Here is a 144,179-nt window from a genome sequence, read left to right on the forward strand (position 1 = left end):
TAATTAAACAGATGGATTAATGACCTGTCAACCCCCTGGTCAATTATTAGATTGGAGTTCAGGTCATTTGATAATAAAAGTCGACTTCCCCTTCTTGACGTAAATACATAGAGGGCTCAGTCTTCAGAAATGGAATTGTCTAAGATTCACTTCTTGTTGGACACTTCATTCAAGATAGGCCAAAGGACTCCTTCAAATGCAGGAAAAAAAGACAAAATGGTTTGTAAATAAAAAAGAAGTTGAATGCTTATAATCTGCTATACGTCTTTTCCAAAATTAGCTTTAACCCCTGCTTGCGTCTGGTGGTCCCTGCAGCCTTCTCTGTGTCTGAATCCTCTTCCAATCTTCTCACACCTGGCGATGATGACCAGAGTTTCAAGTGGCTGATAACTTTGGGCCTGAAATATACATGGTTAGGAGCAAACAACTTAGTTTTTTGCACTAAAGAGTCAATTCCAGAAAGTAAAATTGAAAAGCTGCTTTCCCCCACTTTTTACCTTAGTGTGGCATGAAAGGTCTTTCTTGATCAGGTCCTTGCCTCTGTCCAAGTCTCATCAGCTGTCATTCTCTCCTACCCTCCAGCCCCTCTAGCCCCTCTGGGCCGTGCTGCTGCTCACTCCTTGACTTTGTACATCCTCTTCCCTCAAAACAAGTTACCCTTTTGACTGCATGGTGAATTCCTCACCATCTTCAAGCCATAGTTCATACTTGTATGTCTGTTTATTGCTTGTTTTCCCTCAAGGGCCTTTTAAACTTCATGAAGGTAGAAGCTTGGTCTGTCTTACTCACTGTTGTCTCTCCAGTGTCTGAAAGCAGATGGGACTGGATCCGAAAGGGTGTTAAATAAAAGTTTTGATTATTACTAGAAGGCAACGAGGACCCACTAAAAGATACTAAGCATTAAACTGTTATGGACAGGTTTTTGTTTTAGAAAATCAGTATCATTGCTGTGTGGGGGAATGGATTGGAGAAGGCAAGACTGGACCTAAGAAATCAGACAATTAGAGTAAGCAAAAATGATGAGGGCCTGATTTGAGGCAGCATCAGTTGGGTTGGGAGAAGATGAGGGATTTGAGAGAGACATGAGAGAGAACAGCAGGAATCAATGAACTACTGGATGTTGTAACTTCAGTGAGAGGGAGTAAAGGATAAGTCCAGGTTTCTGGCTTCAAGATTCCGTGGCTGCTGGTGATGCCTGGAACTATCACACAGTATTACCGTTGTATGTTTACCTGTGGATCACTCCCAACGAGTCGTAAAGGGACCTTGCTAAAAGTCTTTGCATTAGCAGTGTTAGAAGAGCACCTATTATGTAGGAGGCATATAGTAATTAAATGAATGAATGAATACACTGAAAATACTAAACAGTTTGTATGATCAAGACAGCGAGGAAAGCAAGAGGTAACTGGCTTCTCACTTGCTTTCTGCCTATTGTACAACTAGGAGGCTGACAATAAAGTTTATTTGAGCGTCGGCGTGCCCCGACGTGGCCCCGCCTTCCCAGCCGGAGCCGCGATTGGTGGGCATTGGCCAGCGGCGGCCGTTCCTAAGCCACGATTGGCTAAGGCCGCCGTCATTTCGGAGCGCCCGGCGCCCGCCCGCCCTCTCGCCGCGTCGCCGGTGTCTGTGCAGCCCGCTCCTCCTCGCCTCTCCTCTCCCGGCCGCAGCCCGGGGGACCGGAGCGAGCAGCGGGCACCATGTTCCGACGCAAGCTGACGGCTCTCGACTACCACAACCCTGCCGGCTTCAACTGCAAAGGTGAGGAGGCGGTCCCGGGCCCGCCGCGCGTCCGTGACCCCCCCACCCCCCACTCCCCGCCGCCCGGCCGCCGCTCTCAGCGCCGGCGCCTGGGCTCCCCACCCGGACCGTCCGCGGCCTTGTCTCCCCCGGACTCCTCCCGGCCGCCAAGCACCTCTGCTTTCCGCCTTCCTTCCCCGGCTTCGGAGCCCCGTCACCAGCTCTTGCCTTGGCATCGCCACTTTCTGCACTTGCTGAACTCCAGACCCCACGCCCACCCCCCTCGCCCGCACCCTCAGCGCTCTAGAGGGCAAGTCTTCGCTTTTTAACGTAGCCCTTCAGTCCCGTGGTTCCCGGGTGATTGGGCGATACCTTGAGCACCTGCTGGGGGCCCAGCACAGTGCTGGAATCTGAGGAAGATGCTGAGTAACTTGAAGACTCGTTCACTGCTCCTCGGGAACTAAGGGGTGGGGTGGGGGCAGTGGGAGCCCATCCGGCAGTTTGAGCTCGAGATAGAACGAAGTCCAGGACTGACGGTGTCGGGGCAAGTGCGTATAGGAACGAGCTAGTGACAGTGTGCGAGTCGTGCAAAAAAAGTTAATAGCACACGAGCGGGGCGGTTGAATAGTAAATACAAAGGTATTTGGGATTTCACAGCATTAAAATTGTAAAAAGTATTAACATTGCTACCCACTGCTACTCACCTACTACCCACTATTCATTTTCTTCCAGAGTTTTTAGCCTGTGGTAGACTAATAAGTTTGAAAGTGATCAAGCACAGCCTGGGATGTTCAGACCATTGTATAAGTCTCAAGACTTCATAAGGGAGGCCTGAATTTGAATTCAAGCTTGAATTTTGTAATTGAAAATAATTTCCAAGCAGGATAGCGGTGTTTTGTTGATCTCCTGTAGAAGCATGTCAATTTATAGAATCTTGTTTTTCTGCTTTGCCTTTTATGTAACAAAAAAGGTTCAGTGGTAGTAGAGCTTAGATCTGAATTTGAATCTTTGAGCCTCAGGTTTTTTCACTGGTGAAATCGGGATATTACCTACCTCGAAATGAGGATTAAATGAAACAACATCTGTACTTTTTCATGAATGCGTTTAATGTGCCATAACAGTAAATGGCAATGGTAGTCAGTATCTTCTTTCTGTTTGCCATTTAATTTCTTGTACATTATGATTGCTGAAAATTTAACCTGGCCCAGTCCTTCCTCCTCCTCTTTCCCATAGGAACTGGAATAATAACTGACACTTAAATAGCAAAACTGTGTGCCAGACACTGTTTTTATCCTTAAATATTTTATTTAATCTTCATAACAATCCTATGACGTAAGTCTTACTATTACTCCCCATTTTGTAACTCAAGAATCTGAGGCCCGGAAAATTTAGGTAATTAGCCCAAGTTCACACAACCACTAAGTGTCTGGAGTCAATTTGAATTCAGGCCAGGATATGAACATAAGTTAATCCAGAGTCTGCACTTTTTTTTTTTTTTAATCACTCATCAATTTTATACACATCAGTGTGTACATGTCAATCCCAATCGCCCAATTCAGCACACCACCATCCCCACCCCACCACGGTTTTCCCCCCTTGGTGTCCATATGTTTGTTCTCTACATCTGTGTCTCAACTTCTGCCCTACAAACTGGTTCATCTGTACCATTTTTCTAGGTTCCACATACATGCGTTAATATACGATATTTGTTTTTCTTTTTCTGACTGACTTCACTCTGTATGACAGTCTCTAGATCCATCCACATCTCAACGAATGACTCAATTTCGTTCCTTTTTATGGCTGAGTAATATTCCATTGTATATATGTACCACATCTTCTTTATCCATTCGTCTGTCGATGGGCATTTAGGTTGCTTCCATGACCTGGCTATTGTAAATAGTGCTGCAATGAACATTGGGGTGCATGTGTCTTTTTGAATTACGGTTTTCTCTGGGTATATGCCCAGTAGTGGGATTGCTGGATCATATGGTAATTCTATTTTTAGTTTTTTAAGGAACCTCCATATTGTTCTCCATAGTGGCTGTATCAATTTACATTCCCACCAACAGTGCAAGAGGGTTCCCTTTTCTCCACACCCTCTCCAGCATTTGTTGTTTGTAGATTTTCTGATGATGCCCATTCTAACTGGTGTGAGGTGATACCTCATTGTAGTTTTGATATGCATTTCTCTAATAATTAGTGATGTTGAGCAGCTTTTCATGTGCTTCTTGGCCATCTGTATGTCTTCTTTGGAGAAATGTCTAGGTCTTCTGCCCATTTTTGGATTGGGTTGTTTGTTTCTTTAATATTGAGCTGAATGAGCTGTTTATATATTTTGGAGATTAATCCTTTGTCCGTTGATTCGTTTGCAAATATTTTCTCCCATTCTGAGGGTTGTCTTTTCATCTTGTTTATGGTTTCCTTTGCTGTGCAAAAGCTTTGAAGTTTCATTAGGTCCCATTTGTTTATTTTTGTTTTTATTTCCATTACTCTAGGAGGTGTATCAAAAAAGATCTTGCTGTGATTTATGTCAAAGAGTGTTCTTCCTATGTTTTCCTCTAAGAGTTTTATAGTGTCCGGTCTTACATTTAGGTCTCGAATCCATTTTAAGTTTATTTTTGTGTATGGTGTTAGGGAGTGTTCTAATTTCATTCTTTTACATGTAGCTGTCCAGTTTTCCCAGCACCACTTATTGAAGAGACTGTCTTTTCTCCATTGTATATCTTTGCCTCCTTTGTCATAGATTAGTTGACCATAGGTGCGTGGGTTTATCTCTGGGCTTTCTATCTTGTTCCATTGATCTATGTTTCTGTTTTTGTGCCAGTACCATATTGTCTTGATTACTGTAGCTTTGTAGTATAGTCTGAAGTCAGGGAGTCTGATTCCTCCAGCTCCGTTTTCTTCCCTCAAGACTGCTTTGGCTATTCAGGGTCTTTTGTGTCTCCATACAAATTTTAAGATGATTTGTTCTAATTCCGTAAAAAATGCCATTGGTAATTTGCCATTGGTTGATAGGGATTGCATTGAATCTGTAGATTGCTTTGGGTAGTATAGTCATTTTCACAATATTGATTCTTCCAATCCAAGAACATGGTATACCTCTCCATCTGTTGGTATCATCTTTAATTTCTGTCATCAGTGTCTTATAGTTTTCTGCATACAGGTCTTTTGTCTCCCTAGGTAGGTTTATTCCTAGGTATTTTATTCTTTTTGTTGCAATGGTAAATGGGAGTGTTTCCATAATTTCTCTTTCAGATTTTTCATCATTAGTGTATAGGAATGCAAGAGATTTCTGTGCATTAATTTTGTATCCTGCAACTTTACCAAATTCATTGATTAGCTCTAGTAGTTTTCTGGTGGCATTTTTAGGATTCTCTATGTATAGTATCATGTCATCTGCAAACAGTGACAGTTTTACTTCTTCCTTTCCTATTTGTATTCCTTTTATTTCTTTTTCTTCTCTGATTGCCGTGGCTAGGACTTCCAAAACTATGTTGAATAATAGTGGTGAGAGTGGACATCCTTGTCTCGTTCCTGATCTTAGAGGAAATGCTTTCAGTTTTTCACCATTGAGAATGATGTTTGCTGTGGGTTTGTCATATATGGCCTTTATAATGTTGAGGTAGGTTCCCTCTATGCCCACTTTCTGGAGAGTTTTTATCATAAATGGGTGTTGAATTTTGTCAGAAGCTTTTTCTGCATCTATTGAGATGATCATATGGTTTTTATTCTTCAGTTTGTTAATATGGTGTATCACATTGATTGATTTGCTTATATTGAAGAATCCTTGCATCCCTGGGATAAATCCCACTTGATCGTGGTGTATGATCCTTTTAATGTGTTGTTGGATTCTGTTTGCTAGTATTTTGTTGAGGATTTTTGCATCTATATTCATCAGTGATATTGGTCTGTAATTTTCTTTTTTTGTAGTATCTTTGTCTGGTTTTGGTGTCAGGGTGATGGTGGCCTCATAGAATGAGTTTGGGAGTGTTCCTTGCTCTGCAATTTTTTGGAAGAGTTTGAGAAGGATGGGTGTTAGCTCTTCTCTAAATGTTTGATAGAATTCACCTGTGAAGCCATCTGGTCCTGGACTTTTGTTTGTTGGAAGATTTTTAATCACAGTTTCAATTTCATTACTTGTGATTGGTCTGTTCATATTTTCTGTTTCTTCCTGGTTCAGTCTTGGAAGGTTATACCTTTCTAAGAATTTGTCCATTTCTTCCAGGTTGTCCATTTTATTGGCATAGAGTTGCTTGTAGTAGTCTCTTAGGATGCTTTGTATTTCTACGGTGTCTGTTGTAACGTCTCCTTTTTCATTTCTAATTTTATTGATTTGAGTCCTCTCCCTCTTTTTCTTGATGAGTCTCGCTAATGGCTTATCAATTTAGTTTATCTTCTCAAAGAACCAGCTTTTAGTTTCATTGATCTTTGCTATTGTTTTCTTTGTTTCTATTTCATTTATTTCTGCTCTGATCTTTATGATTTCTTTCCTTCTGCTAACTTTGGGTTTTGTTTGTTCTTTCTCTAGTTCCTTTAGGTGTAAGGTTAGATTGTTTACTTGAGATTTTTCTTGTTTCTTTAGGTAGGCTTGTATAGCTGTAAACTTCCCTCTTAGAACTGCTTTTGCTGCATCCCATAGGTTTTGGATCGTCGTGTTTTCATTGTCATTTGTCTCTAGGTATTTTTTGATTTCCTCTTTGATTTCTTCAGTGATCTCTTGGTTACTTAGTAACGTATTGTTTAGCCTCCCTGTGTTTGTGTTTTTTACGTTTTTTTCTCTGTAATTCATTTCTAATCTCATAGCGTTGTGGTCAGAAAAGATGCTTGATATGATTTCAATTTTCTTAAATTTACTGAGGCTTGATTTGTGACCCAAGATGTGATCTATCTTGGAGAATGTTCTTTGCGCACTTGAGAAGAAAGTGTAATCTGCTGTTTTTGGATGGAATGTCGTATAAATATCAATTAAATCTATCTGGTCTGTTGTGTCATTTAAAGCTTCTGTTTCCTTATTTATTTTCATTTTGGATGATCTGTCCGTTGGTGTAAGTGAGGTGTTAAAGTCCCCCACTATTATTGTGTTACTGTCGATTTCCTCTTTTATAGCTTTTTTTAATTTCCTCTTTTATAGCTTTCCTCTTTTCCTTTTTTCTTCTTGGATTGATCCCTTGATCATTATGTAGTGTCCTTCCTTGTCTCTTGTAACATTCTTTATTTTAAAGTCTACTTTATCTGATATGAGTATAGCTACTCCAGCTTTCTTTTGATTTCCATTTGCATGGAATATCTTTTTCCATCCCCTCACTTTCAGTGTCTGTGTCCCTAGGTCTGAAGTGGGTCTCTTGTAGACAGCATATAGATGGGTCTTGTTTTTGTATCCCTTCAGCAAGCCTGTGTCTTTTGGTTGGAGCATTTAATCCATTCACGTTTAAGGTAATTATCGATACGTATGTTCCTATGACCATTAACTGTTTTTGGTTTGTTTTTGTAGGTCCTTTTCTTCTCTTTTGTTTCCCACTTAGAGAAGTTCCTTTAGCATTTGTTGTAGAGCTGGTTTGGTGGTGCTGAATTCTCTTAGCTTTTGCTTGTCTGTAAAGCTTTTGATTTCTCCATCGAATCTGAATGAGATCCTTGCCGGGTAGAGTAATCTTGGTTGTAGGTTCTTCCCTGTCATCATTTTAAGTATATCATGCCACTCCCTTCTGGGTTGTAGAGTTTCTGCTGAGAAATCAGCTGTTAACCTTATGGGAGTTCCCTTGTATGTTATTTGTCATTCTTCCCTTGCTGCTTTCAATAATTTTTCTTTGTCTTTAATTTTTGCCAATTTGATTACTATGTGTCTCGGCGTGTTTCTCCTTGGGTTTATCCTGTATGGGACTCTGTGCTTCCTGGACTTGGGTGGCTATTTCCTTTCCCATGTTAGGGAAGTTTTTGACTATAATCTCTTCAAATATTTTCTCAGGTCTTTTCTCTCTCTCTTCTCCTTTTTTTTTTTTTTTTTTTTTTTGCGTTTAATGTTCTCCCAGAGGTCTCTTAGGCTGTCTTCATTTCTTTTCATTCTTTTTTCTTTAGTCTGTTCCGCAGCAGTGAATTCCACCATTCTGTCTTCCAGGTCACTTATCCGTTCTTCTGCCTCAGTTATTCTGCTATTGATTCCTTATAGTGTAGTTTTCATTGCAGTTATTGTATTGGTCATCTCTGTTTGTTTGTTCTTTAATTCTTCTAGGTCTTTGTTAAACATTTCTTGCATCTTCTCGATCTTTGCCTCCATTCTTATTCCGAGGTCCTGGATCATCTTCACTATCATTATTCTGAATTCTTTTTCTAGAAGGTTGCCTATCTCCACTTCACTTAGTTGTTTTTCTGGGGTTTTATCTTGTTCCTTCATCTGGTATATAGCCCTCTGCCTTTTCATCTTGTCTGTCTTTCTGTGAATGTGGTTTTTGTTCCACAGGCTTCAGGATTGTAGTTTTTCTTGCTTCTGCTGTCTGCCCTCTGGTGGTTGAGGCTATCTAAGAGGCTTGATGGGAGGCTCTCCAAAGTCTGCACTTTCAACTCCTACTTCAAGCAGCTCAAGTAACTTATAATTTTGGAGTTAAAAAAAAAATTCCACAGGACTGTTTGTGAAGAAGGAAGTGTTTTACCTGTTACCTGGTGCTTCTCGTGATTTATACAGTGTTTTTATTGCAGATGAAACAGAATTTAGAAACTTTATTGTTTGGCTCGAAGACCAGAAAATCAGACACTACAAAATTGAAGACAGAGGTAATTTAAGAAACATCCACAGCAGTGACTGGCCCAAGTTCTTTGAAAAGGTAATGAATTAGAAACTAAAATAAAACATACAGGGAGCTTGTCTAAAAATTATATGAAGACAGGCAAGCTTAAAATTACTGTGTTCTTTTAAAATAAATAAAACTAATAATGATCAGTGTTAGAAAAGCTAGACTTCAGGGATTTAACTTTTTTCTTACCATATTTTTTTGTTTTTAAAGCAGATTATATTATCTCTTCCTACCAAGCATTCAGTATTAGATAGAAATAGTATGGTGAATCATTAGACATGAGGGTGGAGGGGAGTACAGAGTAGGCTGAGGAGAGAGGTAAGCTCATGTGCCGTAAAGAGTTTGAACTTGACCCAACTGGGGAGCTGTCACAGTTTTAGGTGATGTGACTGGACTAGTCTTCCCACCCCTCACCTTTCCCAACCAATCCCTGGTTTTTCGAAACTGTCAGCTTTAAGCTTATGTAGCTGGAGAGGAGGTGCTTATCCCCAGTACTTAGATGTGTGCCTGACATACAATAGAGAGACCTGTTTGTTTCATGAATTTATATATTTGTGTGTGTTTATTTGTATACATATATGTGTATGTATGTAAATGAATGATATATCAATATTCATTTCTGCATTTTCTCTATAGCAAAAGTTACTCTGTATTCACATCCTTTAGGGCCCTGTACCTGACTAGCCTGCTGCCATTGAAAACTAACTTTATAGACTATTAACTAATAAAGGTAATGGCACAAGTAGACATTCAAAAAAAAAAGAAGAAATAGTTTTGTCCAGAAACACTGAGACTTCTTAAATAAACAGTGACACATATTCTCTAAATAGTAAAAATGGCAAAAATCAGAATTTTTACATTACATTAAAAATATAGCAGAGATACAGTTAGAGTATTATATTAAAATAAGACATTATTGACACGCTTGAAAACTAAGATTATGTCTTGTTTTTGCCTATATTTAACATACACAGTTGTCCCTTGTTATGTACAATAGAAATAATCCTAAAAAGATCTGTGTGTATTATCTTATTTTTGTGGCTGGAATAACTTTCCCGTTGACCTAGTTTAATTTTAGTAATGTTTTTGCAGAAAACAGTTGTTTTCAAATTAGAATAAAAATTACATTTTACAGCATCATTATTTACATTAAACATTTTTATTGGCTCTGTTACTTTGATGAGATCTCTTCCTTTAAGAATATGAAAAGTAATGCTCACTTCGGCAGCACATCTACTAAAATTGGAACAACGATATAGAGAGGATTAGCATGGCCACTGCGCAAGGATGACACGCAAATTCGTGGAGTGTTCCATATTTTTAATTGAGTTATTTGTAGTGAGGTGGATGGACCTAGAGTCTGTCATACAGAGTGAAGTAGGTCAGAAAGGGAAAAACAAATACCATATGCTAACACATATATATGGAATCTTAAAAAAAAAAAAAAAAGTTTCTGATGAACCTAGGGGCAGGACAGGAATAAAGACTCAGATGTAGAGAATTGACTTGAGGACCCGGGGAGGGGGAAGGGGAAGCTGGGACGAAGTGAGAGAGTAGCATCGACATATATACACTACCTAATGTAAAATAGATAGCTAGTGGGAAGCAGCCGCATAGCACAGGGAGATCAGCTCGGTGCTTTGTGACCACCTAGAGGGGTGGGATAGGGAGGGTGGGAGGGAGATGCAAGAGGGAGGGGATATGGGGATGTATGTATACATAGAGCTGATTCACTTTGTTGTACAGCAGAAACTAACACAACATTGTAAAGCAATTATATGCCAATAAAAATGTTAAATAAAAAAAAGAATATGAAAAGTGACTAAATTTTCATTTACTGGTGTTTAGGTACCTAAGTGTCTAGTTTTATGAATTAGAGGATTGTGTAAGTTACATACTGCCTCTGACAATGGGCAAGTTTATTAACCATTCTGTGGCTCAATATTGTTATCAATAAATGGGGATAACAGTGGTATCTATCTCATAGCAGTGGTATGTTTGTTATTGAAATATACCTATGTACCTTTTCACAGAGGTGCCTTGCCCATAGCAAGTGCTATATGTTTATTAATTTCCCTGCCTCTACTACTATTACTGCTACTACTGGATTATTTTCCTTTGCCCTTCAAGAGTATTTTTGAAAATTTTGATAGGCTTCTTAAGACTTTGAAATATATTGTTAGGATTTTATATTTCCTTATATTACATCTTATGATGGCCCACTCACGTGTACAAGACAATATAGAGTTCCACATGTGGAAGGGTATTGAAGAATATAAAAAACTTTCTGATGAAGAACACCCAGAAATGACAGTAAAGTAGTATAACCTAAAGATAAATGTATTGGAACTTACACAGATATTATTTTTCAAGGTGGTTTCTTTGGAATGATGATGTCATTGCCTAAAGCATATTTGGAACTTCTTTTGCAATTACTTTTAGATCAGGAGACATCTTTTGAATATCCTTAATATTGACAGTTTTTTTATACTTTGAACATGGATTTGCTTTTTGCATCATGACTAAATCTTGTGAATGAGGTGCTTTTTTTTAAAGCAGGGGAATAAAATTTTTGGTTAGAAAATAAGTTATGGCTAAAAAGTGCTGATTCATTAATTATCCTCCAAAGGATTTCAGAAAAGGAGTTCCAGAAGTTTTGAGTAACATCGTTGTTGGTGGAATTAGATTTTAAGTTCCTAAGAGACTTATTTTAAGGACATACTCATTTGAATATGCAGCTTCTGACATTTATTAAAAACGCTTGTATGTCACGTGGCTTACTCTCTTCAGAAGCATTTCCACGATATGAAAGCTAAGGTTTAGATAATAATTGGTTTTGTTTTGTTTTGTTTGGGAGAAAGAAAAGTCCTTTTTATTTAGACTTTTTAAAGTCCTTTTTATTTACCTGCTCTATGTGTATTGAGACCTGGAATCAGAAAGTATAGATTCAGCTCCCCGATTTAAGTCATATAACTGTCAGCAAGTGTTGACCTCTAGGCTTCGGTTTTCTCATCTACGAAATGAAGTTATTCTACATCAGTGGTGCCCTATCTGGAATCTGCAAAAGTAAAAATTTCAAAAAGCATGATGGGCCTACTTCATTATTTTTCCCTGAGTGGTACACTTAAGTGTTTCCTTCCTTTGGGTTATATAATTGCATCAAAGGTTTAGTAATGTAAATGTTATAAGAAATTCTTAGAGATCCAAACTAAGGTCTCTTTCAACTCTACCATTTTTTTATTTTGTGACTTTATAGTAATAATGAAACCAGACTTTTTATTCCCCTCACAGTATCTCAGAGATGTTAACTGTCCTTTCAAGATTCAAGATCGACCAGAAGCAATCGACTGGCTTCTTGGTTTAGCTGTTAGACTTGAATATGGAGATAATGGTATGTTTTGTGGGGAATGTGTGTTTTAAAGAGAGAGAGAGGAGAGGTGGGAAAGGAGTGTAAAAATGTAGGGCACTTGCCAGTTTGTCTTACATTGTTTTACCTTTGGTTCATTTTAAGTTTTGTACCTCCTCATCTCACTTTACAGCATCTGTTTAAAAATTTACTTTTTGTAATTATTCTCCTGTATCCACCTCCCAAATTGTCTAGGAGAGAATTTTCTTTTCTAAAATTAGAGAGTCTCCTTACTATCATAAGATATTAAAAGCACTGGTTTCCATTGGTATTTAGATTTTTCTTTTAGAATTTGAAGATGATGTCTTCTGAAGAAGAAGGCTAATTGAATGTCTTCTCACAATGTCACATTACTTTGGTGAATTTGCCATCTTTCAGTCTGTACCTTAACCTTTCAAGTTCACTTGTTGCTGCTGTCCCAGAATTGATAAGATTTCAAGTGTTGGTTGCAGCAGGTAATTTCACAAGAGACTGAAATATACATCTAATGCAAATGTGCACTATAGGCCAAAATATATTTATTATTAATGTTTAATGTTATTTTATTACAGATACTTGTATCATTGGAAGGTTTTGAATGTTAGTACCTATAGTAAAAATAGTTTTCCAATAAACTGTTTTCTCTCAGGCCATTTCATTTTGAAAGGCCTGCTAACATCTGAATGTAATATCTGATTATCTTACTTTACCTCCATCCTCTGCATTTATGTTGTTCTCTTTCATGGGACTGTCAGTTCCGGTCCTCTTAATCATTTACGTTTGAAGCCTTTTTAATGTCTTTGGCCTCTCCCTTTTCCTCTCATTCTGTTCCATCCATTTTTCCCTTGTCGTATCTTTCCTTCTCCATCCTCACTGCTGTCACCCTAATTCAAGCTCTTGCCACTTTTTCCTGAGATTATTGGAACGTCTTTCATACTAGTCTCCCATCTATGTCACCCTCTAGTCTCATCCACATGGCCCACCAAGCTAATTTTTTGAAACATAAATGTTTTAGAATGCTACACTTTGTTTCCAAACGATAGTTCCTTTTATATATTCAGAAACCATTGCTTTCCCATTTAACTCTATAGCTTTTTAAGTCATTCGCCGCTTTCCATTTTGCTTATGTCTTACTTGCCCCACTAAATTGTAAGCTGATACCCAGCTTTGTTTCCTGCATGGTACCTCTATTAGTTTCCTGTTGCTGCTGTAACAAATTACCACAAACTCAGTGACTTAAAAGACTGTTTATTACCTTACAGTTTTGGAGGTCAGAAGTCCAACATCTGTATTAGGACTGAAGTCAGTTTGTCGACTGGGTTGGTTCCTTTTGGAGGCTCTAGGGGAAGATCCATTTCTTTGTCTTTTCCATCTTCTAGAGGCTGCCTGCATTCTGTGACTCTGGCCCCTTTATCTTCAAATCTAGCAGCATATCATCTTCTAAGCTCTCTGTGATTCTGCTTTCATTGTCACATCTTCTCTGACCTTCCTGCCTCCCTCTTATAAGGATGCTTTGATTACATTGGGCCCACCTAGGTAATCCAGGATAACCCCCATACCCCCAATTTCAAGGTCCTTAATTTAATCACATCCACAAAGTCCCTTTTGCCATATAAGATACCATATTCATAAGTTCCAGGGATAGGAATATGGACATTTTGGGGGGGGGGGAGGGAGCAGTCATGATTCTCTCTGCCACAGTACCTGACATAGTTTCTTGTGTACAGTAGATGTGCTTATCAACTATAAATGCTTGGTAGATTCAATGTATGAATGTTTATACATACTGGTGTGGAGCATCAACCAGCTGTTTTTTTGCTGGTTCTTCAAACTTAAGTTTCAGATGCCTTATGGCAGAAATCTTTAGGAAAGCTCAAAGACTTTTTCTTTACTATGGAGCCTTTAGCAAAATCTACCTGTTCTGGTCTGAGTTGGTAGGAACTCTGTTAGTTAATTTGCAACAAAGTATTCTCCAGCTTTTCAAGTGTTTTTCAGCTATTCCCACATAAAATTATAGTCACATCTCAATTTATTTCTGTTTTACCCTTATTTAGTCCATTTGTCCCGTTTTTATAATACTTCAACTTAGGTTACCTAGGTTGTACCAAGAACAGTAGATGCCATATGATTGTGTATCCTTGTAGTTGACTGTTAAGTACAGTTACTTCTCAGTGATAGCATGGTCTTTTTTTAATGTATTAAAAAAACTGAGTTTGTGTGAGAAACATTGCCCCTTATTGGTAGGAGGCACTGCTGTGCTTTTATGGATTTACATTAATAAGTTGCATTCTTCTTGACTTTTAAGTTATTTAAAATTTTTATTCTTTGATAAAACCATTGTGAATTTTTATTGTTTGTGCCTTAACGTTTTTTAAAGCCTTTTGCTAGCTTGTCAGTTAAGGTGATTAAAATCTGACTTAAATTCTTTTAACTTTTTTGACATAATTTTAGATTTACAGAAAGGTTGCAAGAATAGTAAAAAGAATTTTTTCATACTCAGATTCTGCAGATATTATTAACATTTTACTTCATTTGCCTTATCCTTCTCTCTCTATATATATATACATACTCCTAATTTTTTTCTAAACCATTTGACACTAAGTTGTAAATGATTTCTCTTTTACCCTTATGCGCATTTCCTAAAAAAAGTCATTGTCTTACATAGCTACAGTACATTTATCAAAATCAGGAAATTAACTTTGATTCTTTACTGTTATCTATAGATGAGATTCACATTTCACCATTTGTCTCAATGTTCTTTATGGCAAAAACAAGCAAACAAAAACCTCCAAAGCAGTCCTGGATCATGTGTTGCATTCATTCTCCTTAGTCTCTTTAGTCTCCTACAGTCTGGAATAGTTACTCAGTCGTCATGCTTCAGGACACTGACATTTATTTTGTAGAATGTCCTTCAGTTTGAGTGAGTCTGATGTTTCCTCATGATTAGATTCAGGGTTTGTAGTTTTGTTAAGAGTAACACAGAAGTGATGTTGTGTTCTTTTAAGTGCGTAATATCAGGAGGCATGTGTTGGTGATATGCCTGAATACTGGTCATGTTATTCTGATCACTTGGTTAAGCTTTCTTCAGTGTAAAGATTACATATCTTGTGGAGAGATAAGAGATGATTTCTATATGCTTCTCCTCTTCAAACCTTAGCTTTAGTATACATTTGATGATTTTTGCCTGAGTCAGTTATTATGTTGATTACGATGACTAGAAGGTGTTTTTCTAATTCCATCATTCCTCTACATTTATTTTTTGTCTTTCCACTATAACGAAGAGCTTTCCCTTCTCACCAGTTTATGTTTGTTTGTTTATTCAAATCAGTGTAGATATGTGGATTCTTATTTTACTCAGTGGGTCTTAATCCTTTTTTGTCATCGTGTATTTTGATGTTTACATTGTTCCAGGTTTGGCCAGTAGCTCCTTTAAGCTAACTCCTGTCTGATTTAAATTTTAATGCTTTTATTTTCCCTTTTTTTTTTTCCATTAGCAAATCATATAAGCACTATTGCCAAAGATGGCATTTTGGGCATTAAGTTTGGTGAATTACTATTAAATATTTTTATTTGTAAAGTCTTTTAAAATATTATTATTTAGTATTTTTCAGGTAAAAGTAATAAAATCTCCTTTTGGAATTCTGCATTTTAAGTCTCCATAAAATAACTTTAGGTTTGTATATGATGGTGTATTTGAAGTGATTTTTTTAGAAAGCAAGGTTTTTGGTTTTGTATACAGCATTCACAAGATTTGCAAAGAAACTTCTTAGTGTGTTTGTATTTAACCTCATGTGACCTATACTTACCCTTCTCCCATTCTTCTACCCCTACCAAGTTTGAGAGGAAGCTGAAAAGCAGACTTTCTCTTCTAAAATTTAGATAGTGTTTGAAATGTTTTACTTTAAGAAATGTTACTGAAAAGATATTTGTGTCTGATAATCATTTCAGCTTAATTAAAAAGCTAGTCACATTCTCTTCTAGTAGATTTTTTATTATAGAATTTTTTTTTTTTTTGAATGCTTGAGTTGTCTTATGCTTATAACCAGTTTGGCTCAGTTAAATTCAGTAAATAAGCAACGTTTGTTTTACCTTAAGTTGAAGCTCTACAAATTGTATTTTTGCCTATTTTTACAGCTGAAAAATACAAGGACTTGGTACCTGATAATACAAAAAACGCTGACAATGCAGCAAAAAATGCAGAGCCATTGATCAATTTGGATGGTAAGTTTATAAATGCATAAAAATGATCATCAACGTTTTTGGTTTCTTAAATGTTTTTTACTTCCTAGAATGAAGTCTGGGTTTATTTGGTTTTAGTAGATTAAGAATGTTTCATGCAGACATTTGTGTTGATATTTTATTCTCTATGCTGTTTTTTACTGTCAGTTATAGTGTGCTTTCTCCCTCTTGTAGCTGAATATCTGAAACTGAAAATGCTCTTCTTTCATCTGCTCATAGTAACTTGGGGGTTTTGATTTTATTTAATCATGGTGGTGATTGTTTGCCTTCCTGGGTGCAGAAAATATTTTTTCTAATCTAATGACAGTATGAGACAAGTGTTAAAATTTTCATTGTTTTAAGTCCCAGATGTCTTTAAGTAATTCTTTCTCCTTTTAAAAGTATTAAGATTCTAATTACTTAGATTATAATATGTTAAATATTCTTTCACTGACTGATTGTGACCTGTAATTTATGAGTTACCCTTATGAATTAATAAGCTGCTTGGACGCTCTAGAGCTGCTGCTTGGAGAAAAGGTTTTGGGAAAACTGTCCATTGAAGGGAATCTGTGTATTAAAATTAATAGCTTTGGGAAGAAAGGTTAATTAATAGTGTTACATAAATGGGCCTTGCAGAGAAAGTTACAGAACAAACCTCATGTGAGTTAATTTAGTCATTTATTGGATTGTTCACTTTGGTTGATTAGTAGGAAAACCATTGATCTCATCAATTTACCTAATTTACCCCATACTGCTTTTGTCAGCAGCAATTTTAGAAATTAAAGAGATTTGTTGTTACTAGAAAATAAAAATATTTTTTTAAGTTTATATGTTTGCATATATGTTTGTAATTACATGCTTGCAGAGCTTTAAGTCTCCATTTTTAATCTTTTATAGTAAATAATCCTGATTTTAAGGCTGGTGTAATGGCTTTGGCTAACCTTCTTCAGATTCAGCGTCATGACGATTACCTGGTAATGCTTAAGGTCAGCTTCATATTCTTGATTCTTGACAAAAACTGTATATAATTTTAAAAACTTCATTTTCTAAAAATAACTGTGTTTGATATTTAAATCTATGGTAGAATGAGTAAAATGTTGGAAGAATGTGGGACATAAAGCAGATTTCTTGAATTCATTGGTTTTAGATTACCTAACAACTAACATCAAAGAGTGTTTACTGTGTGCCTGCCACTGTGCCAAATCCTGTGCACAGATGACTCATTCAGTCCTCCCAACAATCCTAGAGGTGGATGTTAGTGTCTTTTTAAAATATGTATATGAAGAAATTGAGACTTAATAGATAAATAATGTTCAAGCTGACATAGAAAATGATAGTCAGGATTTTAATCTAGGCACTCGACCTTATGGTCCATTCTTTTTCTTCTCTTTATTTTGGCCGCATGGCATCTGGGATCTTAGTTCCCTGACCAGGGATCGGACCCACGCCCCCTGCATTGGAAGCACAGAGTCCTAATCACTGGACTGCCAAGGACGTCCTGGTCCATTTTTTTTCCTATATCACCCCACTTCTGTTTAATCAGTCCTTTTAAATATTCATGGTCTGTATTCATTAAGATTGTGGAAAATGCCAAACTCGTAATGGTGAATTTGGTCAAAAACATACCCCCAAATCTCTTTGAGGAATGAATGTTTCTGTCCTCCAAGCCCCTTACAGCAGGGAACCTGATGGCCTAAAAGAGGCCTCTTATTTCTGAGTGGAAAAATATACTCATGCTTCAGAAGATTTATGTCGAGTAATTATGATAGTCTCGTGAGGGGAAGGGGAGGGGCAGGGGAGTGGTACTTAAGATACCAGACTTGGAAGTTATTTTAGAAATTATTATTGATTTTATGAGAAATTAAAGAGCTTTAAATTACTTTAAACTACTTTGCAGGAAATTGAATAATTTCACTCTACCCACAAGAGATCATAATTTATTCTCCTTTTTAGAATTGTATTTATTAAATGACAGTTGTAATATGGGAAGACTGTTCTATTCCTAGATTACTATAATTCTCTATACTGAATCTGAATGTTAACTCAGATTTTCTCAACTCAGATTGGATGCCAAGAGACAAAAGTTGTTTTTAGTGAAATTTAGCTCTTTGAAAGGCTTGTTCCTTACTCAGGCAATTATAGAAATTGCTTTGGAACAGTTCTACAGTGGTTATGTCAGCTTTAATCATAAACTGAGTGAGAGGAGAACAGACAATGCTAGCATATTTGGGGTGCTAAAGTACAATATAGGTCAGTTATAATCAAAAGCTTTATAAAATTCTAATCCTAGCATGTTTGTCCTTTTGAGTTGTTTTAAGAAGCATTCTAACAATACATGACAATATGGAAAACATCCATATTGCAGCTGTGAGAATCAGTACATTAACTGTTTGGCAACTGGACTGTGTAAATACATTTGCAATCACTGTTAGATTGGTTTAATTCTTTTTCAAATGTAGCATTTGGTTTGTTTTTATTGAAAATAATTTTTCAAATTTTCACACTTATCTTGGGGTTGTAACTGTCATCCACTAATTAAAATTCCATTAAAAAATCTTACTTTTTAAGTGTGTGCAGGTGCGTGCATGCATTTGTGTCTGCAGTGGTAAAATGCCTTGCTAATGAAAAAAAAACAATGTGTCCTTTGAAAGATCTGAAAACATTTTACTGTAATAAAGTGAAGAAAGCAGGGACAGTGTGCATGATATGCTACCCTTTGTGTCAAAGGTGCATGTTTGTGTGTGTGTGTGCGTGCGTGCACTTGCATATCCCTGAGCGTGCTTGTAATTTGATAGAGGCCTTGTGAGTATGCACAAGGATCTGGTAGCAATAATTGTTTTCTGAAAGTATGGCTGAGGCTTGGGTAGAAAGGAGACATACTTTTTCGCCATGTATCCTTCTTTATTTAAAAAAATTTTTTAGCACACACAAATTACCTATTCAAAAAATGTAATTGTTATGAACATCATTCCACATTATTAAATACTAGAAGTGAAAACTTTCATTACAGTAGCTATTATTTTTATTTTTAATTTGCTGGGGAGTTTGTTAATGAATTAGGTATTTCTAATTTCATCAAATTGGGCATCCTTATTCTGTATTCTCAGAGAAGAAAAGATAACAAACAGCCGATAAAAAGTAAAAATACTATTTTGGGATTTCTTAGGCAATTCGCATTTTGGTCCAGGAGCGCCTGACACAGGATGCAGTTGCTAAAGCAAATCAAACGAAAGAGGTATGCTGTTTTTTTAATTTAAATAAATTCTAAATTAATTATTACTGAAAGTTTCTTTTGGTTGTCATGAGTTTGAACTTTGCCTGAGAATGCTTAAGATATCTATTCTGTGTTAGAACTGCCTAGAGAAAGAATAGCTTACTTCAGGTGGGATTGAATTTGATTCTGAAGCAAACTGTATCCAGTCATTTTTGAGTGAAAAGTGAACTTCATGTTTATCTCACGTCATTACTTTTAAGAAGCCTCCAATAGCATGTCCACAGTCTACCAGTTCAAAACTACCGCATGTGCCCAGTTAAAGTTTATTTAAAAGAACTTCCACTTGTGAAATTTACTGGGTTATTTTGACTAACTGCTAGAAAACAGGACACACCTTCTCTTTTTTACTAATTCATTTTCTTTTCTACCTAAGTCTTTATCTTCACCCTTTTGTTTCTTCAGAGAAATCTCAGTTTATTCTATTTCCTAGCATAAATCATAAAAAAGTAACTTGTTAATAAATCTAGGATATTTTTAGATGAACTGTCCAAGAAACCCAAATGCCCCTGAAGTCCTCTTGACTATGGGTCAGTGCAGAGAATGTCCTCAGGGGTTAGCAGCTGCAGGTGTCTGATAATGCCCCTTCCTGCTACACAGATGAATGTCTTGGGTACAGTCCACATTCTGGACCCTGGTCCTTCTATTGTGCCTCCCTCACCCTCCAATTCCCCAATGTCTTTTGTCCTCTGATCCCATCTTTATTGAAGCCCAACAGTATTAAGGTTATTAGTGCTGGGCAGTGTAGTCTCCTCTGAAAGATGCTCAGTTTCTTTTAAAGGTTCTTATTGGCTTATTAATTATGTATGAATCAGGCCACTGGAAATTGGATTAAAGATCAGCTTATCACCCACACTATAGAACAGACAGTAAATTGTTCTGGCATAATAAAATCATTCATCATTCAGCAAAATTATGCCTTTGGTTTGGAAGGCAGTGCAAATAAGGCCATAGCCAAATCTCTTTGCTCTTGATTGCAAAGTAAAATTCAGTTTATTTTCAATGCTCCAAATAAATCTGAACTTTAATGTCATCTCAAAAGATACTATGCTATAATAATACAGTGGAAGAGTTCTATAGTTGAGTGTTCCTGTTTGCAATCGTTCATAACTAGCATTTGGGGCGTGTGGTCATCTTCAGGGGTGCCTGTTTCTAGGTGGTCTGTTGGCAGATGAAGGGAGAACAGAACCTCTGGTACCAGACTGACACAGAAAGCTACTCAAGTGCAATTCTACTCTAGTTTTTTGCTCACAGAATTTTCATACCCATTTGTTTCTTCATGTGTATAATGTATTACTAGTGATTTTAAAGCATTTTGAGTCTGGGTAGATTTGCATTAATAATTAGGCAAGAAGTGAGTAGTGACAGCTTAGCATTTGTAATGTTGAAAGTGTAGTGACTTTTTTAAAAAACTGGTAATGATTTTATACAGTATAATCAGCAGAAAGTCTAGACTGCCTGTCCTCGTTTTTATTTGATAGTTATTGTGAACTTTATACAGGTTGGTGCCACCATAGTCACCATCTCTGGTATATCTGTATGCAGGTGCTGACTGGTTAGCTAAATGGTTTAGATTCTGTTCATTTTCCTAGACGACTTCAAAGTAACTTTTAAATGAACTGTTGAAAGTTAATATATAGATAATCTGGTAAACATGATGCTTGCAGAAAAATGTTATGTATATTTTAGATTTGTGCAGTTCATAAAGACAAATTAATGTGCTCCAAAGTAAACTTGCTTGAGGAAAGTCATCTTAACAGTAGTCCTATTTGCCAGTACACTGCTGCTTACTATAACTAAAACGGGACAGTAGCAGCCCTGCTCAACCTTCCTTCCATAGCAGTAGTGACAGCACTTCTGCAAAAAGGAGCTATTCTTTTATATGCCTGGTCTTAAAGGATTGGATGTGTTATGGGACTAGCTGCCCACTACATGTAAAGGCCATTCTTTCCTAACTAGTTGTAGTAGGAAAAAACTCACTCACTCATAAAAAGGCAAATTTAAAGAGAAAATTCTCAGGCACCTTGCCACTGCAGCTAAAAGGGTTAAAATAACAATAGCTAGCTGCTTTTCAATTTGAGGTGAGAAAATGTGAACATATAACTATACAGTCTGATTTTTGTCCTTTTTTTCCTAAAGGGCTTGCCTGTTGCTTTAGACAAGCATATTCTTGGTTTTGACACAGGAGGTAAGTGATTTTGTTTTAATTCAAACTGTTTTAGAGACTTAGTGAATATTTGGGGGAAATGAGTGAATAAATGCAAACGTTATTGCTTAATGCAGCGTTTCTTATGAAACAGATGCAGTTCTTAATGAAGCTGCTCAAATTCTGCGACTGCTGCATATAGAAGAGCTCAGAGAGCTACAGACAAAGATTAATGAAGCCATAGTAGCTGTTCAGGCGATTATTGCTGATCCAAAGACAGACCACAGACTGGGGAAAGTTGGAAGATGAACATTTTACAATTTCAGCTTCTCACCTACTTAGTACAGTTGGGAACCATGTACGCTTTGGCATGTGTTTGGAAATGTCTGTCATGTCTTCAAGGGAAGACTTCCAGAAAATTGACTATGTTCTAGAGATTTACCATCACTGCATTTTCTTCAATAAAGTTGGGAAGGTGATTTTTTTGTTTTTTGACCATGTGTTATGTTTATGTATTTATTTATTTGTATAATTAATTAATCTGCTTCCTCCCTGGTGGTTTAGGTACATGCCACCCCCCCCCCCCGACTTCATTACACATATAGAAAATACAGATCCTTAAGTAAGTTATAGGAAAACTTAAAATATTTTATTGGAGTAATCTAGAAAATTTGAGAACTGTTACATCTTTGGTATTTATATATAAATGTAGTAATTTCTGTGGGTAATTCTATAGAGGGACTTAGGATCAGAAAATACAAACAAACATTGTAGCACCTTTTAATATAAATAGAAATGCACTTATGCAGAGGTTAAAAAAAAAAAAAAATCTTAGAATAAGAAGTTGGTTCTTTCCCATCAGTTCTGCATAGCCTTCTCTACGTCAAGGTTTAATGATCTTTAGGATCATATTTTTATACTGATCACATGTACTTTAATTTCTTGGCCAGAAAGAATCTGTAGCAATAGTCAGATTTAGGGTCTTAACGTGCTCTAATTGGTTTAGTTCAATTAATTTGACCTTTTAAATATGACATAAATGTTTATTAAAAGTTGCTTTAATAAGCAACAATTAAAATGGTTACCTTTTTAAACTTGAAATAACTGTTTTTAAAAATACAGTAGTAAAGATTGAGGTATAAACTTTTCACAAAATATACTTAAGTCTTTTTGCACTGAAAATGTTCATCTTATATGTCCAGAACTTCTAATGGCCAATTGCTTTTTCTCTTTCTTCACCTTTGTTCGCAGTAAATGTTCTTTAGGGTCCTGATTCTGATTGTAAACTCCAAGTCCTTTATAATACCATATTTACTTTCTTCCTGTGGAGGGAGGGGACAGCATGTGAGTATTTTATATCCAGTTTGCCACAGCAGGTCTTTTAAAGGGGAACTATCCTAATAGACTGACCTTTTTTGTGTGTATAGTTAAGCTAGGTAGACTTAAGGTAGTAGAATGGTCACCCCTATGTGTTGGCCATTAGCTTTTCTAGGTCAGAGTGGCTCTCACTGGTGGCAGCAGCAGGCCAAGTGTGGTCAGTTACCAGATCTATCTTTCTCTACCTGGCTGATCCAAAGGAGCCACCTGAGCATGTCCGTTTACCTGTTGGGCAGTAGGGGTAGACTGCAGTTATCCCGTAGAGATGAGATCGCTGCTCTGGGAGATACTCATCAGTAAACTGGCCACTGTCTCTATTTACTGATATAACACCATCCCTGGTAACAGAAAGGAAGAGTGAATTCACAGGATTTAAGGTTGGATAGAAAAAGCCAGTTTATCAGGAAGAGAAATCTCTGCCAGACTTCTAGAATACATTTTTAAAAGTCAATGTAAATCACATAACTAAATAAGATACCTCATGGTACCATTTAAAGGTAGTCTTTTATTCTCTGACGATCAGATTCAGAGTAATGTGCTTCCTTTTTGGATAGTTTATTACCAAATAGCTCTGCCATTTTTAAGCTACATGTGAGCAATACCATTAAATTTCTGGTTGATGTAGAAGTATGCTTTTAAAAGCAGTTAACACTTGAATGATGTCTGCTAATGAAGAGAGAACGAAATGAAAACTTTAGTAGGAGGGCTTAATAACTAAAGTCGCTTACTAACATTTGGTACAAGTGGTGTGTCTTCCAAAACAGTTTGCCTTTTCAGGCTTGTCCAGAGTGTGTCAGGCTCACCTTCTCCAGTCGGTGTGGTAGAAGTGATCTGCATAGCTCACAATGCTGAAGGGGTAGTTGAGGTTGTTTTGAATAACACGCCGTCCAGTTCCATCAGGTAGTGTACACTCTAGTTTTTTAGTTCCTTTTAAAACATCAAAGAGGGAAAAGAGATCCTTTCATGTGATGGGGAAAAAAAAAAATCCTTTACCAAAAATAGTGGCAGGTAAGTTCATTCTCAAAGGAAACAAAGGTAGAACTAGAGTATTCTATCCCCATTGCAATAATACAAATTAAAAACTAAAATTTTCCTATTCTATTACCAGTCTTCAGTTTGTTTAAGAGCATTCTAGTTTTTAGTGGAATTTAAACTCTTAATCCTTTTTTGGAAGAAAGGATTGCATTTACAGAAATCTGGCTAAGTTTCTCCCAAAGTAGGACATTAGAGATGAAATTATATCAGTGTTAAAAAAGTTTGTGTTAGCTCTTAAATTGTTGTAAACATAACATTTGGATAAATATTAATACTTGCCCTTTGTAAGCAATGTATAATAATAGCCAAGGTTGCCTTTCAACTAAAATCCTTAATTTTTTTTTTTTAAAGACTGTATTATTTTCTAGTTAGGAATAAAAAGTGCCATTTTTCAATGTAAATTTTTAAATAGCTAAACGAGGCAAGAGTTTCCAAGTTTCACATTTCTCATGGAACCCTGATTTAAATTTCAAATACTTATTAAAAATATAAATGCAGTATAATGAAACAGCATCTTTTCAGTTGTGCTAATAATGAAATCACACAACAGAAAGAGAGAACCTGGGAATAGGCAACCCAAATTTATTACTGAATGAAGCCATCCTGCCACATCACTTTTCACAGAATGTCCTCAGCACAATAGCATACTGACTGTTAAAGTAACAGATATGTATAAATGTTATAATACTGGCAAAAAAGGAAAATGACCCCTGTTCATTTATCTAAGCCTGTCGATTCCAACAGTGGGTAATATTTATTTTTTAACCTAAAAAGTGTGCCAAGTGCTCATGTAGAGGAAGGGCAAGCAGGACAAAAGTAGGTTGGACATAGTACTAGCCCTCAAACCTACCGCCTAATTCAAACACATACATCCAGGACCTCAGGAAATTCATCACAGGAGTCATTACAAAGTGTCCTTTAAAAGGAGTAGATCATTTGCTGTACTGTTATAAATGTAAGCCAGAAGTCCTAAATGGTGGGATTTGGTTTCACTGTAAAATCTGTTAGAGTGCTCACGCTTACTGAACATTGTGGTGTTCTGTATTTGCATTCCATGAGTAGTAGTACCTGCATCTGCCCAGCAGAGCAATTTGGAGAAGGGGTCAAAGGTTAAACCATTGGGTAGTCCAATGTCTTTATTCACCAGAATTCTTCTATTTTCTCCATCTAAAGACGACGATTCAATTTTAGGAGCTTCTCGATTCCAATCTGTCCAGTACAAGTTGCTGTGGATAAATTAAATGGAGAAAGATAAGCCTTCCCCAATGTATAGAACCCAAATTTCAGAACGATCTTTGAGGCTTTTCACTAAGCATTTCTGAGTCAAACACACTTCGCTGAAAGTGAAAGCTGAAGGTTATCTTTACTGATTTGAAGGTTTCTCTGGAATTTCATTTGGTAGAAGCCCCATTAAATATGGCAAGAGTTTCTCAAGGTATAGAAATCCTCCCTGATTCTAACAAGTCCCACTGAAACACGGACCAAGTTATATGTCCCAGTTGATGACCTCAGCAATTATCATAGACAGGAAACATTGTTCTTTTGACTGTTGCCACTGTGAAAATGAGGTCAGAGAAATAACATGCCTGGTGTCTGCGTTTTGCTTACTCACCAACTCATGCAGGTAACCCCACTGCAGGTTTAACACTGGGATTTCCTAATGTGTTGCTGGGGGAGACTGACTGCATTCCGGTTGAAGTGCTGTCTCAGGCTTGGCCTGATCATCTGATCCAGAGTAGCCCCCAGTCTCTCTCACATACTCTGAATTCTCTACGTATCACATCACAGGCTTAATAATTTCCTTGTTATTCATTAGTTTACTGTCTTATTTCTTCCTAGTAGAACATAAACTCCATGAAAGGACAGACCTTGTCTTTGCCTAAACAGTACCTGACACCTAGTAGATCCTCAGTGAATACTATTAACTTAATATATTTTGAACTTTCATGCCCATGTTCTGACCCTCCCCTACAAGTGTACTTAGAGCCCAAGGGCTTCAAATGAGGATCTACAGGTAACAGGAGAATTAGGGAAGCCCGGCTGACCCTCGGATTGGATCCACAGTGATGGCGCGGGGGTTCACCAGGTCCGTGTGGAAGAGGGCCCTGCGCTCAGAGCCGTCCAGCCTGGCCCTCTCTATCTTATCCAGGCCACTGTCTGTCCAGTACATCGTTCTACGAAAGTGGTCGATGGCAAGTCCTTCGGGGCTTATCAGACCTGGAATAAAACAAAGGCAGGGCTGGAGCAACTGCAGCTATGAAAGGTGAACCTGAAGCAGAGAGCTCTGCTTACTACGTTTGAATAGTTGGGGGGAAAAAAAGTCTTGAGAGTTTCCAAGTCAAAACAAACAGAGTCAATAGAGGAACAGATCCTGCGTTAGTTTTTCTGCCACCTCTAGTACCCTCTAGCCTAACAAGACCTCCCAGCCTGATGGCACCAGGCATCCCCAGGGCTGGGGCCAGGCGGCATCAACTGTAGCCGCACTTTGAATTCTTACTGCAAGCCCTTTCTATTCAGAGTCCTATCAAGAAGGTAGAGGGGAGACTTTGGCATAAAAGAGGCAAATAACTTGGACTTGGTAGAATGAAATGGAATGGGAGTTGTCTTCTGGGTGAAGCTGCTGACCTGAGTTAATGATGGTCTCGGGCTCTGCTCCCGATTCCAGACGGGCGCGGCTAATTGTCCGTCCAGCAACGTCTGTCCAGTACACCATCCTCTCCCGGCAGTCGTAATCAATTCCCACGACTATGGAGCCCTTTGAGACCAAGACACAGAATTGGAAGAATTATGATTCCTTGCATTTCCCCTGACTTCATGCTCGGCTGCCTCACTCATGCATGGCTGCAGCGAACAACCCTGCATCGCATGGTTTTATGGCAACCGAGCACAGTGGTTAGATGTGTGGGTGATGGAGGCCAACTTCCCGGGGCAGAGCCAGGCTTGGCCACTTGCTAGCTGTGTGACTTTGGTACTGAACTTCTATATGCCTTTGTCTCCTCATTTGCCAAATGAAGATAACAATACCTACTTCACGTGGCTGCTATAAATGTTAATACCATAAGTGCTTATAAAGTATCCTAATCAGTTAGCTATCAATAAGCACTATTACTATTGGTGGTAAAAACAGAAGTGATTTCATGAAAAGATTAGCCCCTTCAGTGATTAGAGGACAAATGCTAGTCTCAGCGAAGTAAGTCTTTAATATTTCACTGGACAAAAACTGACTCTTTCAAATGTTATCAGCACTTTTTCAAAAAGCCTTTCTAAAATTTGCCAATATATAACAAAATCTACCCTCCCCTCCCCTGTGAGAGCTTTCTGCTATCTGAGGTGCAGTCACCCTTACCCCCATCGCTGCCTCTTCCTCCAAGGCAATCATTTAGTTGTACTCTTGTGTAAAAGAAAGTTTACAACTTGATGGGTTAAGGAACTGGGGAATGGTGGTCACCTGACCTCTGGCTAGGGAGCTCTCCCCTCCTTCCTTATTGCTAAATAAATGATGCAGTCTTTTTTTAAATGCCGAGTCTGTGATATTCCTTTCCAAAACTCTGCACAGAAGTTGCTTCATTCAATTTCCAACCCAGAGGCCTGCTCTGAGAAGCCTGGCAGATGTGCAGAGCCAATGTGCAGGGGCCACCCAGCTGTCCCTGAGGTCATGCAAGCTCCCTGCTTGCCTAACAGCCTCCTGGGGCTGTCCTGAACTTATGCCTCTGGGAGAGGAGTCAGTACAAGAAACTACAAAGCAGGATTAGGCTCCTGTGGAAGAGTGGGCAGTTTATATGGGAGGATCTGAAGGTCAAGTACAGTTTTAAAATTTAAAGTCATCTGTCTCGGGCACGGGTGCACGGGCCTCCACTGACCCAGGGAATCATGGGATCCATTAACTCATGTAATGATTTCAAGGTTTCTTGGAGGAAAAAGTCCCAGTTTAAGTAAGTTTCCACAAGATGTGCTTAGAACCCATATTCCATTTCTCTTTCAGTTCCACCACCATTACCCTCAACCACCCTGCCCTCATCAGAGGCAAGTTCAGAAATGCAGTGAAGCCACCTGACTTGGCTAGAATAAATAGTTAGCTTGAGGTGATGACAATTTTCTCTTCTAGAGAAACTTTACAAAACAGCAGCGAGTATTTGGAAACGCATACACAACTCACATCTTGGAAAAATAAAACCCACATTGTTTTCTGAACACTGGCTACTTCTAAACTTTTTTAGACCAGATAAGAGGTTGTTCATTAACAGAAGTAAATGTAAACATGGACGCTGTATTATTCTTTCTCATAGATGAGCAAGTACCTGGAGCGTGAAGTTTAGAAATGGAATTAGGCGATTTTCCATTGTAAGTGTCAGTGCCTTTCTGGTGAACTCCCTTCTCTTTTCTCCATTTTAGAGAAGAAATCCCTTCTCCAAAATGGAGTGCCTTGACCATAGGAAGGCTGCTGGCTCCGGAAGCAGCCAGCATCCCCTGGGGAAAGCCCTGTCCATTCCTTTCCATGATCACACGCTCCCCAAAGTTTCATCTGTGACGGAGTCAGAGAAGATAAGAGGCTGGTCGACAGAACCAAATGGGAGGGCAGAGGGCTGCAACGATGAGGCCGTCATTAGTTGGCTTCCAGGATCTCTGCAGAGATGTCTATGACTTAAAGAGAATGCTGGGGACTTGGGTTTACCTTCTGCCATTTTCCCTTGGATCCCCACATGCTGCCTCAATATGCTGCCAACTCTGAAATTCCCTTACCACGTATCCGAAACCCCATGAACCAACTGGAGAAAGCGGCCTTGGTCAGTCAGACGTGACTCCCAGCCACAGAGAGCCCCCTCCTCTTCTGTGTGTCAGGCTCCCGAAGATGGCAGCCCAGAAACCCTCCAGGATCCCCCTCCACCTCCGGCCTTGCCCAGATCTGGAAACCCGATGCAGACCCGCCCCCGGGGGAGAAATCCACTTTACATGCAGCGACAGCAGGGTCTTGGCTGTGTCCTTCTGAAGCCTGGTACCATTGAGGGGCAAGTGGCCGATCTGCTGGCCCTGGGCATAGAGCAGGAAGGTGCCCACGGGAGGAGGGCTCACGTCGGGCCGGGGCGTGGGCCGGGCTGTGGGCGGAGCAAGCGTGGGTATACCTGCCGTGGGGAAGAGGAGGGTGTCAGGAGCAGAGAGGGAAGGGAACGGGGTGGGTGGGGAGAGGGGAAGAGAAGTTACTTTCCCACATACCAGAGCCTCCAGAAACATCACAAGTTTTTACCCTGGACAGATGTGCTCCAGATGTTCCTTAAAAGAAAGTCTAATTTCTAGGGTTTTTTCCCAAAGATCAATTATGTAAATCACTGCCAATTACTGGGGAGGAAGACAACAAAACATTCCCCTCAGAACAAAGGAGAAAGTTTTCTTTTTCTTTTTCTTTTTTTTTTTTAAAGGGAAAAAATCCAGAGGCAGTGTTGTGTCAGCTTCTCTCTGGGTCCCCAGGGTGACACGTGTCCCCTTTCACCCTGGGCTCAGAGTAGGGGAAGGGAGGAGGAACTGCATATTGAATTTAGTTCCAGATGTTCTAATTACAGAAACTGTTAATGACAAAACCAAATGTTAAATCTGAATTGGGATCTGGGGCAGACCAGGTTATAAATCAACACGGCTTATCAGCGACTTCTTCTGTTGGACCTGTTCACCCCTCATTCCCCCCACCTTCACCCACAGCTGGCAGCTTTCCTTCAGGGACACCTCAGATGCTGCCCCTGGGTGCTTACATGCAGGGGTGATGCCTGGCTGGGAGCGGGTGCCCGGCACCTCTCTGCCGTCCTGGTCCACACACCAGCAGAAGTCACTCTTCCCGTGGCACTGCAGGGGCATGAAGTAGCCCAGGTCATCGCACTGGGGCACGTACTGGTCGTCCCTTGGTGTGCCACCATAGTGCTCCAGCAGGCTTTCCCTCCAGCGCTCACAGACAGTCCGGGGCCTCTGGGTGGGCTCTGAGCAGGTGGGGACAAAAGGCCTTTGATTGTGAACCAAGGATGGAATGTAGCATGTGGCTCAAGATTCCCACTCCTGGCCTCCTGGCCTTCTTCCTCCTCGTGTCTATTAACGACGCCTCAGCCAAGCCCCTGGATGCTGGCCCTGAGTAGCAAAGTGCTCTAAGCAGTTCTCCACAGGAATCAGGAGAAGGGGTCATCCTGATGCTCCTGTCTCCCTAGGCCAGAAGGATTGTCATCAAGGCCCAGCCACGTCAGGAAAGAACAAGAGGAGGTAACATCTGGGGTGCAAGGCTCGCTCAGCCTGGGAAGGGGTGTCTAACAGTCCTTTGGGACTCAGGGCCTACATGATGCTTAAAGCCAATATTTATTCTTTCTTGTTTCAAACTCCAGGACCTGCGTCTGAGAGGGCTGTCTTGACACTGGCCAGTGTGTCTTAGAAAGTATTACCGAATGCCCTACTTACGTGGCCCTAAGTATCTATCCATTGGAAAACTATATTGAGTAAAAGTAAAACCTATTGTAATTAGTATGTGTGAGCGTAGGAGAGTTGGTGGCAAACAATTTGATACTGACTGGGAGACACTCCAGCTCCTTGAAGTCCTTTGGCCACCCTGCTCTGGGCTTATCTCAAAGCTGAACCTTCTTATAGAGGCTCCAGCTTCCCACCATGCTGCTCTGTCCCCTCCTTTCTCCAGCTTCCTTCCCCATCCTTGCCCCTGCCCCCCACGCCCATACCCCCCCTTCCTCACCACCATGCTTAAACTCCTGTTAGCTGCCCTTGCAGAGCAGTTTCTCTGCCTGCAATTTTTTTCCCAGACTGCTTCCACAGGGCTGCCAAGGCTCTGTCCCAAACACGGCAGTTCTCTGAGAGGACTGCTTCAGGCAGTTTAACTTGTACAGCCTCGTAAGATAGGATTACCTAAAGGAACTTAAGTAGAAGGTACTTCTCCTTTATTAATTCCTGCAACTCATGCCTATGGTCTGTAGAATCATACAGCCAAGTACTTACTTATACCACCATGTGGATGTGTAACAGAGATCTCGGAGGAGAACAAAAACTGGGCTTTCCCCCATCAAAGCTGCTCTCCCCTAGACTTTTCCATGTCAGTAGACAGCACCTCCATCTTTCCATTGCTCAGGCCCGGTCATCCCTGACTCCCTTCTCTCATTCTCCACATCTGATATGTCAAAAAATGTCAGCAGTATATCTTCACATCTCACCACATCCACCCCTGTCATCTTATGCCAGGATTACTACGATAGCCTTCTTACTGGTTTCCCTGCTTCCATCATCTTTCCTGCCCACCCACCTACCCCCCTCCCCCACCCCACTGTAAACTCAACTAGCAGCCAGAAAGAGTCCCTTTAAAAAAACTCATTTCACGTCACTCCTTTGGTCAAAACCTCCAATGGCTTCAAAGAACAGTTGGAAACATTACATTTGGGCTCCAGCACCTACACTTCCTCTAGGAAAGGATGGTGAATAAAATCTTCAGAGCTCAAACCCAATGAGCACAGCTCCAAGACTCACGAAGTTTGGGGGAAACGGATGCCCTTCAGGCTGTCTCTATAGCTTATGACCCACAAGAAGCAAAGCTCTTTTTAAAACATCTTGGAGAAGGAGAGACTGACTTCCTCACTCAGATGTGTCTCAAAGGACCCAGAGAAGGAAATGCCACTTCCTCAGACACTCACCATCCATCACCAGAGGTGGGATTCCCTGGAGAAGTTCCCAGCACTGCCCCAGATCCACATAACAAACTCAGAGGATCGATTCTCAGGGGACCACCCAACGAGGCCCATCTCTTTGTTTGGAATGCGACACACAGCACAGTCAGCTTCTGGGAAAGGGGCACCTCACGTCACCTACACGTGGGCATCCCAATCATTCCTTGTTATTTCAAGCTACTTCTCGATCCAACCATGGATTTATTTCTATTTCTGGTTGGCAGGGTTTTAAATATTTTTAAATCTTGAGCACAGAGTGTTCTCTCTCCCTTCAAAACTGACCCCGTTATGAAGATGAGACTGGTCAGAAATGGCAGCCGAAGCCAAACCAGCACCAAGAGAGAAGCTTGGCCATGGGAAAGAGTCTGCACAAAGGAACATGTTCTTCTTTTAGTAATTAACTTTTCATTCTCTTGGCTCCCTTCTGGATCACTGTTCTTAACACATGCCTGTCTTAATAAATTTCATAGAATTCTGAACCATTCCCTTAAGGCGCCTCCCAACCATCTGATTTCTTCAAACCCCAGCTGGAGTTAGAACCAAGACTTTTTAAAGACTAGGCATGAGTGAAACAGAATTTCTCTGTATTCTTTTTTTTTGGACCTGCAAAATATTTTCCTAAGAATAGGGACAGAGAGGAACTAGGAGTGTCACTGTGGAAGCAAGGGTATATATACATCTAGATCAAGCATTAACAATTTTTACTTATATGAATCTTAGAACCACTAATGTCCTGGCCATCACAATTCATATTATTGAAAGGATCAAGACTGGTAGTTATTCTCCAGTTCTTACTCTCATACACGAAAAGCCAAGACTAGTACTTATGGAACCCTTTTCAATAGTAAAAATGGATCTTTGAATAGCAAGCTCATGGATATGTACAGGAATCATCTTGGCTAAAATGATATCAAACCAATTCTATGTTCTTCATAATAAAGTTCTTCTGTATTAAAAGAAAAAGTTCTTCCCATCTTCGAACACCTCAGCGAGGCGTAGAAACCTGCCTTGGCAACCTGCGGTTGGCGTGAACTGAGCGCTTGGGAACCACGCCTCACACAGGTGGGGAGTGCTCAGACGGTAACAGGTTCATGCACTGCATCTCACATCACTCAGGCTAACAAAACAGGTTCCTGCATCTCTTCTAAAGGTGGCAGGAGCAAGAGCGATTCCCCATCAACATGTGAGCCTGGCTAGAGAGGGCTGGGGTTACTTGCTTAGAGCAAACTAGCTGCATCCACCTACGCGTGTCATACTTATTTTTCCCACTGATACTAAAACAGCCTTCAGACTGTTTCCTGCACTCCAGAAGTCAGAGTTAAATGATACAAAGTTACATGCGAAGACAGTTTTCCTTTTGGACAAGAGGCTGCTCTGGCAAGGTCATCAAGCTCTAAGATCTCCCTAAGCTGCAGTAACAGATTTGGGCAGTGACCTCAGCCTGACCTCCACACTCAGTCTCAACTTCTAGTCTTGTACTTGTCTAAGAGGCTGGAGTCCAACATGCATGTCATGCACGGGTCTCTGTGTCCCTGTAAGATGTACGTGCACATAGGTGTGTGCCCACCATTCAGGTGTTCCTAGGAGGAAGGAGGCTATGCAAGGATGATGATCAGCCCTGAGTCTGCGTGGTCTGGGCAGGGGTTATAATCTATCCCACAGTAAGCACCATTGTGCTGCTCTGCCCCAGGCCTGTGCTGGGACCAGGTGTCTTTCCTGACTGGCTTACCTCGTGGTCCGCAGCGAGGCGGGACGGAGCCGGGTGGGGTCCGGGTGCCAGGGACTTCCTGACCATCGGGGTCCACGCACCAGCAGAAGCCAGTGCTGCCGTGACACTGCAGCGGCAGGAAGTGGCCCTGCTCATCGCACTGCGGGATGTGGAGCTGGGCAACGGGATGAGTGCGCTGGGCCTGGGCATCGTGCTGCTGGCGCTCACAGGGTCTCAGTCCAGAGGTGGGGTCTTCCGGGACCAGAGCAGAGGAGATACAAAGGAGGAGTAAAAGGCATTGCAACCCATCCACTTTTACCAGCCAGCCTCAAAGTCTCCTGAGGGTTTCTTTTTTTCTATAACTGGAAGACAGGATAACATGGGAAAAATAGCAAGGCGCCGGAATTTTGGAGTCCTGGGTTCTTATTTTAGCTCTGCCACTATCTACCTAATTTCTCCCTAATTCCCGCAGTTTACCCTGTAAATCCTGGCTGATTATACAGTGAAACAGCCTCTCCCCTCAGCCCTCAGGGTCCTATTGCTATTTGGGTAAAATGAAGAGCAACCCATGACTTCTGTCCAAACATCCCAAGAGACTCCAGAGAAAACAAAACTGTGTTCATCCCCTGAGGTCCAGAGCTGGAGTCTGAGAAACTCCAGGTCAAGGGCAGTTGCTAGACTGCACCGTGTTGGCCAAGTTCTACTAGAACAGTCACAATGGGGGCTAACTCCCCGCTCACTAGTGCATGTGCCTCCTGGTCGGTCAGCTCGATCTCAAGGCTTCATCTAAATTGCACTTATCAAGGCAAAGCAGATCACCAAGAGAGTTAACCAGAACTGCTACTAGGTAGGACCATGGATGGGTCATACGTCGGGCCTCCCAGAATGCTAATAACCAGTGAACTATCAGTAAATTAGGCAGCCAGAAATAATGCAGGAAAAAATCCAGAGCCTGGAAAATCCACCAACTCAGGCCTCAGACCCGGATAAGTCAAGAGTGGGCTGAGGTGCTGTAGAAAAACAGCATTGAAGGATCCGGGAGTTTTCTGTGCCTGATCTGGCCCCCCAGACCGTACCAGGTGTGCACTGAAATCCATCCCCATGATATCCAGGTTGGCAACGGCAGGAGAAGGAACCAGGAGTATTGGAGCAGGTGGCCGAGGGGTGACATCTGTTTTCCGAGCATTCGTCAACATCTGCAGTGGTCAGGGAGGGAGAGAGAGGGAGGGAGGGAGAGAGAGGGAGGGAGGGAGGGAGGGCGGGAAGGAAGGAAGGAGCATGACTTCACTGCACACAATCTATGCCACCACATGGCTTTAGTGCGCGGGGATCAACCATGAGGGCTCCACTTCAGAAGACCTTGGGCATGAGCAGAAACACGTCGGCACCTTAAAGGCAAGCTTAACAGTCCAAAGTCGAGGGACACGTTCAGTGTAGAAATCAAACATATACTTCACAGAGAAATATATCCCGGCATCTTTCATCTACAGTGAATTCCAGGAAGTTTTTACCTTTGAACTAACCTTTAGTCCATAAACCACTCATTCCCTTCCACTGTATTCCATATAATAAATATACATAACAATAGTTTGGTTTTTTTTTTTTCCTTTCCTTATTGGCACCATCTCCCTATAGCACTGATTTACAGATGCAAAGAACCCACTGAGGCTCCAAATACTTCTTCAACTAAGTTAGAAGCACATTCAGTCTTACATAGTCAGAGAGTCCTACTACCTAGAATGCCCAATTAATCAGAAATTTTCTTTACTTTCCACCTTTAGAAGAAATAGAAAAGTATAAGAAAAATATTATCAGAGATTTTGAAACAACACATAGAAAAGAAAATCTAAATTTGTCTGGCTTATCAGTACAAACAATTCAGGTCCTAACATTCTCTATATGGTACCATGAGGATTAATTGTCACATTTCTCAAAACTGCAACATCCTGAAACTTCAAACAAAGGCTGACTTATATTCCTTTTATTTACTGAAATCAGCACAGGCTGACAATAGCAAGACACCACCCCCGCTCCACCCTGCTGCCAAAAAATAAATAAAAGTCTGAAAATATAACTGTTGAAACCAGTGGCCAGTGGTTGAGATAAGCCATCTTCAGAGACAGGAAGTCTTCCTGAGTAAAAGAAGGATAAAGGGTGTAGATCTGATCAAGGCTCAACTGAAAATAAAACGGAGTAGTCACATCTGAGGTAACATCCAAGAAATGTTTTTAAAATGTGTGAACAGGGAAAAATGTGGGACGGGGTGATCGGTGTAAAACCTAGAGAACAGGAGTCCCAGAAGGAGAGAACTGCATCAATTCTGTACAGCTCGTGCAGAGACACATCGCACCCTGGAAGCCGGAGACTTACAGCCCTGAATGTGACGTCAATCAGACGTGGCTCCTCGCCCAGCCTCTGGGACCCAGGTGAAATCTCTTCTAGGGCGATCAGTGCCACCCTTGCTGTGACCGTGCTCGCACTGACCCACCTTCCCATGACTGAGGGCCTTTCCCAGGTACCAGTAAGTGGATGTGCTGGATACACAACACAGACGTTCTGTTCAGGGGAGAGGAGTCTCTGACATTGTAATTAGCAATGTAATTACTTATACTGCTTATCGTCAGGCTCAGGGAGTTTACTGCACATAAATTAGTTTACTCTGAAGTCCAAAACCCCTGAATGCCTGACACAACCAAGTTTAATGCCACCCAGAGAGGCTCTGCCTAGATGAGCAGTGGGCCTGTCTAGTCACCTTCCTTTCACTGACAAAGGCTGGAAAGTGGTTATAAATTCATTTGCAAGGTTAGAATCAAACCAGGTTTGCTGGTTAGCCCCTCAGTTAACCAAAAATAAAATAAAAATAATTACAGCAACAAAAAGCTTATCTCCAATCCAATCATCATGGAGTCTATGTTGTCATATTTAATTATCTTTGAGGTTGGTCCTCTGTCTCTTCAGAAGGACAACTCAAATGCCCAGTTGGATGAAGCTGGTGCCCATCCAGATCCTTGGGACTGGAAGATGCTATAAAACCAAAGCTGTAAAAATTAACGTCCAGCCAAATGCAGGAAATTAAAACTATTCATAATGCATATGCTAAAAGTACTTCTCATGGTAACAGGAACCCCAGGCAATGGCAGGAAGCAGGAATTCCTGAGATACGGGGCCTATTTCTAGAAACCACGGATCACTTGCTTGTGATTATTTTTGAACTAAGAGAAAGAGGACTCCCCAGAGGTACCGAGTTATGTTCTTAAAGCCTATGGCCTAGGAATTCTGACCAGACCCGAAAGAGCAGCCATCCTCCCACAGATACCAAAGTCACGGGGAGACAATAACTGATGACGCACCAACAGGGAGAAAGTCTCTGAAGAGGCTGAAAGCATCACGAGTGAGCAACGCCTGTCCCCCAAAGCTGGAGAAGTTTAAGACTTCCTGAAGCACGGTCCCCAACACCTCTTTGGAGAACCTTGCACCGTGACAGGAAACTGGAGGCTCGCCAGCCAGCCCAGGGCCTGGGTGCAGAGCAGGCTACACCCCTCCTTAGGAGCGCCAACCCTGAGGAGTGTGCGGGGGAAGCCCGAGCTTTTGTGTAAAGGAGAAGTCTTCCCAATTTCACGGGCGGTCAGGTGTCAAGAGAAAGTGCAGAGAGACTTTCAACCCCTTGGCAAGGGAGGAGCTTCCTGTTACACCACTGGGGACGGGGTGGGGGGGCTGCTTAACCATCACTATCAGGGTCTTCAAGGATTGGTAGAACACTGAGGTCAAGGCAGCGAGGTTCAAGGCAGAGCAGAGCCCCTTACCAGTCAGATAATGCAAGATGGCTTATTCTCAGTGTAATTCTCCATTCTGTCCTCTACCAAGCTGCTAAGAAAACCTGTTTGGAAACTGTATTAAAAATTCTCTATTTTGAGTTCATGCTTTGGTGCTTCAACATTCTTCTCCCTGTCTTACTTCTGAGCCCACACCCAAAACCAGCTGAAATCCCTTCAAAACAAACCCAACCCCTGGACTCGAGCTTCCCCCTCTCTACCTCCCCTGCTTTGCTTTTCAACCACCCAGTGAAATTTCCTGGCGGCCAACTCACCTCGACCCACCTCCAGACCCCAACAAAGGCTTCGGCCCATGAGTTCTTGCTCCCCACCTACTCGGTCAAGAACCCTGCTGCTGGCTGTGCCCTTTGGATCCTGCATGGTGTGCAGTGACCCGCTCTCTGGGACCTGAGTATAATCAGCTTCTCTGCTTCTGCTGTGGCCACGCCAACTTTACTATACCTTACCCAGCATCTACATGCTTCCAATAGGAACCACGAGAGAGGACAGTGTAAGTACCTCTCCTCACGGCCCTTCTCTGGGTAATGGGCCATCTGTAACCCAGTACCTCAGCTCACATGTGAGGAAAGGTCTCAGCTCAAAACAGTCTGCTTTTCCACCCGGCAGGATCATCAAGATCTGCAGGGACAAACATGCCTGAGAAATATCCAGCTCACACCAATGCAGGGCTGAAATCAATCCCCACTGAGGGGAGCTGGAAAGATTTCATTCAGTTGCATAAAAGTAATTCCTCTTAGTGACTCAGACTAGGTCGAGAACCCAAAGCCAAGTGCAGCCTCCCCGGGGAACCTGGTTTTTAACAAACTGGCTGGAGAAAAACCCACACACCCTTTTAATGCTAGTTTGATGGAGTGAAAACAAATGTGTGTTTCAAGTGTGCACACTTTCCACAAAATAGAACCTTCATCTCTATTTTTCTCTTTTTTTCTCTATCGCTATGGTCACTGGGACACATGCACAGTGACATGCCTTTAAAAATGCACACACACACACACACATTTATATACTTATCCTGCAAGCCTCCTTCATGATTAGCCCAGCCTGATTTATGCACAGCATAGATCTTTAGGAAAATGACTATTCATTCTCTACTACCCCACAGTCTGGAAGCTTGGACGGCAACCACAGGGTAACTGACTATGGCAGGCAGCCTCTCAGATGGTCCCCAAAGATCCCTTCCTCCTGATATTCAGTGTCTTATGTAATCCCCTTCCTTTGAGTAACTTGCTTCCAACCAAGACACTAAAGCAGTATTGAGGGGATTGTCATTTTTGTGATCACTGCCAACCTGCTGGCAGACCTCCTGCTTCTGGCTTTGATGAAGGAAGCTACTTTGTAGGAGAGGTCCACGTGGCAAGAAGCTGAAGGTCACCTCCAGGCAACAGCCAGCAGGGACCCGAGGCTCTCAGTCCGATAGTCCTTGGGGAACTGAATCCTGCCAATAACCACGTGAGGCTCTTTCCCCTCCTGGGCCTTCAGATGAGGCCCCAGATCTGACAGAGACCCCCTGACTAGACCATATAGAGAATAATAATGTGTACTGTTTTAAGCTGCTATGTTTTGGGGGAATTGGTTATGCTGCAGTAGATCACTAATACACTGGGGAAGCAATGGATGGGCTTGGCCTATTTTTAAGTTTGTGGGTTCCAGAGAGAATCTCAAAAATAGAGAACCAGAGATAAAACAGGAACAACTGAAAATGGCAGAAATCAGCAAGAAGACAACAATAACAAAGAATGACAGCCCTATAAAACTCCCAGCATGGAAAAGTAGCTAATATCAGGATCCTAATATGACCCCAAAATGTAACCCAAGTCCTACAGGACAAGCAGAAGTTAAAAGAAGGGAGAGAGAATGATTCTAGAAGGGGTTAGGACAAGAAGCTCACCTACATTAACATTCTGATTTTAACACTCATCACATCTAAGCTGCAATAATTTCAACTTCTTTGTTTTAAACCAAAGACCTAAGGAATGAAATACTTTCAAAACACCATCTCTGCTGACCTGAGCAGCCGGATGTTTAAATACGAAATTCTACTGACAAGATTTTTTCCTCTGTGCATTCTCATTTCTGAGAGCCAGTAGTGTGTTAAATCGAACTGAATGATGAGTCCCACGAGGTGGAAAGAGCAGTATTTCCACTGTGGGGGCTTAGCAGAAACATGAGAAGTTTATGTGCGTCACCTGACACCCCTCCCTCCAGACCTAGAGGGTACCTCTGTCTGTACAGAGTATCTACTACACATGGAGGTCTCTGGCTGGTCAAGTGGGACAAGCATCTGTGACTTACAAATCTACCTCATCCTAACCTGAAAAGCACCTGAGCTCTGTCTAAACCTGGGGGTGTTTTTAGGGAGAAAAAAAAAAACCTCAGGGTTAAACTAAGCCATAGCTTTGGGTCATTTCAATATAAACTGTGTTTTCAAAAGTAAACCATACAGCTGAGCTTCTGTACAGCAGAAGTGGAAACATTAAAGAGCCAGGTTCAGACAATCCCGAAAAACCCCACATCTGGAAAGGAGTAGAGGGGCTGTGCTGCCCTGACATGTCTGTTCTGTCAATAACGTATGGCTTCAGGCTGCTGGTCCACTCAGCCTGTCCTGCTGAAACCAAAGGGAAAAGGGAGGAGGAGGAGAATCAAACATCTAGCGAGGAGGTCAGGGCCAAGCTATTCGATCAGTTAAGAAGCTCCCAGGGGGCTTCCCTGGTGGCGCAGTGGTTAAGAATCCGCCTGCCAATGCAGGGGACATGGGTTCAAGCCCTGGTCCAGGAAGATCCCACATGCCATGGAGCAACTAAGCCTGTGTGCCACAACTACTGAGCCTGTGCTCTAGAGCCCACAAGCCACAACTACTGAACCCACACGCCACAGCTACTGAAGCCTGTGCACCTAGAGCCTGTGCTCCACAACAAGAGAAGCCACTGCAATGAGACGCCTGTGCACCTCAACAAAGAGTAGTCCCCGCTCGCCACAACTAGAGAAAGCCCGCGCACAGCAACGAGGACCCAACGCAGCCAAAAATAAATAAATTAAATAAATAAATTAAAAAAAAAAAAAAAGCTCCCAGGAGTTACAAGGCTGTTCTTAGCAAATCAGCTCAGTGGGCCCAGGTATATGGGGGCAGAGGCAAGAAGCAATTTGATGAGAGAGGGAAAGCCTGCATTTTAGGTTTATATTCCTAAAACCAACCCTTTTCCCACCATCCTCTCATTCCCAGTGTCTCATTTAACCATTATTTGTGTGCATTACTGACAGATGTTTTGAAGATCTTTAGTGATTACGTAGATTTACTGAATGATCTCTATATTAAGGTACTACTAATCCCAGTTTCATGAACATTTATAATCAGTGTTATGCCTAGTTTTTCAGTAACAACCTCATACATTTCTAAGTTAAATTTGAACAGTTAGTCCTGCTTTCTGGTTTAGTGATTTTATAAAATTCAGTATGAAGTCTTCAAGATTTAGATTTCTGGGAGAAAAGCTTTGAGTGCTTAGGTATGCATTAATATCCTTTTATATCTGTGGATTTATTTCTTCTCTCTCCCTCTCTCCCTCTCCCCTTCCAGAGAGAGAGAAGAAAGGGAATAAATTACACAGAAAGAACTGTATGTATGTTTAGAGATTGCTTAAATTACCACTTCACGCAGGGGAATAGCAACTAAAAATTAGGCAGGACTGGAAGTGCTGAATTAAGCCATTAGCCAGAGAGATCGAAGGATGGAGACTTCCTCCCAGGAGGATATATGACTTTCCCCACATCCCTCCTGGCTACACTAGCTCCAGGGAACAGAAGGCTACAAGCTGGCAGGGTCTCCCCACTGCTCCAGGCATGGCTCTTCCAAGGACAACTATACATGCTCAGCAATCTGGTCCCAGGGCAATCACCCTTGGCCTCTCTTTCTGACTCAAAGGACACCTTTTCTTTCTCGTTCGGCAGTTCCACAGCGGTGTGAGTCAAAGGAAGGGAGAGGCTTCTGAGAGGCCCTGGGGATGTGCATCCAAAGCAACGTTCAGGGTCGCTGAGGCCGCCCACAGTTACTCACCGGTGCACTGGTGCCCGTCGCCGGCGTAACCAGGCAGGCAGGCGCAGCTGAACGAGCTGCCTCCGTGGTGAATGCACTGGGCCTGGCCGGCGGGAGCACAGTTGTGACGGCCATCCTCACAGGGGTTGGGAGGTGGGGCAATCACTGAAAAGAGAAGAAGGCAAGGATGTCCAAGAGCCCAGATCTGCGAACGGGTGAACCCTGCTCTCTACAGTGTGATCCGCACACCAACAGCATCGGGACATCTGGGGGCTTATAAGGAATGCAGGTCCTCAGGCCCCAGCGCGGAGCCAGTGAATCAGAATAGGAATTTTAACAAGATCCCTAGATGGTTTGTATGCATATTAAAATTTGAGAAGTGCTGATCATGGTTTGTGGCTCTAACACTAGGCATGAAGATCAGTCATCAAAAACTGTCCTTGGTGGGGCTTCCCTGGTGGCGCAGTGGTTGAGAATCTGCCTGCCGATGCAGGGGACACGGGTTCAAGCCCTGGTCTGGGAAGATCCCACATGCTGCGGAACAGCTGGGCCCGTGAGCCACAACTACTGAGCCTGCGCGTCTGGAGCCTGTGCTCCGCAACAAGGGAGGCCACGATAGTGAGAGGCCCGCGCACTGCGATGAAGAGTGGCCCCCGCTCGACGCAACTAGAGAAAGCCCTCGCACAGAAATGAAGACCCAAACCAGCCAAAAATAATTAATTAATTAATTAATTAATTAAAAAAAAAAAAAAAAAAGTCAAGCACGGATGGCTTAAAAAAAAACTGTCCTTGATTAAAGTTTATAACTCCCCAGAGCACTGCTGCTTTGCATGCCTGCGTACACACACACACACATACACACACACAAACACACACCGTCTCTGTGACCGCTGCTACTTTTTCATCTCACTGGATTGAAAAGTGGGTTGTCTCTAATATCATCTAGCTCTAACAGTGGGATGAATTTGGAATTCCAGTTCTTTTGGATCCACTTTTGTTTTTTTTCAATTTATTTATTTATTTATTTATTTATGGCTGTGTTGGGTCTTCGTTTCTGTGCGAGGGCTTTCTCTAGTTGTGGCAAGTGGGGGCCACTCTTCATCGCGGTGCGCGGGCCTCTCACTATCGTGGCCTCTCTTGTTGCGGAGCACAGGCTCCAGACGCGCAGGCTCAGTAGTTGTGGCTCACGAGCCTAGCTGCTCCGCGGCATGTGGGATCTTCCCAGACCAGGGCTTGAACCCGTGTCCCCTGCATTGGCAGGCAGATTCTCAACCACTGCGCCACCAGGGAAGCCCTGGATCCACTCTTTGGTCAAGTATTTTTCTGGAATTCTAGAAAGGGTATATTTATTACAGACGGAGCTCTTTGACCAGTCAAGTGGGACAGGCCTCTTTGAATTACAAATCCATTTCATTCTAATTTGAGAAACATTTGACCTCTATCTAGACCTGTTGGTATTAAAGGAGTTCATAGTCTTGTTACATGATTGGGCCAAACACCAAGATACACAGCCATCCCTACAGAGGTGAACATCCTTCCATAACTTACACCAAAAATATCTATTTAGAGAAAAACAACAACACAACAACAACAAAAAAACCCAAACAAAAACAAAACCCCAACAAACAGGGCTGAACTGAGCCATAGCTTTGGGTAATTTCAATGTAAATTGTCTGTTTTCTAGAAAACCATGCAACAACTTCTGTATAACGGAAGTGGAAACAGTAATGAGTCCAAGAGCAAGGTTCAGCATGATTTTGGCTAAAAAGAGGCACAGTTTTGGCACTCACAGACGCAGGTGTGCCGGTCGTCTGCAAACTCATAACCACTCCGGCAGTCACACCTGTAGCTTCCCAGCAAGTTGACACACACAGAGTTGGGGCCACAGCGATGGAAACCGGTTGCACATTCATTTACATCTAAGAAGGAATAAGAACAGAAAAGGCTGCATAAACCAAAGTCCCCACAAGTGGAAGGTCTGCAAACTCAATGTTCTCTCACCCCTAAGAGGTTTCAATGGGACTAACGGTTGGTAGACTCAACAGGGGTTGAAATGCACGCTAAGCACCAGATGTGGATGCATGTTGCTGATCGTCATAAAAATAAACATTTATTTCAAGTCATTCAAGTATGAGCCCCAGGGAGATATGTTTTGAACAAATATTCTGAGAATTCTTTAAACATTTAAACAATTCTGAACATATAGAAGAAAAACTCACAAAGTAACGATTTTTCTTTTAAAATGTAAAGAAATTTCCACTACTGTTTTTGAGATACAGTAAGTGAAAGAAATAGGTGAATGTCTGAAATCTGAAGGTAACCAGAAAATATACTCTTTAATGAATGTAAAAAATACTTGATTCTGTCTTAAAATGACAACATTTGAGAATGTAAAATATTCAGGAATTACAATAGCCATTTTCAGAGTCCCAGCCCAAAATACCCACCTCCAAACTACCCTCTTAAACCTAACCAGAATACGCTTAGTTTTTAAATAGCTGTATATAGATGAATAGCTGCTAAACTCATTGATCCATGGAGATGACAAAGCAGACACTTGTCTTCTATGGACATAATGTTGGAGGACTCCATGAGGGAACACAGAGCATACGGCTCTTACCCACGCAACTCCGTCCATCTCCCTGGTACCCGGATGCACACTCACAGGTGTAGTCTACACCTGTCGCCGGATGGCACCGAGCCGTGGTGGCACATGTGTGACTCCCGTCATAGCAAGGATTCACTGGGGTGGGATCTGAGTCCCCTGCATGGGTAGAGAGAAAATAAAAAACAAAAGCACAATCTGGCTGTCATAAAGAGAACGGCACAGAAGGAAGAAGATCGGCAAGTCCTTGGAACTGTCTGTGAACCTGTCTGTCTGGGGCCCGCCTGGCGACCTTACTAAATTATTAATATCCAAAGCGAGGGCGGATCATCTGCGTCGCAGTTTTCGATTCCAGAATGGCTTCCCCTTGCCTACTCTGCAGACAACTAACCTTTTCTTGTTTACAGCAGGTTTGTGTCAGGGAATACAAATATCCAACACATGGCATCCTTTTATTTAAAAGTGCTTTCATTCTATCTTCTCAGGATAATTCTGTGAGGCAGGCTGTCATTCCTTTTATTGGTAATTTTCACCGATAAGGAAAATAAGCGAGAGACATTAGGAAAATTGCCCAAGCTCACAAAGCCAGGAAGTGGTACATCAAGGACTTATAGCCAAAATTTCTGCCTCCTAATTGAGCAATCTCTCACCAAGTGCACTATTCCATGGGTCAAAATTCAATTAATGAGAAAATCTTGCTTTTTTAAAAAAAGATTTATAAGACCAAATAAATAGGAATGGCTTTCACAGCATTTACTCTTTAGGATTAACCTTGCCATGACTCCATCCATCCACTGGGTAGTCATGACTGTTAACATCTGAAATCTTCCCTAAAGACCTTTACTTCTAGATCGAGTGTAACAGTAATGTGTATTAAGCACTTATGTGCCTAGCACTGTTCTAAACCCATACATATACCATTCCATTAAATACTCATGTCTATAACGTGAGGAAGGTATCATCATCATCTTCATTTTACCGCAGCACAGAGAGGTCAAGTAACCTGCCCAAGGTCACACAGCCAGAAGAGGTGGATGCATCAAAAAGCTGGGCAGTCTGGCTGCAGAGCCCACCCATGCTTTCCATCATTTTGCTACAACTACCACCAAAGGAACTTCATGAAGTCATCTAATCGAAGCCAAGAGCACAGAGATGGTGGCGCTGGAGACAGCCCCGGTTGCCCAGACTAGATGAATCCATTAACTTTGGGCACTTCCATTTACTTCTCCGATTCCTCAGGTGTAAAATGAGAATAAAAATAATGCTTATATCTGCTAGAACTGCTGAAGAAAATAAAGAAAACCCAACTCAATGTATGTGAAAGGAAACTCCGCCACAGGCCAGCCCACCCAGCCCCCAGTGACTGCATTCCTTCTTCCTCATCAGCCGGGCAGAGTTCATTCTCGCTTGAAGTTTTAGCTTCGTCTCAGTCCTGGGAATTAATTCTGACCTTAGATTCAAAAGATTGCATGAGCCCCACCCAAACCTCCCGGGCTCTACCTCAAGCCATCCCTGCTCCTAATGGGGCTCCATCTAAGTCATGATAACTTGACTTCTGTCCCTGGGTTTCTGTCTCGACAGCCAGCTTGGCGCACAAGCCTACCTTGCCCTCCACAGCTGTCTCACTGCCCTAGAAACCAGCAGCTTGGCATCCATAGACTTTGGCAGTACCACCTCCTCCTGGACTCCCTTTGCTTTCACTCTAGCTCACCCACATCTCCCCACCCCCCGACCTCATGTGGGTGGGCCTCACCCACATAATTCCCAGTCTAGACCCAAGTGCTTGCTGCTGTCGCCTGCCTCACAGATGGACTTCCCTCCAGTCCTTAGGATGCCTGGCCACCTCCCCAGTGCTAGCCCACCGCCCACGTTACGACTCTTCCAGTTTCCTCTATGAGTCTGCTGTGAATGGGGATGCCTTGGCGGAGTCCCTGATGGGATGCCTTCACTTTCTGGTAAACTCCCATCATCGCTTTATAAGAAACACCACGTGTGGTCCCGTGGTGGAATATTCTCCTATCATTGATTCCCACATTACGGCCTGAAAATAAGGAGGGCCATGGGTTTACCCTCAGTTCACCTCAGTGACATTGGCTGGAGTAACGGAATCTTTGCAAGAAAACAGGACCAGCCGAGGCTCTGGCATTTTTAAACCTGAGGAACTGAAGTACGCCAGCTGAGGCCTCACTCCCCAAATCACGCAGACATCCTTGGACGTCCCTCATCCCTCCCCTCTGGTTCTCTTGCCAGACGGGCCCAGGAGCACAGCACTGGGGTTGTAGTTGCGGGGTTGACTTGATCGTATTGACCAAGGTCCTGAGTCAGTTCCCTGTGTGCTGCAGTTGAGAACGACAGGGTTGCATCCTCACTGAAGGCCCCACGTGAGACAAGAACCTGATTGCCCCCCATTATTCCCTCTCCATTTTAGGAGAAGGTTTTGTACCAATTCCTGACGTACCCAGTCAAAGGAAGAAGTGAGCTTTGAAATGTTTTCGTTTACAAACATTAGTGGCTTAGCCCTCATGTTCAGTACTTTCCAGTATCAAAACTTCACCGTGACACACTCCAGCAGAGATTAGTGAGTATACGTAATGTCACGAGTTTACCACCCGGTGAGGCATTAAAAGAAAAAACATGGGCTTCCCTGGTGGCGCAGTGGTTGAGAATCTGCCTGCCAATGCAGGGGGCACGGGTTCGAGCCCTGGTCTGGGAAGATCCCACACGCCGCGGAGCAACTAGGCCCGTGAGCCACAACTACTGAGCCTGCGCGTCTGGAGCCTGTGCTCCACAACAAGAGAGGCCGCGATAGTGAGAGGCCCGCGCACCGCGATGAAGAGTGGCCCCCGCTTGCCGCAACTAGAGAAAGCCCTTGCACAGAAACAAAGACCCAACACAGCCATAAATAAATAAATAAAAATTAAAAAAAAAAAAAGAAAAAACATGCAGCACAAAAGTTGATTGACAAACTTGGACGGGACACACTAGCGTACCTGAAATTGCGGAAAAAGTGTGCATAATTACATCATGCTGACTTAAAATAGACTTCACTGACAGCAAGGCCACATCATTTGCTGAGCCCAGTGCAAAACGAAAATGTGGGACTCTATGTTCATAAACTATTAAGAGTTTCAAGACGGTGACAGCACAGCTTTAAACCAAGTGTCAACCCTTTCTGAGCCTGAGGCCCTGTGCTCAGAATTTGGTTTCCAAAAACACTATATTAAAAACCCATTTCTAAAAATGTTTGGTTATTCATTCTCTATGGCTAGTTAGCTTTTCTTCTATTATAGTAAGTAAAGAAGAGCTGTAGCCTTCTTAAGACATTTTCTATTTCACCCTTACCCTCTTGAACAGCTTGACTCTCTGACAGAGGATCTGGAACTAATTTACTCATTTAATCAAAAGGGGAAGAGTGGTTTTCCTTAAAGGAACAGTCCTTCAGCTTCAACGCATGGCCCTCCGCCCAAAGGCTCCTCAACTGGAGAGCTGAGCGGGGGCAAAGGCAGGAAGCATTCCTGGATCCTGTCCTGTGAACCCACCGATACCAGCCAAGCCGCACGGGACGCTCAAACTCTCGGGGAGGGCAGGGGGCTGACTGGAGGGTTGTGGAGGTTCTGGAGACTGCTTCTAGAACCCGGGACACTGAACCCGGAGCTCCCACGTCAGGTGGGGCAGCTGTGTTGTTTTGCGCGCATTCCAGCCAGATAACTGCTCCCTCCAGAAAAATGCAAAGGCTCTTGAGAAGATACTGCCATGCACTGCGAGGGGAAAGAAAAAAAAAGGTTGTTTTGTTTTCCTTTTAATAAATTTTCTTCTTTCTTCCTCATTTTTCTCCTATTCGGGTAGAATGAACAGTATGGCTGTTTTCTGTAGGGGTGGATGAGCAGGGTTGAAACGCAAAGGGTAAATTCCCACGTTCCTTCTTTTAAAGTTTGGTCTATATTACGAGGCAGTCCCGGGGTCTGTGGAGTCAACGTGGAGCCGCAGTGCCGTGGGGGGGGAAAGAGTGGGCTCTGGAGCTGGTGCTGGGTTTGAGTCCCAGCTTAACACTTCTAGCTGTGACCAGGCAGATTACTTCATGTCCACACCGCAGTCTCTGTAAAATGAGTAATAATTCCCTTACTGGGTAGGGCTGTGGTGGGGATTAAATGAGTTAATTCACGCAAGGTACTTAGAACAGTGCTTGGCATCAAGAAGACTGTCCTTTGCTACTACTAGCACTACTACTACTTATTATTATTATTTGACCTGGGTAGAAGGGAAAAATCATGCAATTCTAAAGGCAAATTAGCAGCTTGGTACCTGGCCAGTTTGCTGGCTTTCTGACCCTTTGCTACTTCTCCCTTTGGGTATGTCTCTAGGAAAGATACACCCAGAGATCTGTCTTTTCCTTACATGATTCCAGAGTCTGAATGAGACCTTGAGGGCTGGGAGGCTCTCCTGATAAACTACGCTTCTTACAGATGAGACGCCTACACCCAGTGAAGGGCTGAACTGGACATTCAAAGGTGAAGGTCATTTTCCCGTGGTGTTTTTGTTGAAATCTCTCCTTGAGATCTTTTCCTTCCTTCTGAGGTATGTGTTCCTGTAAAGTCAGCTGACATTTTTATACTATTAATTCACTACCGTATAATCCCTTCTTCAGACAGTCAATGGCTGCGCCCCCCCAGCCCAGTTTCTTAAAACCAAACCAGCCAACCAACCACACCAACAAGCTCAGGATTCCCGTTTTAAATCACCTCTACATCCTAGGGAGGAGCCCTGTCCTCTTACCTTAATCTCCTGTTACCATACCGCTGAAGTGACCGCTGCACATCGAGCCCAAGGAGGCTTAAGGGGCCCTCAGCTCCAGTGGTGAAGCACAGACTCATCAGTTACAGACTCACCTCTCTGAGGTATGGATTCTGGGCTCAGCAGTATCAATACGGAACTGAACAAGGGAAACATTCTTTCTCCTCATGTGCCTCTTCTAGGGGAAAACTGCCTACTGGTTTTCAGAATTAAAATGCTCCCTTGATCTGACAAGGTCATTTCACATCTGTAGAGTTCCCTGACTTCCCAGGCTCATCCTCTGGCTTGCCTAGAACATTTCTAAAAAACTAACATACTTTATTTTTTTTTAAACAGGTTTAGGTTTACCAAAAAATTGAGCAGAAAGTACAGTTTCCATAGCTACCTCCCACCAAGTTGCACAGTTTCCTCTGTTATTAGTATCGTGTATTAGTGTGGTACATTTGTTATAACTGATAAACCAATATTGATGTATTGTTATTAACTAAAATCCATAGTTTACATTGGCATACACCCTTTGTGTGGTCCAGTTCTATAGGTTTTGACAAATGTATAATGATGTGTATCCACCATTATTGTATCATACAGAATAGTTTCCCTGCCCTGAAAATACCCTGTGCTCCACCTATTCATCCCTCTCTCCCTCCCCCTGAGCCCCTAGCAACCACTGATCTACTTACTGTCTCTACAGTTTTACCTTTCCTAGAAAGTCTAGAATCACACAGTACAAAGCCTTTTCAGACTGGCTTCTTTCACTTAATAATATGCACTTAAAGTTCCTCATGTCCTGTGGTTCCTTGATAGAGTTAGAACATTTGTATCCAGATTTTTAATCAAGCTTCACAGGTGATGATGATTGAAGTATAAGAACCACTGCTTTAGAGTTTTGGTTTTTTCCCCACAACTGTTTTTTCAAATTGAGATATAGTTCACATACCATGCAATTCACCCATCTAAAGTACACATTCCATGCAAATGGAAATGAAAAAAATGAAAAAACATCGTGTGCAATTAGTTTTTAATATATTCACAGAGTTGTGTAACCATCAACTACAATTAATTTTAGAACATTTTAATTTTAATCCCCCCCAAAAGAAAACTGGTACCTTTTAGCAATCAACTCCCTATCCCACTATTATGCCTCCAACCTAGGCAACCACTAATCTACTTTCTGCCTCCGTAGATTTGCCTATCTGGATATTTCGCATAAATAGAATCATGTAATATGTTGTCCTTCATGACTCATTACCTTCACTTAGCATAATGCTTTCAAACCTCATCCATATTGTACCATGTAACAGTGCTTCATTCCTTTTTATGTTTATGTCTCCATGGCGTATCCTCTCCACCTAGGTTTTCAAGATGCAACATCACCCATTATAGAAGAACTACTACACTTTCATGATCATACACTAATAATCATATTTTTAATCAGCTCCTTGGTCCTCTATATTATTTTACTCATATTAACAACTAAACTAACACATACAAGTACAATAGATGCACAAGAAGTAGAAACTGTCTGGACAATCTTACCAGCCATTATCCTAATTCTAATTGCCCTGCCATCATTACAAATGCTTTACATGCTGGACTAAATAACCCTTCCCTTACCCTAAAGACTATAGGACACCAATGATACTGAAGCTATGATATACAAACTATGAAGAATTAAATTTTGACTCCTATATAATTCCAACATCAGACCTAAAAACAGGAGAATTACGACTAGTAGAAGTAGACAACGGAGTAGTTTTACCTACAGAAATAACAATCCGAATACTAACCTCCTCAGAAGACGTTTTACACTCATGAGCTGTGCCTTTACTAGGCGTAAAAACAGAGGCAATTCCAGGATGCCTAAACCAAACAACTCTCATATCACCACGACCAGGTCTATATGACGGACAATGCTCAGAAATTTGTGGATCAAATCATAGTTTTATACCCATTGTCCTTGAACTAGTACCACTAAAATACTTTGAAAAATGATCCTCATCAATATTATAAATTCCTTAAGAAGCTAAATAGCATTCACTTTTTTAAGTTAAAGACTGGGGGTTAAAACTCCCTTTCATGATATGCCACAATTCGACACATCAACATGATTTATTACTATTCTATTAATAATTCTAGTCCTATTATATTCCAACTAAAAATTTCAAAATATACTAATTATTCAAATCCAGAGTTGATGTCTACCAAAGTACAAAAACAATCTACCCCTTGAGAAACAAAATGAATGAAAATCTATTTGCCTCTTTCATTGCCCCAACAATAATAGGACTTCCTATTGTTATCTTAATCATTATATTCCCAGGTATTTCATTCCCAACACCTAATCAACTAATTAACCATTGTATAATTTCTATTCAACAATGATTAGTTCAATTCACATTGAAACAAATAATAGCTATTCACAATCACAAAGGACAGACCTGAGCACTAATACTTACATCACTTATCGTATTTATTCGATCAACAAATCTATTAGGACTATTACCACATTCATTTATACTACTACACAACTCTCAATAATATTAATAGCCAATTTATAATATTAGGAATATTATAATAATAATATTAGGAACAGCAGTTTCTCTAAGGGCAGGAACTGTAATTACAGGCTTTCATCAGAAAACAAAAGCATGCTTAGCTCACTTTCTACCACAAGGAACACTGGTTCCTCTTATTCCTATGCTAGCAGTCATCAAAACTATTAGCTTGGGGCTTCCCTGGTGGCGCAGTGGTTGAGAGTCTGCCTGTCGATGCAGGGGACACGGGTTCGAGCCCTGGTCTGGGAGGATCCCACATGCCGCGGAGCAACTAAGCCCGTGAGCCACAGCTACTGAGCCTGCGAGTCTGGAGCCTGTGCTCCGCAACAAGAGAGGCCGCGATAATGAGAGGCCCGCGCACCGCGATGAAGGGTGGGCCCCCGCTCGCCGCAACTGGAGAAAGCCCTCGCACAGAAACGAAGACCCAACACAGCCAAAAATAAATAAAATAAATTAATTAAAAAAAAAAAATTCTATGAGAACAAAGTTTAAAAAAAAAAACAAAACTATTAGCTTATTCATTCAACCAACAGCTTTAGCCATACTATTAACAGCTAACATCACAGCAGGACCCCTACTGATTCATTTAATTGGAAGAGCGACTCTAGCACTGCTGAGTATTAGCACCACCACAGCTCTCATTACATTTCCTATCCTTGTCTTACTTACTATCCTCAAATTCACCATTGCAATAATTCTGGTCTATGCATTTACCTTACTAGCAAATCTTTACCTACATGACAATACATAATGTCCCACCAAACTCATGCATGTGACATAGTAAATCCCAGTCCCTGACCCCTTACAGGAGCTCTCTCAGCCCTTCTAATAACAGCAGACCTAATTATATGATTTCACTTCACTTCAACATTATTATTAGCACTAGGCCTACTAACTAATACCTTATCAATATATCAGTGATGACAAGACATCATCTGAGAAAGCACTTTTCAAGGCCATCGTACACCAAGTGTTCAAAAAGGACTTTGATATGGAATAATCCTATTTATTATTTCAGAAGTCCTCTTTTTTACCAGTTTTTTTTTTTGAGCCTTCTACCACTCAAGCCTTGCTCCTACACCTGAACTAGGGGGATGCCGACCACCAACAGGCATCCGTCCTCTAAATCCATTAGAAGTACTACTTCTTAATACCTCCGTATTATTAGCCTCTGGGGTATCCATTATCTGACCTCACCACAGCCTCATAGAAGGAAACTGAAAACACATACTCCAAGGTTTTTTTATCACAGTCGCCCTAGGCGTTTATTTTACATTTCTACAGGCCTCAGAATATTACGAAACATCCTTTACAATTTCAGATGGGGTATACAGGTCAACTTTCTTCATAGCTACAGGATTCCACAGACTGCATGTTAACTATTGGCTCTTCCTTATCGTCTGCTTCTTACATCAATTAAAATATCACTTCACATCTAACCACCATTTCAACTTCAAAGCCGCTGCCTGATATTGACATTCTGTAGATGGAGTATGACTATTCCTTTATGTATCCATTTATTGATGAGGATCTTATTCTTTTAGTATTAAATAGTACAGTTGACTTACCATCAATTGGCTTCAGTAGAATCTGAAAAAGAATAACTCTAATACTGACCTTAATTACAAACATAGCACTAGCCTCACTACTTGTATTTATCACATTCTGACTTCCCCAATTAAATATTTACACAGAAGAAACAAGTCCTTATGAGTGCGGATTTGACCTTATAGGATCAGCACGTCTACCTTTTTCCATAAAATTTTTCCTGGTAGCCATTATATTCCTCCTTTTTGATTTAGAAATTGCTCTTTTATCCCCTACCCTGAGCATCTCAGACAAATAATCTAAAAACAATACTCATTATAGCTTTATTCCTATTTTTATTACTAGCAATAAACCTAGCCTAATGAATGAACCCCAAAAGGACTAGAATGAACTGAATATGGTAATTAAACTAAAATAAACGATTTCAACACATTAGATTATGATTAAGTTCATAATTACCAAGTGCTTTTAGTGTATATAATTATTATAACATTTACAGTATCTCTTATAGAATTATTAATATATTGATCTCACCTAATATCTTCACTATCATGCCTTGAAGGCATAATATTATCACTATTCATTATAGCAACGCTAATAATCCTAAATACACATTTTGCCCTAGCCAGCATAATACCAATTGTTCTGCTAGTATTCTCAGCTTGAGAAGCCGCACTCGGACTATCCCTACCAGTAATAGTATCAAACACATATGGCACTGATTATGTACAAAATCTTAATCTCCTCCAGTGTTATTATTCCTACAATTATACTAATACCACTAACATAATTATCAAAGAACATAATCTGAATTAATACCACAGTCCATAGCTTATTAGTCTCATAGCCTTTTTCTTCTTAATCAATTTAATGACAATAGCCTCAGCTTTTCACTAATTCTTTTTCTCCAGCTCCTTATCAGCACCATTATTAATTTTAACATGACTCTTACCATAAATATTAATAGCCAGCCAATTTCACCTACTCAAAGAATCATTAACTCGAAAAAAATTATATATTACCATGCTAATTACATTACAAATATTCCTAACTATAAAATTCACTGCCACAGAATTAATCTTATTTTATATTTTATTTGAAGCAATACTAGTTCCAACACTTATTATCATTACCCGATGGGGTAATCAAACAGAATGTCTTAACACAGGACTTTATTTCTTATTTTATACACGAGAAGGATCACTTCCACTCTTAGTAGCACTAATACATATTCAAAACGTCACAGGCGGGGCTTCCCTGGTGGCGCAGTGGTTGAGAATCTGCCTGCCAATGCAGGGCACACGGGTTCGAGCCCTGGTCTGGGAAGATCCCACATGACGCGGAGCAACTAGGCCTGTGAGCCACAACTACTGAGCCTGCGCGTCTGGAGCCTGCGCTCCACAACAAGAGAGGCCGTGACAGTGAGTGGCCCGCGCACCGCGATGAAGAGTGGCCCCCGCTTGCCGCAACTAGAGAAAACCCTCGCACAGAAACGAAGACCCAACACAGCCAAAAAAAAAAAAAAAAGTCACAGGCTCACTAAATTTTCTAATACTTCAATATCGAACACAAGCAATAGCCAACTCCTGATCCAACATTTTCATATGACTAGCATGTATGATAGTCTTTATAGTAAAAATACTCAACGGCCTTCACCTTTGATTACCTGAAGCACATGTAGAAGCCCCCATTGCAGGATCCATAGTCCTTGCAGCCATACTACTAAAACTCAGAGGCTACGGTATATTGCGAATTACAACAATACTAAACCCACTAATATATTTCATAGCATACCCTTTTCTCATACTCTCCTTATGAGGAATAATCATAACTAGTTCAATTTGTTTATGCCAAACAGATCTAAAATCACCTATCGCATATTCTTCCGTCAGTCCCATAGCACTTGTTATTGTAGTCATTCTTATCCAAACACCTTGAAGTTATATCGGAGCCACTGCTCTAATAATTGCCCACTGCCTCACATCATCCATATTATTCTGCCTAGCAAATTCAAATTACAAACGAATTTACAGCAGAACAATAATTGTAGCCCGAAGTCTACAAACATTCCTCCCATTAATACCAACATGATGACTACTAGCAAGCCTAACAAACCTAGCTCTACCCCCTAACTATCAATCTAATTGGAGAACTCTTTGTAGTAGTAACATCCTTTTCATGATCAAATATCACCATTATCCTCATAGGAATTAACATAGTAATTACCACCTTATACTCACTATACATATTAATCGTAACACAATGAGGCAAATATACCCACCACCATTCACATGAGAAAATGCCCTCATAACCCCTTCACATTTTACATCTCTTACTCCTATCATTAAACCCCAAAATCATTTTAGGGCCCTTGTACTGTAAATACAGTTTTAAAAAAACACTAGATTGTGAATCTAGTAACAGAAGACTAAATATTTTTATTTACTGAAAAAGTATGCAAGAATTGCTAATTCATGCTTCCATATCTAACAGTATGCCTTTTTCAAACTTTTAAAGGATAGCTATCCATTGGTCTTAGGAACCAAAAAACTGGTGCAACTCCAAATAAAAGTAATAAACTTATTTTCCTCTTTCACACTAGTTATACTATTTATACTAACGATACCAATTATAATAAGAAACACCAACATCTACAAAAGTAACACATAACCATCCTTTGTAAAAAACCACTATCTCATATGCTTTTATCACCAGCTTAATTCCAACAATAATATTCATTCATACAGGTCAAGAGATAATTCTCTTAAACTGACATTGAATTACTATCCAAACCCTTAAATTGTCACTTAGCTTCAAAATAGACTATTTCTCAATATTTGTGCCAGTAGCATTATTTGTCACATGATCTATTATAGAATTTTCAATATGATACATGCACTCAGATCCTAACATTAATCAATTCTTTAAATACTCCTTTTTCTTATCACAATACTAATTCTTATCACTGCTAACAATCTTTTACAACTTTTCATTGGATGAGGAGTCGGAATTATATCTTTTCTACTTATCAGGTGATGATATGGACAAGCAGATGCAACTACAGCCGCTCTCCAAGCAATGTTATATAATCGCACTGGAGACATTGGACTTACTATATCCACAGCATGATTTCTATTTAATTGAAACTCATGAGAAATACAACAAATCTTTATACTTAACCGAAATCACTCAAACCTACCTCTAATAGGACTTGTGTTGGCTGCAGCTAGAAAATCCACCCAATTTGGCCTCCAGCCATTCCCTCAGCAATAGAAGGCCCTACTGCCGTTTCAGCTCTGCTTCACTCAAGCACAAGAGTTATAGCAGGTATTTTCCTACTTATCTGCTTTTACCCTTTAACAGAGAATAATAAATTTACCCAAACAATAACATTATGCCTGGATAAACCTAACTACATTATTTACAGCAATATGTGCTCTCACCCAAAATGACATCAAAAAAACTGTTGCCTGCTCTACTTCAAGCCAATTAGGCCTTATAATAGTAACAAGCGGTATTAACCAACCTTATCTAGCATTTCTCCATGTTTGCACACACGCCTTTTTCAAGGCCATCCTGTTTATTTGCTCTGGATCCATTATTCATAGCCTACATGATGAACAAGACATTCGAAAGATAGGAGGTTTATTTAAAGCAATACCTTTTGCCGCAGTGGCCCTCATTATCGGAAGTCTCTCACCGACAGGAATACCGTTCCTCACAGGTTTCTACTCTAAAGAACTAATTATCGACACTGCTAACACGTTGTACACCAACGCCTGAGCCCAGCGAATAACTCTCGTCACCACATCCCTTACAGCTGTCTATGGCACTCGCATTATTTTCTTCGCACTATTAGGACAACCTCGCTTTTCTACTTTAACTTTAATTAATGAAAACAACCCACTGCTGATCAATTCTGTTAAACATTTATTAGCTGTAAGTATCTTTGCTGGATTCATTACCTCCAGCAAAATTCCCCGAATGACAATCCCACAAATAACTATACCTGATTACTTGAAACTAACTGCCTTTGCTGTGACCATCCTAGGTTTTATTCTGGCATTTGAAATCAACCTCACTACACAAAACTTAAAATTTAAATATCCCTCAAATTTCTTCAAATTTTCCAACCTCTTAGGTATTTCCCCATTATTATACACCGCTTCCCACCATACTTAAATTTATCAACAAGTCAAAAATCAGCATCATGTCTCCTAGATTTAATCTGACTAGAAAGTATCTTACCAAAAACTACTTCCCTTATTCAAATAAAATTTTCTATACTAGTGTCAGACCAAAAAGGCCTAATCAAACTATATTTTCTTTCATTCCTCATTACCCGTGCCCTAAGCATAATTCTATTTAATTACCATGAGTAACCTCTATAATAACCACAACACCAATAAGTAATGATCAACCAGTAACAATTACCAATTAAGAACCATAGCTATACAGCACTGCAAAAAAAAAAACAGCACAGCACAAAAAACCCAGAATCACCTGTATCATAAATTACCCAGTCCCCTAGTCCATTAAACTTAATACAATCTCCACTTCCTCATCCTTTAAAACAAAGAATACTATTGAAAATTCTATCATCAACCCTGAAAGAAATATACCTAGAACAGTCTTATTAGAGACTCAGACTTCAGGATACTTCTCAGTAGTCATAGCTGTCATATAACCAAATACTACTAATATTCCCCCTAAATATAAAAAATACTATTAAACCCCCAAGTGAACCACCAAAATTCAACACAATCCCACAACCAACACCACCACCTACAATCAATTCAAGTCCACCATAAATAGGTGAAGGTTTTGAAGAAAAGCCCACAAAACTAATTACAAAAATAGTACTTAAAATAAATACAATGTATGTTATCATTATTCTTACATGGAATCTAACCACGGCCAATGAAATGAAAAATCATCATTTTAATTCAACTATAAGAACACTAATGACCAACATCCGAAAATCACACCCATTAATAAAAATTATTAACAACGCAATTATTGACTTCCCAGCTCCATCAAACATCTCATCATGTTGAAATTTTGGCTCCCCACTGGGCATTTGTTTAATTCTACAGATCTTGACAGGTTTATTACGAGCAATACATTATACATCAGACACAATAACTACTTTTTCATAAGTAACACATATCTGCCGCGATGTAAACTATGGATGAATTATCTGATATCTACATGAAAATGGAGCCTCCATATTTTTTATTTGCTTATTTATTCATGTAGGACAAGGCTTATATTATGGCTCCTATACCTTTTTACAAACATGAAACCTTGGAATCATCTTACTATTTACAGTCATAGCTACAGCATTCATAGGCTATGTCTTACCCTGAGGACAAATATCATTCTGAGGGGCAACAGTTATTACTAATCTCCTTTCAGCAATTCCATATATTGGCACAAGCCCTGTCGAATGAATCTGAGTGGCTTTTCAGTAGATAAAGAAACTCTTACACGATTCTTCACCTTCCATTTTATTCTCCCATTTATCATTGCAGCACTAGCAGCTGTCCACTTACTATTCCTTCACAAAACAGGATCTAATAACCCCACTGGAATCTCAACTGATATAGACAAAATCCCATTTCACCCCTACTGTACAATCAAAGATATCCTAGATGCCTTACTGCTAATTCTAATACTAATAATATTAGTGCTATTTTCACCCGACTTACTAGGAACCCAGACAACTACACCCCAGCAAACCTTCTCAACACACCACCTCATATCAAGCCAGAGTGATAATTTTCTATTTGCATATGCAATTCTACGATCAATTCCTAATAAATTAGGAGGAGTAATGGCCCTAATCTTTTCAATCTTAATTCTAGCATTTATCCCAATGCTTCACACGTCCAAACAACGAAGCATAACATTTCGACCTCTCCGTCAATGCGTATTTGGAGTACTAGTAGCAGACCTATTAACACTAACATGAATTGGAGGACAACCCATAGAGCACCCCTTCATTATTATCGGACAACTAGCATCCATTCTATATTTCTTTTTAATTCTAGTACTAATGCCAGTAACTGGCATCATTGAAAATAATCTCCTAAAATGAAGAGTCTTTGTAGTATCAATATATCTATTACCCTGGTCTTGTAAACCAGAAAAGGAGAATAACACATCTCCCTAAGACTCAAGGAAGAAGCTCCAGCTCCACCATCAGCACCCAAAGCTGAAATTCTATTTAAACTATTCCCTGAAGATTTGTTATGGGACATTTACAAGATTACTAAGTACAATCTTAGTATTAAAATAACCTCTTTTTACCATAAATTACCATGTACTTCATGCATAATGTGTATTACCACATTAATAAGTACATATACATCATACCATACATAATACATGATATGTATAATCGTACATTATTTACCCCATGCTTATAAGCATGTACATTATTATTACATAGTACATATTATTGATTGTACACAGTACATTAAGTCAAATCAATTCTAGTCAACATACATATCATATCCACTAGATCACGAGCTCAATCAGCAAGCTGTGTGAAACTATCAACCCCACTTAGCAGGTGTCCCTCTTCTTGCTCTGGGCCCATAACTTGTGAGGGTTTCTATTAATGAACTTTATCAGACATCTGGTTCTTACTTCTTACTCACCTAAAATCACCCACTCTTTCCTCTTAAATAAGACATCTCGATGGACTAATGACTAATCAGCCCATGCTCACACATAACTGTGGTTTTATGCATTTGGTATCTTTAAATTTTTATAGGGATGCTGTGACTCAGCTATGGCCATCTGAGGGCTTAACACAGTCAAATAAACTGTAGCTGGACTTTAATTGAATATTATTTACCAACATCATCAACCATAAGGTGTTATTCGGTCAATGGCTACAGGACATAAGGAAATTACACACACATACATATATACATACACATACACATTGAACAGGTAAATAACCTGTTTAACAAGCCCTCCTTACGCCCCACTAAATCCCATACTCTACATGCCTATAATGCCCTGCCAAACCCCCCAAACAAGGCAAAAACATATAAATACATAGAATTTAGTTAATCTATCCAACAAACATAAACAATGCTCAAAATAGGATATACCTAGAAAATAAACCCTAATCGTACCAATGAATTACTTAGATATTTACCATTTATATAGACAGGCATCTCCCTAGATCTATGGACCATTTTTATCAAAATTTTAATACTAAATCTAGCACAAATCATACAAAACAACTATATACATGTTACTTCACAATATAAACACAACTTGTTAATGTAGCTTAAAACCTAAAGCAAGACACTGAAAGTGCCTAGATGAGTTTATCAACTCCATAAACACAGAGGTTTGGTCCCAGCCTTTCTATTGGTTTTTAATAAAATTACACATGCAAGCATCTGAGCCCCAGTGAGAATGCCCTCTAAATCATTAAAAGGGCCTGGCATCAAGTCCACTAATACTAGTAGCTCATAACACCTTGCTTAACCACACACCCACAGGAAACAGCAGTGATTAAAATTAAGCCATAAACAAAAGTTCAACTAAGTTATATTAACTAGGGTTGGTAAATTTTGAGCCAGCCACCACGATCAAACGATTAACCCAAATTAATAGAAATTCAGCAGAAAGTGAGTTAAAGAGTAACATAAAGTTAAATTTTAATTAAGCTGTAAAAAGCCATAGCTAAAATAAAAATAGACTATGAAAGTGACTTTAGTATTTCCTAATTACACGACAGCTAAGACCCAAACTGGGATTAGACACCCCACTATGCTTAGCCCTAAACCCCAATAATTATTATAAAAAAATTATTCGCCAGAGTACTACCAGCAGCAGCTTAAAACTCAAACGACTTGGCAGTGCTTCACACCCCTCTACAGGAGCCTGTTCTATGATCGATAAACCCCAATAAACCTCACCAACCCTGGCTAATTCAGTCTATATGCCATCTTCAGCAAGCCCTAAAAAGGAATAAAAGTAAGCATAATTATATATAAAAACATTAGGTCAAGGTGTAACCTATGGAGTGGGAAGAAACAGGCTACATTTTCTATCTCAAGAATGTATTTCTCACTACACGTAGGTTTTTATGAAAACTAAAAACCAAAGGAGGATTTAGTAGCAAATTAAGAATACAGTGCTTAACTGAATAAGGCCATGAAGTAAGCACACACTGCCCATCACCTTCCTCAAGTATTACAATAGCTTCCTACAATCTATTACTAAACACTAATTATATGAGAGGAGACAAGTCGTAACAAGGTAAGCACACTGGAAAGTGTGCTTGGATAAATCAAAGCATAGCTTACATAGAAGCACCTAGTTTACCCCTAGGAGATTTCATAATTTATGAACACTTTGAACTAAATCTAGCCAACCCCCCACAAGTTTTACTAATATAAGCAAATTAAATAAAACATTTACTCAACATTTAAAGTATAGGGGATAGAAATTTAAAATATCCTCTGGCACTACAGAGAACGTACCGTAAGGGAATGATGAAACATTAAAAGTAACAAAAAGCAGTTAACCCCTTGTACATTTTGCATAATGATTTAACTAGTAAACATTTAACATAGAGAACTTAAGTGAAACATCCTGAAACCAGATGAGATACTTATGAACAGTTTATTAGAACTCATCTATGTGGCAAAATAAGTAGATTTATTATAAGAAGATTTATAAGAAGATTTATAAGTAGAGGTGACAAACCTAACGAGCCTGGTGATAGCTGGTTGTCCAGGAAAAGAATCTTAGTTCAACTTTAAAAATTACCAAAAAAGTTATAAATTTTAATGTATTTTTAAATGTTAATCTAAAAAGGTACTGCTTTTTAGAAATGGATACAACCTTATCTAGAGAGTAAAAACAACACCATAGTTGGCTTAAAAGCAGCCACCAATTAAGAAAATGTTCAAGTTCAACAATAACTTTATCTTAATACCAATAATGAGCAAATCAACTCCTAGCTTTATACTGGACTAGTCTATTGACCAATAGAGGCAATAATGTTAATATGAGTACCAAGAAATATTTCTCCTTGCATAAGCTTACATCAGTAACTAATACTATACTGATAATTAACAGCAAATGAACACAACGCAACATTAAATTATTTATTAAGTAAGCTGTTAATCCAACACAGGCATGCACTCAAGGAAACATTTTAAAAAGTAAAAGGAACTCGGCAAACATAAACCCTGCCTGTTTACCAAAAACATCACTTCTTGCATAACTAGCAGTAGAGGCACTGCCGGCCCAGTGACAACTGTTAAACGACCATGGTATCCTGGCCGTGCAAAGGTAGCATAATCATTTGTTCTCTAAATAAGGACTTGTATGAATGGCCTCATGAGGGTTTTACTGTCTCTTACTTTCAATCAGTGAAACTGACCTTCCCATGAAGAGGCGGGAATAATAAAATAAGACGAGAAGACCCTATGCAGCTTTAATTAACCCCCCAAAAAACTAACTAAACCACTAAGGGATAACAAATTTTTACATGGGTTGACAATTTTGGTTGGAGTGAGCTCAGAGAACAAAAAAGGCTCTGAGTGATTGAAGTCTAGACTTACTAGTCAAAACATATCATTTCTTGATCCAAAAATTTATCAATGGAACAAGTTAGCCTAGGGGTAACAGCTCAATCCTCTTCTAGAGTTTATATCAACAATAGGGTTTACGATCTCGATGTTGGATCCGGACACCCCAATGGTGTAACCTCTATTAAAGGTTCATTTGTTCAATGACTAAAGTCCTACATGATCTAAGTTCAGACCGGAGTAATCCAGGTCGGTTCCTATCTATTATATATTTCTCTCAGTTCAAAAGGACAAGAGAAATAAGGCCCACTTTAAAAAAGCACCTGACAAACCAGTTAATGATATAATCTTAATTTAATTAATATATACAAAATATTACCCAAGAACAGGGTTTGTTAAGGTGGCAGAGCCCAGTAATTGCATAAAACTTAAACCTTTATAACTGGAGGTTCAAATCCTCTCCCTAACAAAATGTTTATAATTAATATCTTAATACTCGTTATCCCCATTCTCCTAGCCATGGCATTCCTCACATTAATTGAATGAAAAATCCTAGGTTATATGCAACTTTGAAAAGGACCAAATGTCGTTGGACCATATGGCCTATTACAACCTATTGCTGACACAAATTATTCATTAAAGAACCATTATGACCAGCTACATCCTCCATTTCCATATTTATTATTGCACCAATCCTAGCCCTAACCCTAGCCCTAATCATATGAATTCCTCTACCTATACCTTATCCCCTCATTAATATAAATCTAGGGGTGTTATTTATAATAGCTATGTCAAGCCTCGCCATATATTCCCATCTTATGATCCGGATGGGCTTCCAACTCAAAATATGTATTAATTGCAACCCTACGAGCAGTAGCACAAACAATTTCATATGAAGTAATACGAGCAATTATTCTTCTATCAGCCCTTTAAATAAATGGAACTTTTACTTTCTCGACCCTCATCACAACACAAGAACATTTATGAATAATCTTCCCATCATGACCCCTAGCTGTGATTTATCTCCTCTCTAGCAGAAACTAACCAGGCCCCCTTTGACCTAACAACAGAAGGAGAATCTGAACTCATATCGGGTTTCAACGTAGAATATGCAGCAGGCCCATTCATTATATTTTTCTTAGAATATGCCATTATAGGGCTTCCCTGGTGGCGCAGTGGTTGAGAATCTGCCCGCCAATGCAGGGGGCACGGGTTCGAGCCCTGGTCTGGGAAGATCCCACATGCCGCAGAGCAACTGGGCCCGTGAGCCACAACTACTGATCCTGCGCATCTGGAGCCTGTGCTCCGCAACAAGAGAGGCCGCGATAGTGAGAGGCCCGCGCACCGCGATGAAGAGTGGCCCCCGCTTGCCGCAACTAGAGAAAGCCCTCGCACAGAAACGAAGACCCAACACAGCCAAAAATAAATAAGTAAATAAATAAATTAATTAAAAAAAAAAAAGAATATGCCATTATAATAAATATTTTCACAACAATCCTCTTTCTAGGAGCATTCCACAACCCCCGCATACTAGAACTATATACAACCAACTTTATTATAAAAACACTATTATTAACAGTTTCTTTCCTATGATTTTGAGCATCCTACCCTCGATTCCAATATGATCAATTAATACATCTACTGTGAACAAACTTCCTACCACTAACACTAGCCCTATGCATATGGCACGTCTCACTACCTATTATAACATCAAGCATCCCTCCACAAACATAAGAAATATGTCTGATAAAAGAGTTACTTTGATAGAGTAAATAATAGAGGTTTAAGCCTTCTTATTTCTAGAATCACATGAATTGAACCTATCCTTAAGAATTCAAAATTCTTCGTGCTACCATATTACACTATATTCTATACTAAGGTCAGCTAAATGAGCTATTGGCCCCATACCCCGAATATGTTGGTTTATATCCTTCCAGTACTAATAAACTCCATCATCTTTATCATCATCCTAACAACAATTCTCTCATAACTGTAACAATTCCCATAACTGTAATAACCAGCTCTCACTGACTACTTATCTGAACCGGATTCGAAAGAAATATTAGCCATTATCCCCATCATAATAAAAAAGTTCAACCCACGAGCTATAGAAGCGTCCACTAAATATTTTCTAACACAAGCTACCGCATCAATATTACATATAATAGCTTTTATCCTTAACCTATTATATTCCAGCCAATGAACCATTACAAAAATCTTTAATCCAACAGTATCAGTAGTAATAACAATAGCCCTAACCATAAAACTAGGACTATCTCCATTCCACTTCTGAGTGCCTGAAGTTACATAAGGTATTTCATTAATAGCATGCCTAATCTTATTAACATGACAAAAAACTTGCACCCTTATCAGTATTATACCAAATTTCACCATCCATTAACCTAAATTTAATACTATCCTTATCCATACTATCTATTATAATTGGAGAGTTATGACAATCTAAAAATCTATTCATCAATTGATGGGCATTTGGGTTGTTTCCACCTTTTGGCTATTATGAAGTTTTCATAAGCTTTTCTTTCTTTCTCTTGGTATATAACTAGGAGTAGAGTTACTCAGTCAAATAGTAACTTTGTGTTTAACTTTTTTGAGAAACTGCTGTTTTCCACAGTTACACCATTTTACATGCATACCAGCAACATGTGAGGGTTTCAGTTTCTCCACATGCCCACCAACATGTGCTATTATCCATTTTTTGACTATAGCCATCCACATGCATATAAAGTAGTATCTCATTATGGTTTTGATTTTTGCATTTTCCTGATGATTAATGATGTTGAGCATTTTTTCATGGGCTCATTGGATGATGTCTTTGGAGAAATACCTATCTAAATTTTTTGCCTATCTTTTAATTAGATTATTTGTCTCATTGAGTTGTAAAAGTTCTTCGTTATTCTAGATACAAGTCTCTTATTAAATATATGATTTGCAAATATTTTCTCCTATTCTGTAGGTTGTATTTCACTTTGTTGATAATGCCCTCTGAAGCACAAAAGTTTTTTATTTATTTTTTAAAATTTATTTTTGGCCATGCTGCTTGGCTTGCAGGATCTTAGTTCCCCAACCAGGGATTGAACCTGGGCCACGGCAGCACTGAATCCTAACCACTGGACCACCAGGGAATTCCCAAAAGTTTTAAATTTTGATGACACTCCATTTATCTATTTTTTTCTTTTGTTGCTTGTACTTTTAGCATAATATTGAAGAGCCATTGCCAAATTCAGGGTCACAAAAGTTCACCCCTAAGTTTTTTCTAAAATTTTAATTTAAGTGCATTAAGGCCTTTGACCTATTTTCAGTTAATTTTTGTATATGGTGTGAAGTAGAGGTCCATCTTCATTCTTTTTCTAATGAGTATTATTCAATTTTACTGCAATTCTTGTTTGTCTAGAAATAGATTTAACAATACTTCAATATTTTATAATGCTTTACAATTAGGCAAAACGCTTTCAGGTTTGCATATGCAACGTTTGCATATGCAATTTCATTTTTTAATTGAAGTATAGTTGATTTACACTATAAGTTTCAGCTGTATAACATAGTGATTCAATATTTTTATAAATCATACTCCATTTAAAGTTATTATAAACTATTGGCTATATTCCCTGTGCTGTACAGTATATCCTTGTAGGTTATTTATTTTATATATAGTAGTTTGTACCTCTTAATCCCCTACCCCTATCTCGTCCCTCCCTCCGTCCCTCTCCCCACTGGTAACCACTAGTTTGTTCTGCATATCTGTCTATTTCTGTTTTGTTATATTCACTTCATTCACGTTTGTTTTTTGGATTCCACATATAAGTTACAGCATACAGTATTTGTCTTTCCCTGTCTGACTTATCTTACTAAGCATAAAACCCTCCAAGTCCATCGTGTTGTTGCAAATGGCAAAATTTCACTCTTTTTCATGGCCAAATAGTATTCCAGTGTGTGCATATGTGTGTGTGTGTGTGTGTGTGTGTGCGTGTGTGTGTACCAAGTGTTCTTTATCCATTCATCTGTTGATTGGCACTTGGGTTCCTTCCATGTCTTGGCCATTGTAAATAATTGTGCTATTAACATTGGGGCACATGTATCTTCTCGAATTTTTTTTCATTTTCTTCAGATACATACCCAGGAATGCAATTGCTGGATCATATGGTAGTTCTATTTTTAGTTTTTTGAGGAACCTCCAAACTGTTTTCCACAGTGGCTGCACAGATTTACATTCCCACCAACAGTGTACAAGGGTTCCCTTTTCTCTACATCCTTGCCAACACATTTATTTGTGTTCTTTTTGATGATAGCACCTCACATCTGTCAGAATGGCTATCTCATTGTGGTTTTGATTTGCATTTCCCTGATGATTAGCAATGTTGAGCATCTTTTCATGTACCTATTGGCCATCTGCATTTCCTCTTTGGAAAAATTTCTATTCAGTTCTTCTGCCCATTTTTCAATGAGTTGTTTGGGGTTTTTCTTATGTTGAATTGTATGAGATATTTATATATGTTGGATATGTTAAGCATCTTTTCATGTGCCTGTTGGCCATCTGTATGCCTATTTTGGAAAAATGTCTATTCAGGTCTTCTGCCCAATTTTTAATTGGGTTATTTAGTTTTTGGTATTGAGTTTTATGAGCTGTTTATAAATGTGTGGGTTTATTTCTGGGATCTCTATTCTGTTCCATTGATTTATGGGTATGTTTTACATAACAGTACCATACTGTTTTGATTACTGTAGTTTTGTAGTATAGTCTGAAGTCTGGGGGCATGATACTTCCAGCTTTCTTCTTTTTTCTCAAGATTGCTGTGGCTATTTGGGGTCTTCTGTGGTTCCATATAAATTTTCAGATTATGTGTTCTAATTCAGATTATCTGTTTTCATTCCTGTGAAAAAAAATGTCCTGGGCATTTTGATAGGGATTGCATTAAATTTGTAGTTTGTTTTCACTAGTATGGACATTTTAACAATATTAATTCTTCCAGTCCATGAACATGCATATCTTTCCATTTCTTTGTATCATCTTCAATTTTCTTCATAAATGTCTTATACTTTTCAGAGTATGGGTCTTTCACCTCCTTGGCTAAGTTTATTCCTAAGTATTTTATTCTTTTTGATGTGATTCTAAATGGGATTGTTTTCTTGCTTTCTCTTTCTGATAGTTCATTATTAGTGTAGAAAAGCAACAGACTTGTGCACATTAATCTTGTATCTTGCAACTATACTGAATTCATTTATTAGTCATAATTTTTTGGTGGAGACTTTAGGGTTTTCTCTATATAGTGTCATGTCATCTGTAAATAGTGACAGTTTTACTTCTTCCCTTCCAATCTGGATGTCTTTTATTTCTTTCTCTTGTCTTATTGCTGTGACCATCTTCATCCTTTTGCATGTGGATATCCAGAGTTACCCCAGAACCATTTGTTAAAAAGAGTACTCTTTCTCCTTATTGAGTTGTTTTGGCATCCTTGTCAAAAATCAATTGACTGTAAATGTGAGTGCTTATTTCTGGATTCTCACTTCTATTCCCATTGATCTGTGTATCTATCCTTATTAGAGGACCGCACTGTATTGATTACTCTTAAGTTTTGAAATCAGGAGGTATGATTCCTCCAACTCTGTTCCTTTTCAAGATTGTTTTGGCTATTCCAGGTTCTTTAAATTTTTATATGAATTTTAGGATCAACTTTTCACTTTCTGCAGAAAAGCTAGCTGATAGGATTGTGTTGAATCTATAGATCAATTTAGAAAGCACTGCCATCTTAACAATATTATGTCTTCCGCTTGTGGTTGCCAAGGGGGATGGTGGGGAGGGGAAGGGATGGACTGGGAGTTTGGGGTTAGTAGATGCAAACTATTACATTTAGAATGGATAAACAAGGTCCTACTGTATAGCACAGGGAACTATATTGAATCTCCTGGGATAAACCATAATGGAAAAGAATAAAAGAAGAATATATATATGTGTATAACTGAGTCACTTTGTTGTACAGCAGAAATTAACACAGTATTGTAAATCAACTATACTTCAATTAAAAAATAAATAATTTAAAAAACACAATATGTCTTCTGATCCGTGAACTTAGAATGTTTTTCCATTTATTTAAGCCATCTTTGTTTTCAGAAACATTTATAGATGTCAATGTAAAAGCATTGCACTTCTTCCTAAAAATTTATTCCTAAATATTTTATTCTTTTGGAAATGGAATCGTTTTCTTAATTTCCTTTTCAGTTTACTCATCGCTACTTTATAGAAATACAATTAATTTTTGTATACCGATCTTATATCCTGCAACCTTACTGAACTTATTAGTTCAAATATTTTTTTATTAATGAATTCCTTAGTTTTTCTACCAATAAGATCACGTCAGAGGAGAACAGAGATAATTTTACTTCTTCCTTTCCAATCTAGATGGCTTTTTTTTTTTTTTTTTTTTTCCATTTTCTTCCCTAACTGCCCTGGCTAGAACTTCTAGTACAGTGACGAAATGAAGTATCAAGAGCAGGCATCTTCTTTCTGATCTTAGAGGGAAAGCAACCAGTCTTTCCTCATTAAGTATGACGCTAATTTGGTTTTTTTCATACATGCAAGTTCTATTTCATTTTGTTCTTTTAGGCACTGGCTCTTTGTCCCACCTTGATTTGGTGAAATCCTTCTCATCTTTTAAGTTTTAGCTAAAATTTCACTTTGTTGGGGACATCATTCCTGAACCTTGCAACTAGGCTCACAGCACCCTGCACTTATCACAATCATAACAAATATTTGTCAGCATCAATCTCCCTCCTAACTTGGCCACACATTGTTCACAGGTGTATCCCCAACACAGACGGCACACAAAATTGGGTGTTGCAGCAAACCAGCCTCATGTATATGCTCTATTCCTGATCTTGGCAGGAACACTATTCTAAAAGTTCCATTTCTACCTCTCAAGGACAGGACCCTGCTTTATTCATCCTTACACCCAGCACCTCACAGAGCCTGGCACTCAGTTACCCTTAGTAACCTATGTGAATCATTCTGAGGCCACTCAAAAGGCATGAAAGAAAGAAGGTTGGACGTAATTTTTGCCCAGCAATAACAAAAAAGAGAAACCATACCTTCAACAGGGCCAATTTGATTGGTCACAGCGAATCGGAGCACTTTTTCTTCATCCGTGTACAAGGCAAAGACCCGGTCCACATTCAGCTGCTGGGTGGTGGGGGTGGCCCAGTGTCTGGGGGCATGCCTGCATGCCTGGTAAGTGATGTTCTGGTGGATGCGGTAGGACCGTGTTTGGTTGATGGCACCCAACGTGAGAGAGTAGGCTCTGGAACTTGTGGAGGTCACAGCTGCAATAGACATTATTCAGTCAAACAAGGAAATATACAAATATTAAATATAGAGGTTTTTTTATGTGAGGTGAGTTTCTCTACACAGTTTTTAATGTAGTTGCTGGAGCATGTCCCCTTGGGAAGTTTGAGTTTATATGGGGAAACCTGCAAGGCAATCCCAAGAACCCACGTAGATGTAAAACCAAAGCACTGAGAGGGAGGAGGTATAATCACTGCTGTCAATATTCGCAAAGAATAAACTTTACTATATGTCAGCCAATGTCCAGCACTCTGTAAGCAGTGCCTCATTTATTCCTCACAACAGCCAGTGAGGTGGGCCCTGCCATCTTGTGTGGAGTCTCACAGATGTTAGAGTTAATTAAGTAATCAAAGAAGCGAAGCTGGTATGCAGAGCTGGAACTGGAACTCAAGTTGGCCTGACTCTACCCCGCTCCCCCCAGGTTTTCAACCAATCCATCCACCAGTGCACAGAAGAGAAGACTTCCAACACCTTGCACTTAAGTCTGGAGGCTTCTGGGAAAGGGGCAGGGGTCTTTTATCTCCATCTGAGTGCAGAGTTGGGAGGCCAGGTAGTTTTCTAGCCATCAGCTACCCTGTGCCCAGGCCAGATCTCTGCTGCCCATTCTCTTCCCTGTGCCTCTTGCCTGGCTTCCAGCTCTCACACCGCACGAGAAGCAAAAGCACAACTCAAAACAAACCCCTATGCTGCAGGACAGCAACTGAGATTGGGGCAGCATCTCAAAATCAGGGGGTGTCTTACAGAACACATCACACCTTACACATATCAACCATGTAAGAGAGACAGAAAAGGGGTGATTATTCTCATTCTAAAGATGAGAAAATAAGCTCTCAGACAGTAAGTGATCTTATTCCCCACATATTTTAAACATATCCATGATAAGAATTCCTGTCTTCTGACTCCAAATCTAGTGGTAGTTGTACAACACTGTGCGGCATCTCTGATTTCAAAGCAGGCTGAAACAAGGTTACAGAACAAGTATAAATTCCAATAATCAATATTTTTCCACAGCCCAGAGAGCAGGATGGTTAAAAACTGTACAAAATTATACCATCCCTCCCCACCCCATAGACAAGGTTGTTATTATGTTATTATTATCTGCAAATATTGGATAGGGATGTTGATCTTCTTGTGTACAACAGCCAGCACTTTTCTCACACTAATAAAATAACAAGAATAATAAAAACAACACTGCGCTCATTTCATGTGCCACACACTGTTCTATAAGGACATTCCACGTAGTCATTCACATAATCCTCACAACTATCTCGTGAGATGCGCACCATCCCCATTTTACGGAGTGAGAACTGGTTGCACGTACCTGAGTCCGAATAGCGGTAGAGCTCCTTGTAGGGAGCAATGTGGGCTGTGAAGTTCGCTGGGATGTAAGGCACCTGGCCTTGAATGTTGGTTTGAATGCTCAAATAGTTCTCTGGGTCCAGCCCCTCAGCAGTTTGAGTGATTCGAACCCTTTCCTCTCCTGGGTAGAAAGTAACTTCCATGTCATGGATAAAGGTAGCACCTGGAGAGGAAAAAAATCCAGCCCAGGGATGAAAGGAGGGCTTGCATCTTCCAGCAATAATCACCAGTGCATACTTCCACTTCCCAATTTCTGCTACAGTTGGGGATGGTGCCTAAGGAGAGCTGATAACCAAGGTTAAGTACTATCAGCTGTTGATCTCACCAGTTCCCCAAACTTTCTGTTAAAGAGCATGGTTCCATTCTATCCCATCTCACACTGCTTCTCTTTGTAGGAACTTGTTTCCTGTGAAAAATAAACCCCTAGGAACATCCTCGACCTTTCTCTTTCTATGGCTGTCAGACTTAACAAAAACAATCAAAAATCCCCAGGACACCCATTTACATTTGAATATCAGACGAATAAAAAACATTTTTAGTATAAGTATGTCCCATACAATATTTGGGGCATACTTACACTAAATTATTCAATTATTAATTGTTTATCTGAAATTCAAATGTAACTAGGTATACTGTATTTTATTTATCTAGTTTTGACTCAAGGTTTTATCAAAACTTGATTAAGAGCAAGATCGTACAAATGCCTATTGAGCTCTACAGCTGGAGGTGGGCCAAGAACTTTTCTCTCACACTTCATGTGCAATAAACATAAATCCACTAGGAAACAAGGGGTAGTGAGGTGAGAAGCCAGGAAGTATTCCCTACACCCTTGCTATCAAAGGGTTGTCCTTAGACCAGCATTATCATCTCCTGGAAGCTTGCTAGGAAAACAGGATCACAGACACCCCAGGCCTGCCACCCCCGGCCTACTGAATCAGAACCTGCACTTTCCCGAGGCCCCAGGTGACGTGCAGGTGGGTTAAAGTCTGAGAAGCACTGTCTATACTATTATAGATCAGAGTCATCAGGGGACAAAGAGGAAAGGCACCCCTCCCCCATGAAGTAAAATCATCTCCAGGTGCCCTGGAACTACCACCTGCATCCCTCTTTGGCAGATCTGTGAGTGACAACTGAATTACACGGAGTCTGACAAAGAAGCTTCAACAAACTGGGGTAAGAGGGCACGAATGCTCCAAATGGGATCATCCTATTTCTCAAAACCTGGAGAACCTTTAGAAGAAATCACTGTCTTTTAAAACCAGTCCTGGCAAGGCCAAACCATCCCCAGCTACCTCGGGGCAGAAAAACTATACCTGTGTGGCTCTGAAACATTGGACAACTGACTACTGAATGAAAACCCAAGGCTCCAGGCCGCCAAAGCCATGGTGACCTGCGGCCCTCCTCACCTGTGAGGCTGAAGCCGTTCTCCCAGCCTGGTTTTTCTAAAGCAAAGAGCCAGCCAAACAGGCCTCCGATCGGCGTGAGCGGGAGAAGGGCCTGGGCGGCGGGCTGCGGGATGTGGCCGATGGCCAGGTAGGCTCTGCCGTCGTCGCCCACCACATAAGCGTGCAGGTCCGCGTCAGTGAAGTGCACGGGCGTGTGGCCCACGCGGAGGTGCCCACTCACCTTCCCATTGACTCGATGAGGTGTCCCTGAGAGACAGCAAACCCCGTCAGCCTTGACCGTCGTCCACACGCACAGATAAAACTATCCCACTGACAGCTCCCCACACTCCACCATCAGCCCTTTTCACGACTCCCTAACCCACCCGCTACCCATCTAGGTATGAAACAGACCTGCCTTTGATCTCTCTTCTCCCACCCTCCCTCTCTCCTGTCCACTTGGACTCTAAGGAGCTAGCCAAAAGGGAGGAAACATTTCTGTTTAATCCTCAAGTTGGGAAATCAGCCCAAGCGTGTTCATTCCTCAGTCGTTTACGGAGCACCTGCAAGTTGCTCGGGCTTTGATTCCAGCAGTAGAGACACAAGGTCCATAAACAGAGCTCACAGTGGCAGCTGGAAAGAGCAAGGGACAGAAACAGACCCAGAGTAGCCCCTGCCCCAATCAAGCCGGCACCCCTCACCTTCGGGCAGACAGTGCTTCCCGTTCCCGTAAAACCTGGACTGACAGTGGCAGCAGAAGCCCGTGGCGTAGTCAGTGCAGAAGGCGTGCCGGGAGCAGCGCTCGTGGTTGTGTTCGCAGGTCTCCTTGTTGGCAGCGTTGTACACGAAGACTGGAAAGTAAAACAAACTTGCATGTAAAGGACTAAGGGATTCCAGCATCATTGTTGCCAAGGTTCATCACGGACACAGCATCTGCTCCATAAAATCCATTTAGATTGTAATAAACAAATGGGGTTTTGATGATTAAGAGACGGAAATCACATTCAACTCGGGGGAATTAACTTGCTTTGTCTGCTGGCAAGAAGTACTGCTGACTGCTCCCATCTGGTCTCTCTGCAGAGCTGGTGAGCGAGGATGGGACTGCACCCCTCGGTGCAGTGACAGGAAAGGCAACCAGGAAGTACGTGTTAGGTGGAACTGCCATATTCTGGGTCAAAAATGGCCAAAGGTCAGCTCTTTTATATGGTTCAAACTAATATTAATCAGCTCCCGAGAGGAAGACCAAAGAGAGAAACTAACGAACACGGTCTTCTGTCTAACCATTCTTCTATTTTTGGTAACCCTGAACTTGAAGAGAATAACCTATAGCTTGTCTTACTTCCCAGAAAAAAATTTTTTTTTCTGAAAGAGAAGAAGGGTATTAAAGAAAGAACACACATACACACACACACACCCTAAAGAAAGTGTATGGGAGGCAGGTGGAGGTGGAGGGGAAGGAAACAGGGAGCCCGGCTGTGAAAGGGTCTGTGCCTTTGCAGGGTTTCTCGTGGTGGGTGTGGCCCGAGCCAGATGTCAGGGCAGCAGCAGAGAGCCTGGCCATAGTCACCATTCTCTAGGAAGCCAAGTGGACCTGGGTAAGCTCAGTGCTCCAGTAGCTGTTCCTTCCAGCTCCCACTTATTTAGCCCATTAAAAAAAGAATCATTTGTGCTACCAAGAAACAAAGGAACTGGAGCAGATGCTATTGTCCCTAAAGGGAATGGCCAAGGAATCGGGGTGTGGTTGGGGGTTGCTGACAGATAAGAGAAAGCTTTGTCCGGGACACGGGGGATGATCCCAATCCCAAGCACGGCCGCCAGGAGGCAAAGTGGCTGTGCACACCTCTGCCTCTGCACCCCCCGGAGCAGGAGTTGGGTGGAGACTCCAGGAGCTGACTGAGCGAAGATGACACAGAACTCTAGTGCTAGACTCCAGTGCTGTTGTGAGGTGCCGGCTCCCGAGGAAGACAGATAACCTGCTCTTGGGAAAAACTGGGTGGCAGCTGTGCTCCACATCTAGCTCTGAAAAGGAGGAAATGGGAAGGGGAAGAAGAAATGGAAAGATCAGTACTTACCCAGTATTCCGGGGAGAACAGAAAACAAACCAACGTTGGGGCAGGGTGGGAATGTAGCACCATAGAAGTAACAATGGAGCCAGCGTAGACTTGTATCAGCAAGTGAGAATATAACAAAGTGAACATTGAAATAGTGCCTAATATATGCCAGGTACTATTCTATGAACTTTATTAACTCTTTTAATTTGCACAAGAGCAGGGACTTTTTTAGTCCTTGTTTTGCAGGTAAACAAGCTGGGCACAGATTAAGGTGACTCTCCTGAAGTCACACAGGCAGTAGGTGGTGGAGTTGGGATCTGAACCTAGGAAGTCTGGCTCCAGATTCTTAACAGCTGCACTCAACCACCCTCCGGCAGAGCCCAAGGACATCGATCATGAAAGCCAGGCAAAGGATCTGCTCAGGTGACTGGGGTTAATCAACACAGGCTTCGGACAGTCAGGTTTGAGTCCTACTCTATAAATCAGGCTTAATGGGAGAAGATAGCAGAGATTGTCCAGATGGCTGTCACAGCTGACAGAAAAGCACAGGTAGGAGAACTGAGTAGCAGGCAGTAGCGTTAACTTCTGGACAGTACTTGACTGCTGTTTACAGATTCTTGAGAAAGAAGTGAGCTGAGGGTTGGCAGGACGGACGATCTTGACTCAAGTGGAATATCTGACTGGGAACAGAGTGAGAGTGAAGTCGGTGACTCAAGATTTGGTACCAGGCCTACACGGCTGAGAAATTCCAGTTTGATAAAAATAGAAAATTAGGCATCACCATGAACACTTTTTAAAACAGGAAAGTGACACAAAACTCAAGGCAGAAAACAGAATGGATAAAAAAGATTATAAGAGGTTGCTGTGAGAAAACGATGTATCATTATCTATACCATCGGTTTAATAAGGGGGAAAAATTCCAGTTTGAGTAAAAATAAATGAATGTAACTTGTCAAAATCTTGGGTTTCTCCAGCTCTGAAAAGTCACAAGTATTAAGAAGCGGCCCCTGGAGGGACTGGCATAGTTGTGTGTTCATGGCGTCGGCTGCCATCAGGACTCTCCCTCCAGAACACAAGGGAAGCAGGGGCAGCAGAGGGTCCCAAGCTCTGACATTCAACAGCAGCCTGACTCAGGTGGCTCTGCAGGAACCACAGAAATGCACCGTGTCTGTTTCCTCCTCTCCAAAATCAGGATGACACCCCTTCTCACACCTCATTGCCAGAAATCACGTTATTTCTTAGCGTACTTCTGAGCACCAAGGTAAAAAAGGCAATCTGACGCAGGACTAAAAGGTAGTCATTTTCAGGAAATTCAGTTAAAAATAAAACCACATTAACACTGTTCTGCCCTCAAATTAAAGAAATGATGGGTTTGTATTATGTTCCCTCTATTTGTTGTTTTGTGAAGACTTGTTCTTCCGCCCGATCCCTCTTCTAAGAGAGGATCATGAAACAGGGAGAGATGAGATGGAGGAGGACCACAGGTGTGCTGAGTTGGGTTAATTGAACTAAAACACTAGGAGGAGGCATGGCTTTTCTATGGGTAAAAGGAGAGGCTCAGCAGTGCAGCCAGCAACTTACAAATGCAACTGTGACAAGGTTTATAAGTTCATGGACACGCAGACCGCAAGTTTCTAACAAAAAATAACGGTTAGGGCCCCGTGAAAGGCTATTACAAGACTGAAACTATAATTACGATGGGTTAAATTAACTATTGGTACGCTGGCTTGGGGATCTTTTTCAACTGTGTGTGTGTGTGTGTGTGGAAAGCTGCATGGCCAGGATGGGACTCACTGAGCCAAGAACACAAGCTCAGCCTTCCAGCCCACGCTAGTCACACGGGGGAAAGATGGCTGCGCTCCTAGTCAGAGGAACACCGGGATCCCTTTTCCGTGCCTGCCTTCACATGCAGACGTGCACGTGTAACACTGACAATGTCAGCTTAGATGAAAGGTGAACGCCTGTTGCAATTTTCTTTCATTCTTTCAGTAATTCAGACAAATACTTATCGAGCACTCCCTATGGGCCCGGCACTGGACTAGGAATTAGGGATACAGCTGGGAACAAAAGAGACAAAAATTCCTGTCCTGGAGCTTACATTCCCCCCTTTAGGCAGCAGTCAACAGACAGGTCAATTATTCAGTACGGCGGATGGTGTCAAGAACCGTGCAGAAGCTTAAATCGGGGAGGAACAAGAGGGCTGGAGACGGAAGGTGGCTTTGCTTCTTTTAAATGACACAGCCACGGAGGGCCTGGGGAGCGGATGAGCTTTGGGCAGAGGCCCGGAGGAGGAGAGGGTGAGTGGGGACAGGAGCTCCCGTCAGGTTGGCGGGGCGCGTGGGAGGAATGGGGCAGGGAGACAGGAGAAGGCGGGAGAGGTAATCCTGGCCAGTTCTCACCCGTCGGGCCTCACAGGTCAAGGGAAGGATTTGGGCTTTAGTCTGAGTGAGGGGGGGACGCTGCTGGGGAGCAGAAGAGTGACACGGTCTGACTTACAGGAACCTCAGGAATGAGCCGGTGCCTTGATAGTAGGAGGTCCTGGTGGAGAGGATGAGAAGGGACCGAATCTGGAGTACTTTGAAGGTGGAGCTGCCAGGGTTTGCTGATGAATTGGATGGAGGGAGAGAAGAGGAGAAGGAGTCGGGGGAGGGTAGAGAGAGGGAAGGAGAGGAGGGTGGGGAGGACAAGAGGAGAAAGAGAGGGGTCCACAGGGATGTTCATTTCCTGGCGTGGGAACTGGAAGGCTGGAGCTGCCATTTACTGGAGCAGGTTTGTGGCAGATCAGTTCTGGCAACACCTCTGAGGCATCTGGGAAGTCCCACCCCGGCTCTGACAGGGACTTATACCCTCAGCACGGCACTACTCAACCATTCAGAGGGACAGCTGCGTTCCTCCCTATGGATTCTGGGAACCACTGCATCAGAATCACCTGGGATGCCAGTTAAAAATGCAAATTCCTAGGGCACACCTTAGACCTATCAATTCAGACTCTCGATGGGCGGATCCCACGGGTCTGTACCTTAGCCACTCCTGGGGTGACTCTTACGTCCAGTGAGGACAGTGTTCAGGATATTTGCAAACTTTCCATTTCTGAGCCAGAGAATGCTGATTAATGTAGTGAATGAAGTTCATCTGACCAATTAGCTCCTGCGGTGGCTGGGATTTCAGGGAATGCTCTAGCATTCATTCCTGGCCTGGCTGAGAAGCGGAACGCTGTGCTTATGGCCCACTTAGGCCAAACCCCCAAGCGGGGCACGTGAAGATCCTTAGTGGAGGGAACCGGGAGCCCGGGAGCCATTTCCCTTCCCTGATGAAGGGGGAGAACAGGACCTAGAAATGTGACCCCACGTGCGGCTCTCTATCCAGGGAAGAAAAGCCAGACTTCTGGCCAACGTGACTTCTCAAATTTCTATGGGAACTGCAGGTAGATTCAAAGATGCTGAATTCCGTGAAGGTGGGGAATCAGTGTCGAAATCCCAGCTGGATGAGATGTGCAGTGAGCAGATGCAAAAACAAAGTGGCACTTTTTCTTTTTCTGTGGTCGTTTCTATGCCTCTGTACCTCACAGTTTTGAATGTGTTCTCACACACTTCTTCCCATTCTGGTGAGGAGGTGGTATCCCCTCTTTACAGATGACACCACTGAGGCCCACAAAGATTATATGATCTTCCAGCTCTAAATCCCACACTCCTTCAATTATACCAGCAGTACTCAAGTGTGATGGGCTTCAGAATCACCAGGGGACCTGGTTTAAAAAGGCAGATTCTGGGGACTTCCCTGGTGACCCAGTGGGTAAGACTCCACCCTCCCAATGCAGGGAGCTTGGGCTCGATCCCCACTCAGGGAACTAGATCCCGCACCCGTGCCGCAGCTAAGAGTTTACATGCCGCAACTGAAAAAAAGATCCCGCATATCACAACTGAAGATCCCGTGTGCCCCAACTAAGACCCGGCACAGCCTAAATAAATAAATAAATAAATATTAAAAATAAATAAATAAAAAGGCAGATTCTGGGTCAGAAGGTGGAGGAAGGGTGTGGAATCAGCATTTTAAACCAGGGCCACGGAAGAAAGAGCCACAAGTGGACCAGAGCCGAACTTTGAGAAATATAGTTTTCATTCCACAGATTCCTCTCTCCTGAATTTTACCCACTGGGGCAGGCTGTCTTCCAGACCCTCCGGGGACCCACGCTCTGCCTGGCAGCTCCTGTCACAGAGAATCAGAAACGATAGGGACAAGTCTGCTGGCAGCTCGGGCCCAGCAGGAGGGCAGAGGCCAGCCAGGTTTGAATGAGCTCAGTTTGCAGCAGCTTTGTTAACTGAGGTTAGACCGTTGCTAAAGGAAATTTCACGTGAGGATTTTTTAAATCTCATTTCTTTTTTCCAGTTAATGCTTTTCACTCTTCTCCTATCCTTAACAGAAAGAAAAATGGGGTAGGGTTAGGGGGGCTATGTAAGGGAAAAGAAGCAAAGGTGTTGCCAGGGTACTTGAGACTTGTCCTAATTGGGAGTTTTTCACATAAATGGAAAACTCCTCCTTTGCACTTGTTCTGACCCACCCTTCAGTCTTCATTTCTCCAGAAACACTTAAGCGCTCGTCTTCCGCCCTAGCCCGGCCACGTGGAAGGCCAGCAGGCTCCACGGAGCAGACCAGGCTCATCATGCAAACGGGGACGGTGGGCTTCCTGCGCAGGGCTGCCCCTGGCAGCCGAGCTGTCTTTTACTTTTAACTTCCTGCTACCTCAAGAAAAAGGACCTACATTTTCACTGCAGGACAGATTTTTCTTAGGTTTCCCACCTCACAGAATGATAGACGAAGAAGAAAAACCACATCCAACTTTATAATGAAAAACAGTGGTATGCTTTTGCCTCCGGTTTTCGTCTGTTTTGGGGGTATGTGTGTGGTACATCGTGAAGCTCGTTGGGCAAACAGTTATTAGGACCCTGTTTTTCTGTGGTGGGAGGGTTACATCCACCATCGTGAGACTAGCAGGCTCTCCCGTGCAGGTGTCTTCACAGGTATGGGGGTCCTCTTGTTCACAGTCCCTCAGCAACCTGGGGGTGCACCCGGGAGAGGGGCTTTTGTGGCTGGAAGGCTGGGCTGGGCAGCAGAGCCTGTTTGAATTCATCCCAGGGTAGAAGCTGCTTGAGCAACACATTCCTGACGCCTCCCCCAAGGCCAGAAGTAGAGTTGGACCAGAAGCCACAGGGAAATCCCTGTTCACACCCTGGGCCTGCCCTGGGTGAATGCCGTCTAAGTAGAATCAACAGGATCCCATGGTGGAGTGAGAACACCTGAGGTCTCTGAAAGCCAGGTGTCCCACCCCCTTTCTAATTCATCATGCAGACTGAGGTCAAATTCAGCTCCCCATTGCACCACCTGGGCAGGTTTAAAAATCTCTACGACCCCTGTGAATCAAGCTTGTCCTGCTGCCCACAACACCGGCAGTCTCTGGTCCTAGGCATCTGGAGCCTCGATGGCAGCTGCCTCTCACATTCCCTGCCCCCAACTCACTCACTCACTCACTCCCTCTCCATTTCCACCTCACCACCTCCACTCTTGTCACTCCTCTGTCCAGAATATGCCCCACTTTCTCCCTCTCTAAACTGAGACTCCGACCCCACGGCCTGGCTCAAGCCCCCCTCCTCCACGAAGACTTCCCTGATGGCACCACAGGTGAATCTGCCCTGCGCTGTGCTACCTGACAGCTTGCTCTAATCTTCACGGCTTCCCTGCAGTACTGGTCTGCCTCTTATGCAGACAAAATCACTCAGTATTTTCAGCCTTCAATTTCCTTCTTTGTACTGTGAGAAGGATAATAGTATCTACCCCACAGGGCGATTCTGAGGATTAACTGTGCTAGTGCAATCCAAGCAAAGTTTCCTCTCAGAGTCTGAGTGGACATTTGATAAATACCAGTGAAAACTTCCACTAGTGCCCCGGTCAGAGAAGGGCACATGGCAGATGCTCAGGTAACTTTTGGTTTGACAACAAGCTTCCAGAGCTGCTTGGAGAAGTAAGACCCCTGAGACAGAGAAAGCTCGTGCATCCAATTTACTGCCGGTTCTCTGGTCTATGAAAACAGAACAAAGCAAATAATACGCTCGAGGCTAGAACTAGAGTGAAATTGGGACATTCTTGCCTGGTGTGGACATGATCTAAAAAGAATCTAGATTTCTCAACAAAAAGTCTATAAAAAGAGTCCCTAAGGGGGAAAAAAAATTTAAAAGAGAAGGGAGAGATATTTGGGGGAGGGCTTTAGATTTTAATTGCTTGGTTTACCAAGCTGACTGCTATGAAGCTTCAAGGGGAAACTAAAATTTATTGGGCACGGTGCTTCCATGCCCAATTTTAATTCTCGCAACTCCTTGATGAGGTCTACATTATCTCCATTTTATAGCTGAAGAAAATGAGAGTCAAACAGAGAAAATGTCTTATCTCGAACCACATAGCAGAGCTGGGAGTCAAGTTCAAGTCCATCAAACACCAAAATCCACACTCTTCCACTGCATCAGTAGGAAAAGCTGGGCAAGATGGCTTGAGGCTGGACAGTTAGCAGGCGCTCTTTGGTGTGAGTCTCTGCCACCCCGCCCACCGGCTTTCCCAGACGGAGTCCACTTTTGCCTGATGGACCTCTGGGATGCCAACGTTTTGTTTGAAAAAACAAAGTTTAAAAAAAAAAGAAAAAAAAAGAAAAAACAAAGTTCACTGCCAAGAAAAACCAAGTAATTAACAATTGCGTGGTTCTATACAGTCAGCTCCCTGGTATCTCCGCGGATTCAAGGAACGGCGGATCCTGTGCAATGTTAAGGATCTGCGGTTAGGGGAACCCGCATTTGGGGGGGCCTGAGGATGCAGAACCGTGGATACGGAGGGCTGACTAAGGGGCTTGAGCATCCAAAGATTTTGGTATCTGCGGGGGGATCCTGGAACAAATTCCCCATGGATACCGAGTCTTCCTAAAGCCTGAGGTGAAACCAGAGGTTCACCTATTTTTCCCTTTCTGCTTTCAAGTTTTAAAGCTTTCCCTCTCTGCTAATATGGTGGTTGATTTCTTTTTTCTTCGAGTTTCAAAAACTTCTAGTTAGATATTTTTTCCTAAATGTTTCATTGTATTAACCAGCTGTTTCGAAGGCATTTTGCCATTTCTAAGATGTCAGTGGTAGACGTCATCCAGAAGCTGATAAATATCATACATAGTTCATGCCCCGCGAGGGTTCTGGCTGCTGCCTGTTTTTCTCTACGGCCAGTTCCCTAGACCCCTACAGCTATTCTAGCTTATGCAGCCCTTCACAGTTCAAAGCAGGATGTGCAGCCCCTTCTTCTTAACCCTTTAACAACTCACTCCAGGGATCTGCTTTCTGATATTCCAAGCTCTTCCCAGGGCAGGAAATCACAACCCACAAATGAAAAGACCACATAGGAGCACATCTTTACCTCAAAATCTCTTTGATCAAAGTGTCTTTGATACTTGGCTTTACATTTTGTTTAGATATACGGCACTTATGCTGAAAACTCAGGAGACTATCAGAAGGGTGTGAAGGTTCTGAAGCCTTCCAATAAACTTCACATCTTCAACTTGAGAGAAATGTGGTCCTTAGGCAGAAATTAAGGCACAAGTATTTAACAAGCCCGCTCTTCATTCTCTACCGCCCCACCCCCATTCCCACTGCTTTAAATCCTCTATAATTAGTAACAGCAGCCACCATTTATTAAGATCCAACTAGTACAGACGCTAGCCTAAGAACTTCGTTATCTCTTTTAATCCTCTCGACAAATTTAGGAGAAACTGGAGGCTTGGACGCTATATAAAGTGTCACCCAGCCAGCGTGACAGCCAGGATTGAAACCTACACCGACGTTCTCCCTGTAATCATTACACAGTGCCGCCTCAGTCACAAAACAGTTTCACCTCTTCTGAAAGAAGGGCTTCATCAAGCAAATTCTTGCAGATCAGGACCACAGCAGAACCACCTGGAAGACCCTCTGCTAGGTCAACCTGTTTTACCATAAAAAGTATGGGAACCAGAAAAGGTGAAGGAAAAAAACAAAGGTCCTAAAGAACGCTTTCACCTCTGACTTCTCTCCTCCTGTCAGAGGTCAGATGAGCAGTCCCTGGAACAAATGGGATGAATCCGTGGCCAGTTTCCCATTCAGGTGTTTACATCCCTGACGGGGAAGAAAGAGCTGACATGACAAGTCTCGCCTTCAGTAGAAGGTGACATGGCTCCGTGTCTGTACTAATTAACCATCACCTCCCCTGGGCATTTCTCTGCTGGCCCCTCGCTCTGGTCAGTGAGTCATGAAATGAGGGCAAGGCTCCGGGGAGCTGACTAGCACAGCTGCACAGCTGTGAACCAGAAATGACAAGACACAGGTGGTTCGCAGTTTTCTCTCCCCAGGGGTCCCCTCTCCCACACCCCACCGCCGTGTCTCTAAGCGAGGGGAGCACCGGGGTCATCCCATCACAGAGGAAGAATCCGGAATGTTCATCCGAGCCAGCACAACCCACTGCTTGAAACTAAAGCCTGAAGCCCTCCATTCCCGTAATGTGTGTGAAGCCTCAAAACGCGTTACCTTTGCTGAACTTTCAGACTGAAATAACTTCATTCCACGTGAGAGCACAGCTGGCACGAGCAACCCCAGTTCTTCCCCACGGGATTCATGAGGCCCATTTTAAAAATAAATAAATAAATAAATAAAACATTAGTAATGGTCAAGAGATTCCAAACAGAATTTGCCTGCCAAGATTTCTTTGGCAAAGGAAAGATACTCTATCTCCCGAAACAACGGGTTTTAGAAATCAGTCCCAAGCTTCTTTTTGCGAAACTCTTCCCTCAACTCGCTTGAGAGAAAATTCATGACTCTCTGGAAGACCAGCATTGTTTCAATGAATGCTTAGTACCCAGGGTTCAAACCCACTTACCCTCAGTGTTGGAACTGATGTCGTCCTCCACTCCGACCACTTGCCTCCTGCGACCCAGGGGTGGAGCGTGATCCGGCCCGGGGTAATTTGGAAGAACCGTCTCTTCTCCTGGATGGGCTGGAGGAACATCTCTGTCTGCAGGCTGTGCCCGTCCATCTGGGTAGGGAGGCGGGGCTTGCTGGGAAGGATCCAGAGAATCTCCAGTCTCTGCTGGAGCAGGGACTGTGGTCGCTGGCTGTTCAGAAGACTCAACTCGGCCTTTTAAATCCGGGGCATCTATCTCCCCCTGAGGCCTCCCCTCTGTGGTTGGAGGGTTCAAGGTGGCAGAGTCTGTTTCAGGCCCATCCCTAGATGTTGGACGTGGCAAAGGGGAGGCCAGCTCAGAATCTGGTGGAGAGATCCCACCTCCTAACGGCCTCGAATCAGCTTCCGAGTGGAAGGAAACATCGACTGTGCTGTGGCCATTCGATGCCTCCTCTGGCTCACCGGGGGGGTATTCGACGTCCTCCTCGTTCTCATCATAATAATCCAAATTGTCCTCAGTGTAGTCACCCTCGAGGGCCGCAGCACGGCTGAAGGAATGTCCCAGGGGAGCTGAAGGGTGGGCTTTGGAAAGGTCTCCTCCAACTGTCGCTGGCCTGACATTGTCCAACGGGGAGGTGCTGCCGATATGAAAAGCCCACACTCCAGGAATCCCCAGGTTGCTGTGTCTAAATAAAAAGGAAACAGGACATTGTCACAAAAGTGTCCATCCACCACCTTCCCACAAAGGCGAGCGATTTATTTTAAAACTGAAAGACTATTAAGATCAGATTCAGAGTTTTCACTGGCAGGAAACCCAAATAAAACCAGACTTACACGGTAACTAAAGATTATACTGGAATTTTGATGTAAACTACCTCTTATTTAACAATGGGTTTCAAAGGCCATGTGTCTACTGAATGCCAGACCCTCAAATCAGAATTCTGCTCTACATGTTTTATGCCAGACCCTCAAATCAGAGTTGCCAGACCCTCAAATCAGAATTCTGCTCTACATGTTTTATGCCAGACCCTCAAATCAGAATTGCCAGACCCTCAAATCAGAATTGCCAGACCCTCAAATCAGAATTCTGCTCTACATGTTTTATCTAAATGGCTATTTGAAAACAAATAGGGAATGTGGGAATATTTTATCCCTCCTCTACTTTTAACAAACTCAAGAAAACATATGCTTAAACATTTTGGCCAAACCCTTAAACAATATTTTTTATTTGAGAGTTAGTTACATGCCAAGTGTTTAACATTCTTCAACACAACTTGCAAGGTAGGGGAAGTGATCATGCCCAATTTTTCAGAGGAGAAAACAGGTTTAGAGAGATTAATCTTCTTAAGGTTGCACAATTAATAACTGACAGAGCTTGGACTTGAATTCAGCACTACCACCAAAGCCCGTGTTCTGAACATCCACATTACGTCAGAAAGCTAATACACTAGAGTCAATCCACATCCTAATTATCTTACTCTACATTACAGAATGTTAGAGACATTTTGGGGTTTAGTCACGTGGATTAATCAATCAACTAATTCACAGAGACTGGTGAACCCATGTCAAAAAATTCAAAGAAATAGAAATGCCTAAGTCTCAAAAATGTTGAGCAAATGTAGAACAAAGTTAAGGGGAAAATAAGAAAGCAAGTTAATCAAACTGCCACGGGTCACAGGTGAGAGGTATCCAGAAACATCTGGAGCCAGGGAGCTCACGCGTTTCCCCCACTAGGAAAGAACACGGGCTCCATTCAGCCTTCCAAATATCCCAGCGATCCATTATTTTAGTCAGTGATACATTCCAAAGAGGATAACCCCATACACAATTTCAAAAAAATAAGAAAAAACCTGAAGGAACAAAGGGTCTGGCTGGCTTGAATACACCCATTTCTGTACTCTCTGGCATATGGCCCAAACACCAGGCTCTAAGTCTCTCATGCTGTGGGATTTCCTCAAAAGTCAGTCCATAAGAAATCAGTTAATGACTAATAAGACAACAGGAAATTCACTGAGTCATATAGGGACAAGAGACTTTTGCTCATTTAGGTTGGTACTCATCATATTCATGTGGATTTCCATAGCAATAATATTTTTAACACAATTCCAAGAATCAATCAATCAATCCCCACCCCCTTGCATATTGTTGTTGTTGCCACTGCTGCTGTTGTAATTAGTTCAGGGAAACAGGAGCATAGAAAGCAAAACTGTGATCCTTTGTGCAGTATGCTATGTAAACTTCGTCGGTTCTAAGAATTAATGCCGGTGCTTTTTGGCAAGCAAGCAAGGAACGCTAAAGATAAGAGAGAATTCTGAAGATCTGAGGATGTTGAGTTTATTATCACATCAGAGGTGTTGCAGCTGTGAAATTTCTTCTTGAAGTCAGAAACAGAAAACTATAAAAGCTTAAAAGAGTAGGAAAATACAAATTATGACAGATAAAAGCTAAATAAAATAATCTTCTAATTAAATATAAATCACTACCCTGGCTTTTGTCATTGTGCATGATGAGAAAGTAGTCAGTTTGAGTTTATCCTAAAATCCAAGGTCATTTGGAAAGCTTAGCGACAGAAAGAACTTAATTTATTTCCTAGAAAGGAAAACAAGGCTACAAAATGAGATGACAGTGCCTTCCTCCCTGGGTTGTTAGGAAGATTAAGTTAGAAAATCACATAAAATGTTCAGCATGGGGCCCTGCATGTAATAAGTACTTAGTAACTACTGTCTTCCAGGAGGTAGAAAAGTATAATCTCAAAAAATACAAATGTGTACATTCATATTTAAATGTGCAGAAGAAGAGTTATGACAAACACACTATGAATTATATAATTTATGACCTCTGAGCTTATAATTATGAGACAAGTTTGAGGAAGACAACAATTCCATTGACTAGGAGAATAACTTTATTTTTTAGAGATGCATACTGAAGCATTGAGGAGTGAATGGCATGCTGTGTGTCACTTACTTTAAATTACTTATGCAAAAAAGAAAAAAAATGATGAAGATGGCAAAATGTCAACAGCTTGTAAATCTAGATGACTCCCTCCACTTTTCTGCATATTTTTGAAATTTTAACTAATGAATGCTGGAGAGGGTATGGAGAAAAAGGAACCCTCTTATACCGTTGGTGGGAATGTAAATTGATAACAGCCACCATGGAAAACAGTATGGAGGTTCCTTAAAAAATTAAAAATAGAGTTACCATATGATCCTGCAATCCCACTCACTCCTGGGCATATATTTGGAGAAAACTATAATTCAAAAAGATACATGCACCCCAATGTTTATTGCAGCACTATTTACAATAGCCAAGACATGGAACCAACATAAACGTCCTTTGACAGATGAATGGATAAAGAAGGTGGTACATATATATAATGGAATACTACTCAGCCATAAAAAGGAATGAAATAATGCCATTTGCAGCAACATGGATGGACCTAGAGATTATCATACTAAGTGAAGTAAGCCAGGTAGAGAAAGACAAATATCACATGATATCGCTTATATATGGAATCTTAAAAAAAAAAAAGATACAACTAAACTTATTTACAAAACAGAAACAGACCCATAGACATAGAAAACAAACTTATGGTTACCAAAGGGGAAAGAAGGGGAGGGATAAATTAGGAGTTTGAGATTAACATATACACACTACTATATATAAAATAGATAATCAATAAGGACCTACTGAATGGCACAGGGAACTATATTCAGTATCTTGTAATACCCTATAATGGAAAAGAATTTGAAAAAAAATATATATATATATATCTGAATCACTTTGCTGAACACCTGAAACTAATACAACATTGTAAATCAACTACAATAAAACACACACACACCCCCCCCAGATAAATAAATAAATAAATAAATGTAAAACAGAAGATAAAATTGAGGAACATTTCTATAATTTGGAGGTACAGAAGGCCTTTCTAAGAATAATACCAAGACCTGAAACCATAAAGGAGAAGGCCAGTAACTTTGACAACCCTAAACTTATACCTTCTAGATCATAACTAACTTTAAAGATGAACAACTGGATAAAAATATTCACAGCATTTGAGAGGAAATATCTTTACTAGGTTTTTTCTTATTTGTTAAAGGTCTTTGTAAACACCTCAATAGAAAATAGCAAAGAAATGGCTATTAACCATATGAAAAGGTGTTCAGTTTTACTAGTAATCAAAGAAATTAGAGTGAAAATATGAACATTTTACACCTATCAGATTCACAAATACTAGAAAGATTAGAAGCTTGTAGGAAACAGACACTGTTGATCACAGCCCTCCTTACTGGTGAGAATGTAAGTTGGTGCAGGGTTTCTGAAGGGCAGATGGTTAGCATACATTAAAATGTTACACTGCATATATCCTTTCTCAGCAATTCTACTTTCAAGAATTTATCTTTAAGACAAATGAGCATCTGAGCAATGTGTATTATTTCGTTTACTGAAACAATAATTATGAAAGGAAAAACCAGAAATAAGTTAAATGTTCATCAATAAGTTATTGTCTTAATAATACAGGCTATATATGATGCCATGTTTTATAGCGTTCAAATAATAATATAACAGATATCTTACTGAAAGACACCCATAGACAGTGATAAATGGGAAGATGCCATATGTATAACAAAAGAACCATTTTGGTTTTGAAAAAGGTTTTGCATAAACCTAAAATTCTGGAATGACTGTTAATAATGGTTATCACTTGAAGTAGTGAGAATGGGTAATTTTTACTTTTATGTCACATTTCTCGGCATTGTTTGTACTTTATTTTAGTTTTTATACTAAGTACAGATTCTACTAAAGAAAAATTCCTCTGCCGGTCATTTTGGCCCCCTATCTTCCACTTTCAATCAAGCAACTCAGAGGTTTCTATGAAGCATGAAAGATAAAGATGAGGTAGGCATGGAGGGAGGTAAACGGAAGTGGTGTATATGTGTACGTGTGTGCATGCGTGTGTCAGTGTGAGTTCTTAGAGGCCGTTACGGCTATGGCGGGGGGAACACGCCTGCTTTTTCCCTCCGGCTTTTCGGCCCTCACTGCCTCCTGTACCCTGAGGAGGTGTTAGCACTTACTCCCATGCTCTGGAACTGTAGTTTGTCCGTTTGCTCTAGGAGAGTGCAGGTTGCTTGTGTGCAGGGCCTGGGCCTTAGACATCTTTCTCTTTCCAGCCCTTGGCCCATGGTGAGCTCTCAATAACGTCTGAGAGGCAGAGAACCTATGGGCTCCAGAGTAGAAGAGGAGGGTGGAACCAGGGGACAGAAAACAAGGAGCTAAGTTTTCTCCAGAGTCAAGACTAAAAGGCAACCTTGGTGGAGCTCAAAAGATGTCCGACATGAGTCATGAGAAGGGGAAAGCAGGCCAGGATTCAGCATAAAATAAGTAGTTCAGAGCTCCAGACTTGTGGTTGAATTTTGGCTTTGCCACTTCATAACTTTGAGATTCTAGGCAACTTAACTTCCCTAAGCTCATGTGTCACATTGAGAAAAGAGAAGAACTTACCCCCTGAGATTCTTGTTGAGTTTTAATTAAGAGAACTTCTAGAAAGTGTTTAGCACAATGTTGGCATACAGTAAGCTCTCAATAAATGTCAGCTCTGAGTAACCCTATTTGGTTGTAGGGCCCGCTCTCTGGTCTCTGCAGATGGCATGCAAAAGTGTAAGATGTTCCAATACCCAGGAATCATGTAACGAAACTTAGAGGCGCCAAGGGAGGCCAGGTAACCAATATATTCTGTCTGGCTTCTAGACCAGTATTCAGGGAAGGGATAAAAGCAGAGATATTTTTTTAGAGCCTGGAAATTATTAAATATCAACAGGTGCTAACCCAGATACTGGGCACGATGTGGACGAGCCTAGTGAGCTTATGTGATGGGACTAAGGAATGTGCCTGGTCCCAGGCATTGCATGGAAAACCCTCCAGACGATTTCAGATAATGAAGCCACTGAGAAATCCTGAGACTTCCAAAAATCTACCCATCTGTTTGTTTGGTTTTCCTTTTTTTTCCCCAAATTACACTACTCTTAACTTTTAACACCTCTCTGTCCAAAAGACTAACTCACAACGTCTCCAGCTGTGAAACGATTAACCTGGAAAAACCTCAACCTGGGCAGTTGTATTACTGGGTATTTTTATGTGGTTCCAAGGGCAATGTTTTCCATAGCAAGCTTCAGTGGCTGTGCTCACACACACACACACACACACAGAGTTCTGTTTCGGTATCTATAGCCAATAGGGCAGGAAAAATAAAGGACTGTTTATATTTTGGTCAACGTGCTCCTCCCAGGGTCTAGCCTAGTTCCTGGTTTTGATCTGATCCCTTGCTTAGAAACCACGGAGATGATATTTAATGGGTAGGGCCACTCAAGTTTAGGTAGCTCCTAAGGGTCTTTACATTCCAACAGGAAAGGGCGTAAGCCCTATGTTACTTACTGGTAGAGATTTTTCACAGACTGTTCAGTGCTAGTCAAGCTGAAATATGGTCCCTCTCTCTTCGGGTCATCAACCTCCCCTCTGCAGAAGCCCACCCGGGCTGGAAGCTCGAGCTGGACATTGTAAGATTCTTTGGGGCGGGTTCCAAAGAATTGAAGGCCATTGGCAGGATAAAGAAAGAGGGCGTAGGTGTCAGACTTATCAGATGCCAAAACTGCTTGGAAAGTATTCAGCTGTGAAAAAAAAATAGAAAATATTCTTAATAAAACAAACAAAAATCAAAAAAAAAAACCCCAAAATGCAAGCAAAGCATTATAAAATGCAAAGGGTTGCCCCCCTTCTCAGGATTTCTCTAAATTGTTTTTACACATAATATTCTTTTAAATTTCCTCTCCAAGTTATACACATAATTACATAAGCTATATTATTGTTATAATCATCTTTTCCCAATTTAGATTAATAGTTGAAATATGCATAGGTAAAAAAAAACACTGGTTAAAAAAAATAAAACTATTTTTTAAGGTTTCAAACTTCTTTCATCCAAACTTCTTTCTGAGCTGAGAGCAAGTAGCAAAATTAACTTGTACATTCCCACAGCCACTGCCTTAATTTTCTGCCCTGGGCACTCATCTGAATGATTCATTCATTCATTCATTCACTCATTCACTTATTTATTGAATGCCCATTATGGGCAGGGGTGGTATGAGGCACTGGCTGATCAAAAGGCCTCCTTACTGATCCCAAAGCCTTACTCTCTATTCACTTCCAACTACCTTTTTTTTTTAATATAAATTTATTTTATTTATTTATTTTTGGCTGTGTTGGGTCTTCGTTGCTGCGCACAGGCTTTCTCTAGTTGCGGCGAGCGGGGGCTACTCTTTGTTGTGGTGTGCGGGCTTCTCATTGCGGTGGCTTCTCTTGTTGTGTGCAAAGCACGGGCTCTAGGCATATGGGCTTCAGTAGTTGTGGCACGCAGGCTCAGTAGTTGTGGTGCACGGGCTTAGTTGCTCCGTGGCATGTGGGATCTTCCTGGACCAGGGCTCGAACCCATGTCCCCTGCATTGGTTGGCGGATTCTTAACCACTGCGCCACCAGGGAAGCCCCCATCTACCTTTTGACACCAGCACCAGAGTTACCCTACCCTCATTTCTCAGATGAGGAAACAAAGACATAGGGGCTAAGAGACCTGCCTAAGGTCAGGCTACTACTATGCGGTGGCAGGCCGGCCAGGGTCCCTGCCCTGCACCACCAGGCTGTCCCAACCACTCCTTGGCCTGCCATCTCAGGTGATTTATAAGCTGCAAACTCTCTTCTCAGGCTCAGATCCCCTGCATCTCCACCAGATTATTTAATATTGTCCATTTGCCCCATGTACTTTGATGCTTCTGCACATTTGCTCACGTTTTCCTGTGCCTGGAAACATTCCTGACCTTCTAATGCTGCCCCTCTGAGGGGTTTTGCAATTCCCTGTAGATTTATTGCTGTTCTCTGACCCTCCGCAGCATCTTAGTGTTTCAAGTTAGCACTCACCTCGTTTTGCCTGGTTAGCTGCTTACATGTTTGTAAACTCAGTTCATTAATTCATTTGTACATTACTTCAAACAGCCAGGTACCTACTAAGCACTCCACAGTATGCTTGGCACAAAGAGGCCAAGAAACAAAGGACGCAGCCACTGCCCAGGACAGTCTCAGAGCTTAGGACAGGGAAGCAGCCACGGCTGGGATTCTAGGAGAATTGCTGGAGGAGGTAGTGGAGGCCAGAGAGGAGAGCGTGGGCCCAACACCTTAAGGGCTGGGGTGGGGAGGAGTTGCAGAGGCTGCCTGTGAACATTAATAAACACTGCAGAAGCCCAAAGCAGACCAGAAAGAGAGGCCAGGAGCCTGAGTTAGCCACAGACTCAGCACCCAGGTCCTCATAGAATCACTCCTTAAAGTTCAACTTACTCTCGTATTTTCAACAAGACACATTTTTGCCTTTACCTACATCCAGCTATCTCCCCCCACCCAAATGATCAGTTAATGGTGCTTGAGTATCTTAAAAAAGATGTTATATTAAGGTCTCTGAGAACACCTCTCTCACTAAATCCCACTCCTTTTACAATTTAGCAGGCAGCAGGGGAGGTATTTATAAATACCACCACTTCCTAAACAATGTGGCTCCTAGAAACGTTATTTACTGATAAGTAGCACGGTTTCCCCATTTTGCTAGACAGACAAAATTAGGCAGAGAGAAGCACATCACATTTTACTAAATGAAACAGCAAACAAGAGGCAAGGGCCTGCATTTTGTTCTGTCCTGGGTCCTTCCCCATACGGTGGTCAAGCTCTTTCCTAGTGTTGATTCTTCTTTCTTATGTTTAATTTCAAAGTACAGTTTTGAGGGTTTGCTTACAAGACAAAGAAATTCAGGTGTTAAAATGCTTTTCCAGAAAAAAACCAAAATACTATCCAAACTTTCTTTTAGATCTCCAACACAGAAAAGGTCACCTTGCTTGGCTTAATAGTTTTTGGGTTTTTGCTTTTCTTTCTTTCTTTCTTTAAGTTCAGAAACTTAATGATGGGGGGCAGGGGGCAGTGCTCATATATTTGCTACTGTTGTCGTTGATTGATTCATCCGGAAAGCCTCACTTTTCCAAAAACAAAAGGCAAGGGATGTTTTCTAGAATTTCTCAAAGCTCGGAAGCCATAACTTCTGCCAAATGTAAACAAAGGCTGTCCTGTATCATGTCTATACAGAGTATATGCTATTCAGTACATCATCGATTAATGGAGATTCAATAACTTCAGTTTTACTTTAGTCCAAATAAAGTTCAACTAGAGAAAGAAAGGTAATTAAGGAAGGAGACAGATTCTGTTTTAAAACGCAAAGCTTTCAAAGTTCCTGGCATTGATTGCCCACAATAAACGTCAGATAGGAGGAATCCTGGTTCTAAGTCTAGAGAAATTCTATAAGATAAGGAGGTCCCATAGATTGTGAAGGAATTGAAGGGGATGGGAGGGGAGGGAAAAAGTAAACAGAGCTGTGAAGGGGAGAGTCTGGCTTTTTCCTGTGGGGTCTGGGTATTTAGCACTTTATTTTATTCATTCTTTCAGCCAGTCAACAAGTTCATTTCAATGAAAATTTATTCAATGTCTTTTATATGCCATCCTGAGACAAGCACTTACTACAGGTGGCAAGCATTTATTTAATCTACTTGTCTCCACCGAAATAGGCAAATAGAAGAATTTTAAATAGAATATAGGATCCCAGAGACCGGCCAAAAAAGTTTGGCTGTTTAAAAACCACCCGCATACCAAATGATCACTTTTAAAGTTCTCTCCGTTCCACAAAATTCTACATCTAATCGCTAAAGAGCCTTCTTCGTGATGTCCTGCAGGGCTCCTCCCCCAGGAGCACTCCTTGACAGGCTTCCAGACCGGAAAGGTCTTCACATTCCTGGAGAAAAGTCTTCGCAAGAACCCCACATGCTCTGTCCCTGAAGGGAAAGCCTCAGATGGGCTGCCAAACCCCACAAAAGGGTCACCAGCTCCCAACTCCCTCAGGATCCCAGGGAGGAAGAGGAGCAGGGCCAGTGCTGCGGAGCTTCAAGGTCTGCCATCCCGTTATCAGAAAGAGAGAAAAGCCAGAGCCCTCGGCAGAAATCAGGCAGCGCTGGGCTCTCCCTCCCAGGTGTGGGACATTGCTAATCAGTGTTGACTTGATGCTTGGCAGAGCCAGACTGATAAATAGGAAACATGCCCCTCAATAAGCTCCTGATTTTTGCAACTGATTTAATTAATTTCAGCCATCTGGCCAAAAAAATCACAACGGTGACATCCACGTCCCAAAGGGGTTTGCCTAGAGTGGTTTACAAAAACTACAATGAAAATTAAGAAGTAGGGTGTCTCCTACACACATCACAAAGTTCTCTTCCCTGTCTTCTCTAGGGTCACATGCTCTCTACAGTCATGGCATCATTGACTTCTGGCCTCCAGTGTTTGGTGTGAACAGTAATCTCCATTCCTTAGTATATTTCTCCATCTCCCGTTACCTATAGGTCACTGTCATATGCATGATTTTCCCACGTTCATTTTTTTCTTCCCTAAATCCTACAGATCCTGCCAAAAATTCAAAAATAAATGCTCAGTACTATCACATCACTAATATTATAACCTTCCTGACACTTAGTCTTTAGCAAAACTTCAGCATTTCTTTAACCAATTTCCATATATGTCTCTGTTCTCTACGTCTGCATAGCTATATCTCAGACAGAGGCTAAACTCTTTCAGGTAGACTGTAGACCTCCCCTCTTCTGGACCTCAGCTTCAGAGCTCAAAAAGCTACAACAGTGTCCTGCTTTTACCTCTCATTTTCTCCCTGGATCCAACCCTCTCTGTCAATGACTATCATTCCTTGAAACAAGTCAGCATGTCTCACTCCCCATGGTGAAGCCTCCATTGGGAAGTCTTCTGCTTATCTTATGTTACTGCACCACACCTGCCTTCATCCATTTCTCCAGCCTCAGCTCCCTTGGCCTTCTCCCAGGACACACCCTAGGCCAGAACAATCTGTCCTGCTGCCCCATTCTCAATATCCATTCTTTCAGCCCAACTTAATACAGGTCAACAATGCATTCCCTGTACCACACAGATCTATGTAGCCCAGTTCCCTATCCCCCTTCATCCTTCAAACAACAACAAAACAACAGTCTCACCTACCCCACCTCCGAAAAAAAAAAACACAGCTAAACTAAACATATGGGCAGTATGTCTCCTGCCCATAAGTTCTTTGAAGGTCAATACCGTGACTTTGCTCTGTGAAGTACCTATGACAGTTCAAGGAGTCTCAGATTGAGTGAGTTGATAAACACCATTTGGTGATATGTTTTTAGATGCCTTGATATTCTTGCAGTATCAGGTACCACATCCTGTCACACCCACCACGACCATCCATGTCGAGAAAGGGCAACATCTGAAATAGTTTTAAATGGTAAAGATGCCATTCCTCTGATACCTTCAAGTTTCCAGTAACTCTGCAACATGAAGTTAGTATGCCAAGGTTTAAGAAGGCCATGTAGAATTCACATAGTCCTTCAAGCAAAGTAGATTATTGCTTGCCAAAATCTATCTCCAAAGAACTACTAAAATGAGAACTCATGTCACAGAGCTCTTCAAAGTATTCAGAAGAAACTTCAATGTGGGTAATTAAAGAAACATCCTCTCTCCAAACAGAATATCTCCTTTCTAAATGAAACAAATTCTGAAGCCAACTCAGCATATGGCAATGTCTGAAGATTGATTTTAATTAGAAAAGAGATGGATTCTACAAATCTTCCCCCACTCTGCCCCCACCATAAAAAGGCCTAGACAGAAGTTGCAATTTAGAAAAGCTTGTATTTAAAGAGTCCTTAAGTAGAGGACTTACATCACAGCATCCTTACAAGACAGAGAAATAGAGAAATAAAAGAACCAGAATCTGGTCCCATCAACCCAATGTAGGGGAACACAGATTGGCTGAGCATATGCACTTGCTAAGTCTAAGGGACCATAATGGCTACTTTAAAATGTCACCTTAGTGAATTCTCACAACAGTCCTGTAAGGTAGGCATTGCTACTTCATTTTACAGATTAGGAAACTAAGACTGAGGCTGGATCATTGCTTCCAAAGTCACTGGATAAGCTTTCATAAACCACTTCTTTCAAAATGTTTTTTATTGTCATTATCTTCACATCAGAAGCATTATTCCCATGCTGCAGATGAAACTGAGAAAAGTAATTAAAGTCACCTTGTCTGTATTATAATTTTCAGTTTCAAATAAGCCCTGATAAAATTGGAATCCTAAAGCTCTAGTGTGACTTCATCACCCCAGAGATTCTGTGCAACTGCTCATCTCTCCGATTCCTCTCACTCAGCTCAACGTTGTCTTTCTCTGTTGAAAAAATAAGATAGATGCAGCTGAATTCACTTAAGAGCATTGGAATACTAATTTGGAAGTAATAAGGTGTCGGTAGTGTCCCTGGAAAATTTCATTCCAAATTCATTCTTCCTTTGAATGAAATATGGTTCCAAGGACTCTTCTGGTACAAAGATCACATCGAGACAATAAAAAAAAAACCTCATTTATTGGAAGTCTTTGGAAAAGGTACAACTATTGTTGTGTCTACCTACATCACTTGTGCCAAGGAAATGGGTCCTGCATGAAAAGTCTGGGTAAAAGCAACAACAACAAAAACTAAGAATCAAGAAATCTGTATTCTAAACCTGCCTTTGCCTCACTACGTACAGAATTCTAGACAATTGCCTTAACTTACTACGTAATGGCAAACAATAAGTCTTGCTGTACTTATCTTAAACATGCAGCATTGTTGTGGGAAGACAGCATGATAAAATGTTGTTATAAGAATTAACAAGATATCCTGAATAAACAACATATATGATAATTGTCTAAGTAGTCAGTCTTTCCATTGAACCCTTACCTTCTCAATACAGTCAAAAAGAGCTCTCTTTAAAAAATAAAATAACAACAAAAAACTTCTGTTTAAAATCCTTCAAAAGCTGCCCAATGCCAAAGAACCAAGTCCAAACTCCTAGCATAGCATGATCTGCCCCCGCTCCATGGCCTTCCCAGCCTCATGTCCCACCACCCTTCCTCTTCAGTAATAAGATACCACATGGAATGCCCCAAACACATTATATAATATAGTCCATGGGTGATATGTCATATGCTACCTCTTCTATTGGGAATGTTCTACTCTACTCAACTCAGATGCAAAGACAATTGCTCACTGAAACTTTCCCAGATCAGGTCCCCTAACAAGGGAGGGGTAGAGTTAGTCTCCTTAAGTCAAGATGCTATTTCACTTATCATACTGAATAATAATCGATATACCTATTAAACTATGACATCCTTAGGAGTAAAGAATGTGTCCTTTCACAGTCTCTACATGTCCTGACATACAGTAAGTGCAAAAAAGTTTGTTGGATGAATAAATCTCAACTATGTTTAAATATAAATTACTTACATACACATACGTATATGAATATGTCACATATAAGATGTATGTTTAGAAAAGAAGACTGGAAGAAAACACAATAAAATACTAGCAGTGGTGACCTCTGGTTAGTATAATTATAAACATTATTTTCTAAACTTTGTATTATAGGTATGTTAAACTTTAAATGTTTTTTAAACTTATGGACAAAAGTGAATTAATGAATGCAACATACCTTATTCATCTTTCTCCAACCCTCCACCTAGACCAATGCCCTGAACAAAGAAGGTGCTCAAAGTCTGTGAGTCTGTTTCTGTTTTGTAAATAAGTTCATTTGTATCATTTTTTTTTAGGTTCCACATATAAGCGATAGCATACGATATTTATCTTTCTCTTTCTGACTTACTTCACTCAGTATGACAATCTCTAGGTCCATCTATGTTGCCACAAATGGCATTATTTCATTCTTTTTAATGGCTGAGTAATATTCCATTGTATAAATGACTTAGAGAACATACTTATGGTTACCAGGGGGGAAGGGATAGTTAGGGAGTTTGAGTCTGACATGTACACACTGCTATATTTAAAATGGATAACCAACAAGGACCTACTGTACAGCACAGGGAACTCTGCTCAGTGTTATGTGGCAGCCTGGATGGAAGGGGAGTTTGCGGGGAGAATGGACACATGTATATGTACGGCTGAGCTGCTTTGCTGTGCACCTGAAACTATCACAACATTGTTAATCAGCTATACTCCAATATAAAATTTAAAAATTTTTTAAAAAAGAAGGTGCTCACTGTATATTTTTGAATTGAATGTACTCTGTTGAATTGAATAACTGAAATGTCAAACCTATGCATTAAAAAATTATTCAGTAAACAAAACTAGATGTTGCCTGACCCCCAAAAAAATGAACGGCAAAAATCAATTCAAATGATTTGTATTTCTAGATCCTCTTTGCTTAGTAAAGCCTTTAGGAAATATTCCTCTTACTCAGGGAGCACAGAATAAGAATGGCCACCACCTTGAATCACTCATTGAGAGTGGGCAAGCTAGTTAATCTCTCTGAACCTACGGAGGATATGTGTCATCTTTCTATAGCTAAGAATCACTTTGATGAGTTAAAATAGAGATAAACTCAAAGAGTTTCAGCCTTTAGAGTTGACATTTTAGATTCAGGTCTAATTTCATAGGAGGAAGCCCTTACCTACCCCAGGAGTGAGGCAGCTCACCTTTTGCCAAGCCACCCTGGCGCCACCTGATGTCCATTTGGAGTACCTCAAATGTTGATGCCAAGCCTAATGACCGGGAGCTTACGTTGTTTCACTTTCTCAGGTAGAGACTATTCAAGGAATCAAGGGCAGTCTCCTGTAAAGTACGGAGCATGTGAACCGGTACCTGGAGGGCAATTTGGCAAAGGCTATTAAAACCTTATAAAAAATGCATCACTCTGGCCCACCAATTCCGCTTCCTGGAATGTCAACTAGTGACATGGTACAAAGATTTAGCTTAAAAAGGAAAAAGTGCTTCACAAATTTATAATGATGAAAAATTGGAAATAACCTTGCTGACCACTGGGCACAATGAGAAATCCACTGGATGGAATATATGCAAACATTAACAATGATGTTGGAGAAGTATATTTATTGACAGCTAAACATATTCAGAGTTTACTAATTAGTGAAAAAAAAGTTACAAAACCGTATGTGCAATGTGAACTCATCATTAATAGACAGTGATAGATACAGATATGGATAGGAAATAGCTCTGGCAGATGCACATGAAACTGTTTAACAGTGGTTATCTTTGAGTGGTAGGAAAATGAGTGGTTGTTCTTTTTAAAATTGCCAGCATTTTCTGATGTGTTTCCTTCAATGAACATATAATTAGAAATAATTCTTGTACATATGAGGTGATTCTAAAAACAATCAAACCATAAACCCCTTCTGCAGCTGCACTGGGGCACTCACATCCCTTAAGCAGTTCTCCTTGCAAGAGTGACCTCTCAGACCCTCAGAGAAAGCTTGGAGAAAACAGCCTTCTTCCCTTCCGAGCCACTTCAGCCCTGGTGCCACCAAACTATACATCAGATTTAGCGGGAGAGCAGACTCAGGAAAAATTTCAAGCCAGTCCCTGGGTTCCAGCCCAGAATTCAAGCCCATCCCTCGGTTGGCACAGAGGCCAAGCAAGCATCCCTGGTCGCTTACCTCTCCCGAGGGCGGGGCCCAGCGCGTGGCCTCCTCGTAGGCGCCCACCTGCTCCCAGGTAGCCAGGAAGGCGTGGGTGGGGGCGAAGTGCGCGCCGGAGCGCGGGAAGCCTGCGCGCACGTAGCGGGCGGCCAGGCCCAGCACCGCCGGGGAGGTGTCCTCGCGGTAAAGGACCCGGCCCCTGCCGTGACTCGTGTCGATGTCGGCCAGGAAAGGGGCGATGGCCGGGAAGTCTGTGGGGAAATCATCGTCCACATACTGGGTCTCCCTGGGGAAGTCCTGGGTGGAGATGATGCCGTTGGTGACCACCTGGAGGACGAGGGGGACAAAAGTGTGACGGTCGCGTACGTTGCAAGAAGCCCAAGGAGGGCCACCACAGGTCCGGACGCGAGCGCCCACCCTGGCTCCGTAAAGAGGGAAGGGAACCGCCCAGGGCATGAAGCTCCCCCTTCCCCATCGGCTGGGAGCCCGATTCCTGGTTCAGGGCGACCAGCGCAACTTCAGCCGGCATCCCACCCGTCACCCCTAGCCCACAAGCGCGGTGCAATAGGTCCAGGAGCCCTAAAACTCGTTCACGTTACCTTCTCACTTCCCGCACAACCCTGGAAAAAAGCTACGGGTCCGAGGAGGGAACACCCAGCTCTGCAGACGTGCACAGCCTCCTCGCTGTCCTAACTGGAAACCTCACTGGCCGGCTTGGCAATCCCACCTTCTTTTCTGCCTGGGACGCTTATGCGGCTGCGAATAATTCTTACCCCCTCCCCCCCTCTCCCCGCCCCCCTGAAGCAGGGAAAAGCAGAGGGTCCGGCAACAGCATCACTGCAAAGCCAGGTCCCACCCCGAGGGCGCTCGGGGACAGCCGACTGTGCGGACTATTTCCTCCCTTCGGAAGGCAGGGGTTCGCTGAGAGCCGCACTACACTGACGCCTGTTCAGAAGCTGTAAGAAATCTGCAGAATCCCGCACCAGGAAGAAGCTAAACTTACGTAGAGTTCGCTGAATTGGGCTTCATAGAAGCGCAGGGGAAGCGCCAGCTTCACGGCAGCCGAGCTTTCGTCGTCGCCTTCCTGCAGGAGCTGGTCCCCTCGCGACTGCCCGTAGGGGAAGAGTTCGCCCGGGTGCAGCGCCGCGGCCCGGGACAGCAGCAGCAGCAGCAGCAGCAGCAGCAGCAGCAGCAGCGGCGGCGGCGGCGGCGGCGGCGGCGCGGGCCGCTCGTCCGTCCGGTGCCCCCGCATGCTCTCTCGGCCCTGGGCTACCCCACGGCAGAGCCCGTCCCAGCCCCGCCAACCAGCCCACTAGCCCCGCCGCGCTGGCCTCCAACCTGATCCCGGCGGGGTCCCGGGAGGGGCGGGACTCCGGGCCCTCCCAGAGCGCTGATTGGCTGCGGCCCTGGCCCCGGGACCAATCGCCGGCTCTGAGAAAGTTCGACAGCGGCCACCACATCTGGTTCTCGTTTAAGTTTTCTAAGGCAGTGGTCACCGGATCGGCGGGGCTGGCGGGGTGAAACATCCCGGCCAGGGGTGGTCGGAACCACTTCTCCTCCGCCTGCGCTCCCCGAGAGCTCGCGGGGGCACTCTCACCCTCCTCTCGAGGCTGCCCAGGGGTGCCGGCGACTCCCGCCTCCGGGACCAAATGGCCCGCACGGTCCGAAGGCAGCAGCGCTGCAGGAGATGACCTCAGCGCCAAAGGGGACCTCGCGGCGGCTTGTGCAGCTGCTGGCTGGCGCGAAGTGCCCCGCCAGGCTGGCAAGGCGAGGATGGTGCCCTGCCCTGGAGTGCCGGGCGCCCCTCGCCCTCGAGGTCAGGCTCTCCGGCCGAGAAGCAAAAGGCACTGTCGCAGCCACAGCTTCCTCGGCCTCTTCGCTCCACCCAGAGACGCTGCGGAGAAGCGCGCCTTTGTATGAAGCCGGGGGCCTGACTCCTAAATTCCGTCCCCCTCCCGAAGGCCGCCTCCCGGGAGAGCTGGACCGCCCGGGAGGACAGGGCCACCGGGCCGAAATGCCTGCCAGTTCGGGTCAAGAGCGTTGTTTACCTTCCCCGGGGAAAACCGCACCCGGGAAGGCCATGAAACGCGACAGTGTGTGATCGGCTCTGTTTGGGGCGTGGAATGAGGCATCCGGTTTGGACACCAAGCAGAGATGGGTCCGGCGCCACGGTGGAGGGACCCCGGGTCTCTCGCCCGCTACCCGCAGGCATGGAAGCTGCCCTTGACAGCGCCCACGGAGGTGGTAACCCGAGCTCTCCGCGGGACTGGAAATCGCACAGCCTCCAAACCAGCTGCGAGGGTGTGCGGGAACCCCATCTACCATAAACATCCCCGCTGCGAAGCTCCAGGAGCCGGACGAGATTTTATTACCAATTTTATTATCAAGAGCTTGATATTTCCCAGATAGACTGTTTTCTCTCTCGGGACCCCCATGGGGTCCTTGGAAGCAAAGGTATTTAAAAAGAAGGGAAAAGCAAACCTTTGGAAATGCCTTAAGGGATGCTCAAAAAACAGATTTCTTTTTGTGGGTGTTTATTCCAGTTATACAAATCCTTACCAGCCCACAGGGACAAGCCCTGAAAACTTTGAAAAGATCAGACTGTGAGACTCACAGAATCAACACAAAATGGAAAATTGCCCCAAAGCAGTTTGCTTCCTTAGACTGTGGAGATTTTGTATATTTGGTGTTACAAAAATGTATTTGTGTTTGCATACATGTTCTCCTTTCTTTTGGAGACAGATATTTTCATTGTACTGAGGAGGAATTAGAAGCTCAAAGACATGAGGTGACTTGACTTGCCCAAGGTCACCTAAAGTTACTCCTTGATATGATATCCTTCACTGGCTTTCTGTAGCTTTTGCAAATCTCTCAACTGAGAATAATAATAGTTAACATTTATTTAGTGGTGATAAGCCATAAGTTAGTGGGTCAGGCAGACCCTAAGATGGCCCCCAATGATCCCCAGTTCCTGATGTTCACTCCCTTGCATAATTTCTTCCCCTGGAGTAGTAGGCTGGCCTAGTAACTTCTAAACCAAAGAATGTGGCAATAGGGATAAGAAATCATTTCAATGATTAGGCTAAATCTGTCTTGCTAGCAGACTCTCTCTCCCTGGCTTTGATGAAGCAAGCCATTATGCTGGGAAGGCCCACATAGCAAGGAACTGAGGGCAGGCTCTGGCCAACATCTGCAAGGCACTGCCAACAATCATGTAAGTGAGCTTGGAGTGGATCCTTCCCCAGTCATGTCTTGAGATGGCACATTAGCTCTGGCTGACACTCTGACTGCAGCCTTGTGAGAGACCCTGAAGCAGAGGACCCTCACTAAGCAGGGCTCAGATTCCAGACCCACAGATACTTGAGAATTTAATAAAGCCATGTTGTTTTTTTTTTAAATTTTTATTTATTTATTTATTTTATGGCTGTGTTGAGTCTTCGTTTCCGCCCAAGGGCTTTCTCTAGTTGCGGCAAGTGGGGGCCACTCTTCATCGCGGTGCGCGGGCCTCTCACTATCGCGGCCTCTCTTGTTGTGGAGCACAGGCTCCAGACGCGCAGGCTCAGCAATTATGGCTCACAGGCCTAGTCGCTCCACGGCATGTGGGATCTTCCCAGACCAGGGCTCGAACCCGCGTCCCCTGCATTGGCAGGCAGATTCTCAACCACTGTGCCACCAGGGAAGCCCAAAGCTGTGTTGTTTTAAGCTGTTATGGTTTGGGATAATTTGTTATGCAGCAATAGATAAGTGATAGAGCTAGACAGACACTGTGCTAAAGAAATCAAGACTTGATTTCTGGGTAAAAAAAAAAAAAGAACAGTTACTGCTACATGGCTAGTAAGTACAAGAGCTGTGACTTGAACTCAGTTCTGTCTGATTTCTAAACCTCTGATCTTTAGTTCTAAATCACATTGCCACAAGGCCCTCTGCAAGGCAGCTCAAGACTACCTCTCTAACTTCAGCTCTGGCCACCACTGGCCTTTCAGCAGGGACTTTAGTTCTCAAAGGCGACCTCCTATTTTATGGTTTGGACATCCCCACATGCTAGTCCCTCTACCTATAATGTTTTTTCCAATCAACCTCATCTAGCCAAAAACTTATTCAAGAATTGAATCAAAACCCTTCTCTTCAGGAAGCTTTCCTGGAAACCAGTCTAACCTAGAAGCCCCTTCTCTGCTCCATTTGCCCAGCGCTTGTCATTATCATATCTCCTGCCATCCCTGGTCTCCTCATAGCCCCCTCCCTACCACTACAACACTTGGAGGGAGGGGACTTGGTCTCATTCAGGGCCTGCTACAACTCCAGCCTGGCTCGTTGGAAGACCCTTAAAGAAATATTTGTTGAAAGAGTGAAGCCAAGCAAGGCAACCTAGGCCTAGGATCCATGTCTGCAGCTCAGATGAAACATCCTCGTCCCTACACCACCTTTCCTGCTAATCTGACCTGAGTTTTGTAATCCTCTTTACCAGGCTGCCTAGTGACTCACCTACCACTGCTCTCCAGTTTTTGTCATTCTTTCATTCATTCGTCCATTCAGCAACTATTTCCTGGGAGTTTACCATGACAAACACAACTCTGCAAGAAATAACAGAGCGCAAGATGTGACCCTTGACCTTACGGATCTCATAAGCAGTTGCAAAAACAAAGCATAAATATAGAAGAAAAAAAAAAAAGGAGCAATGCTGCAATGTAGCATGCATTTAACAGCAAAACGGGCAAAAAATGCCCTTGAACTGAAAGGCTGTCACTAGGTTCGAATCTGATGTTATCTGAATATGAAGAAGTAGATCCAACAGGGAAGAGGCTGAAATGAGCAGTCCTGACTCCTGTCTGCATTAAAGTGGCCGAATTCTTTTTGAAATATGAGGCTTTGGACAGCTGTGCTTGAGCAGACACTCCTTTGAGCTCTTATTCTAATATTGTTTTTAAAAGACTCTATGGTACCCAAAGAGTGGTTTCTCCTTTAAAATGTCACTTTGGGTCTTGGTGAAAAGAAAACAATCTGTCATAGCTATTTCACTGGTCAAAGTAAATACTGAAAAAGTATTTCTCTTGTATCCCCAGCTCCAGAGTAGAATTTCCATGACCTGCCAGACTAGCTAAAGAGGCAGAGGCCCTTCCAGGCTGGAAGTTATAGAGGACTTCTTCTCTAGACATTTTTAGTCCTCTTGGATTGGATCTTCAGAGTAATTGCTTGAGAGGTAAGATTCTCAAGTGCAGGAGTTTTTATCCCAAGCCACAGATGGTACCAGATGCCTTGCCAATAGATCTCGGCAAGAGTCTCCAAAGTTTTATATATATATATATACACTTGTGGTTATATTTCTGTTATAAATACAATGACTTCAAGAATGATGACATTTCCTGTTATTTTAATCAAGAGAATGAAAACACATTTGCTCCATGGTATGGCAAATAGATTTTAGTATTCAAGGCCAAGTTCTATGTATAGCACGGACTGGTGTGTGTACATGTTTGTATTGGAGGTGGCCTTGGCAGAAAATGTTCTGGTTCTTGTTGCACACAGTGATTCCCTACATGACTTTACTCTCCATTAAATTCCAGGCTGGGTGTTCTAGCAGGTAGAGAAAATAGAGTTGTGCAAATTCGCACATCTCCACAGACTCAGGATTGATTGAAAATTATGTTAGGCCTATGAAAAACCATTCACTACTTAGAAATTCCTAGTGCTTGGGATATATTTGAAGGTCATTACAATGTAGGTGGGATGCCCTACATTTGAATGACCTCCAAATATATCCCAAGCCCTAAGTCTTCACTTGAGTTTTTCATTTATGTCCAACTCCCTGCTGAATATCCTCTTGGGATGATACTTCAAACCGACATCTAAGAGAATGAGATCCACTACTCAGAATTTCTGAGTTTTCAGTTTCAGTTAATGGCAGCAGTATCCACTCCCTCTCTATTACCGTTGCCCTGTTTTGGGTCCTCACTATTTCCCACCTGCTAGCTTCTGTGGCGGAAACTACAGGTTAGCTACATACCATACCTGATAACTACCACTTATTCCCAACCTCCTCCCTTGCCCAAATCTACTACGTAAGTAAGAAGGTCACTGATTTCCCAGCTTCTCTTACAGTTAGAGGTGGCCAGCTAGTATAGTCCTGACCTGACCACCAGTAGTTTCCTCAAAGTATGGTGGTCCCTGGGAGGGCTTTTACACTGGTGATTAAAGGGAAGAGTCGCATCTTTCCCTATTCTTGCTTCCTTAAACACGGATGTGTTGTTTTGAGCTCAGACGGCCATCTTTTGACCATGAGGTGACAACTGTGAGGACAAAAGGATAGCAAAGCAAAAAGACAACAAGGATGTGAGTGTCTTAGCCAGTGAGGAACTGCCTACCTCCAGACTTAGAAAACAAACCCTGTTGGCTTAAGCACTGTTCCACGCAGCAGTACCTAAACCTAACAGATACTTTGCTAAATCCTTCCTCTATGTGTATCTAAAACACAAATCTGACCATCACATATTCCTGTCTAAGACCCTCTGGTGGCTCTCCCTCACCTTTAGGGTGAATCTTAAGCTGGTAGGGCCCTCATGGCTTGGCCTCATCTGTCATCTCCTGCCCCTTCCTGCTCACACCTTTAGTAACACCCAACTGTTTCTAGTTCCCCATCCACACAAGTATTTTGCTTCTGGTGTTCCTCTGGTCATGCTGTTCTTGGACTGGAACACCCTGCCCGTCTCCTGATGGTCTCTCCTTCCCTTCAGGATTCAGGGCAGACATCACATCACATGGGCAGCCTCCCCAAATTCTGGCAGAGAACTTCTCCTCTGTGTGGCTGTGACACCTGGGCACACTCCTGTCTTAACTCCTCAACGAAAATACTGAAATGGCCTATTTATGTCTGTCCCTTCATCTGGTTGAAAGGGCCTCGGTTGTAGTTTTCCTGTAATGGCACTCTTCTGTGTTCTTTTTTCTTATGCATTCTAATGTCTATTTCAGACTGTTTTTCCCACAAGCCTGAGCACGGAAAGAGAGATAGGCCTTGACAGTCCGACCTGGCCACTAGAATGTGAACCAGCGCTCGAGGGCAGGATCGGATCTTCCTCATATTCTAAATCTCATGGGTCTAGCACAGTACCTGCTACAACCCTCTGGGCTGTTTAGTAAACCACTGTTGATTTGAAGGGGGAAAAAGTGTTGTAAAGAAATCTTTCTTAACTCCTGTACTTTTTCCCAAGCAACCCACTCCCTGCTTCTTCACATATTAATTATATTCTGGATTGTTACGGGGAAAGTAGAAATTAAAAGGTGTGGCTTTTATGTTGGTAGACAAGATTCCCACTGCTGATTATATTTGAAGGTATTCCGGTTGATAGCATTAGATGCCTATAGAAAGAATAGTGCAGAAAGGCCAGTACTGCTCCCTTTCCTCCTGTGACTACCCCAAGTACAAGTTAGCATTTAATTACTATAACATCAGCATGCAGCTCCTTCACAAAGACTTCTCTCCCTACCCAGACGGTAAGTTCCTCAAAGGTCCTGCTTTTCACTTCCTTTAAGACTCCCACAGCTGTCTAGCACAATGCTGAATAAATAAGGGCTGGTCAACTTCTAATGAGTTGAGTGACTGCCCGGGAGTGAACTCAGTGTGCGCTGTCTCATTGGGTAGTGGCTGTGGCCGTGTTTCCAGAGGCTGTTGTCCTTGGCTTCATCTGTGCTGCTTTCCTAGACATCCTGTGCTTCTTACCGAATTGAATCACCTTGTTTCTGCCGCATGTGACCGGCTGGCCAATGTCACTTCCTCTAGAAGTTAGTGCATGAGTCAGAACAATGCTAATAAAGCCAAAGATAATCATGGCAAGCCTTAATTGAACCTTTATAATGTACCAGGTTCTAGTTAAGGACTGGATAAGAATGATTTCATTAATCCATTGTACACGCCCATTTTGCAGATAAAGAAACTGAGGCGAGAGGGATTAAGCAACATGACCAAAAACTTAGCCAGCAAGGGTTGAAACCAGAATTCAAACCCAGGCAGTCCAACTCTGTTAGTTTATATCTGTGGCCTCCAGAGCTTTTTTTGATTTGCCACACTGAACATTGCCGTGTCAGGTACCAGGCAGAGAATCTGATCCGAAATTAACCAAAATCCACCCTCAGCAGTAGTTTCCCAGATACATCTGATATTTGAAACACAGCCTACAGGACATATATTCTCTACATTCCTTCCCTGTACTAAGTTATGTCATCAGAAAACAATGCAGTAGGGTTATGTTATCTTACTGCTTCCAAAAAATACCTTGACTGAGTTAAGATTTAATTTTATGCTTTCAACTTTTATGGAAGGTCTTTATGAGAAAAATCAACTTGATAAACATTTCAGTATCTTTTTATAAAGCTACATTTAACGATACTATTTTAATGAATTTTCTCATATAAGGTTTACAAGAAAAATGCCTCCTAAAATTCAGGACCAGGAATAAGTAAGTATCTCCAGTCTAATCTGGGTGTCTCTGGGAATCAAACATTGATTAAACTGTACACCTACCCATAGATCACATGGTGCCAGTCACAGAACCCAAGAGTTAATCCTGAGCTCATTTCCTTTCAGGAAAGCATTTTAATTCTATAGCAATTCTCCAAGTTCATTGTGCTGAAAACAAATGTGTCACCTTTCACACCAACCCAGTCCTTCTCCTGCCTCCCATTGCTGTCAACTGTGACACCATGTCCCCAGACACTCAAGCCGAAACCTCAGCCACCTCTATTTGACTTCTCGCTTTCCCTTTCCATGTACATCCAATTACTTGACAAATGCCACAGATCACAGATTCACAGAGATCAAGATTTTCTCTTTTTTGCTCACTGGTGTATTCCCTGCCCCTAATGTAATACCTGACACACGGTAAATGTTTCATAAATATTTACTGAATGAATATAATTCTGTAGATTTACTTCCTGCCTCCTGGTCTCCAGTCTTTTGCCCCCTTCCAAACCTCCCTGCCATCACTCAAGTCCAGGCACTTACCACCTCTCCTTGTCGTTAAACAACACTTTAATCTACCCAGTCTTAGCCCACAAGTTCCAGTCTATCAGAGTTCAGCTGCTGTTAAGTAAGCTTCCTAAAATACCTGAATATGCGCCTTCCTTGTTCAAAGGCTTCCCTTGACCTACCATTCAAGAGGAGCGTTGGATATTATTCTTACCTCTGCTTGCAATAATAACTACATGGTATGAGTGAAAAGGAGCGGGAGCAGAGGCCAGACCACGGCAGCTGGGGAGGAAGACGCTGATTAGAACTAAGCACAGGGTCAGGATGAAGACAGATAGCTTACGCACCTTTCAGGTTGTGGGAATGAAAGGAGGTTATGTAAAGCAGGTAAAAATGGTAAAGTGCCACAGACAGTTAATGTTTTATCTGTCAGTAATACATGTTCCTGTAGGTGTCATCAAAAAAAAAAAAAAAAAGCAAAAACATGTCAGAGAAATGGATGTATCCTTTTGGAAAGACTTCTGTCATAGGTTTTCATTCATTATCTTACTAGGTCATAACAATCCTTACAGCAGCAGAGGAGTTTGTGGTTTACAGTGCACAATTTCACATGCATTATCTCATGCAGTTCATTCCAACATCCTGAGAGGCAAGCATTAGTATCTTCAGGGGAGACCGAGGCTTGGAGAGGTCAGGAGACATGGCCAAAAGTTGCCTAGCTAGTAAATGGCAGTACATGCCCAATGGCACGGACACTGTGGAATTTGTTTGTGGGCACGTTCTTTGCTTCTGTGTTATCTTGAACTAAAACCCTAGACTTTGTATGCCAAGGCTGGTACCTTAGTCACTCCACCAGTGCCGTCCCACTACCACCATCCACTGCTCTATGCAGTTCTGGAGTATTATCATTCACTATATACTCTATGTAGTAGTAGCAGCAGTAGTACTGGCCATCTACTTCAAATGTTTCATGATCCAGGCAAGCATGCATTACTTCATTTAATCCTCATGGCAACTCTTTGAGGAAAATATTATTATTTCTTTTTACATCTGATGAATTTTTTACATTCTGATGAGGCCCAGAAAAGCAATTTAGCTAAGGATACACAGCTACCAAGTACCGAGGCTAAAATTCAAACCTGGGCAGGCTACCTCAAAAGCTTGAGTATTTAACATCATTATACCATGTGTCCTAGAATTTTAAACATCTCCATCCTTCTAAATTGTCCTTTAATAGGGTCCTTTGCCACTTCTTTAATTTTTATTCTATATATTCAATGAGCAGTATCCTGATAAACAGGTGAGTTCATGATTCAGGAACAGTTCTGAGCATTATGTATCCTTGAACTCCATTACTGATTTGATCTCATTGGGTTTCATATGTTTTTCCCCTCTTATTTCATAGACTCATAGCCTTTTGGAACTAGAAGGGGCCCAAGAAATCCTGTACTCGAATCCCCTTGCTTTAGTGTGACAAAACTCTGACTCAGAAAGTTCCAGTCTCTCGTTCACACATCGTAGCAGGAAGAGAATCAAGTTTCAAGTTCCCAGGCTAGCAACCATGGAGCCAAAGCTCCAGCCCTTTCTGCCCCACGCAATGCCGGCAATTAACAGAGATGATGGGAAGAAGCACCCTCTCTCAGATCAGTTCAAAGCGCTGGTGATGTACTCTGCTGAGCTCTCTGGCTATGATCTCTTCAAAGACAAGGTATACGAGAAGGACTTAATAGACCCCTGTTCCCTTGACTTCAACGTGGAAGCATTCACTTGGTTGTTTCGGTTGAAAAGACCACCTTTTAGCCCTTAATTGAAGCATCTGGCAGCCACAGTAAACAGAATAACAGAATCACATAAGCAGAATGGTAGCTTCCCAATGTTATTTTCCGACAGGATGGGAAAGGTGTTCTATTCCAAGAAGGGAAATAAAATGATAGGCATTTGGGGGAGGGTGCGTCCTTCAGTTGAGACTCCTGGGTAAGCTGTTCTGTGAAGTGGTGACTTCACTAAAAACATCTGGTGCATCCTAACCATTACTTAGGGTGCCATTTTAAAGACTTACTTACATGGAATGATCTGTTTTGGCCCTTCTATTTACAGCTCAAAGCCTGACTCATTAATAAGCCATGTGAATAGGACAGGCCTCATCTCTACGCTGAGCTGGGAAATGAACGTAACCAAGAAAAACTCAGCCTTCCGGCCTCAGGCCAGCAGATTTTCTTGTGTTGTTTTCTCCTTCTCCTCCTCCTTCTTTTCCTATTTTTTTTTTTAAATTGCCCTTCCATAATACACACAAACTTAAAGGAAAAATGTAATTGAAAACATTGCTTTATATTTGGCAAATACCATGCTAACTGCTAAAGAGATTATTCTCACGCTGCCCACCAAAGCATTCCATTGTACATTTTGGAGCCCAGGCAGATATACACAGTTAGGGTCCATGAAACTATCAGAGGAGAGAGAACCTTGCTTACTGTGGCCCTCAAGGGCCTTCTATACTCATGGTTTTAATAAAAGGAAGAAGGAGCATAGGAATTTAAGACAAGTAGGATGAAACAACCTTTTGCATCTAATTGGTGGGTGGGGGAAAGGCAACGCTCAGGCGTGAAGGGGGTTAAAGCGTTAATGGACGTACATCTTCCACATCTGTATCATCCACTCTGGAAGAACTGAGCATTGACCTACACTTCATACAGTTTTCGTTTATAAAGAGAGTTTGCAAGCGATGGCTCTGAACTCCCAATCTCTCCTCAAGTAGCAAGAGAATCACAGTTCATTCACACTTGGCAACTGCCTTTGTCAATTTAAAAGCAGTCTCTCTTAACTCTACCCAGAAAATTTACAGGATGAATAGAGACTTGTGAAGAAATATATATTTTTCTCATAAAACACTAATTAGATCTTTTTCTTTCAGTAACATTTTTCTGTTTTAAAAGTTATTTTAAAACGTACGTACAGTAAATTTCGCTTTTTTGGTGTACAGTTCTATGAGTTTCGACAAAAGCTTAGAGCTGTATGATCACTAGCACAATCAAGAGACAGAAAGTTCCATCACCCTAAAACATTGCCCAGTGCATCCACTTCCCTCACCCCACCTCTCAGCCCTAGTCACCACTAATCTGTTCTCCAAATGTCATATAAATGAAATCACAGAGCTATTTGAGCTGGACTTCTTTCACTTAGCATAATGCATTTCAGATTCATTTATGTTGGTACATGTACCTGTACATTATTCTTTTTTACTGCTGAGTAGTCCATTTTATGGGTGTACTGCAGTTTCTTTATCCACTCACTAGCTGAAGGACATTGAGCTGTCTCCAGATGTTGCTGATTATGAATAAAGCAGCTATAAACATTCATGTACAGGTGTTTGTGTGACAACAAGTTTCATTCTTTTGTCATAGGAGTGCAATTTCTGGGTCATATGCTAAGTGTCTGTTTAACTTTATACCAAACTGTCAAACTGTTTTCCAGAGTTGTGGTACCATTTTACATTCCCATCAGCAATGTCTAAATGATACGGGTTTTCCTCATCCTTTCCAGCATTTGATGTTGCCACTATTGTTTACTTTAGCCATTGTGATAGATGTGCTGTGGTAGCTCACTGTGGTTTTAATTTGTATTTCTCTAATTATTAACAATGTTGAGCATCTTTTCATATGCTTATTTGCCATCTGTATATACAGATTTTTAAAACAGTCTTTACCTGGTTTCAAATGTGATACATGCTTGTTATAAAAAATTTAAATGTTACAGAAATATGTTATATTGAATACAAAAGTTTCCTTTAATAATTTTACTTTCTAGTCATAGCTACTGTTAACACCTTAGTGTATATTCCTCCATGTATAGGCTAACATATATAGTATTTATAGAAGTGGAAAAATGGTGGCATTTTATACGTACTGTTTGAAAACTTGCTTTTAATCACTTAATAATAATCCTGGATAGCTTTCCACATTGTGGTGTTCAATTGTCTTGTGTTATATTTTCTAATAAAATGGAAATTTTTCTGATTTTAAGTCCAAAAAGTCACATTTTGACAATCCCATATTTTTAAACATAATAGCAATTAGTGTTTCTACTATATTGTAGTAAAATTTTAAAGTTGTACCAACTTCCTGATGAAATTATACATTACACATTTCCCAGCTTTGAACTGAGAACTTTGTTGTAGCAATAAGGACTATTTTAGGAAGATGTAACCAGTTGAATTATGTGGAAATATAAAACAAGGTCCAGTTAATTTCATGTTTGTGTCTTAAGAAACTTGGCATATGGGTAGCCGCTCTATCATAGGGAATAGCAAGACTACAAAGAAATTTATTACATTGTATTATTGCTCACCACGGTTTTCCATATTAAACAAACTGATTTTGGTATGTACTTTTAATTATTTCACTTAAGGGCACTTCCTTTCTGCATCAATCACTCCTATTAACTCATAATATTCTCACGGGGGTTAAATTACTATCAGTGTCCTTTTATGAATGATTTCATAAAGAATAGATATGAAAGCAAGGGAATGTAAATGATTTATTTCTTGTGACTAAAACTTAGACCCCCATGCTTGTTTAAATTTAAGGAAATTAAGGGGAAATGCTGACAATATGATTATTCTTAAGTAGAAGTGGTTTTTTTGTTTTGGTTTTTTGGTTGTTGTTTTTTTAATAGCCATAGATAGGCATATTTAATCTTAGAAGGCTATTGAGAAGTAGGAAAGAAAAAGGAAATATCAGAGACCTTAGTGGGTATTTCCTCTCTCTCTCTTCTAAGAGTATTTAATCTTTTGGTTTTCTAAGCAAATCTTTTGCAGCTGCCTAGGCTCTGTTCATGCCAAGGACCCTCTGTTTATACTGACTACACCCAAAGAATTCTTCTTACACGAGTTGTACTACTTAAGCTCTTTTGCAAGTCTCAGACTTTATCGCATACGTGGGGAAACAGAGCCATACTTTTCTTTCTCAACATTCCTTCTGGTCAAAGGAGAATGTACAGGATTTAATTCCTTAAGCATCAGTCTTAACCTAAGACTGCTTGTGACTTGCACGTATCAATGTATGAGAAAATTCTCATAAGCCTTTGGCTAGATACACCTACCATTACCATGCAATGTGAATTTAGGGTGACAGCTCTAAGAAGGGACCAGGAACAACCGTTTAGTCCATTTGGATTCTGGTGGTTTTCTAACCTAAACTTAAAATCAGCAAGAACCAAACAGTCTAAGAAACAGAATAACACAACTAGACCAAGTTCTCCTGGAGAAGACTGGTTCTGGATATTCATTCATAAGTTCACAACTTTTTAATTCCATGAAAAATACACTTATCTTGGACCTATTTTTTAAAGCCCTTAAAGATTAAAGAAATTATATACCATCTTTTTATCACTGAACCCCAAATTATACAATAATTGAGCTAATTCTCAACTTTTAACATTTTTCCTGAAAGCTCAAAGGCTGTGAATAAAAGGAAGTTCCTTCTGTCCAGCTGTGTCTGTTCAACCCCCAAACTTAATATTATGTAAACATTTGGATCATAAATGCCATTCACTTACATTGTCTCCGTTGATGCCCGTTCAACTGTTTTAGAAATGAGACAGTCAAAGCTAAGAAGGGTCAAGGGACACATCCAAGATCATGTAGCTGATGTGGCTGAAGGTGGACTCAATCAAGACCCTTCAATTCCTCCATATGTTTACTGTACCACAATTGCTCTTTCCCAGATTATCCAGATCATAAAAATGAAAATATAGCCAATCATTCTGATGTTTGCTATCACCCAGATACCAGTGAATGATAGCTTTTTTTTTTTTTCCATCATATAGACAAAATTTCATCTACGTCCAACCTTGCTTGGCAAACATTACTCTCTCCAGCCTCTTATTTATTTCCCCGTTCCTCCCTAAAAGTTCATCAGGATTCATAGACTGAGGTCTAGCCTTAGTCTAGCCACCCCTCACTCACTTGTGAGCTGTGTGACCTTCACCAAATTCCTTGAGCACTCTGAGCGTCTGTTTCCTCGTTTTGTGAAATAAGGAAGACAACAGCAGTCTCCTCAAAATAGCTGTAGGAAAAATTAGGTGAGAAAAGCCTTTAGGGCAGTGTCTGGCCAGGGTAAGTACTCTGTCTCAATGTCCCAAGAAGGCCCCCTTCAAGAATAAATGTAGGGGTATATGAAGAGTAGAGAGACTGGGGACCTTGTCACTAAATAGTGGGTGATACAAGTTTGCTCCAGGCTCCAAAATGTGTTTGATGACAATATAACACACAAAGTAAGCTGTGGTGTGCTGGAGGCGGCTGATACCAGCAAGAGTCAATTTTATGTATTTCTTCCCAACTCCAGGTTTGGTGATGTCAAGTAGGTAGCTTGAAATCAGCCATGGTTGGGGGTATTTACACTTCAGGAAACTGGCAAGCACTATAAAGCAGACCTCCCTTCCCCTCCCAGAGAGCCGGCTGTTGGACATTCGCCAGCATACCACAGATAGAGACCAGGCTTTTAAGTCAAACAAATTGACTTTGTAGCCAAACCTAAACTCTGAAGTTTACTAGTTCACCCTGGTATATAGTAGACTCAAGCCATCTGAGTCTCTGCTTCCTCACCTTTGAGATGGGGATAATAGTACTAAGTTTGGAGACTGTTGAAAAAATTAAATGAGATAAAGTATGTGAAACACTTAGAACAGGACCTAAGACCTAGCAAACAATATACATCAAAAAATAGATAAGAGTGGTTGTTATTATTGTTGTAAAGAGTCTGTCAGCCTAGGTTAGGAAAGGCTTTGTTTTATGGAAAAAAATTTCTATTCAAGTTCTTTTATTGTCTCTGTTTGAGAAAATATTTAAACAAATTTGAACATCTAAACAAAGGCAGTTTTAAAGCCAAAAATCTAAGTGCTCTGAGTCTCCTCTGAGCATTTTTCAACAATGTTGGGCCCCAAGCCAGAACATGTTACAATCTTTTCAACCCACCCCAGGCTGCCTCAACAGCAGGCCTCCCCCAGAGAAAAGAATCTGATGCAACACCAGCAAGAGAATCTTCCTCCTTAGACTATCGTAAGTCTTTCATCCTTTTTGGTTAAAAAAAAAAAAGCTAAAAACTTGAGATGCAACAGGCTTCCAAATATTCAAATGCAGAGAGTCCAGAGAAAGGAATATTCAAAATATAAAAATCTGTGGTTCAGAGGCATGTGGATGAAGGGCCTGGGCCTGAGGTCCCCCTTGCCATACTGCAGGAAGGGCCCAGACGCCCACAGGGCTGGTGTTCCTGGACACTTCCAAGCCTTTCTTCCAGGTCCCTCATCATGAAGGGAGTAGCTGGTCCCCCTCCTACTGATGCCATTGGTGGAGGCCTGTTGCAGTGGCTCAGGGCAGTGAGTTGGGCAGTTGGGTGATGAGCCATTCATCTTTCACTCTGTTGCCAGGGCATGCAGGGGTGGGGCAGGAAAAGGAGGACAGACGTGACTTTAGGACACTGGTGGAGCCCTGGAAGCCACACCCCGTGAGCTCATGAAGTAAGGATGTGGAAAGGACGGTCCCTTGCAGGTCAGTGTTCTGCAAAGTCTCTCACTTCCTCTCTATCCTCACCATCTGTCTCCTGCTTCTGCTGGAGGGACCGTCAGGAGCACATAATGCATCTGATGTCCCCCCTAGCAGGGGAAAATCAAGATTTTCTGTGGACAGCTGCCTATATAGAATTCCTATACAGAATTTCCCCGGCACAACAGTACCACGAGCTGTACCACCACTGTCCCATTACCATGGAAGATGAAACACAAAGAGAACCTTAAAATTGCACTTTGTTCCACGGACAGGACTCCAAGGGGTGAAATCCTTTTTCTACGGTTGCATAGCTTATTAACTGACTGTGTCTGGAGCTCAGATTTTTTTTACTTCCTTCTGAGTGCAATTTTCCCAGTCTGCAACTTTTCAAGTCCAAGACCTTAAACTTCGAGTCTCCTCCTCTGAATTGACTGTTGGAATTCTGCTTCTTCAAGCTAACCTTGAACCAAATTCCCACATGGCAATACCCCTCCCCTTCCATTTTTTAGGAACACTGACCTCCTTCTGGATTCACTTCGTCCCGTGCAGAGGCTGGACCCCAGGGTCTGACTCTGTAGGCCTCCCAGCATCATCAGCCTTCTCTGGATCTCTCCAGCCCTTGACTTTTCCATTCACAGTCTCAGGTTGCCGGGCCTGGCTGTGTTCATACAACCTTAGCTGGGTCCTAATTGCTACTCAGAACCCTTTCTTTGGTTGCTTATTCCAACATTCACCACTGAGACTGACCTAGGCTTTTCCCACTGCCCAGTCCTCCTGCCTCCCCACGACCCCCTCTCTGAAAAGCCTAGAGAAGTGAATCACAGCCTATACTAAGAATGAGTGGCTCCATTAAAAGTTATGTCATTCAATGCTCTCATTCTACAGAGACGGAATCGAGATCACAGATGCTCAGAAATTGAGTACCTCAAGTCCCCTGGCCGACAGCTTCCCTTCAGGTAGGTAAAGTACAATACCATGAGGCATTAGAGATTCAGATTTGCTCATAGCCCCAGCCTGGCAGATTTTAGAGACACGCCTGTTCCTCTTGACTCCCTGCCTTCAACTTGCCCTCTGACCATACCTCCTCTGCACAACTTTAAAATATCTCCATCACTTTCTCTCCTCCTTTCATTCAGCAAGTGTCAATTGAGCATATACTCTATAGTCAGCATAAAGGAGGTGCAAGAGCTAAAAGATAAAGAGGACACACCCCATCTTCCTAAATCTACATCTCCTTCCTAGAAGAACCCAGACTTTGGCCTATCCTGTTTTAAATAAGGGATTTTTCTCATCTTCCCAAATTACAATTTTTATTTATTAAATGTGTTAAATATATTTATTAAGTGTCTCCTCTAAACTCTGTTTCTCTTTTCTCCATTATTAATTATGAGACTGGGTTTCTTAACCCCATGTTTTATACAAGGAACAGGTAGATTTTAGGTCTAGCTACTCTACTGGCTTAACCTGAGTTCCCCAGAAAGCAGAGCCCAAAGCTGCTTTCTATGTCCCTACTTTATTAGGGATGCATGCTCAGGAAGCAGGCACGAGAGGCAGGAGGAAGGAGAGCCAACGGAAGGAAACTTGATAGAGTTTTGTGCCATTAAATACAACTGATGCTTTGATACTGTCAGGACTGTCCTTATTTAAAAAGCCATGATATAAGCTGTGTGTGGGGTAGGGATAAAGGAGGATGAATTTATCCACCAGTTCCCTTCTTCTAGGTCAAAAGTTTGCCCCATGGAGCATTACTGCCTTCTGCACTTTCAGGTCTGCATGTGTGAGTACCAAACAGGGCCTGTCCCACACCTCAGCATCAGTAGGGAGGTTAAGGGGCTGGAGACAAGAGGGCTACAACATATAGAGAAGGGGGAGCCCTGGCAGGGGGCAACTGCATGAAGTTTGCCTGAGCCCAGAGCAGTGCTGGTCCCCACAGGGGGGCTTGAACAAGACCAGGTAAGGCCTGATGCAGGTGTCTGATATGACGGCTATTGACATTGATCCTGCTCTCTGTTTCCTTATAAAGACAGGAATGACAAAAGTTGTTTGCAGTTGCTTTTGACTGTTCTTTAGCCCATGGTTCTATGGCCATGAGCCTGAAAGGGCTAGGTTGAATGAGCTCAGTACAGAGCCTCCAGGTAATCATACTCACACAAAACTCATACCTTAATAGATCCTGAGGGTCAGGGTTGATAAGACTCGTCTTCTAATTGATCAGATAAACATTGTAGTACTGCAAAAGAGAGATGTTCTATGTCTCCTTCTTTTTAACTTTAATTTTAATGATTAAATGCCTGCTATTAAGAATTAAAACACATATTCTCTATACAAAGGATATGGCTTTACTGCAATGTACTAGGAGTGGTCTTTATAGACTATTAGTCTTGCTAATAGATTTTTGCCAGAAATAATGGCTTAAGAATGAATCTTAATAAAAATGATCAACTTTGGTGTATGTTTCCAATTTTAATCAGATTCTATCCATAATTCTGAATGACAGATGTAGTTGCTCCCCCTTCTTCCTTGTTAGCAGAACCCTGATTTTGTTTTAATAGCCATCTCTCCCCTAGCAGACCCTGGATTCTTGATGATGTCTTTTAGTCACTAAACTAACCAACTCTGGAACTGCTCAACCTGTGCGTTTGTTAAATGGGATAATAACTTTATTATTTGGGCCAGTTGAGTCAGGGTCTCTGCTACTCGCAGTTGAAAGTATCCTGATGCAGTAAGTCAAATTAAGTGGTTTAGCTGGGAATTCAATGTACAATTAATTTATACTGGAGAGCAAACCAGAAAGGTACATGCTTAGAATCAGAAGTTGTATAAGAATTTTACGTAAATTTTTCTATGACTTTGGTGGGAAATGAATATTATCTTCTTTTAAAATTTTCTAATCTAAAATGATTTGTTCCATGCCACAGAAATTCAGAGTCCTGAGTCTTTCTTGTTCATCTATAAGTCAGAGTAGCTCCAAACTTGTTTCCTGCGGATGATTTTGGTTCTGCTGTGGTTCCGTCCAGACAACTCTCCTGGTCAGTCTCCCTAATTTCAATAAGAAGATCATAATTTTACCCTTGGCTCTACTGATTGCCAAGGTATTTGGATTTGGTTTTAAAGAACAACCCAGAATATCGCAACTCCAAGTTTTTGCTAAATATTGTAAGTTTCAACTCTCTGTGGTCCAGGACTTATCCAAAGCTCAGCTACAAGAATGGAGCTTGCCAAAAGACACATAATCCATCATTCTACTAGAGATTAGAAACTCTGCCCTTGGCTCAAACAGACTGTCCAGCAACCATGGCTGTACTGTTATGCCTCTTTCCCTCTCCCAAGTCACCCATCAGCCATAAAATTACTTTTTGAAGTTATATTTTCAATTGAAGAATGTTAAAGAAACAGCCATCTAAATTCTGTATTATACATAACCCTACTGAAGCAATGGCCCAGAATCTGAGTGGAGTCCTGGCCACAGAAACATAGTTTGGCAACCAAAAAGTAACTTTGAAATAATGAAAACTCTCTCATTAACATTTGTTTCTTAAATAGAGCAAAGGCAAGACAAAATTCACAGGATATTTCTTAAAAATCTCATCTGTAAGTTCACTATCTTGATTATGGTGATAATTTCATGGGTGTCTACATATATCAAAACATCAAATAGTACACTTTAAATATGTGCAGTTTATTGTATGTCAACTCTACCTCAATAAAGTTGTAAAAAATACTAAATAAAGCTTCCAGAAAAAAATGCCACCTATGTTCGACAATCATGTCTACAGTTCCTACAGAGTCTCTCAACTCCCAAATCCGTAGAAAACTCCTGACTTGTCCTGACCAGCCTACCCCTAGCCCTTCACCATCCTACTCCCTTCCCAATCAATTCTCATTATGAAACCTCAGAAGAACTGGTCTCCCAAAGGCAGGACCCTGCTTACAAAACAGGGAAGGAGGAAAAACTAATCAGCCAAAGCCCTAATTTTCTATGGGGTGGGATGGAGGTATAGGAAGGAGAGGCTAGGAATACTCATTTTTTGCAGTCCTCACAAAGCAATGTCCTATAATCATACGTGCCACTGGGACAATCCTAACCATGCAGAGTGTGGATCTGGCCTATACCACTTCTTGGAGCTGTCTTAAGAAAGGCATTCATCTGTATTGATCTGGAAACCAACAAGTTGCCATTTCTTGAGCTTTCTTGTTTTGTTACTGATGAGGCTACCTCTATTTAATGAACACACACCAGTACATTATCCCTTAGTTTGCAACTCTTAGTGGATCAAGTCTTAACTTTGGCCCCTGTTCCAATGTTTCAAGGCCACCTGTGCTGTTGGTCTAACTGTCAGAGAGAAACTGTGCTCTCAGCTCAGATCTGCAGTGATGTCAGTCTAGCCCAGGGCAGGAGTGCAGCACTTTAGGTCCACCATCCCACCTGGCAGCCTCCCCATATCTCCATAATGAAACAAGGATCCACATCCTCCAGTCTCGGAGTAGTACCAGCATCCATGGAAGAAATGCCAACAACCAGCTGTGATTTCAAAATGAAACAATCCCTGATTAATATTTCTCAAACCTTTTGAAGGAGATATATAATCAACGGGAATGTTTCTTAAAACCATTTTGTTCTCCTTGTGCTTCTTTCATGCCTCATGGCTCCTCCAAGCCGACCTCTCCTCCAGAAACTCCTTAAAGAGTCCCTCTCCCAACCTTAGTTCACATATACGCCTTGGCTTCCCATCCCTCTCCCTTTCCTCTCAATTAGTCATTCACAAAATCCAGAAAAAAAAAAAAGTCTGCAAAGGCAGAACTGTCTTTACATGGTGGATGAGGAAAAGAAACTGAACAAACAAAGCCAAAACACTCCCTAAAGCAGGGCAGAGGGAAAGGCCAGCGGCATTCATATATTAATGCATTTGCTCCATCACAAATCCCTGTAGGGATCAGGCAGGAGACTACATCATCTGTTACATCTCTGTGTCCTCTTTCTGTGAACAACAGGAAAACATTCACAGGTCAGTGTCATGAAAAGCTGCGCTCCTACTAAACAGTAGATTCATTTTCATGGATACTGGGAATATTCTACTGGTAGTGCTTCTGTCCCTGCACAGGTTATTAAGAAGTCTAGAGCCAAATTTACATTATAAACCTAGTAACATGCAGGGTAGTGTCTACAGTATGTAAACTTATGTGCTAATATCACATCTGGGTTTGATAGTTCCTATGCTTATTTCTCTCATCTACCAGTTCCCTCATCTATTTATATTCTATGTAATTTTACAAACAGTTTCAGATCCACTGTGGCATGAAGTGACAGAATGAATGAATGAATGAGAAAGCACATATCTTTCCTTCTACTGCTTCCTTTACAAGGTTACAGCTGCCTTTTCCCTTGCCTGTTTTTTTTTTTTAATTTGAAAATCTGCTATTTTTATTTATTTAAATTTATTTTTTTCCACTTAGGAAATTCTAAGGTTTTTATTCTTCCAGGTTTACTGAGATATAATTGACAGACAGCACTGTATAAGTTGAAAGTATACAGCATAATGATTTGATTTACATACATCATGAAGCGATTATCACAATATGTTTAGCGAGCATCCATCACCTCATATAGATACAAAATTAAAGAAACAGAAAAAAAAAATTCCTTGCCTTTTAAATCTCAGCTCTACCATACTACAAATGCATTTTTGTCCCGGGTTCCCTTGTCTCTCCCAGTGACCCAGGATCAAAAGCTAGACATCATCTTCACCTGCTCCTGTGCCTCTCCTCACAGACAGTCACTAAGCTCTGCCAGTTCTCACTGCATTTGCCACTGCACGTCTGTTCCTTCCTTTCCAGTCTCAATGACAGATTCTTTTTTTTTTTTTCCTCTTCAAGTACACTTTATTTTTTTATTTTTTTTTAACATCTTTATTGGAGTATAATTGCTTTACAATGGTGTGTTAGTTTCTGCTTTATAACAAAGTGAATCAGCTATACATATACATATATCCCCATATCTCTTCCCTCTTGGTCCCTCCCTCCCTCCCACCCTCCCTATCCCACCCCTCTAGCTGGTCACAAAGCACCGAGCTGATCTCCCTGTGCTATGCGGCTGCTTCCCACTAGCTATCTATTTTACATTTGGTAGTGTATATATGTCAATGACAGATGCTTGTTTGGGCCCTCATCACCTCATGACTGGACCACCACGATATGTTCATAACATATGTCCGCCGCAGACCCTCTCCACTCCATATCATCCTACAAATGCTGCATCATTATTCCTATCACACCCCCTGATACATATACACTCCTTTTCTTGTCTTTCCTAAATTTAAACCCCAAAATCAAATTTTACTAAAAAACTGTTAATATTCTTTTACATCTAAATTATCTTTGAGGTTTTCCAGATAGTCCCTGGGTAACCAAAAAGATCTATCCCTTCACCTTATGAAAGGAGCAATACTAAAATAATAAGGCATGGCTCATGCTCTTCATATTGTAATTAGCTCTGTCAACTCTACAAGTGACTGGAACCACTGTGTCAGTGCCCACTTTCTGAATCCTGATGCCAAATGAACCTCTTCCTTTCTTAAGCGAAAACTAGACTAACCCCCTACTTTGAGCCTTTCAACCTATGCCAACCTCTTCTCACGCATTGTGCATTCAGGACAAGGTTACATTTTAAGGGTACTTATTCAAAACTAGGAGCTTATCATAAGCCCATTGCTTATGTTTTTCTCAACCCCTCATCTAAGGCTTATCCACCTTGTTTATCTGCTAGACGCAGCCAAACAATAAGCAACACTTTAGGCCATTTGATTATCACCTATAAAATTCTTGTGTTGTCTGCTTCCTACACGCGCGGTTAAATGCTGCTCTGATCGAAACCCAGTAACCCTACCTTTCCTTCCTAATACAAGCAAATCTGCTCTAAGCATACCCTGTTCTGATTGGCTCATGTTTGACCCTGATGACAACCCTAACATGATATTATTTGGTGATCACTACATCTTAAGAATAACCAATGCATATTTAGTGCTGTATGAATAATAGATTCTAAATATTTGGTTACCCGTAGCTTATTCTCCCCAGAGAGCTCTGACATGAGTATGCCACAATTAAGACAGGGTGAAGTTTACATTGTTCATGATTTTGACATATTATTTTTTTTAAAAGGGCTTTTCTAACTTCTTTGGACACTCCAATAAAAAATGTAAAAAATAAATTAAATTTAAAAACTAAATTATCTACTTATTGTAAACAATCTAACATCTAAAGGAAATCTCAGTAACTCAGACTGAAGCGCATCCTGAAAGAAAACACGCCTGCCTACTATTCTACAAAACAAATAGCCCTTATTGGTGTTACTACCATTAAAAGACAGTTGTTCAATCTGATTTCTGAATAAAATGGACTTACTCAAATATAACAATTTACTCCACTAGAAAAAAAAGATCCTATTTCAAAATTTTCTCACATCCTTTCATGCCTTTCCAAGCTACCTCTCCAAGCCTTTATACTTATGCACCAAAAAAAAACAACCAAACAAACAAAAAAACCCAAGTGGGAGTGGAGGGTCAAATTGGCTCAGACTTTACAAAATTATGGGTGGGAAAAAATTTACCTAAGAGACTCAACAGGTGATCAAATTTTACCCTATCTATAACTATCATAATCCAGGGAGAACTGGATGATTTTTTTAAATGTCACTTTACAGTTAAAATATTTAAAGAAATATTTAAAGAAGCATGTCACTGACACGTCATTCCGGAAACATAAAATGAGTTATTTTATAATCAAAACTATCCCAATTTTCCATTTTAGTGTTATCTGTCAAAATGCCTATAAATTCTCACTGTATAAAATTGTTCCATAAAGCCCTGTGAGACTCAACTTGACCCTCCCTCTGACAGATTCCATTTGGAACATTCTGGCCTTGTCAGACATGATCAGGTTGATATGTAGTCATAGGTCTAACAGATGTGAGCTGCAATTCTAAAAGGTACTTGGCTGAATTCACCACCACGTGTTACAGATTTAGGAGACCAAATATACTCAAACAGACTACAATGAAAGCCAGCCTTCAAACTACACAGAATAGGGCCATTTCAGGTGTTCTTAACCACAAATAGTGTTCTTAAGTTCCAACACATACATCACAGACATGTTTGCCCATAAACATACTTAGGATCTCCATCTGGATCTTCCAATCTAGACCACTGTATATCTGACCCTAGGCTCACTAAAAGGCCTCCAGAAGCAGACAATTTCTGCAAGTTATCAGCTTCCTTCCCAACCCTCGATGGATGAAAAAGGTGACATCAAGTATAGACAGTTTCCTTTTAATACATTTGGATGAACATTTATGGTTGGGTCAAAGGCCTTATCATTGAACTTGAAATTTATTGCTTGTCTCTTTCTTCTTTACTTCTATTCTTTTGTGTTAATCTCTTTTGCTCTCTTAACTTCTTCCTTTCCCATGAATGTCTCTGAACTAAATTTGCCTTTCTCAAAGAATTGGAGTGACCATCAAACTTTCTAAATATTACTTTTGATATACAGCCTCAAAACTCACTAAAATAGATATATATTTTATATATATATATTATATATATAAACTCTGACACATCTATATTCTTTTTTTTTTTTTTTTTTTTTTTTTTGGCTGTGTTGGGTCTTGGTTTCTGTGCGAGGGCTTTCTCTAGATGCGGCAAGCGGGGGCCACTCTTCATCGCGGTGCGCGGGCCTCTCACTATTGCGACCTCTCTTGTTGCGGAGCACAGGCTCCAGACGCGCAGGCTCAGTGAACATCTATATTCTTTAATGGGATTCTAGGTCCCTACCAATTAGCTGCTGTTACTGATATTTCTCAGAAACTCAAAGGGATCCAAGGACATCAGAAAACAAGGAAACACGTGACTAATTATGCAAACTGGTCCAATTATTTTCCCAAAAAGCTATGCAGAATCTTTGCATGATTTTTTTAAACTCTCCCAGGGATTTTGCCCTCCACAATTAGACCAATTAAGATCAAACTGTTATTAGTACCTATTCCCATTAAACAGAACACAATGGCTATTCTTGAGTCTATTCCTCTTGACTAATGAAACAGCCTTTTTGTCCTTACCATACCAAAATGTGATCTATTCTTTGAACAATCCAGTCTTTCAAAGTATTCAAAGTCATTCTTTCATTTGCTCATATTTTATCAAGAGTTTTATATGACAACTTACCAAAAATTGTCCAATATAGTGGATTTCATTGGTTTACACAAGGATGCCTGAACTATAATAAAAGCTCCATAATTTATCTTGACAATGGACTTATTATCAAGTAAAAAAAATCCAAACTTGAGTTGCTCAAGAAGCTAGTATAAATTTGTTGCCTAAAATAGTTCTAAAAAATAAAATTGCCCTAGACTATTTCCTGGCCATCCAAGATGAAGTCTGATAATACTTAAATGTATTTTATTGTGCTTGGGTAAATACATCAAAAAGGACAAAACAATCAATAAAGGAGATAAAAGTCACTTGGTTAATTAAAACTGATCAAACCAATCCTTTGAGACTTATTCTCCTGATTGGATCTAGACTGACTAAAAATTGAATACAAAATCAGTTCTAATTTTTTTAAATATTTGTTATTATTCTCATACATGTTTGTCTTTCTCTGCCCTTTACTGATGACACTGCATCAAAAAGTGACTAAAGCCCTCATGGTAAACTGCTTCTTTAGGAGTTTCTTTTTACAAAATTTTTTGCTTGTTTATTGTCTCTCTCCCCCACTAGAAACATAAGTTTCATGAGAAGAGGACTATCCCCTAAGTTCCTAGATTTAATAGTGCCTGGCATGTAATAGATGCTCAACAAGAATTTGTTGAGCAAAGAGGTTTCCCTCCTCTGCAAAGATGGAGAACAATATAGAAGTATTCTCAACCCTGGGAAGGGACAATCCAGCTGTCCTCTTGGTGGTGTCCACATGTATGGCTCTGACGGTTGCCATGCTGGGTGAGCCACGTTCCACTATCAGAGAGAGACCTCTGAGGGGCTGTCAAAACCAGGAGCGCAGAACCTTGGCTTTGTCACCCACTGTTGCTTCAATAACCAAGACTGGGTCTTAGACACAAATGTGCATCTCTGGGAACCCCAAGATTTATTTGGGAAGAAAGACTGGAAGAAATAGGATTTGTAGTCAATTGCCATGAAGACTTGGATATGTGTGTTCATGGAATCACATTTGTGTTTACCAGCTTTAGACACTGGGATTACACTTATATTTTCCATTTTGAATATGTATAATCGGCCTCCCTGACTCAACTGTAAATTCCTCAAGGGCAAGTATTCAGTATTAATGGGGAGTTTTATTGGTTGATGATGGAATGAGAATAACCCCTAGAGGTTTGGGGGAAGGGTAAGCTGGGACGAAGTGAGAGAGTGGCATGGTCTTATATATACTACCAAATGTGAAATAGCTAGCTAGTGGGAAGCAGCCGCATAGCACAGGGAGATCAGCTTGGTGCTTTGTGACCACCTAGAGGGGTGGGATAGGGAGGGTGGGAGGGAGACACAAGAGGGAGGAGATATGGGGATATATGCATATGTATAGCTGATTCACTTTGTTATAAAGCAGAAACTAACACACCATTGTAAAGCAATTATACTCCAATAAAGATGTTGAAAAAAAAAAAAGTAGGTCAAGACCTTCCTATCTTATACTATGCTCTACTCAGAAGGTCCCTGAAAATAATTTTTAAACCATGTGACATTATAAAATGCAGCAATAAGGAGGTTAACTGAATAAATATAATTTAACATCCAGTATGATCTGGTGGTGGTGTCTCCTTAATTATCTTTCAGAATAGCCAAAAATAAACTTCTTTTTTTCTGCTTGTTATTCAGAGACAGTAGCCCAAAAAGAACCTGAGCAAGACTAATGGGGTGAACTTGATTTAGCTACTCACTTGTGTGATGCTGATTCTGACATTTAACTTCCTTCCAACAGTACTTCCTCATCTGTTAAACAAGGATCATATTTGTCTGTGTCTCCCAGAGCTGTTATAAAAACTTGTATAACATATAAAAGCATTTATAATGTAAACTATTCTATATTAGAAGTGTTTGAGCACTCCTTCAATGAATGCATTTTAAGCAGTATTCATGTTGTAGGCCATTTGCTATCACTGAGAAAAACAGATAGTCCTCTATGGGGCAAATTTATGAAGATAAAAAGGTCACTGCTTTGCAAAAATATATTGAAAGCAGAGTCCTCTGCATAAAGTGGTCCCGAGGGTGAAGCCATTATTTCAGCCCAGAAATGTTCAGTTACACTTTCTGCAGGATTTCCAAAAGTGAAACAGAAATCAGCATGCTGGGATTATTGGAAGGTACAGCTGGCTCAGGCCAACGGTTTACCTGTTTGCTTTTATTTCAACTCCTGGCTCAGAGCAGGCAGTATTATCTCTGCTGATGCCTACAGACTATATTGTGCACTGCTAACCTCAGCTTCTTGCTAATGCAGAGGAAGCATCACCACAAGGGAAGCATTTCTTACAGACTAAGTTAAAAAGTTGAATGGATTAAGCAATAAATGTTAGAAAAAAGAAGTTCTATGCACAGGACATAAGACATTTATAAAGCCTCCCAAAAGTTTCAAACATTTCCTGTCTGTTTTTTTTTTAAAATTTATTAGTACCATGCAATACAGTTTGGTGTTTGACAAATACAAATCTAACTAAGAAAAAGAAACAATTTTTTTTCCTGGTGAGTGAAGCAGAGAGAAGCCACGTGGCAGGCTTCAAGTCTTTTAATCTCAGGATAATGTGAGAATCAGAGAACCAGAAAGAGTGTCAGGGAGATGTTTAGATGGCAGACACTTAGAAGATTTTCTATTTTGTCCCAAAAGGTTTTGCAAAGATGAATATTCTATTCTCACCTCAAGTGGTCTGATAATGTTTGAGCTCTCTTAGATCAACAGAGAGCTTCTCTTTGCCTGAGCTCTCCCTTGCTCCAAGTTCAGCAAATATTGCATCTTCACTGAGGAAATGGAAAACATCTATCTAGCATTATCCCCTTGACTACTGTTTAATATACAATGCCATCATATATTTACATATAAATATGCAAAATCTACACAGCACCTTCATGAGAATGAAAGGGGAAAGATACCTTTTCTGGGTGGGTGTGTGCCCTGGCAAGCAGAAGATGGCTTACTGTGAGAAAAGCATTCTTGTCTTCCCTATGAATTCAGCCTGAGCCAGAGCAGCTTGGCAAGCCCCCATTGGCCTTCTTAGCTGCAACCTTTTGTGCAGTGCACCAATCCAACAACCCTATGGAATAATTCTTCAGGACTCGAGGATAATCACTGTCATAGCCCCGCTTTCTATCAATAACAGTGTTCCACATCTGTTTGTGCTTTAGAATTTACAAAGTTCTTTTAACATTATCTCATTTAATTCCTTCAAGAATCACTTAAGGAGATAGTTCTATTTCATAGATAAGGAAACCTAGATAAAGAAGCTTAGATAGGTTAAAGTACTTGGCTAATAAGTGGCACGGCCAGGCATTGAAGACCAAGCCTTCTGTTTCACATCCAGTCTGTGCTCTACAGCATCAAAGCTATTCCTTCTTCATTCTACAGTTTAAACACACCAGCTTTGGGGGCCATTTTTCATCCATCTATTTCTCCCCACTTACAATTATCTTTGTAGAACCCTCAGTCCTGTGTCTTTGTAGAGTTTGGAGCTCCAAAATCCAGATACCAGCATATATATCAGCTCATGAGTCAACAGCCTTTATGGAGTGCATGGTGAGGGGATCCAAAAAACCAAAAAGCTCAGCTCCTGAGCTTGAGGGAAGCATTGTTTTCAAGCTGATAGGAATGTCACTGTTACTAAAGCTTGCCTGTGTTTGCTTCTCTTGGGAATGTGAGTTACTGTTTAACACTACCATTTGACAACATTCATCAGAATGTTAATGCCATACTTTCCCTCAGGCCGTCCTCATTTTGTACCTGTGGTATTTCAGTTTAGATCCTAAATGCCCACTTCAACATAATCCTTTCTCGTATTCATTTTTAATTCTTTTTCTGACATTCAATGAACAACTTTCTCTTTATCCTGCCTGATTCAGAGGCACCTACAAATTTAGCCAACACTTGATTTCAAGTCATGTGGGCCATCTCTCTTAAATCTTCTACTGTTGACAGAACCCCTCGCTAAGGGTGTTAAATTGTGTCAGGCTATGTTTCTAAATGCACTAGAGCACAAGTCAGCAAACTTTTTCTGTGAAGGGCCAGAGAGTAAATATTTTAGGTCTTGCAGGCCATATAATCTCTGTTACAACTATTCAACTCTGCCCTCATAGCACAAAAGCAGTCATTGACAATACGTAAGTAAATAGGCATGGCTGTGTTCCAATACAGCTTGATTTATGGACAGTAAAGTCTGAATCTCATATAATTTTCACATGTCACAAAATATTATTTCCCTTTTGATTTTTTTCCTGACCATGTAAACATCTAAAAACTCTTCTTAGCTCACAGATTGTACAAAAGCAGGCTAGGATTTGTCAAGGTTTGCTAGCCCTAATATAGAGATCAATACTTATATTAACATATTGTGAGTTAGCTAAATATATATCTGATAAAGGTTTAATACCCAAAATATATAAAGAACTCATACAATTCAGTAGCATAAAAAAAAAAAAAAATCCAATTAAAAAATGGGCCAAGGAAGCGAATAGACATTTTGCTAAAGAAGACAAACAGATGGCCAACAGGTATATGAAAAGGTGCTCAACATCACTAAATATCAGGGAAATGCAAACCAAAACCACAATGAGATATCACCTTACACCTGTTAGAATGGCTATCATCAAAAACACGAGTGATAATAAGCATTGTCAAGGATGTGGAGAAAAGGGAACCCTTGTACACTGTTGGTGGGAATGTAAATTGGTGCAGCCACTGTGGAAAGCAGTATGGAGGTTCCTCAAAAAAATTAAAAATAGAGCTACATACGATCTAGCAATTCCACTCTTGGGTATTTATCTGAAGGAAATGAAACCACCATATCCAAGAGATAGCTGCACCCCGTTGGTCATTGCAACATCATTCACAATAGCCAAGACATGGGAACAACGTAAGTGTCCATTGACACATGAACGGATAAAGAAAATGTGGTATATATACAATAGAATATTACTCAGCCATAAAAAAGAAGGAAATTCTGCCATTTGCAACAACATGGAGGAACTTGAGGCCATTATGCTAAGTGAAACAACTCAGAGAAAGACAAATACTGTATGATCTTACTTGTACATGGAATCTAAAAGAACCAAACTCATAGAAACAGAGAATAAACTGGTGGTTGCCAGGGGCTGGTGGTGGGATGAGGATGGGGGAAACGAGTGAAGGTGATCAAAAGATATAAAATTCCAGGTATAATATGAATAAATTCTGAGATGTAAAGTACAGCATGGTGACTAAAGTTAACAATACTGTATCATACATGAAAGGTGCTAAGAGAGTAGATCTTAAAAGGTCTCATCACAAGAAAACAAAATTCGTAACTATGTGAGGTGTTGGATGTTAACTAAACTTATTGTGGTGATCATTTCACAATATACACACATATCAAATCATCATGTTGTACATCTAAAACTAATACAATGTTATATGCCAGTCATATTTCAATAAAACTGGGAAAAGAAAAAAGAAAAAAAAGTCCATTATCTTCCTCATGTATTATATTAATTTTACACAGAGGTATATAGCCTACGTGATATATTCTTATGAAAAGCCATTAAAATATAAGTAAATAAAAATATTTCATAAATTTTAGATGCCCATGGTAATTGAGTCTCCTCTAAACAGTATCATATATACATTGATAAATATTACATAAATAGATAATCATCACTTATTAAAGAAACGTTTATTAAGTGCTTGCTATGAACTTAGATGAAGGACACATGAAAAAGAAAGATGCACTCACTATCCTTAACATTTTGGTAGAAGAAGCTTATATTAAATACACAAACAAATAAATCTTCTTAGCTCATAGATTGAACAAAAGCAGGCTAGGATTTGGCAAGTTTTGCTAGCCCTGATGCAAAAATCAATACTTATATTAACATACAGTGAGCAAGGGACAACTAACTATAATTTTCATGCTCCCCCCCTCTCAGTTTCCCGGGCAGTAAAATCACTAGAATCAAATCCTAAAGTCCAGAGGTAGAAATTAAGAAAAATACCTTTAAAGGAAATAAGTTTCAAATTCAATCTAGAAACAACTGCTCCTGTCAAGTTTGATTACAGATTGCTCTAGCTAAGTAGATTCATTTATCCAAATGAGGTTTCAGATTTTCATATTTCCCCTTTCCCTTCAAACTTTGGCTTCATGAAGTGTTCAGAGAAAGAAATATATGAAAAGCTGTTTGACTTCACATTACCAGTACACAGCTCCAGGCAGGGAGTGCCAGCCACTCGCCATGGTGCCCTTGGCTTGGAAGTCTGAGCGGTCACCTTGGCCTCTCCTTCCCGTCTTAGGTGATTTTAATTCAGCCTCACAGTACAGGTTTCGTGGTACCTGTCTTCTAGTTTGGTTACACGCCTCTGTGAGTTAAAAAAATGATTCAGATTCTGGACAGTAGGCCCTGGACAAATCTTTTTCAAGAGGAATTTCAAGGTGGTAGGATGAACTGGAGAGAAGGAAAAAGAAATGGTGAAATTACCTGTGACGGAAAATGTAAAGTGGGCTCCAAGACTACCAGCCTCATTAGGACTTTGGACCTGAAAACACTACACGCTAGAAAACGAAAAATCTGTATTCTGTAGATATAGCTATTTTGGGCTTTGGCTATGAGGTCTGGATCACAGACTGTTGCCTAAACTTCCTTTTTTTGCATAGCCCATTTCTAGGAATATATCCTAGCAGAAGAATCCTCAATAGAGAAAAAAGCTTTCAAGCAACAAAGTTATTTATTATAACATAATTATGACAGAAAAAGAAAAACCTAAATAGGTAACCATGTGGGGAAGACTAAGTTAGCTTAGCTGCACATAAAAAAGCTGGATATGAAACTGTAAGTGCAATACGATTCCCACTATTAAAAAGGATATTTGCATAGAAAACATGGGAAGAAAATATTACAAATAATAGTTACCTTGCTCTTTATACTGTTATACACTTGATATGTACTATTTCATGTACACTGGTACAATCAGAGAGAAAACATATGGAAAGGCTAGTGAGATACTGCTTAGAGAAAAGAACTGAACATAAAGTTGCATGGAAAAAATGAGTGCAATGATTAAAAAACCAAAAACTTCTACATCAAGAGCATCAAATTTAAATACCAACAGGAGCCAAACAGGCAGCATAAAGAAATAAAAGAAACTGCACCGGGACAATTTTCAAATTGGCAAGCACCTGCTCCTTCGGAGGGGGACTGCCTCTTCTCAGGTCCTGACATTTGGGAATGCATTTCAATTTTTCAAGAAAAATTCTAAATATGGATTTAATGTGAAATCTCTTCATTTTTGCATGTTAAAATTGAATTTAAATCATAAATATATTGCACAGGCCAAATAAAACATGCCAGATATTTTTTTGGCCCCAAAGCTGCCCATTTGCATCTTCTGCTCTATATCTGAATAAATAGAAGCACGCACACATCAATAGATGTTAGAGACAGTCCAACCAAAATGGACCTGAAAACACGACATGTTAGAAAACAAAAAAATCTGTATCCTGTGGATTTAGCTATTTTGGGCTTTGCTTCCATATAGTCTAAATTTTCTTTAATATGCATGGATGCTTTTATAATGAAAACATTAAAGCATTATTTTTCACTAAAGTACAGAGTTTATCGTTTTTGAAGACTTCTCAGGATCTGGAGATTCTTTTTCTTATTTCTCTCTACCTTTTATAGCCATTAAATTAAGCTTTTAATTGTTCTTATAAGGATGTTACAGATAGCACCGCCAGTCATACATACAAGACTTATTAAAGACACCAGCATGAAAAATGACAACTATGTAAAGTGGACAGTAAGAGACAATGTCATTTCCACGTGGCTGCCTAGTCACTCTCTCTCTCTCCCCACCCCCTTGCCTTTGTCCTACCCTAACCCAATCAGAGGAAGGACTCATGTCCCTTGAGCCTACTTTATTACAAAAGTGCAGCCCAGGAGGGGAGGAAATGGGAGGAAAGTAACTACACTTAAGAGAACTTATGATAATGCAGGGAGAGTTGACGACTTAGAAAAAGTGAAAGATTTTACGTCCTGACCTGAATTCTTTTAATAATTCTACTTGGAAAGTTGAGCTGTTTCTCCAGACATTTAAAAAAAGGTAATGAAAAACCATCTGCGATTCTGTTCAAGACAGAGCTGCAGATGTTGGAGAAAAAGTATAAAGGAAGTGAGATTTGCTCTTCTACAAATTCAAGTGCCATTAAGGGCCTTTTAATTTCCTTTATATGTTCCTCATAAGATCAAAGGGATAGTTCAAGTTTCACTTTGTGCTCAGAGGTGGCATGCCCTGTGCATGGCAGGAGTCATATTTTCATTCATTCTTTTGCCTCTCCTTGAGAATGTACCCTGTTTTCAGGCCTGCTCTAAGAGCCCCGGGGAAGCTTCCTGCTTGGCATAACAAGAAAGTGTTTGGGGAGGTGGGTTTTCAGGGACTGCAGTGGGCAGGGGGTAGTGAGACAAAGTGGCTGGGGAAGGGTTTGTATACTTTTGAACTTCTGCCAGGACTGCTTCATATTCTCTGGAGTTTCCTCTGAAAGGTTATTGTGGTTTGTCACAGTGATGCGCTGGTAAACCTTTAACAACTAGTTCTCCAAGGGAAAGAGCCCTGATCTATAGCATTTGCTCATTTTTGTGGTGTAAATGCTCCCACCATAGCTGATTTCACTAAATGCAGAGCCAGGAAGAGAGATGCACAACTGGCTCCTCCAGCTCACCACAGGTCTGTCTTCTGCATCATCATCAAGCCAGAGAGGACGCTCAGCCTGTAAGAAGTGCCTGTTATGAAGAAACCCAGCTCTAGCCTCTGCTTTAACCACCTTTGTTCAGACACAGTCTTACTCTGATCTTTTTTAGCTGATCACATTGTTGAACAATTTTATGTTTCTGTTATTTCTCTCTTCCTATAGTTTAGCTTTTCCATTTTACTGATTTTATTTCTTTGCCATCGTCTATTTCAGAAGGGAAACACTGAATCTGGAATTGCCCCTTCTCTGAAAAAGGTAGAGAGCTCATGTCATGGTCGACAATAAGAGGTCCTCTTGTACTCACTTTGGCAGAGCAGGTACTAAGATTGGAACGATGCAGAGATTAGCATGGCCCTTGCCCAGGGATGACACACAAAATCATGACGTATTCCATATTTTTTTCCTAGGAACCATCTATCTATATGATGGCGCCAAATGATTCAGACAGATGCTTAGGCTGAGAATGTCTTGTTTCTCCGCTTTGAGTTAACTTTGTCAATGCTGCCACCATCATAAGTCTCCTCAGAAATTACTGAGATGACACGGGTGGAATACGTATGGTGCTGAAAATCAGTCTGACTTCACCTCTAGCTTCCTGTGTGACCTGCTGCATGTCACTTAAGCCTGTTGGGAATTTTATTTTTCCTACATTGATCCTCAAGCAATAAAAGGTTGCTCATTTCTGACTCATGGGGAAAATATAATGAACTGAAAATTCTCTCAGTTGGATCCGTCCCCTCCTCCCCAACCAAGGCTCTATAGTAAAATAACCTACAGGCCTTTGGGGATGGGAAGGTATCACCTTGTGTTGATTTGGACTCCATCAGGAAATGCAAATCCCAAGCTCATCGGTATCTGCTTAACTTCTTATAGGAATGGCACCTTCCATCTTACCTGTGCTGCCTATATCACTTTGGTAACCTTGCGTTTCATGCCCTTTATATATGCATGCCTGGACCTTTACTGTCTTCTTTATGAATGGAACCACCTCCATCATCATCCTTGTCACCTTTGTGTTAAAGCCCATCATTTATTCCCAACCCCTGAGTGTCTGCAAAATGAAATAAAAAATTAAAGAGAAAAAAAACGGTAAAGAAGTCCTCTCAATCCATCCAAAACAGTTGTAAGGGTCAAAATAACAATACATTTGTTTATTTTTTACTGCAAAATTAAAACATTAGGAAATATGTTTAGCAAAGGAAGACAAAAAATATAAGCAAAATGAAATAAATAAAAATCACCCATAATTCTAACAACCAGATATAACCACTGTAAATAACTGGCATATATCTTTCTAGACATATACATGTATTTTGTGTTTACAAAATGAGTTTATACTGTTCATTCTGTTTGGTAACCCTCTCTTTTCTATGTCACTAAGTAGATTTTTATTGCATCACTTTTAATGATTACAGTGTATTTCATTCTATTGATATACCTTATTTAACCAATCCCCTATAGTTGGTACTTAAGTTGTTTCTTTTTTGTTTTTATTTATTAAAATTTTTTTGTTATTTTTAATTTTTTAATTGAAGTATAGTTGCTGTACAATATTATATAAGTTACAGGTGTATGATATAGTGATTCACAATATTTAAAGGTTATATTCCATTTATAGCTATTATAAAATATTGGCTATATTCCCCATTTTGTATATGTCCTTGTAGCTTACTTATTTTATACCTAATAGTTTGTACTTCTGAATTCCCTCCCCCATACTGCCCCTCCCCATTTCCTTCCCCACTAGTAATCATTAGTTTGTTCTCTATATCTGTGAGTCTGCTTCTTTTTTGTTATAGTCACTAGTTTGTTGTATTTTTTAGATTCCACATACAAATGATATCATACAGTATTTGTCTTTCTCTGTCTGACTTATTTCACTTAGCATAATGCCCTCCAAGTCCATCCAGGTTGCTGCAAATGGCAAAATTTTGTTCTTGGATTGGAAGAATCAATACTGTTAAAATGACCATACTACCCAAGGCAATCTACAGATTCAGTGCAATCCCTATCAAAATACTGATGACTTTTTTCACAGAACTAGAACAAATAATTGCAAAATTTGTATGTAAACACAAAAGATACCGAACAGCCAAAACTATCTTGAGAAAGAAGAACAGAGTTAGAGGAATCATGCTCCTTGACTTAAGTCTATACTACAAAGCTACAGTCATCAAAACAGTATGGTACTGGCACAAAAACAGACATGTAGATCAATGGAACAGGATAGAGAGCCCAGAAATAAACCTATGCACTTACGGTCAATTAATCTACAACAAAGGGGCAACAATATAGAGAAAAGACAGTCTCTTCAACAAGTGGTGCTGGGAAAACTGGACAGCTACATGTAAAAGAATGAAACTAGAACATTCTCTAATACCATATACAAAAGTAATCTGAAAATGGATTAAAGACATAAATGTAAGACCAGATACTATAAAACTCCTAGAGGAAAACATAGGCACAACACTGTTTGACATAAATTACAGCAATAACTTTTTAAATCTGTCTCCTAAAGCAAAGGAGATAAAAGCAAAAATAAACAAATGGGACCTAATTAAACTTAAAGGCTTTTGCACAGCAGAGGAAACCATCAACAGAATGAAAATACAACCTACTGAATGGTAGAACATATTTGCAAATGATATGACCAATAAGGGATTAATATCCAACATATATAAACAGCTCCTACAACTCAACATCAAAAAAAGAAAAAACCAACAACAACCTGATTGAAAAATGGGCAAAAAGAACTGAATAGACATTTCCCCAAAGAGGAAATGCAGATGGCCAACAGGTACATGAAAAGATGCTCAACATCACTAATCAACAGGGAAATGTAAATCAAACCACAATGAGATATCACCTCACACATATCAGAATGGCTATCATGAAAAAGTACACAAATAACAAATGTTGGCAAGGATGTGGAGAAAAGGGAACCCTTATACACTGTTGGTGGGAATGTAAATTGGTGCAGCCACTGTTGAGAGGGGAAGTGTAGTGGGCTGCATCTGGAGTTTAACTGAAGTGGCAAAAATACTATTACAGAAAGTGTAAACAGTGAAATAATTTGTACTTAAAATTATACCCGAGGGGAGGAGAGGAAAAGGAGACACGACCTTAACTCAGAAATGGATTTCCTTAAAAGGTGGAAGCATGCTAAAATGGGAACCTGGAAAGGTGAGGTATCGGGATCTGCTGCCAGGGATCTTGGAAATTTGAGCTTTGGGACTAAGTTTAGCTTCTTCCTGAGAGATAAATGATATCAGCTCTGCTGTTCGGATTGGGAATGTGCAACTAATAAGTCAGTTCCTGCTGCAATTCTACTATGTTTCTGACAACTCCCATTTCAGTAGCTTAGAATAACAGATATTTATTTCTCACTCATGGTCTGCAGGTCAGCAGCAGCTTCTCCTCTTCAGACTGAATACAGGTTTCAGGATGCAGGTCTGTCCTGCACACCTTATTCCAGGATGCACGCTGAAGGACCACGGGCTTCTAGAGCTGGATCTAACTTGCAAAGCCCCTGAAGTTGGTGCTCGGAAACATCACGTGGACTTCTCTGTCCACATCCCATTGGCCAAAGCAAGTCACATGGCCAAACCCATGTCCGAATTTTGGGTAACTAGACTCTGCCCAACAGGGAAGGGGAGCATAGAGAGGAATACAATCAATTACAGCAACTCTTGAAGGTACTGTACATTAATGAAGGTGTTGCATGAGCTAGTTTCCCCTGGAAGTGCTCCCCAGAAGAAAAAAGTGGACAATAAAAGGGAGGGAAAACCAAAAAATGAACAGCTAGCTGTATAATTCCCTGGAGGAAGTCCCTCAACAAGCTCCTGACCACCTCTAAGTATAGGACAAGGAAAGTAGGTTGAAAGTGTGGCCCTAGGGCAGGGTGGATCCTGGTTTTGAGGGGTTGCAACCTATAACTTGGGGGACTTCCTTTAAGAAAAAAACACAAAATTACAAATATAAAATTATATTTTAAAGTTTTTATTTAAAATGAGAAAATAAACCACAAATCACATATTTTGAAAAAACTGATAATTACCAAAAATATCCCCAAATTCAGAAAAATGATTTTTAATTGACTGACTACCTGACATACCACTATAATAGGTTTTCCTAGATTTTTTGGCTGCAAATATTTCAATAGTCTCTGACAACAATTTTGTAATATCACTTCTGTGGAAAGAATAGATAGATTTAGTCATTCCTCTAGCATGAAAGCTTCTGACTCTATTCCAAACCAGTTTTTCCTCTACAGCTCTCACACTTCTGGCCTCAGGGACCCTGAGCCATGTTCATAGAATAATACCACCACTGGCCCTGGACCTTCATGCTGAATGAGTTAACACACTGGTTAGGAAGAGCATTCCTGGGAACAACCCAAATATCTATCAACTGATGAATGAATGAACAAAATAGAGTATTATTCAGGCATGAAAAGGAATAACGTACTGATTCATGCTACAACATGAATGAGCCTTGAAAACACTGTACTAAGTGAAAAAAGCCAGACACAAAAGGCACACATATTGTATGATTCCATTTATATGAAATGTGCCGAATAAGCAAATTCAGAGACAGAAAGTAGATTAGGAGGGGATTTAGAAATTGGGAGTCAGCTGGTGGGGGGGAAAGAATAGGTAGTGAACTGATGTGGCTTCTTTCGGGAAGTGATGAAAATGTTCTAGAATTAGTTGTGATGGCTGCACCACCTTATGAATATACTAAAATCACTGAATTGTATGCTTTAAAAGGGTCAAGTTTATGATATATGAGTTATAGCTCAATTTAAAACATTTAAGAAGAGAATTCCTGAGAGCTACTCGTATATTCAAACGGCCAGAAATAACTGTACCCAGAGTACCTGCAAACTATACATCACACTGAACCCAAACTCAATGTGTGTCTTTAACACTCCTTTAGCCAGACCCCAAAATACCCCAAAATATCACATGGCTGCCATGTGATATGAAGGGATGGTGATGGAGGGAAGTCAGCATAGAAAGAGACACTGGTTTTACTCTTGCAAATTTTACAAAACCATGTGACCAGGTGAACACATCATCAGGGCCTAAAACTATCCTTTCCCATCCAGTCACCACCCCACTTTCCTAACCCCACCCCTGTGTAGGTCACACACATTTAAGTTTTAGAAAATGGTCAAGGGGTCCTGGATCTTTTTATACAGCTTCCTGAAGGCAAACAAAGCAATGATTTCTTAACTAAATTATTAAATCCTATTTACACTGTATTAATACCTGAATAAACCGACACACTTCCCCTTTAAAAAAAAAAAAGGAGAGAGAGCTTTTAAAGGTTTCTTTCCTTGTTCAGGACTTTGCAATTTTTCCCCTTCTCCATGAAATAAGAGAGTAGCTTCTGATTAGAATCTCTCTCAACAGGGTCTGACCCTGCTCAGAAGATCAACGTCCAAATTTCATCTTACCACCAAGGTCTAATGAGAATTCCAGAGCCCTCGGAATCCTCTCTGCTCTTCTAACTCAGCCCTCAGGCTGACCCTCACCCACGTGGAATCCCCTCTCCCCAGATGTAGCCCTAAGCATGGCCTGCACCTGGCTGGCTCCTGCTCAAGCCTCTCCCCTACTCAGCTGGATTGGACTCAGGTGTCCATAAATTCTCCAGCTGCATGGACCCAAACTGCTTCTCAGCCTAGAGGAGGAGCCCTGCCAGATGCAGGGGCTTGACATCCACTCATTAGGGGATTATGTAATTTCAAATTCCAACAGGCAAATATGTGGAGATATTTTTCTGTGTTTCCAACTTTAAGTGGCCTATTTCCTAAAGGACCAAAAAAATTCTTTGGATGCAAACTTCTAACTTCCCACTCAGATATTAACAAGAAATCAGTTTTAAGAAAAATAAATTGTCCCTGCTTCCTAACCAAAAGTTCATGTCCTCTTCTTGTCTCACTTTTGGCAAAGGTGGGTGAATAAGCACTAATCCCAATGGCCATCGGAGGGTTGGCTTCTGAGATACCTGGCTAGTTTAGCTCAAACTGAGACTTTAATTTCAAAATGGTGTACTAAGTACAAGTTGAAGTTTCCTCTGAGTGCCTAGAAATAATTTTGCTTAAAAACTAGATTAAGAATTTAAAGAATAAATGTTGAGGCGGTTGGATTGAAAAGGAAATCTGTAGACTAGAGTCATCTGAGACTGCTGAGAAAGGCAGGCACAGACTGCTGGGGGTGGAGGGTACACCTGGAGGCTACACAGACTTGCAGCAGAAAGGGGTCCAGGGCAATAGACAAGGCATAGATACCATAGCAACAGCAGCCAGGAAGCAATGATGGGGTGTCTGCCCCCAGGCTCTATCAGGTCAGAGACAGGGCAGCAGCAGCTGATAACCTCAGGAGGGAGTGGTGAGTACCAACATCTAACAGACCAACCACTAAGGTGCCCTAACAGGTGGCACACCCTGTCCTTCCTCTTCCTGAAAGCAGGCCAGGATGCAAGCTACAAGGGCAACTCTTGCCTCTTTCCCAGGCAGACCATGCAAACAGATGCAGCAGAGAATCTCAACCACAAAGCTAAATTCACAATCAAGGAACATGAAGTATTCAAGAAAATCAACCTCCATGAGCGAGATAATGAACTAAAGCAATGGAAGAACTTATATATGATGAAACAAGGTTAACAGAATAAACAAAACTTATTAATAATCAGCACTTAAAAACTAGAACCCTATTTCCTCATTCTCAGGCCACCAATATTTTCCCTCTTCAAACTGCAATCCATTCCAAAATAGGGCACTCCCTATATAGTAGGAGCATTTTTTAAAAATAAATAAATTTATTTATTGATTTATTTTTGGCTGTGTTGCGTCTTTGCTGCTGCACGCAGGCTTTTCTCTAGTTGCGGCGAGCGGGGGTTACTGTTCACTGCCGTGCACGGGCTTCTCATTGCGGTGGCTTCTCTTGTCGTGGAGCACCGGCTCTAGGCGCGCAGGCTTCAGTAGTTGTGGCACACGGGCTCAGTAGTTGTGGTGCACGGGCTCAGTTGCTCCTCAGCATGTGGGATCTTCCCGGACCAGGGCTCGAACCCGCGTCCCCTGCATTGGCAGGCAGATTCTTAACCACTGCACCACCAGAGAAGTCTCAGTAGGAGCATTTTAAAGATATTTCTTTATTTTCCCAAATAAAAGCTATTTGGGGGAACTAACTTGCATTTGAGTGAGGAAATGTCCACATATATGGATAACTACTTCATTTCCTCTGCCCATTATTTTAAAGCAAAGCCAGGTATCTGGTCATTTCATCCATAAACCCCTTCTGAAGGAAGAGGTTTTTATGTGGACTTGGAGAATGGATAGCCCATAGATAGGCAGAGAGGAAGGAGTGTGGAATGAAACGAAAGTACAAGGAAAGGTTTGGACAGGAGATGAAAATTGCATGTACAGAGGCAGGAGGAAATGATTTTGAATGGATGGAAGGTTGGACAGATCGGGGGTAAATAATTATGAAAAGTTTCAAATGCCAGCCTGAGGATGTGGGTTTCTACAGGGAAGGTTTAATTAGATAATCATACAAGGTTTTAGGGGTGGTATGAGTCAAGCAGTGTTTTAGTGAGAATCCTCTGGGGTGAGCATGGGCCCAGTGGACCCAAGGAAAACAAAATGAATAGAGGGTGGAGGAGCATAGAGGGCCCCGTATTATAATTCAGCCCAACAAGGGCCCAGACCACCTGGTGATGGTGGAAATGGAGAGGAGGGATGAGCTAGGATGCATTTTAAAGATTGAAAGTGCAGAATTCAGTGCCTGGCTCACCATAGTGGTTAAGGAAAGAACTAGAGATGGCTACGAGGCTCCAAGTCTGGGCAGCTTGGAGACTGGAAGTGTCATTTACAAAGTTAAAGAAAATGGGAAGAAGAATCTCTTTGGGAGATTACGAGCTTTATTTTGGATTTAATCATGGGATGCCCAATTATAAATATCTGGTAGTCTGTTGGAGATGCGGGATTGGAACCTGGTGAAAGTGATACAGAAGGTTTCCATTTATTCATCTAAAATTGATAGTTGATATTAGTTTTATGTATGGAGAATGGAAAGAGAAAGAGGGAGAGAGGGTGGGAAGGGAGAGGAAGGAAAAGGGAGGGGAGGAAAGAACAGGGGAAGGTAGGGGAGAGGAAAAGTGAGGGAAGGAGAGAAAAGGAGAGGAAAAGGAGCAAGTCAGGAGGAGGAAGAATCATGGCTAAGACAGGAAAAAAAGGTAGAAGTACCAGGATAGTAAAACAATCTCAGAAGTCAAAGAAGAGCACCTTTCTAAAAAGAAAACTTTTGGTCATTAGTGAGACTCTGGTGGCTGGAAAGCCCACTGAATATGCATGATGTCATTCACTGTACATTCACAGCACACACAAGGCCACATTCAATCTGCTGACCTCGAGGGCAGAGCACAAGGGAGCATTTGTTCCCCCCAGCCCTTGCCTTTGCAGAGAAGGAGAATTCTTTACTGGGAGGGTTTTAATTTTGAATCAGGCTAGTTGCTAGCTGTGCTGTGAAAAAGCTAGTTTTCAGAAAGTGAACTATTCATTTCTGCTTATGGTTACTGTAGTACGTACATGGTGGGTAACAGGCTTGGGAGAAAAATGGGCCCCTATTTTTGTGTCAGGGATGAAGTGGCAAAGCCTGGACTCACCAGTGGAGAAGAACCAACTTAGCTTATGAGGAATGAGTTGTATTGTGACTTGTACTGTGACTCAAACAGGGCTTACTTACGCAACTTAGGTGCCTCCTTTAGTGACTTCTGGAAAAATAAAGCTAAGATATAACCTTGTAAGACAAACTGAAGTCCTGTAAATCATATTAGTCATGGGAAATTTTGTCATGGCCTGGATTAGGTGGCATTACGAATATAAACAGAAGGGAGATAGCTCTAAGAAAAGAGAGGAACTGGGATTTGTCTGTGTATTACTAGAATCATATGGAAGAGAGGTGATTGGGTTCTAGAAAACTTGGTGGTGCCAATAGAGGGAGGAATGGAACTATACAGAGGAGATTGTTAATTCATCAGGTTATTTTGTTCATTTAAATATTCTTTTAGAAATGTCCAGTTTCAGACTATGCTTATTAGAGATATCTTAGATTTTATTCACCAACAATTCATCTTTTTCTTTAATTTTTAAAACCTTTAATGATAGAAAATTTCAAACTTAGAAGTACAAAGAATAGTATAATGAACTCACATGTACCTATTATCCAGTTTCACCAATTTATCAGCAGTTTCTAAAAACCTATTCTCCTTTTTTTTAATCACCCCATCTTTTTTTTTTTTTTTTTTCTCCTGGATTATTTTAAAGCAAATCTCAAACCTCATATTTACTCACCTGGAAATACTTCGATATGTATCTAACTTTTACTATAAAGAAGTTTAAAAAATGGCAACCATGCCATTTTGATAATAATACAACTTAAAATAACTCCTTTATAAAACTGAATACTAAGTCCATCTTCAAATTTCCCTGATTATCTCAGATATATTTTACAGCAAGTTTGTGCAAATCAGGATCCAAACAAGGTCCATACATTGGATTTAGTTATTCTATCTTTTAAGTATCTTTTATTCTCTAAAAATCAATCCCTCTATTTTTTATGCCATTATTTTTTGGAGAAACTAGCTCATTTGGCTTATAGAATATCTCATTCAGGTTTTGATTTATTGCATTTCAGTGGTTTTGTTTAAAATGTTAGTTTTTTGTCTTGTTTTCTGTAAACTGATAGTTAACCTACTGGCTTGATAAGATTCAGGTGATTTTTTTAGGCAAGAATACTTCCTAGGTGGTGGTGTGTTTTTCTTATTGTAGGACATCATTATACAGTCCAGTTGTTTTACCTTTAATGATACCAAGATTGATCAGTGGCTTCAAGTGATAGCAGTCTAATATTTCCATTATGAAGTTCTTCATTGAGTTTAACCTAATTGTTTTAGCAAACATTGATAATTGTTGCCTAGATCCATTATTTTATTAGGGGTTGCAAAATGATGATTTTATAATTCCATCATTCCTCTGCATTCACTGGTTGAATTATTCTATAAAGAACTTTTCCACATCAACAATTTGGTTACCATGAAATACAGTACATACAGGAAAGGCAGAATAAAATCCTTGATATTTCCCTTTTTAATACATTTTTTAGTAATGATTTGGTGCTCTAGCAACCTCCAAAGATGACCAATGACATATTTTTAAAATCACTAAAACCTCATGAATTTTTAGTTATCTGATGTGTTCTAATTATTTTTCATGTTCAAACTGCCCTTTCTTTGGCTAGTGAGAGCCTCTTAAGGATGGCTTTTGCATCTTTTTGATGTGACTCTGTTTGTTTTGAAACACTTCCTTGTTTCTTCTTTGACATAAAACTATGTCCCGGACTCACCTTTTAATTCCTGCCCTAGACTTGGAATCAGTCATTTTCCCAAAGAGTTCTGGTTCCTCTTAGTGGAAATGGTATTTAGAGACCATAATCTGAATGCTTGTTGGGCTTATTACTACTAAATTCATTGCTTCTAGGCCTTTTTAAGAGACAAAGCAATGAAATATGTTCTTTTTAATTTATTTTAAGAGACAAAAAATGAATTCATACTGATATTTCCTATTCAAATACAAGATTATGGGATTTTTACTTAACTTCTTTGATTTGGTACTCATGTCAGTAATCTTACTGTTATTAGTAATACTGATGTTTTAGT

The 144,179-nt window shown here is 41.1% G+C and overlaps 2 protein-coding genes, 2 non-coding genes and 1 pseudogene across 5 annotated transcripts; 4 read left to right on the forward strand and 1 right to left on the reverse strand.

Annotated features, from left to right (window-relative positions):
• Positions 1–1,601: 1,601 nt before the first annotated feature.
• RTRAF (RNA transcription, translation and transport factor) lies at positions 1,602–22,021 on the forward strand. The gene is made up of 8 exons (XM_061182551.1): positions 1,602–1,758; positions 8,428–8,552; positions 11,814–11,913; positions 16,042–16,128; positions 17,023–17,111; positions 19,292–19,360; positions 21,536–21,584; positions 21,697–22,021. The coding sequence occupies exons 1-8, from the start codon at positions 1,698–1,700 to the stop codon at positions 21,849–21,851; spliced, it is 735 nt and encodes a 244-aa protein (XP_061038534.1). The 5' UTR covers positions 1,602–1,697; the 3' UTR covers positions 21,852–22,021.
• LOC133086086 (U6 spliceosomal RNA) lies at positions 9,735–9,844 on the forward strand. The gene has a single exon (XR_009699867.1). It is a non-coding gene; the product is annotated as a U6 spliceosomal RNA (small nuclear RNA).
• A 148-nt stretch (positions 22,022–22,169) lies between the features above and the next one.
• On the reverse strand, positions 22,170–100,308 carry NID2 (nidogen 2). Of its 2 annotated transcripts, XM_061180843.1 has the most exons (21): positions 99,985–100,307; positions 99,000–99,308; positions 89,818–90,050; positions 83,356–84,065; positions 73,081–73,230; positions 72,404–72,649; positions 70,960–71,160; positions 69,386–69,616; positions 43,837–43,980; positions 43,007–43,135; positions 41,238–41,381; positions 34,433–34,552; positions 33,378–33,608; positions 29,696–29,917; positions 28,905–29,074; positions 26,580–26,709; positions 26,000–26,171; positions 25,023–25,180; positions 23,723–23,846; positions 23,145–23,257; positions 22,170–22,864 (listed from the first exon to the last, which is right to left on the reverse strand). In XM_061180843.1, the coding sequence occupies exons 1-21, from the start codon at positions 100,231–100,233 to the stop codon at positions 22,854–22,856; spliced, it is 4,197 nt and encodes a 1,398-aa protein (XP_061036826.1). In that variant the 5' UTR covers positions 100,234–100,307; the 3' UTR covers positions 22,170–22,853. The 2 variants fall into 2 exon arrangements, with proteins under 2 accessions (XP_061036826.1, XP_061036824.1); XM_061180841.1 differs by lacking the exon at positions 22,170–22,864 and having other exon boundaries at positions 23,086–23,257; positions 99,985–100,308.
• On the forward strand, positions 50,851–51,918 carry LOC133084358 (ATP synthase subunit a-like; annotated as a pseudogene).
• Positions 100,309–133,753: 33,445 nt separating the features above from the next.
• LOC133086105 (U6 spliceosomal RNA) lies at positions 133,754–133,857 on the forward strand. The gene has a single exon (XR_009699882.1). It is a non-coding gene; the product is annotated as a U6 spliceosomal RNA (small nuclear RNA).
• Positions 133,858–144,179: the final 10,322 nt, after the last annotated feature.

Source organism: Eubalaena glacialis, chromosome 2 (assembly GCF_028564815.1).
Source record: "Eubalaena glacialis isolate mEubGla1 chromosome 2, mEubGla1.1.hap2.+ XY, whole genome shotgun sequence".
Classification (NCBI taxonomy): domain Eukaryota; kingdom Metazoa; phylum Chordata; class Mammalia; order Artiodactyla; family Balaenidae; genus Eubalaena; species Eubalaena glacialis.

Bases quoted from the DNA above. Each gene is read 5' to 3' on its own strand.
- RTRAF (XM_061182551.1), top strand. From the start codon at position 1,698: ATGTTCCGACGCAAGCTGACGGCTCTCGACTACCACAACCCTGCCGGC. The intron at 1,759-8,427 runs GTGAGGAGGCGG...TTTTTATTGCAG, and splicing joins TGCCGGCTTCAACTGCAAAG to ATGAAACAGAATTTAGAAAC. The intron at 8,553-11,813 runs GTAATGAATTAG...TTCCCCTCACAG, and splicing joins GGCCCAAGTTCTTTGAAAAG to TATCTCAGAGATGTTAACTG.
- NID2 (XM_061180841.1), bottom strand. From the start codon at position 100,233: ATGCGGGGGCACCGGACGGACGAGCGGCCCGCGCCGCCGCCGCCGCCG. The intron at 26,172-26,579 runs GTCAGCAGCTTC...GTTTTATTCCAG, and splicing joins CGAGACCATCATTAACTCAG to GTCTGATAAGCCCCGAAGGA. The intron at 23,258-23,722 runs GTGAGCCTGACA...TTCTGTTACCAG, and splicing joins TACCACACCGACTGGAGAAG to GGATGGTGTTATATCAGTAA.